The sequence below is a fragment of the Poecilia reticulata genome, chromosome 13 (assembly GCF_904066995.2).
Source record: "Poecilia reticulata chromosome 13, P_reticulata-male-v2, whole genome shotgun sequence".
Lineage (NCBI taxonomy): Eukaryota > Metazoa > Chordata > Actinopteri > Cyprinodontiformes > Poeciliidae > Poecilia > Poecilia reticulata.
In genome coordinates, this window is record NC_088842.1 from 24916965 (window position 1) to 25061143 (window position 144179).

The window sequence follows — 144179 nt, forward strand, 5'->3', positions numbered from 1 at the left end:
GATCCAGTGGCCTTACAAGAGAGAGCAGAGAGCTGAGAAAACAGAAAAGGGTTGACACGAATGAACTGCAGTCTTACAACGCTGTTATTTTTTAATCTTAGTGGGCTATGTTATCCTAAGGCATAACATAACCCATATATTATGCCTTGGTAATATAGGAGTTACATATGTCAGGTTAAAATATAAAAAGTAAAAATAAAAAAATTAAAACACATGTCAATCTACATATTGACTTAAGCTTAAATCGGGGCATTGCAAGAATATCAAAATTCATAGAATTTTGAACTTGAAATGACAAAAAAATACGTGAATTTTTAGTGGCAGCAATTTTATTTAATGACCTTTTTTCCTTCTGTTTTTTAACACAATTTAAAATGAGTTTTATTTAATGCTTTTAGTTGAAGTGGTAGTTCCTTAATGAAACAATAATGTCTTCAAATAGAAGACAAACCAAAAACATTTTCCTGACTGATTCAAATGACGATGTAAATGTGTCAGGTTTGATTTCGATGGCCTCCAACACTCTTGCAGAAGGAAAACATTAATGTTCCGAACTAATGCTCAGTTTTGAAAATATTCATAAGAACTATCTCAAAACCTAGATCTAACTCCAACTAAACCCAGCAACTCCTTATGGATTAAACCTACATAAATAAGTTATATGACTAACCTGCCTGGGGTGATATAATTGCAGAGTTTAGCATCTGATGAGGCATTTGGTGTCATTTAATTTGTATTGTTTTTTTATATGTGGATATGAATCCACTATTTTCACAAGTTAAATAAGTGGCTTTATTCATTTTTCAGGGACTAATAAAGAATCCTGATTTATATTTGAAATAAAGAAAAGACAAACAATATCAGCTGAAAAAGACATATTTGCAAAGAATTATAAGATAAAATCATGCTTGAAGTGCTTCTCTGTTGAATATATTGAATTATTTCTTATTTGTAATAAATTCTTCTCGTGAATGTTTTGTTACACTGAGCTCACAAATTCCCTACAGCCCCAGAGTAAAATCCAAACCTGGAGAGGCAGCATTCAGTTTTTATGCTCCTCTAATCTGGAACAAATTTTCAAAAAAACTGCAAAGCTGCTCAATCTTTTTTTTTTTTTTTTTAAATCAAGGCTAAAAACTCATTTGTTTAGCATTTCCTCTGATTAACAATAATTGGAACTTAGATTAATTCATCCCTGGATTACAACATTTTGTTGTTTCTCTTTATTGTGTCCCTATAATGTAATTGTTTTCTTTTTTTATTTGTTGATTTTGTTATGATTTTTCGTTCATGTAAAGCCCTTAGAACTGCCTTGTTGCTGAAATGGGCCGTGTACACGTTCTTGACTTGACTGCTCAACACTGCCCTCTGCTGGATAAACGGTGTAATTCTTTTTATGTACAACAGAAAAATATGGAGTCTAAGAGGAATTTTAGTTGACTTCTCCCCAGGAAGAAAGGTAATGTAAGTGCTTTAAAGATTAGTTCTAAGTGTTGAAAGAAAAGGTAAGAAAAAAAACTATAAAAATATAAATTTATTAAAAAATAACTAATAAATTCATGAAAGAATGAATGAAGCAAATAAACAGCCGCACTGAACGTTTTTCAGCAGAATTGCACCGTGGTGACAGCGCCCTCTAGTGTAGATAATAAAATAAAACACACAAATTAGCGCAGAAGGCGCTAATTTGTATAAATGTTTATATAAATGTTTAACATTTATATAAACAGACATCCTCTGCTCCGTCTGCTTTCTCCCATAAGAGGAAAAAAAATGATGCTCTGTCTCCAGGATATCATCAGTTGTTCCAGATACGTTTAAAATGCATTCAGTAACAACACAATCTTTTTCTAACATCATCATCTACAAGATTGAAGAGATCCCCTATGCTTGATTACATTTTTGACGTACCTCTATTTCTAAAGAGACTTTGATTCCCTGGATATTCCTCACGCTAAGCATCTACCTTGCTTCACCATCCATCACAGTTTTTCCCAATACGCCCACCAGATGGCAGTGCTAACATGCGGTTGATCTGGGCCGATGAACCCGTTAACCCGTTTGCTCCCCCACGCCGCAGCCCCCCAGTTACAAAAATCCTCAGCCTCTCAGCGCTGCAACGGAAATATGAGCCTAGCCTATGCTGTTTCAAGCCTGACATGCTGAGCTGCCTTACTGACATGCGCAATGGTCATGGACGTGTGTGGATGTCTGTATTTCAGTGAATATTGAATGCTCAGATTCCAAGATGGTTTGCTTTGCCCAATCTCCCTCCTCAAAGTATGCATAGACTCTCACCTGCTTTCTGCTTTGCGATGCATAGATGTGTGTGTTGCCTCTGTCTGGTGGGTGTCCAGACTGCTAATGCCTCACCTTCACCTGATTAATCTGAGTTCAGCCATCTGCCCCAGCTGGTCTGCAAACTCTCTGATGTCAGGGACTGCATCAGAGAACTGCAAAGCAGAAAGACCTATTTGCTTTGAGGTTTTCAAAAAAGAAATATGAGCAAAATTTTAGTTTTTATCTACTAGGCTGGTAGGGTTGGGATGGCATGTCGTGAGGGATGCCATCAGAGAAATCTGAGCAGCCTGAGACATGGCTGATTTGTCCTGGCAGATGCTTCAACAGAAAGTGGAAGACTTTTCTGAGCTGGTGACAAACACAGAGCCAAAACCCGATTGGTTGAATGTGCAGAATTTCTTCCTGCCAAGCAAAATCAGCATCTCAGAAACCTGCCTGGGTGTTGTCTAGAGAGCTAATATGGATAGCCAACACAAAAAGAGTGAATTATAATTCAATGAGACCTGGCCGGTTTATCAAAAGACACACAGTGGGATATAACCCTCCATGGTGAAGGAACATGTAGGAAGAGAATTATGACTTATTCCGGTTTTTCTTCATAATAGTTTTCTTCTTGCCATAATGTCCAGATTTGCGGACTGTATGATAAATCATTGTCCTGTTAGCAAATCCCCCCACCTGAGCTGTAGCTCCACAACTCCCCCAGAGTAACCATCGGCATCTTGGCTGCTTTTCTGTTTAATGCCTTGTAGTCATTAAACATAGTGAATGACCCATCACTATTCATTGTGTTGCGTGAACAATGTCACTCTACTTTGTATAAAATCTGTTATAATCAGTCGTAACCTGCGGGACAAGTTGAATGATGTTGCCTTTAGTTTTCAGTAAGTGGAATAAACGTGTTCAGAAAGACTGGATCAGCAGGAGCAGGCTGACTCACTGCTGAGCTAATCCCTCTTCTAAACTCTTCATCCATCTCTCGTTAAAAGCCTCCCCCTCCCTCAGATTCACGGCTTCATCATTTCCTAGTTTTAGCCAGACCTTCGTGAACTGTAAGCTTTAAACGAGAAGACAGGAGGACAATGAGGAGTGTTGGGATTCAGCTCTTTAAGCGCGGTAATGGCTGCTCCTCCATCAAGCGGAGCCTCTCAGGGCCCCGCATCGGAACAACGCGGTGTGCAAGTGGTCCACAGAAACACGAAGATAAATTAATCATCCGCTGTGCGCATCCATGCACCTCTTTATTCCTCCTTGCCTGCTTCTTCTCACAGTCTCCTGCAAAATCCCTGTTTCTTTGCAAGCATTCCTTTACTTTTGCGCCGTCTTGCAGCTCCGCTTGTCGCCCCCCCCCCTCCAATCTGTCTGTCTCAGCTGCAGCCCTCCCCTCCAGCGTGTTTTACTGATGTGTAACGCTGACCCACTTTAACTAAAGGCAAGCGAGGATGAAGGAAGCAGCGACTGGGGGAGGATGGAGAGACTTCACATCTCTCCTCCTCTCCCCCGCTGCTCACATCCCATAGTGCTATGTTTAAGGTAAATATTTTTACAGCATCGCTCATCGCAAGGACTTCTGAGACAGGCCCCCGCCCTCGCCGCGAGTTCAAATATTCATCATCTCTCTCCTCATCTCCATGCTACTCGGTGTGTTTAACCCCCACGGGTTGTCGTTTTCAGTTGTGTCTCTCCCACTCTTGCTGCCTTCGCCCCTGCTGCTCACGTTTCACGTCTGCCTGCCTCAGCTCCCGTATCCCCCTGCGTCCATATGCTCGTAGAGCGCCGTTCCGAGGGAAGCGGCGGCAGCATATGTGTGTCATGTTTGGGTCTCACTTCACATGCAGTTAACACATCAGGTGGGAGCCATATGCGCAGCAGTGGCTCACTTGTATTTCGGTGGGATTAGAGAATAAAGGAGCAATGCAACAATATATAGCCCCTCCATCATGACACATGTGTGACGGCACTGAGGCTTCTTGCTGGAAGCTTAAGGAGTAAATCTTATCTTCCACTCGATGTTTCATGGTGCTGTAGTAGCTTAAGTGGAACCTACTGCTGGTTTTATTGAGAACTGAGCTGTTACATTAGCAGAAAGTGTTAGGCCTCCTTTAATCTGATACCCTTCAATAAAATTCAGCGAGACAATGTGGCTCCAGAAATGACCTATAGTACACAGAGTTCACATGTAGACCTAACAGGACTCCCACCTAGACTGAAAGCCATCAAGAAGCCAGTGGAAACTCTGGAGGAGCTGCACTAATTCACAGCTCAGGAGGAAGAATCTGTCTTCAGCCCTCCACAAATCTAATCTTTATGAAAGAGAAGAAGAAAACTATTATTGAAAGAAAGCCAAAAAAAAGGGCAGTTTTCTACAAGCCATCCTGGTGATGCACCTCTTAGAACATGCTCTGGTTAGATGAATCCAACAGTGACCATCTTCCTTTTCTTCAGTAGGTACAAGAAGGTTGGTCAGAAATGATGGAGAGATGGATGGAGCTGAATGCATAATATATCTGAAAAAAGAAAAGCATTTCTGATAAATTTTTGGATCTCCATTTGGAGGTACCTAAGCATTTGCTCCAACAAATTTCTCCAAAGCTCCTCCTTGGAGCTGAAGTCAGATTACAAAGTCAAGTTTCTTTGAAGTTATTATCAAAATTTTTATAACTGAACATAAAATAGTTACTTGATTGTAGTGTAAAATGACTCTGTGTGTCTGGAACATACATAATACTCTCTGTTTAAGTGATTTTCTGTATTTGAGCAACAACTGAAGATCTCAGTAGTTCCCTAAAGAATCAGTGGGTCTGAAATGAGAAGTCAAAACATGCCTGAGTTTACATTAGTCAATTCTTTGAACAAAGGCCTGTTTGGTAGCAGGTTCACTTGACCCAATTTAGCAAGATAAGCTCTCTTTTACCTACGTTATCTTGTTTATGGTAAAACCAGAGCATCACAATCACTGTGCAACGGCATATCTGGCATATTTCAGGCATGCATTCCTTCCGTCTCGCCCCCATTAAGGAGCGTCCAACTCATGACAGATTCAAGTCCGCAGGTGGACAACAGCAGCTGATGACAACCAGATGAGAAGAAAAGATTAAAGGAAGCATCTGGAGAGATGGATGGAATGAAAGTCACATGGATGGAGGATAGAAGAGCACGTGGCAAACCTGCCTCTCCGGTCTCTCGCTCAATAAATATTTCATGCAGGGGACTAAAACCAGCGCTGTGAACTCTGAGGAAGTGTGACAGCTGGAAATGCTCTGAAGACGGTGGCTTACAGCAGCCATCTAGGAGCAAAATGATGGGAGAGCTGCAACATAGGAGAGCTGTTTTGGGTGATGGGAAGGAGAAGACAGCGAGAGTTTGTAGATGACTGACAGATAAACGTGATGTGTATGGACAATAAGTTGGTTGTAACAGAACAAGATGATAGTTTTCCATGAAAAATTCATCTAACAACTCCACTCTTTACATTTGCCATCAATCCTTACCTCAAAACCGAAATCTCAAGGATTTCTCAAGGATTTGTCTAAGATTTTTGTCACACACACATACACACACGCACACACACACACACACATCCTGTGGGCAGGAAGGAGTCCTGAAATATTGATGTCGGCCCTCCTGTTGCCGTAATGAAAAATCGTCATCCGATAAATGTTTCATCCCTCCAGATGCATCACCTACCCATTTTTAACAGATGAGGCAATTCGCCGCAGAAACACAAAGACTGGGGAAATGGGCCTTGTCGCATTTGTTGCCCTCAGCACTCGGCCTGGAGGAGAGGCCTGGGGGAGATTTTGCTGCTGGAAGAAGCAGATCAGCTTCTGACTCATATATGTGGAGTTTCAGCTGTTTGATACAGTAGCAACAGACCACAGAAACCAAACCCTCCTTCTGTGTTCACTCCGATTTGGTCAACTGTCCCGGCAAGTTAACAATAGAATGACGACATTGTGGGACAAGGACACGACTCCCCCACTTAGTACCACATTCACTACATTTACAGCAATGTCGCCTATGAAGCTTATTTATGTCTTACCAGATTAGACTGGTTTTACACTTCTGTGGATTTTCTGTCAAGCTTTACATTTCACACAGGATCTTGAATGTTTTACCTTAGCCTTAACGGAACAACAAAAAACATTTTCTTCTAGTAGCTTTTAGATATTAACATTAAAACATTTATTTGAACAGATAATTTTTGGTGCAATTGAGAATCTACATTGAGGTTTCACAAATTACAAAATATTTTAGAAAGCACCCATAATGGACTTTACCAAGCTCCGCCTAGAAACGCCCTTGAAAGTCCCACGTGGCTGCCTGTCTCACAAACAAAGCCTCGCAGAGCTTAGTTTCTATGTGTAAACATGGCGTCTTTCATTTCGACTGACTCTCTGCAGAGTATTTCTGAGTCGATTAGTTTAGCATTTCTGCCGGATTTTCACAAAAAATCAGCCATGATAATGGACAGGGGAACCAACAAGTTCATGTCATCTTTTTTGGACGACATCAAGGTGTTTGAGCCACGGAATGCCTCCAACATTGTGCAGCGAAATGCTACGGGTCGATGAGGAAAACAGCAGATGCTCAGACCCTCAGCATAAATATAGCTGTGGACAAGATCACTGATGCCTGTTGTTCTTGCAAGGCTGGGTAAGTCGGGCATTCATGGTTTTGAGGGTTACTTTTGAAATCACTGATTTCTGTTGTTGCCAAATGTTTGAGTATGCCTAGGCCTGATGCACTGTACTCAGTGCTAGCGTGGCTAACACGATTACAGTTTAGTAAAAAGCCTTTTAAGGTCAAATAAAATCTTTCAAATACGGTACACATTGCATATTGATCTGTTCACAGTCTTACGTTAGTTGTATCGGTACTGCCATTATGGTGTAGTTAGCTAAAAGGTTTTCATAATGGATGCGTTTATTATTGACTTTCTTTTTTTCATTCACTAAACACAAAGAAAGAAAAGCAATAATACTTACACCAGCAGACAATCCTTTGTTCTTATTGATCCTACGACGGTTGAGCTGCAAATGCGGTTGTGCACAAGCTTTGATCCAAGCAAGGCATTCCATTTCAGATTTTGGAAATCTGTGAATTTTAGTTCCACAAATACGATCAGGATACTTGGCATTGCCTGATACCCCACTGACAGTGGAGAACCATTCTTTTTCGAGTCCTGAAGCAAAAATTTTCTGCCGGTCTGCTAGTCCACAATGTACATTAGCATGTATTTACGACTGTAGCTTGTGTTTGTGAGATGGTCATGCATGTGGTAGCTGCGCTGTGACATGAAATGGGCATTAGCCATTGAAATGCGACCCCTGTGGTAAGGTCCATTAGCGTGGAATAATTCAGTTCAGGTTTGACCGAGCTATGCAGCTAAACCCAGAATGAATGCCCATTTCTTATGACTGGAGTGACCCAGTCTGAGTCGAGGGTTGAATTCATTAGAGAATGTGTGGAGGGAGTTAAAAATGAGGGTGATGATAAAGTGACCTTCCACCTTTAAAGATTTTAACTCGAGTCCAGACTCTTCAAAAAACACAGAAACTGCCCTTTAAATAGACACAGAATCATAAACTACGATTCAGTAGTTTATGATTCTCATGTACCTGTGGTGCACAGGACTGTCTCTGACAATCCTTTCACTCTGCAAAACCCAGACAGACACTCAGTGCCTATTGACTGGATATGCTGCAACAATGGAACAATGGGAAGCTTGTTTGCACAATCAAAATATCTCGTCTGTTGTCACCAATAACAAAATCTCACAAAGCAAATTATTCATACATAAACGTAGCAACACAGCTTCAACTTATCTATTTTACTTTTAAGGTTTTTTAAATTATTTATATAACATTTAGAGCTACTACACAGTTGTATGTTCCATGAATGGTTATAGAAACCATCTTTTTGGCAGACAAATGTTGTTTCATGACTCACCATTCAAGCAGCATTTGAAATGCTGCCATTGTTAGGAGTTGCAACAACAAAATGGCACAAAACATAAAGCAAATATCAGAAACCTGCAGCTAATTAATGATGGCATCGATAAGGGATGCTGATGATGCGTATAAAAACTTTATGTTTTGACTCGCAAACTCAAAGTTTACAGCTGTTAACCGCCGAGACTAAGAATCCGTCTATCGGAAAGCTTCATGATCTCTGCGCATCTTGGATGACACGTGTCATGACTGCTAAAGCGCTCATTTAAAGTTTGCGCACTCGAATGTTCCACCGTTCCACCATGGAGACATTAAAAATAAGAAGCATAACGGAGGAAATAAATGGAAAAACAGGAATGATTTTAGCGACGCGCTGTCTTGTTTCAAACAGGGACTTCTGCTGATATGGCAGTGATTTATCATCCCAGGCTTGTAATGCCATCCAAAGCATGAAAAACAACATGAGTGTTTTGATTGTTTGCTAGGCGGGGCCGCTCCGGGTCAGATTACTGCAGACATGTGTTTGGAGCTTATTTTCCTCCTCAGTGACCATAATTAGACAAGCCTCTCTGCTCCCTCGCTTGCACAAGTGAACGTGTCCTGTAACTGGAACTCCACTTGGCTGTTTCTCCCCTAAACTTTTTCCAGACTGTGAATGACCTAGAACCAGTTTGATTGGCAGTGCATGAAAGTTGAAATGCAAACGCAGTCTTACGTACACAGCATGGTCGTATTAAAATGCATCCAAACTTATTAAGATTCACAAAGGAAAGTCGGATTCTGTCTTTATGGTGTTCTCTGTCTCTCCATTGTTATTGAGCAGAAACCCATTAAAACCGGGCTAAGACTTGGCAAGCTTGCAGAATGATGCCAATACGACTGAGCTGACATTGTCGGTGCCCTTGGTGCCTCTGCTGTTTGTGAGTCTTGGAGGGCTGGAATATTGGAATTCAGCTGATTTCCTCTGGCAGAGACACCATGCTCCTCCAGCTGGAGTTGACACAACGCGGGGGAGAAACAGTAAAATTGAAATGATAAAATTAATTCAACTTGCATTCTTAGAAACAATAGTAGTAATCAGGATGGTCTGAAAATCATGAATAGCAAAAAAAAAAGATATACCAATGGATTCAATTGGTATATATTGAATCCATATATACCAATATACATGGTATATATGAATACCATATTTTGCTGCCTGAGAGCAGCGAAATCCCCTTACAGAAGTCTCTCTTTTTTTTTTTTACAACATGGTTAGCATAATAATCTGTCACTTCTGAAAGGTCAATATGACAAGCGCTCCAGGGAGCATCACATGGGCCTCTAGCCTCCAACGCGCTCTAAAGGCTAACTCTTTGCTATGGTGCATTAGCGATATTCTTGCACATCTGTTTCTTTTTTTCATAGTAAAGCGGAATGAGCTGCTCTTTGGCTGATCTCTGTAGTTCTGCAGTTCATTTAGATCCTGGTTACCATCAGACAGGCTGAACCAAACAACTTCTGGAACCTCATTGAAGGTGCGGACTGATGTCTCTATCTGAGAACCACATGACTGAAAAGATTTTTCACTGTTTCCTTCCAGTTGAAACACTTTTAGCCAAAGAATAGTCAGACTTGGATTAGCATGCAAGTCAAATACACATCTCTTCTAGTATACACATAATGAAAGAGAATGCTTTGCGCAAGACAAAGCACACCTTTGGCAAGGTGTGAATGCATTCATACCCTTTGAACATCCTCACATATTGTTACATTACAGCCTCAAATCTCTGATGTATTTTGGGGGGACTTTAATATGATCACCAATACCATCCAAGTTTTGATTTTTTTTTACAACTTTTCACTGTCTCTATGGCTGCATCTCTTTGGATTACATCCCTCAAAGCTTTGCACATGTGGAGATACAAAAGTTATGTCTGTATGTCTAGTGTCATGTCCAAACTGGTTTTCTTCTACGACTGCCCCGTTTTTTGGATCCAAGTGCTTCTCCGTCAGTGGATCTGCCTTCCTGTCCGTGCTGATGATTTCAATGTGGTCTGTCTTATTGATGCAGGTTTGTTATGGAGAATCATCCTTCCACTTTAATTATTTTTAATATTTGTTTATATATTTAAAGGTTTCAGAAATCTTGTGTTTGAACTTTTGTGCCTTTTTCTCCAACACAATTACCTCTGATTTGCTTTGAGAACTTGTTATGATTGTGCTAGTCACCACTAAGCCAGAGGTGCTGTACACTGAATGGCCTATCATACCAATGGTAAATATATTGAATACATGAGATGGCTAAAGTGCAGTGAATTCAACATGGTCATTAACATGACTCCTTGAGGATATGAGCTTTAAAGAAAAGATAATGCTCAAATTACCGTGTTTCTGAAGGCATTTTATTTAATTAAGAAAAAAAAAATACTTAGATCTTTTACAAAAGGTCATGGCAAATCCATGTTATGTTACAAGCTGTAAATGAAAAAAAAAATCTCTCTATAAACTTCAAAGTGTTCTTCAAAGCCCCATTAAGTCTGAAAGGACAAGATACCTGGGCTGTGGCATGAGTGATTAATGTAGAACAGTTTGAAGCTGCCCTCAGGAGGAGACCAGGAGAGAGCTACTGAGACTAAACAGATCTGCTCAGTCACATTTCTATTTCTACCTGTGCGTCTGCAAACCTCTTTCATTTTAAAACTAGTCCCTAACCCAGTCCAGCGCTGATGAGGGAAATTACTCGAGGCAAACAGTGAGTTAAAAATGTTTCTTTCGGTGTAAGAATAAATCCAGATTTCAAAACAGAAAAGGAAAGTAACCCTCGAGAACTGTTAAGGTTGTGTACTTTTTAAGATTTGCAATTGACATCCAACTATAAAACAATAGGCTAGAAAAACTCAAGACAGTGAGTTTTTCTTGCCTAGAAAAACTAGGCTAGAATCCTAATATTTCTAGGATGCAGAAATATTAAATATTTCTGCATCCTAGAAATATTTAATAGTTTGGAGAAGCACAAAAGCCAATCTTTTACAACACCTTTAGTATGTGCATCCTCATTAAACAATCCTCATGCTTATTGCTTACTCTGAGTGCAAAACTAAGAGATCTTTTCAGACTCATTCTGTTTTTTGTCCAAACTGAGAATTTCCAGAAAACCAATCAGTGTGTGAGCAGACCAAACAGGCCTCCAGAGGGTGACAGATGACCAGAACTGAGGGGGAAGTGAGAACCGGGCCTGGGCATACAAACCGAATACGAGAGAGCTGGATACAAACTAATTTCACAATGAAATGGCTAACATGGGTAAAACGATAGTGTTCTTTTGTTTTCATGGACTAAATGATGTAATTCTAGATGTGAATAAAAATGAAAATCTTTGGTTGTTCATATTGAGCTTAAACTCCCAAACAAACTACCGTAACAATGTCTTACACAATGACTTTTGAACAAGAAGAATGTAGTAGAATCTCCCTGCAAAGTCTAAGTGAAGCTTAGAACGACAATAAAACATGCTAAATGGCTAGAGGTCACTGAAATTATTTTCTATAAGCTGGTTCGTGGTAGTAAAATATGTCTTTTTGAAACTTAGAATATTGTGCTATAGCGTAAACATTTCCTCTTGATTGCACTGTAAAATAGGAGGCAACACTGACAGTGCTGTTCATGCCATGTGATTGGCTAATTTACATTTCCTGTCAAGAGGCAATTGAATGAGTGTACCTAATAAAATGGCAGGTGGTACATGTCATAAAGCTCAATGCTGGGACATTTTCCAACATATTCAGAAAATGTATGGCATGCCGGCTTGGCTTGTGAAGCAGCATCAGATGAATTCAGAGGTCATAATGGAGAGTTATTGACTTATAGCAGCGAATCTTCATACTCCGCTGAAACACAAGGCAGATGCATAATAGTCAGGGACGTATAAATGTCAGTGCTATGCTTTGCATACAATAATGACAGTGGCAGAAGGTAAAGGCAGCTCTAACTTTATTTTGCTCCTCTCCCTTTAGAAACCATGTTGTGCTTTATGTCATTCCCTAGCCACCTGATTTTTCAGCATTTCTGTTTTGTTTATGTGATCAGCTGGTGTGATGAAGTCCTATCAGCAGGGGAAATGAAGCTTCCTTGTAAAAAAATAAAAAATAAAAAAAATGCTTGTTTTTACCCAGCAGTATAAAATTGATCTGGTGTTGATTTTACCTATGCATAAAATAAACCCCTTTGGAGACAAAAATGCCAATAATGTAAATCTGATTATATCTTATCATTGTGTTTTGCATTTTTTCCCCCTCCCTTTATGCAAGCCACTTGCTGGCAAACGAGTCGGAATGAATAATCACAAGTGGCTGTAACAGCCACCAGCGTTCCCAGAGGGCTCCTGCAGCCTGACAGCACTGTTGTGTGACAGCATCAGACAGCAGCCAGGCATCACAACAATATGGCGCTGGCACTCTCTGGACACATTGACACAACAGATAGCCGGGTTGGCAAAGTGGTAATCATGCCCACCCTCTGGTATGCCTGGCTAAAACACGATCTGAAAGAGCAGCAGACCGGCGCTTCGGGCATGGCTGTTGGCTTGCTTTGGCATTTTTAGCAATGGTGTAATGAGTATGTGATTGATTGGGACCACAATAGGGATTCATGTACTCAGAGCGGTATACAGAACACACCAGGCACTCTCGGATTACAGGCCTCGTGGGTTCTCACCAGATTAAACGGTTACATTAAACAGTATGAATAAAAAATTGAAATTATTCTCTTTAGAGCACAGCCACAGGAGAAAACACTGGCGTGTTTCCAGTGGGGATTGTTAGGAGGAATGCTTCATGCGTTCCTGTTTCCTCTCTAAAACCCACGTGCTTGAAATAATTGTTTCTCCCTTGGACTATTTGTGCGTCCCTGCACCGGCAGAATCTAAATATATAATTAACAGTTGCAAATTGTACAAATGGGACATCCGGAACATGATTATGCCAATGTTAAAGGTTGTCTTAGTCATTTGGATAATTGCATTTACATGCCTGAGGCGAGATTCTGCTTGATGTGGAGAGGGCACTGCCACCTGAGCTGATTCAGAACATCCAGGAGTCCACTATTATCATGTTTTAATAAGGACGTTTGCAACCGTGGTCATCAAGCCTTCAAACAAAGGGTGACCTCAGACTGCTTTTATGGTTCTAATTTGTCTAATTGGGCCTAAAGTTCATGAGCTCATGGGTATGAGGCATCTTATTAAACTACACACAGGGATGGTGGGTAAAACTAGTGGGCAGCAGTGGTGCCAGGCAGGATCCCCCCTTCTTCTTCCCCCCCATTACATCTTCATCTGATCACTTAGCAAAATGAACTGGCTGCTCACATGGCACGGCGATATTTCACGCGTTTTTACCAGCGTCATAAATTGTACGACCATTTTACCAAACACTTCCTCTTGCTTTGCTTGTTTTTATTTATCAACATTACAGCTCAGGAAGGGTTTTACAATTTTCTGTTCTTTTTATGCCAGTTTGTAATCCAGCCTTGCCAAGATCCAAGACTCAAAGAAGAAGGGAAAAAAAAGCCTGCAGCCTACAAAAGGTTGTATTTATCGCTACATCAAGGAGAATTAGGAAATAAAATCAGCATCCGGTTGGTGGTATCCCTACTGGGGATTTATCAAACTGTCCCTACTGATCTTTAATTCATCACTTGATCTTGGCCAACAGGCTAACGCAAGCGAAACAAGAAGTTGGCTCGGGCCTCAGATGACGACTCGTACATAATCAGTTCCCGGCAATCAAGAGGCCTTCCTTAATATCGACAGTCACAGTAAAGCTTCCCTCTGCTCCCTTTTTATTTGCACAAGGGTCAGTTAAAGCCAGCCCCGCCTCCAACTCAGGCTGGTCAGTTGGTTAGAGCGAGCTGTGGTCTCAGGAGACCGTAGAGGTGAAAGGGTCACAAGGTCAGGGATTTGGGGACTCTCACGGCACAGCAACACACAATTGTTCTTTTCTAAGCTGCGAGGGATACGACTGGGGAAAGATTTACTTATCAGTCAGTTCATCAGCCGACAGCCACAGAATCACAGGTGCAGCTTGGTGGGGGATTGGCTTAGAGCGAAGCAACTTAATCAACTTACGAGACGAGGCAAGGACATTGTCTCCTGTCTACATTTATCCTCGGATTCATTCGATGTTTGGATACTCTCGGGTGTGATATGTACAGAATTGTAAACCTGGTGAAACTGAGGCGTCCGAGACAATTTGTGAGGGAAAGGGACATTTTATGACTTATCACATGTATTTGACATTTCTTTGTCTCCTTTCTGAAAAAACAACACAGAAAACAGAAACACACACTTAGTCAGTTCAGTTTGTTTTTCTCTTGCACTAAAGACATGTAGGTGATACTTGGTCCTAAGTCAGAAAATTAGGTTATCAGCAGACAATTTCAAGTTCTTCTGGTGGATTTTATTCTTTAACATCTTTGTTTTCTGACATCCATCACGAGAAGCCAAAATCTTACTGGTTTTATGCAGAACTACCGACACACCTGCTGCACTTCATTTGATTAAACCATGAGGAAACAGGTCAAACCAAACAACTAAATCTAAACAAAGATGCATGATTAAGATTACTAATCTAATTTACAAACTCATCTGCATAACTAAATGGTCTGCAAAATGAAACATTTAACAGTAATCCTCCTGGATCACCTGGTTTTTTAATTTCTGCTTGTGCCCTGTTCTGTTAAAGTGGTTTAAAAAGTTTGTACCAAATAAAACCCAGCAGATTGTATGGAGTCATTACTTACGGCATTCACTCCCCCGGACCAGCAGGGGGCGGCAACAAATCGCTTGTGTTGAGTTGTTGACTTTACAGCAGTCCCTCATACGGAGCATGCTGTGACAGTGGAGAGAAAGAACTGCCCTCTGACAGGAACAAACCAACAGCAGAACCAGAACCAGGCTCGGTACCAGCAGCCATTTGCCATGACCTACTGGAGGAGAGAGAAGAGCAGAGACACAACAGGTCAACTGATCCAGGAGAACTTTCTATGTTCATGGAAGTGAAAAGGAGAGGGAGCATCATGTCAGCCATTGCCCTTTTCCAGGAAGCAACCACAGCTAATCGGCTATAGCATAATGATGCAGAAGCTCATTCTCAAGGATCAATAACGGGTCGGCGGTGTGTCGCTAGGACTCACTCATCTGACTCAGTGTTTAACGTTGTTTGTATTGTTTTGGGTATTGTAGTACTGTACAAAGTAACTTGGCAAATGGCATACTGTACACCATGACATTGTAAGAATCACCTCCAGGTGATTTGAATGTGATTTTGTTTGCCATTCAGACTTAAGGACCTCTTCCTAAGAAAGATCTGTGCTAAAACTGGACTTTGACTTCAAACACATTCTAACCTGGACTGCCAGAACAGCAGGAAGCCATTTTGAAGGTTGCTCTTGATTTTAAGGCCCAATCCCCATGGATTTCTCAATCACTTTGGATTAAATAAAAATATTTGACTGCTGTGATATTTAGAGATGATGTTACTAGGAGTGTTGCATTGTAGTTTTTAAGATAAATAAAAATTTTTTATGCATGTAGCACAAAATAAGTAAACGGCTAACTGTTGCAGGAAATAATTGTATTCAGCCTTTCCCCCTCCCCCATCTACCGTATTTTCCGCACTATGAGGTGCACCGGATTATAAGGCGCACCTTCAATGAATGGCCTATTTTAAAACTTTTTTCATATATAAGGCGCACCGCATTATAAGGCGCATAGAATAGACGCTACAGTTAAGGTTGCCAAGTGATTTGTTCCGTACTCTACAAATGTGGATATGTAATAACAAAGAAGTGGTCCCCGAGTACTTTATATGCTGCCCCAGTCATTGTTTCACTCACCGTGTTGGTGTTGCGATATTGTGTGCAACTGCTTTCTGGGTAACACAGACCAACCGACACGCTGCCACCGGAGTCTCTGTCTCTCTACCCTCCACCCCCGGCTTTAAATGTATAGTGGCTGGTCCCTTGGTAATCCTAGTCTAAGCACCCCGGATGAATATCTTTGTTGACATGAAGAATGTCAACAAAACAGTCCAACTCCGGCCACGCCGGACCATCGTCCGGCGTGGCCGGACGATGGTCACCCTTCTCCGTTCGCGCACAGCATGTTCGTGGAGAACGTGGTCCTAAATGACCTGCAGACGACCTGATTCTAGATGGTCGGTAGGTAGATAGGTTAGTCAAACTTTATTAACAAACCAGCGTTCTGACAACTATCCCAGCATGCACTGCACACTTCTTCTTCTACGGGGAAAATTAAGTTTTACCGTAGTTGCTAGACCTGTTGTGGCTCAATACTGGTCCATATATAAGGCGCACCGGATTATAAGGCACACTGTCGGCTTTTGAGGAAAGTGAAGGTTTTTGGGTGCACCTTATAGTGCGGAAAATACGGTAATTAAAAGTTGATATCAATTACTGCAATTTCTGTTTCCTCTTGGTTTTTGTGTTGATGGTGTTAAATCGATTAACTGGGATGTAATCCGGTTTTCTGACGGGTTGCATTTTCGTCCCAATTTCAATGATTTATCCCAGCCTGAGCAATAATGTCACCTTTCACATTCGGCCTGTCAACCACTAATTACCTCTCTGTGATTCGAAGCGCAGGGCGCAGACAGAAAAGCGGCGATCAATCTCGCCTCTGCAGCCACACGTGTAAATGTTTAGATGTTCGGACGTGTTACTTCTCATGTTAACTCGCATCCATTAGCGAAAGCCAGCATGTCTATCTATACTCCTGCTGACCTGATGGGCCTTTATCAGTGGGAGGCTCTGCACCTGGTTGGTTGATTCTTGTGTGTGTGTGCGTGTGTGTGTGGGGGTGGCAACAGATCAATCTTATGTGTGAACATTCACATGCTTTTCAGACATGGATGTCAGAGTGCAAGTGTGACTTCCTGAAGGAGAGTTTGTGGTTGTTTACATGCAACAGGTCAGAAAGGGAGACACTGAAACGCTGATGAGATCGTGACATAATAACCAAAACATAATCCAACCCCCCCAAAACACACACTCCTGTCGCTGTGGAATGCCATTTTTCAGCCAGCATGACTCCTGTTTGAATTGGAGAAGGAAACATCAGTCTGCCTTGATAAATGATGTTGATCCAGGGCCAAAGGATCAAGGCGACTGTAATGTGATGTAAACTAATGAAGAAACAAAGACGGACACAAAAGAGAGTAGAAAAAAAAAAGAGATAAAGTTGGCAGTGAAGTCACAATGGAAAAAGGGGCAGGAGGGAAAGGACAAAGACTGGATGTGAAGCAGAAATAATGGGATTGATAGATTTTAAGATGGGCTAAAACAGAACAAGGCAGGAGGGGGAATCAAGAATGTCTGGAGGCCACACTTATCTCTTTGAATGAAAGGAATGCACACGCATACACACACACAGACACCAGCTAAATTAAGATGTGCACCGAGGGAGAGCAACAGAAAATCAATGAGCAGTTTAACACCCATCCTCCAGGAGGTGGAAGAACACCTTCAGGCCATGACGCAAGCATGTGTCCGTGTCGATCCGTGCTCGCATGTACATGTGTGGGGACTCCCATGTGATTTTTAGCTCCGGGGTGTAACTTGAGTGTGGGCATACACCAACACACATCCTCAATCAACCTCCTCTCCTTCCTCCTTCCAGTGCTGAAGCCCCAGCAGGCACGTCCACCCGGCTGCCTGGAACGTCAATTATTTAAAGAAAAAAAAAAAAAACAAAACAAAACAAATGTGTTCTGTGGAAGGGCGGTCAATGACTGAGCAGTGGGGTGTGTGTACCTGAAAGAAGAGGAAGAAATGTACATTTTTGGAAAAGGCATAAAAAGAGGCACAGCAGCAGATGCAGGTGTTTTGCATGGCTGGTAAATAAATTAGCTCATGTGGATGGACAGTTTTCATTTTCTTCTTCTCTTCGTGGTCGTATATGTGTCGTATATGTCTTTAAAAGTCTAAAATTCCTTAACAGAGAACACTGTACAGATCAATGGGTGTTCGTAGTGGCCTTTGCATCATCGAGTACCGGCTCACAGTGCACAGGCAATACACCCGATAATTACATCCATTGTGACTGTTTGCTTGTTTAGAGGTGCTAGTGCCACATAAGTAACGCAATGGATTTTAAATAGTGGAAATGCAGAGGTGGGGGTGTCTGTAGTGCCCCCCCCCACCCCCCCCCCACCCCTGGCAAGTCTTGAGTCAGTTGGGGCTGGAGCTAGCGTTCCTGTTCTTTCAGGGTGGTTCATTTTATTTCATTTCGGTTCCTGGTTTGGTGGTTTGGCTTCGGGTTTTCAGCGGGTTCCAGGTTTTCACCGGTGTTTGGTGGCAATCAGTTGAGTGGCTTTTCTTTGGTGGAGGAGGCTAACTGTCGGCTTGGTGTGACATTTATGATGTCGCAAGAGGGAGCCTTCAACTCCTGTCCTCAGGGGTCGCTGTCCTTCAACTTTTCGATGCATTCCTGAATCAAACGGCTGAACTTCTTCCTCAGTCTGCAGAAAAGTTGTCTAAAGTCCTGAAAATGAGCCCATAATTTGATTCATGTCTACTGAAGAAGAGACGCATCTAAAAGTTGCAGGGCAGCAACTTTTAGCCCTTGAGGTCTGGATTTGAAGACCTCTGGTTCAGAGAGCACTGGTTTTCTCTTGTCACAAAGCAAATGACTCAAATGGGAAACTACCCATTATACAGTCAACAGAGGAACTCGGTGCTGTAAAAGATGCTCCAGAGTGCCCTGCAATGCTTCACCCTGTTAAATCTTTATTTTTGAACTAAACACATTTTAGGTGCTGTGCTTCTAAACATTAAAAGCATGCTGACATTTTGTGGAAATTACTTGATAAATTGAAAAGTAAAGTGAGCATTTATTCCCTGCTTCTTTGTATCTTTTTCGCATCTCTTGTACCTTTTCTGCCCCCCAACTACACACATACACACGCACGCACACACACAGACACACACAGACGCCCTGGCTGACCTCAGTGTTTAATCATCATCCATTAGTAATTAGGAGCTGTTTCCTGAGTGTGTATCCAGAGGCTTGCTGAATAAAGACTTTAGAGGAAATAATAATAAATAATAATCAGACTGAACCAATTAAGACTGATTACCTTCTCTGTCACATTGGGTGCTACACACTGCTCTGGTCTCACACACACATGCTGCACTTGGAGCACTTTGTGCTGACTTGTGAATATTTATATACACCGTTCGTTGGCAGCACTCACACACGCACACACACACACGCAAACGCGTGTGCTGCTGGGTTTCGCCCTAAATATAGTCAATACTATGCTCCAGTAAATGGTGTAGCAGTAATTGGGATCCCGTGGAAAACTTCACTCCTCATGGGGGCTCATTCTGACTTCAACAAAACCAGGGCTCTGTCTCTTAGGATAAGCCCCTTTCAGTCTCAGTCTTAGCCGGAGACAATGGCAATGTGGCATGGGATGGATTAGTAAAATGGGTGGAGCGGGCCGGCGTCCCAAAACGTGATTAAGTATTTGGTAAGTGACTCTGAGCGGGACTCTGGAGATTTGAAAGTATGCGCTGAGGACGCCGGCTCCTTTCTGATGGTAAATAAGGCTGAGAGATGCATCTCGGGGCGGGGGAGGACAGGGGTCGACAGTGGAGAGGAAGATGCACAAGATGTCAATAAGAAATATGTGGCTGCTTTTATTTCAGCAGATCCCCTCAGGCCGACACTGGTGAAGGTATCAATCCGCAGATGCACTCATGAACTCACCGTTCAACACTTTCCCCCACGCAGAGCTCGAAATTCACGACAAACTCGGCCTTTTTCTGCATATGGACACTTTCTGTGCAATTAAAGCAGAACTATGAGCTCATTTTTCCCTACTTCCCAAATAAAATTTAAAAAAATCAGCGTGTTATCACCTCTGCCATTCTGCCTGACTATTTTAATGGCTTTTTAATGGTGTGGCGATTGTCATCCGTCAGTAGCCCGTGGGGCTGTCCCCAGTGGCAGATTTGGCTCCAGCAGCCACAGCTAGTCTTCTAGGAAGCACCATATGGCGACAGTTAGCGCCGACATATAGAAATGTAACACATCCTCCAGGGAGGAGGGTGGCAGTTCCTGTGGATACAGTGTGAAGTGTGTTTTTTGAGCGAGAGTGAACGAGAGCAATCTCAGAGTAACAGATTGGCTTGTGGAGATATCAGTCTCTGCATTAGATGAGATGATTAGATGAGTGCCTCTGATTTGTCAAGATGAAACCCTTGTAAATTAGAGCGAGGCTGTGTAGATTTAAAGTGCTATGGTAATATGTTTGAAATTAGAGTAGAGAGGGGCTGGATGCAGTTGATGAGAGCAGTAAAGAACTGGTACAATTAAAAATTCTTGATAGGGGGGAAAAGAAGAAACTAATCTCATAGTTGGTGCCTTAGATTTAAGTCAGAAGTTTTTGCTTTTACTCAGAAATAAAACTAGCTCCGATGTCAAACTCCTGCTTCTAGTGAGATTTGCTTTGCACTTTGAGAAAATGTATGAAGTGATGAAACTTCAGATTTATGAAAACCTAAATTCTGTCTCAAAAGACAGATAAAACAAGATAAAAAAACAAAAAACAAAAACATTAACACAGAAATATCAGGCTTCTGAAGAGTATGCTGCACATAACCCAGCAAGTGTTCCACTCAACACTTATTGAGTTGGGGCTCTTTTTGCATGAATTACTGCATCAATGTGGCATGGAAACAATCGCTGTGGTTCTGCTGAGGTGTGATGGAAACTCAGGTTTCTTTGATAACACCTCCGTTTTTTGATCTGGTCTCTCTCATCTTCCTCTCAATAACACTCCATACCGCGTTCAGGCCTATTTGGTAAGCAATTCAGCATCATCATTACTCCTGTTGATGATGCTGTTGAGTGGAAGAAAGTTGAGTTTCTTCCACTCAACTTTCTACAGCACTCAACTTCTTTAAAAATGATCTTTTTCGCCTACACTGCTTGTGGATGATGTCAATGACTCTCTTCTGGACATGAACGTCTTTTATAGACTGAGAGACAATACAAGCTTTTAAAGTTGAACATTTTTACAGTATTCTAATTTTCTGAGACACTCAACTCCATTACCTGCAAGCTAGAATGACAAAATGACAAGAGTAAAGGGTTCAAATAGTTGAGGTTTAAGTGAATCTATATAAGAAATGTGTTTCACTTTATGAAGTGAGTGTCAAAAGATATTGAACTTTTGTACTTAATGAACAATTTCAAACACTTTCTCTATAAACTTTTATGTACATTATTTTTTTCAGTTTACTAAGTTCAAGAACATAAATATATTATTAACTTTTTGCCAGAATTGTGTAAGTATCTGCTAGCATTGTGAAGTGAATATTTTTTGTCGCAGAATTTCGCAATCCAAATGTTTCTGCTCCAGCTTGAACATCTTCAAGGAGTCACTTTAAAGTCTTTATTTTGGGAGAAAAGTGTCTCTGAATTGCCATAGAAGTTTTCAATCTTAAAAGAAGTCTCAAAAGACACTTCTTCTTTTATATGGAGATAACCTACCTGTTATTCCACTCCAGCCTCTGTCATCAAAGCTGTCTTTCTTCTCCTCCCATCCCGGTCTCTCTATCCTCTTCTCCATCACTTTCTCTGGCCTGTCAATTTATTAAATAGGCTGAGGCACGGCAGCATTGATGTTGATTTCATACATGTCACGCGACACAATTACTTTAATAGTGCCATGAATAGATTTCATGGGGAGATGGTTGGATTTGTTTGAGAGGCAGTTTAGAGACAAAAGGAGGCTGTCATCTCTGTTTGGCCTTCAGTTCCAGAGCTCCTATTAGCAGATACGACATTTTGACAGTCCTGCCACGAATAAAGAGATGATGTCTTTACAACTTTTTTTCTTCCAAACTCTTTTCTTCCGTATTTTAGTCCATGTTTCATTGTATGCTTTTACTTTAACATTTTTTTTAGGCACTGTGTACGTGTGATTCTTCACTACGTAGCTAGTGAAGAATCACAAGAATGAGCATGAATGAACGAAGACGGGCAGGTGTGAAACAGTTTCTTCAAATCTGCAGAAAATCCAAGCACAGACGGATTTGTTGTTTGCTCAGACTGCTGTGATTTAAAGTGATCCTGGAGCTGCTGAGCTCGAGGTGTTCTTTTTCTAGCACGTTATTCTGGCGCGTAGCAATTATCTATCTTGCTATTTGCTCTGTTTTTGAATGCAGCAGCAGCGTAAACTTGCTGTGCCGCTGCCTGGCTCTCCGACAGGATGCTGTTAATGGGGAGGATGGAGGTTTTTTTCTTTTGCTTTTACTACCCGCCGTGGCAACCAGAACCGGGTCTCTGCGCTTCGGGGAGTTTCACAGTGGACTGTTTTTCTTGGACGCTACAGTGCCCACTCTGGTGCTGGAGAACCTCTGTGTGAGGATAAAGAAAGAAAAAGAAACAACCTCTGCTGTGCTGACAGGATTAGAACAGTTGACACATGTAACCCTACGCTACTACTGCAATCACTCACTCATTCACCCTCTATTTCCGAAATGATAAGCGAGGGAACAAGTTGTGGCGATTAGAAAGTTGGGAGTTTTTCTCCCTTTGTTCAACATATTACAACCATACGGTTTAAGAGAGTGTAGATTTTTGTAATATCTACTGCACTAAAGCTTCAAACAACTAAATACGTCTTTTGATGTCATTTGATGGCTTTTTCACATCTGATCTTGAAAACAGGTTTCAAACTAATTGAAGTCATGCTGGTTCTGTAACGGATGGCTCTCCATGTGTCTGCAGGTGACAAAGGTTGGTGTCTGTCCACATTTTAGATCCCCTTTAATTCTCTCTTGTCCTGAAAGCCAGAGTCCCGGAGAGCCGTTCGCCTCGAAGCGTTAACTCCAGCTGGGACGGTGAGCAGGAGCGGGCTGGACTGAATTATCTTAGCGTGATCCCATGTATGTTAATCTAGGATGTGGTCGAGATATTTTTTTTTTAAAGCAATCTGTCTATTTTTGAAAATATTTAGCATTGCGTACATTAAAGTGGTAGTTCAGCATTTCTTGGTGGAGAGGTTATAACTAATGCATTACCTGAATAAATAACTTTTCATTTCGTCACTTTGTGTGAAAAAAATAAATAAAATAGAACCTCTTCCAACTCCTATCCTCCCATAACCAACAACAACAAAAAAACTAGAAAACATTAAAAGAACCATCAAACATTCAGGATTGTAATCCTTTGGGACAGAGTTAAAATAATAAAAAAAACATTTTAGCTGAATGTTCATGCTTACTTATACAAATAGCAGTAACACCTGATGTTAGTACTAACCACGTGTGGATGGACACCATGTTTTAAATGCTTCACCCATTCATTTCTACTGGAAAAAATATTTTACAGGAGTTTTAATATTTAAAACAGTAGCTAAATGAATAAACACCAGGAGTGGTAACTTACATGTCCAGAATGAGCCGAATGTTGTTAAAATGTAGTTATATTATGAGAAAAAACAAAAACAAAAAAACCCCACAATAGTTTGAATCCATTTAAGCCTTCAATCATTTGTATAATTCTTTAAGTAAATAAAATATAGTTATTAGCAATGCAGTAAAATGTCATGCAAATTTAATCAGCTGACATGCTGAATGAAATCCAAGAAGGAAGAGGCAGTGCAGCCACGGAGTGGGGAGACTTTGGCGTTGGTTGGAATATTTGTCTCTCCGGTGACCCCACTCCCATCCGTCATGGTTGGTAAACAGACCTCTGACACGCTCCGACACTCCACCAGGACCCGGATCGTCCCCAACGTGCTGAGATACGGGTAGGCTTCTGTGGAAAGCCGACCGTCGCTTCAAACGCTGATATTGAATGTTTATGCTCAATATTGATATTGCTTTGGTGGATTTGACTTTATGTCATGTTGTGCAAAAGAAAGGGAGTTAAGGTGGAGGCGTGAAAAGAAGCCACAATTTGTCAGAATAACACGCACGCATGAATGAAAAAGATAAACGCACATTTCCTCCTCAGTGTGGGGTCAGTGTGGGGTGTGAGGTGACTGGCAGTTTGATGTCACATTCATGACAACAGCAAAGGGGGTTTTCCCACCACCTGGCTTAAATTAGCACAGATATATATGTCCTCAGAGGAGGAGGGGGGAAAAAAAAACACAGCCGGAGGAGAGCAAGTCTGCATGCCACAGAGCAGTGGCAGCACAGAGGTTGCGCTCAGCAGTCGTGGAGCAGTCCGGTGCGTGACATGCATGATTAAATGAGCAAAGCATCTGCTCTCCTCCTTGGCCTCTTGCAATAACAAAAGCTGATTTGAAAATCCGTTGCCTGAGGCCGTGGTTCACGGCTCATATGTAGCTCAATGTGCCGGAGCTCCGCGCCCTGGACACTCCTGAAGTGCTCCTCAGTGATGAATATAAGGGAAATCAAACCATCTATGTGTTCTACTGTAAAAATAATCCGTTGTTCAGCTCCTTTTGCTGATTTCTTTATTTAGAAGATTTGGGAAGCAGTTTTTTTTCCCCCCTGAGTCGTCTGACTTTGTCCATTTTGTGCAATGAGGTGAAGCCTTCAAATAGTGTATATTTTGTTGCTTTACTTTTTTTTTCACCTGGGTTTTGGTCTTCTTTTGTCATTTAATGTCCATATAGCAATCAGCTGAAAGCAGACCCGGAGGTGGGACTGTTTAGTCAGCTGCTGTTTTTACAGTAAAGTTAACTGGAGTCATTTTTCTGTACTTGCAGGGTGAAAACAATCCCAAAGACCCATTTCCTGGGATTTGGCTGTATAATAACAAAGCAAAATGTATTTTAAAAAATCTCTAAATTGAACACAAAAGCCAGTCAAGCATTGTGTGGCTGTCTTTTGTTGATGGGAAACAAAGACATAGGAAAACAATGTTCAGGCATCGCCGTACTATACGTTCAGCAGTGTAGCGTACAAAAATGTTATCGACACATTAGTCAGGCAGACATGAATTTGCTGGAAATCAAACAGATTTGATGAAACGGTGACTCAGATATTGTGTCCTAATAATAAAATAACTGAATCTCACTATGCCATATGGATGCATCATTATCTGCACACTTGGGGACACATGCAGAGAACTGAAATATCATTCCTACATGATCAGTTTTAGAAATGAACGAAAGAAATTGATAACATAAAATACTAACGTCATAGACAAAGTTACACAAACAGTGCTCACAAAGCAGAACAGTGTGAATTCCACACACCTGGTCCCATTAAACATACATTCGGAGTGGGAATGCATCAGAAGCAACACACATACTTTAAAAGAGATGACAGGACTTGACATTCCCTTAAAATCCCTTTTATTTTCTCTCTTACTTGGATTCATGTCGCACATTTTTAATACGCCGGCACATATAGCAACAATCTTACAGTAGCTTTAGGTTTTTTTTTTTTTAAAGATTTTATTGGCTCTAGTGGCCTTTATTTGATAGTGAACTGACAGTAAAGTAGGTAATGAGAGAAGGGGGAAGACATGCAGCGAAGGTCACCAGGCCGGGAATCGAACCTGTGACAGCCACATCGAGAACTAAGGCCTCCATATGTGGGTTGTGCTTAACCCCTGCACCACCACTGCAGGACTTTTAGACTGTGAAAACTCCACATCCCCCTTCTGTTTCAGTGCGGCAAGATTTGTGCATATTTAAAGCAGCGTGTCACACACAGGCACAGACCAAACAAAGACGGCTCATGTTTCATGCATATATCTGCTTCGTTTGCATGCTCTTTCTCATTGAGGTCAGACAGTCAAATGATGGTAGCGAAGGGACGGAGATTTATAGCCAACCACATGTTTGTATGTGCGTGTCTGTGTGTTTGTTTACATGGTCATGCCAGCTCCCAGCACGGCGGCCGTGCGTTGCACCGACACATTTAGTGGAATGCCCCAGTCTGGCCTGATAAATGCCTGAGTACATAGAAAGGTGGGGATAAAAGGAAGTGTTAGTGAAGATAAAATGTAAAGCAGGTCATTGGTTCATCTCCCTGCTTACCCAGTCATATTTTTAAATCTTGAGTAGATTGTTTTTTAGTCAATCCGTTGAGCTGCTTTTTTCGCCTAAAGAAAACGGTCCTTTTTTTAACTCTACTATTTTCATCGTGATGTGATGAATGCAGATCTTGTAAACCAGTCAGCTGACTTCACAAAAGTAAAAAGAAAATCATGTTTCTCACGTCTTCCTTTGAAAATTGATGAGCTGTACCACCAAACCAGCTATTCCAAATCAGTTTAATGTTCAGTGGTGAACGTTACAGCAGAAAAAGATTACGTTAAATTTTTTTGACACTTCGAATGTAAAATTTAAATTAGTACAAACATTGGATTAACATTGAGGCTGATTTCTTGTTTTTCTCTGAGCTGAGTTAAACGTCAGGAGCTTCACAGCAGGAACTTTACTCCAGAGATGGCTTCTTCCCAGCTGGTTCCAAACTAGCTTAATGCCCCCCCACCTGAGCTTTCTCACCCTTTCCAGTCTTTAAACCAAGGCTCGCTATCAAGCCATTAGTCCTCCTAATCCTTATCCACTCTAATAAACACACCTCTGAATGCTTAGTCTGTCTGTCGGTGAAGCTACAGTGGCGTTAAAAAGTATTCCTCTTTTACATATTTCTTCTATTTTTGCCTTTTTAATCACATAACTGTTTCAGCTGATTAAGCAGTTTTCACTGGCGGTTCATAGTTTCTAAAAGTAGAATGGGTGGCAGGTCTTTTTCTTATCAGGCTCGCCTCCTGTGGAACAAGCTCCCAGTTTTAGTCGGTGTGAGGGGAGACACCCTGTCAACTTTTGAGACGAGGCTTAAAAGTTCCCTTTTTGATAAAGCTTGTAGTTAGAGCGGCTTAGGCCATCCTGAGCTATCTCTGTAGACTGCTGGAGGACACCCTGACCACTTCTCTCCACTCTGCCTTATTTTCTTCATAACTTATACATTTGGCCCGTGGTCTTGTTTATCTTTGTCCCCCTCCCAGACAGCGCCATCAGCTGACCTACTTCTGCCAGTAACTGAATAATTTGACACACTTGACTGTGTTTGTATGTTTCACTCCAAAATACAGTTAATCAAGGAACTATTCCTGTAATTAATTCATTTTTCACTCCATAGATTTTTCTACTGGCTCAGAGCGCATCTGCTGAACTGGGTTTCTTTCTTAGATAGTTACTGAAAGAGCTGCTGATACGTAGAAGGTACTCCCAGTTCAGTGTTTCTGTGCTTTTTTGTGTTGTTTTATCTGTATGCTCTGTTTTCTCAGTCGCCCAGTTGGTGGCGGCAGATGGCTGCTCACACTGAGCCAGGTTCTGCTGGAGGTTTTGTGCTTTTAACATTTTTCTTTCTACTTTCGCCACATGTATGAGGGACTTTGAATTTGTTTATATGACTAGATTCAACTGTAGATAAATTAGGCATGCTTGTTTTGTGAAGAGTTGTTTTTATTTGTCCTCCTGGATGAGTGATTGATTCTCTTGGAGTAATTATGGTAAACCAGCCACTTCTGTGAAAGCTCACCCTCTCCTTTCCCAGTATGTTGGACACTATGTTGAACCGAATGTAAAATGAAAAAAAAAAAAAATATTAAAATAAGGACAAAATACAGATTTTATGAAACCTGAGAAATGTCCAACAACTTGTGATATTTCTCACATTTTGGTCATGCAGCAGAAAAGAAATACATGTAAAAATTTAGCAGCTGCAATATTTCTGATATTTACACCAAACCTATAAATTGAAGCTGCTCAACTGATCTTGAACGTTTTAAGTTGACGAGGATATGCTGCATAAACGTCACTGTAACACTTGAGCTCACTTAATAAACATCCATTTATTAAACAGAGAGGGACGCTAATGAGAGGCCGTTTGTAGCTCAGGAAGACAATGAAGGAGCAAACACTGAGTGTCTAAGATAAAAGGGTTCTCAGCGAGTGGGAACTAGCAGGACGGACCTGCAGTGTCACTCTCACCTCCAAAACCACGGTTCGAATACACTGTCTTGCCTGTCGTTATCTCCACATGAAGAGGAGATGGGTGGTCTGGGAAAAGGAGGGGAGGGCAATAAAGCACAGAGATCTTGTTGACAGGTAGTTGCGCGATGGGCCAGACTCTGTCTGACAGGGCTGCCACAGAAGTGCTGTTGACGTGTCTTGTTCTTTGAAGAGACAGCTGGACTCCCATGTTGTAGTCGTCAGCCCAGGAAGTAAGTGAGCGTCTCTCGTGGTGCCACGGCGCGCTACAGGAACTTCTTGACAAGTTGTGATGTAGAACATTGCCTTCCTTTGGATCGACTCAACAACGCCTGAATCACAGTTGGGGAAATAACACGCCAAGCAATTTTTTTCCCCCCAACTGTCAAAGGAGGATAAAGCTAGGATGCATGTTATGAGAAAACATTACCATATGGAGCCCGATCTTTGATCCTGCATTCATGTCCCAAACATCTGCTTTGAGACCACTGTTTGGTAGGGGACACATTTTTTTATTAGCATTAGCATACTCTATGTTCTTAAGACTATGAGTCCTTCAATGCTGAACATTTTTTAATCATGAAGCTGTTTCTGCACTGCTGCACACAGTCTCGGATCTTTCTGGATGTCTGCCTGCCTTGTTTCTGCGCAGGCCGACCTTGATGGCATGGCTGGCTGGCTCCTGCTGCAGTGACAAAGAGTTGGAGGTTTTCTTTGGGCCCGGGCACTGAAACCTAATCGGGGTTCCATATTAGCAGGCAATGAGTGAAACAGTCATCAGTAGCGTTTCAGAGAAGCAGTGGAGCTTTAACACCTACTGTAACGCCCAGCGCCGCTTCCTGCCCTGGATTACACTGAGGCCTTGGGCATACAGTGGATGACAACACAAGCGAAGGCTGAGACTTTGTTTTTCCCCACTGTGCTTTCAGTTTCCCACCCACTCAAATTCACACAGAGCTTATCCAAACTAAGGTGTACTTCCTGCTCACATGGACCTACACACACAATGTGTAGGTCCATGCAATTTCGTATCCCACTTAATAGGTACTTGCTATAATCTGCTTGTAAGTGTTGTTAATAGACAGGCAGCAGAAAACCTAAAGTATTAGCGCTCAGTTCAACACATGCACAAACACAAGCCTGCTGATGGAGAGCCCCTGCTATGTGCTGCCCTTGTTTCAGTCATTACTGTGAGGAAGGTGTAATGGTAGCCCACAGACACAAACACACACACACACACAAACGCACACACCCCCCACACACACACACACACAACCAAAGACCTCTGAGTGTATACAGACACATTTAGCCTGTCGCTGCACATGGTCATGGCGATGGTGCTATAAATTTTCCACATATGGTCATGTTGCAACCATACACTTTATTATACTTATAATTTTTTTTTATGTGATAGGCAAACTTCATATGGAACAATTTTGAAACTGAAGGAAAAAGATGTATAGTTTTTCATTTATTCTACCAATAAAAAAATGACAAAAGTGCAGCATGCATATGAGTTCAGCCTCCGCTGGTGGTGTTAGCAACATGCTATGGGGAAGCGATGGCCTAGTGAAAATCCAAGTAAAAAAAAAATCATTGAGATTTTGTGTAAATACTTAGAAATTTGTGTTCACAGACACTCTTTGTCCAATCTGGCTTAGCTTGAGCTAATTTTCAAATAATGAGCAAAGATTTTAGTCTCTAGAAGTGCAACTGGTAGAGATGTTCCCAAAAACTTGCAGCTGGAATTGCAGCCAAATGTGGTTCATATTCATACTCGCTTGGTTGCTACACAATCCTGAAAACTCTGGAATAAAAATAATGACATTGATGATTTAAATATTTTCCAGGACTGGATAAGCTCACAAAGAAAAAAAAAAGAGAATATGGAAAAATATTAGTACTTTCAGACTTTATTTCCATGTCATCATAAAGACTAATCCATCCATTAATCAGTTGGTTCCTCCACCAGTCAATATATCAATCCATCCGTCCGTCTATCCATTCATCCATCCAAGGCCAAATAAAAAACAACAACCTTCAATTCCTTTTGAATTTATGAAACATGGCTCCAATTCCAATTGAAAAAATCAAAAATGTGACTCTGGAAAATACTTTCTTAAATCTGGAAAATCCCTTAAAATCTTAATAAGTCGTATGGATGTCTTTTCCAGACCCTGTTGGATCGGTGCATTTGAAATTTTACTCTTTTTTTTTTTTTTTCTCTCTCGGTGTGTCAGAAGCAAACACACACACGCACACACACACACACACCACACATACACACACCACACATACACTCACACACGCACGTAAGACCACCTGTCAAACAGCTAGTCCTATCTGTTATCAGCATGTCTTGGCCTGTCATACCAGCCTGTCGTCTGCAGCCCGTGTCCCAGAATGCTGACAGATAAGCAGCGTGTGTATTTCTGCGTGCATGTGGCTGAGTGTGTGCCAGTCAAGCGTCGGTGTGCACTTTTTTAAAAACTCATCCACCTTTAAGGGGTTCCCACGTTCTGCTGGGTTAATCTCAGGCCCTCTCCTTCTGATCCGACCAACCGGACAGCTATCTCTGTGCAGACGACACACACACATAGGCAGACATCCCCACCGCTGCCAGGCGCCTGCAAACACAACCACATGCTTCCAAATCAGATCACGAATACACACGCTAAGATGACACATTGGTGTAGACATAGTTGTGGCAGAGAGACAAGATGCTAAACCATGACACCAGTTTGCTGCAGTACTTGATGGCAATAACTGAGCATGAAATAAGGCTCCGCAAGTGAAACGATTACTTATCAAAGGGCATACTGGTTTTATTTCATTATTCCTTTTTTCACTACATGCTTTTTGATGTTGCTTTAAGTTCGTGAAAATACAGAGAACACTCTGCTTTACATAATCCCCAAAAATATATTCAACTCCAACTACACAGAAGCATTCAGTTCTCAAGCCTTCCATGTTAAAAAAAAGAGTGGTGAAAAATGTTTTGTCGTTCATTCTTAGTCCTGAACATTAAAAGCAAATTATATCAAAAATTGAAGCTGCCACATGTTTTTCTTTCCTTTTAAATTGTTGATGTTAGATTTTTATTTTTATTTAAAAAGGTGTTTGTCAATGCCAGACAAAGGCAGGAATAAAAGCTGCCGCATTATCAATGTACATTCAGTCAGATTAAATGCTGTGACAATTCCCTAAGAGAGCTTTCTAGAATGAACTGAAGGAAAGAAGAAGTTTCTCCACAACAGTGTGAGAGACTTTGTGTTATTTGTGTCATTTCGTGCTACGCAATGAAACATACGGACATTCCTTGAATTAAAAGAGGCTTGTTTCTCTCTCACGCACAAAAATGACGAGGCGCTCTGGCTAATTGTCAGGAAATTCAATTAGCCACATTCAAAGTTGGTTAGCCACGACCTGAATACAATGTTGGATTAAAAAAAAAGAAACTTCCTCTGCTTTTAACTGAACTCAATTGTAATTTATAACAAGCTTAGTAAGAAATTAGAATAATTCTGCAGAATGAAACAATAAGCAGTTTAATGCTAGTTGCAAAAGCAAAGTAATTATTTGAAAATGCTTTAACTACAGGTAGTCAGATCCTGCTTCTCGCTTATTAGAAGTCAGGAAAACTGTTACTCAGATCCCTATTCCCTGATGTCACTGAGCAGAAGAAATCTCATTATCTACACAATCGTTTGCCCCTTTTTCACAGGCTCTTCTTTGGTTGGCTCTACTCTACCTTGCCCGCTTTAAAAGCATTTTCACTACCATTTTTCTCCAGTCGTGACTCTGTACTGGTTGCAGCGCCTGTGGAAACATGACAACTCTGGAGAAGAGTGGAGCAAGGCGGGGTGGGGCGGAGCAGCCAAAGTAGAGCCAGTGGAACCTAAGCACAACTATTACATAAGAATAAAACCTTGTTTTTCTTCAAAGCGCTATTCTCCAGACAACAAATATATATTACAGTGCAGGACCTCAGGGAGGAGGCAGAGCTGCACAATTTCTCACATTATTTGTGCTGTAACGACTAGTGACAGAAGTAACAAATAAGTAAAAGAAAAAACATACTTTACCTAATGCGGCTTTAATGTGGATTTGGTTTCAAAACCCTTTTGTATATTTTTATACAACACGCTTTTAGCATGGCCTGCACCTCACTTTTAATTGTTTCTGAGCAGTTCTAATTGCTTTCCAAGTGCACCTCATTACCTTACGAGCAGAGCTTGTAACGGACAGAGAGAATCGGCAACAAAAAGAATCCACCAGTAAAATAAAGGGGATGTGCTTCATGTCTGTGTGACAGAAAAGGTTGCGCATCCAGAAACAAGGAGGTACTCGTTACTTCTTGTTATAAGTGCTATAATGTTCTTGTTCATTATATAAAATGTTTTTAATAAAGACAGGCAGTGTGTGCTACTCTTAAAGGAGATACACAAGATGGCTTTGGAATTATTTCATTAAATTATCTCAAAGCACTTTTAATGAGTTAACTAGACCTGATTTAATTTAACATCTCTACCTACAAAGCCCGATGAAAGAGGGTTGTTTCAGACTGTCGGCATGTAAATATGCATTATACATTTTGAAAAGACGGTCATAATCACACACAACGCATGAGCACTTTTGCAAGGCACTGTCAAATATATCATGTTTATATGGATTTGAGTAGAATCAGAATATGAAGAATGCATCATACTGATGACGTAATATTGATGGGTGAGACAGATTGGGCGACCCGGGGGAATCACACGCTGGTGTTTCAGCACACACAGTCACACTCCAACAGGGAGCCAGCAGAAGTGGAGGAGAAGGCTTCATGGTACTCTGAGGTGGGTGGCACTCCTCAGTGACTCTCAGTAATAAAAGTCCAGCGTGATTTGTAAAGGCTCCATTGTGGCTTCATTCTGTTTCTCCATGAGGGGAGCATTCCTACCAAATTGGACAAAAGAATTTTAATGGGGCGGCTAATGGACTGTGATTAGATAGGAGAGAGAGGGAGAGAGAGAGAGAGAAATAGGTGGACTTCGCCGGGAGCGGCCAGGATGGGGGTGGAAATGCTACGACGATGGGGATGGTGAAGGGTTGGGGGGTCTAGGGTTTCATCTATTCAGGGAGGGAAGGGGCGATGGGCCAGAAGATTATCCCATTTACCTGCAACCTTTAAGGGGGAACTGGAGAGGGGGTACAGAGAGCTTCATTGCAGAGTTTAGGTTGTGAGGGGGACACAGGGGACGCCACTCCAAAGGTATATTGGAACATATAGTGGTGGGATGGATGGGAGCCCACCTGCTTTTAGCTGTGAGTGGATTCAGTGTTGTTGAAGTGGCTTAATGCAACACTTAGTCTTTTTGGTGCAGTTTCGTGCAGCAGGTATTACACAGGGAGATGGTAAAAACAAAATTCCTTTCGGAGTCTTATTTTCTCTGATCTGGTAAAAATTTAGTTTCTGGTTAATGTTTTTGTCTCTCTTTTTTTTTAAGCAGCAAAAAAAAAAAATAAATAAATAAATACGATTAAGCAGTTACTGTAATCGACCGTCCTGAAGACAATTTCTGTGCTTTAACCTTCTTCAGCTTCTCTTTTGGATTAGCATGGCCGTCAGAACTGCCAACTTCTGTCACTTTCCATTAAATCCTAGCTGGTGACATTTTCACATTGCGGTTAATATAAAAGAAGCATGATCCACGTACCTTTAGATTGTCACATAAACTAATTACACCATCATGGAAGGTGGAGTAAACAGACTTAGCCACAAAACACTGTTAGCCTATTTTAAATTTCTTTGCAGAGATGGCACTGAATCGCGGTATCATGCTGGAATTCACTGAGCTCCTGAGAGACCCATTATGTCAAAACATATTTGAAGAAATGACCTGCATGCCTGTCTGGTGGATTGTACACATCTAAGGCCACAAAAGTAGACGGAGAACAAATCTGTTTTTGAATTAATGTTAAAGACCTTAAGTGATAGAAAGCAGATATAATGGTGGCAGCAAAGAATGAAATATTTTGTCATAAGCAGGATTGATAACATTTTGTTATCTGTAAGTATTAACTGTTTTAGAGATGGCCAGAAACAAAAATGCACACAAGAAACTGAATCTCCACTATTTGCCCTATGCAACCAGCATTGCAAGTGTTTCACAGTTAGCTGCTAAAGGAAGTTAGAAGCACAGCAGTTTATGAGTTTTTGGTAATTTTTCCAAACAGGGAAGCCATATTTGAACCTTGGGATAATGCAGTAGTATTTTGCTGACATAAAACATCCTCTTAGTATTAACTCCCAAGCCAGAAACACACTTGGACTGCTGTCTAGGCAGTCTGAAGATCACTGATAACAAAGTCAAGTATTGTTATTACTGCCTGATTTTACCTTTGTGCTCCTACTGTTTTACTGGCTGACTTTAACCCTCTCATTAGCTTTTCTGTATTTACTAAGACAGATTTTGCTTCATGACATCTTCAGTTCAATTCTAAAATTCCTACAATTTGCTTCTAGTTTACTTTTTGAATAAATAAGAGTGAGGGATAAAATAATTTAGCCATTAAGTATGTGTAATTTCATTCTTTCACCTTATTTCCCTTTTTTCCTTTCCCACATGAAAAGACAATGCAAGCTGCATTATCTCTGAATAAATGGACTTTCTTGTTTCAAAGCAACAGTTGTGTGTGCATCTGCTTTTCCCCGGTTCCTCCTGTGTGAAATGACTTAAAATACCCTGCCGTCACAACAGCACACACAGCACCGCAGACAGAAAACACACACTCTGCCCTTACCGCCATGCAGGTAAAGCTCAGTGCTTTACCTAAACACACACATAGATGCACTGTCATTCCTTTTCAAATTGGATAGAGACACTGCCATGCGATATTTCCATAAGTAATAACAGTCGGCTGCTTCGGAGGCCAGCGGCTGCTATCTCACAGCACAGAGTCGCACCGAGTCGGTAATTGCTATTTTGGCAAAGAAGCTACTTGTGTGTGTGGCAAAGCATGACAGTGTATGCGCATGCAGGCATCAGCAGAATGAGAAGCACAGTCAGAGTGTCGAATTTGTCAGGAATTTTTACTTATGTGTGTGCACATGTTTGCCGTCTCACCAAATAGCTTCTTTTTCTTCTTCTTCTTGATTTGCAGCACATGCCTGAATGACTGTTTGTGTTATTTTGTGTCCAGAGACAGCGGGATGCCTGTGTAGGCCGCGGCTCCACAGTCAGATGTTTGGCGCTGGCTTGGCGCAGCTTGTTATCAGCACATGCTATCCCGTGCTGGAAGTGAGCTGCTGTGTGTTTTAGATGGTTGCTGTGCCAGCTCCCTTGTTTACGTGCGTGTTTGAATATTCTTATTCCATGCAAATATGTGTGCAGCTGTTTGTAGCATGGGATGACTTTGTCTCTTAGTAAATACATTATCCAGAACATCCATTTACTAATGTCACCAACTATACATGTACGTGTATCATGCACAACTTAAGTCTCGGTACAAACTTCTATATGTGAAACAGATTCAGAATTTTACAAGTTGCTTTGGAATTAAAGTATTTTGTGGCATATAATATTGTCATGTTTCAACAAACGCACTATCACATGGTAATGGGGTGTTCAGGGTAGTACATGTTCATGGTATCATCTAAATAGAGCTCCTTCTTCTATGTTTTCTTTGCCTCCTACAGGCTCACTGCCAACCACAAGCTGCTACTTTGTTAGTGGAAATGGTAAAAAGAAAAACGAACTTTTTTTTTCTATATGAAGAAATGTCAAGCAACTTTATGGGAGTAAATAATATACAGTCATACTTATATGAACCTGAACCGACAGATATTCAGAATTGAGTGAAAACTACTTTCTAAACGTACAGCTGGAGCTATGCTCAGATCAAAGCACATCTATATGGTATGATGATGATGATGGTATGATGGTCAAAAGGTAAAAGCTAGAGATTTTCCTTTTTAACAAAGTGAAATGGATCAAAATGTCCCTTAGATGGAATACAAACCCCAGAAGACTTGATGATGTATTTGTGGAAAGTTGGTTTTCGTTGAATGCAAACATACACCACACTTTTCAGATTAAATAAAAACTATGTTCCTTTCCCCCTTTGCAATAATTAATCATAAAATCACAATAAAATACATAACAATTTCTGGTTGAAACATTTCGGTAATTTGACAGGACGCTGAATATGTGAGTAATCCTCCATGCGCTGACAGCATCCCCTCCTTTGCACAATTCAATAAGCTCTTGTAAGTGTCACTGTGCAACAGCGGAACGCCATAGCAACCAGTCCACCTTTCTGTGATTACCACGCTCAGCTCTGCCTCACACTCCCCTGCTATCATTGCACATCATCTAAAAACAGCCAGCGCCTTTGTGGACCAACAGCATGAGACTGACAGAGACATATTCAATATTAAGATCTGTGTGTATATCTGTGCAGGGTTAGATACACTCCTGCAGGGTGATTTTAGAGTGAATGATGCGCAGTTGCAATGTTGTGCATTTTCTCTAAACATTCAAAGAGGATACAAGGAGAACATGAACAGTAAAAGCAGATAAGCCACTGAGAAATCCTAGCAGGCTATAAATTCATAAACTGGTTATGATTAAACAAACTTTGTTTTTCTAACCATTCTTTGGTAGTTATCTTACAACACTCATATTGCGTTTGGAGAAAACTTTCAGTTCAGTAAAATTATGTACCATGCAGCTAAAAGCTAAAACCTAGATTTTGTTTTTGAAGAAATTGACTTTATTTCAAAACTCTTAACTCACACCTCTTGAGGTAGTTCATATTGGCATTTGTTGTGTTTTGGATGATTCTGCTGTTCCAGAAGCCTCACAATCACAGCTTGTATATACTCCGTCCGTGTATTGTTTCCTGTATTTTTATTCTTTTTTTACTGTTTATTTGTTTTTATTGTCAGAGAACTTCAGCTGGAAGTCACATTTATGGCGATGTAGCTGCGCCAACCCCCACTCCAGAACTTGTCTTTCAAACATTTTTAAGAGCAATTCTCTTAACTACCTCGTCATAATTACATGACAAATGGAGACAAATGATTGTCTGAAAGTGTTTTGCTGCGTTCTTGCAGTCTAATTGTCTCACTGATGGTTGACATCAGTTCATCTTCAGAAAACGAGGCAGCTGTTCGAAAGGAGCTCATAGCTGCACGTTTTTTCCTAAAGTTTTGAAATGTACAACACTGAGTCTTATGTAACCTACAACAATAAAAAGCCAATTATGGGAAAGAGGAATATTTAAGACCCATTAATGAGCTTAAACATCTGCATGAAGCTTCTTTTGTTACTGCTTAATTAAATAACATCAGTGTGATTTAAGTGTTAGAATAGATATTGTTGAGTTGTGTTTGTACCCTCGTTTTTGCCTTCTTTATTAAATCTTTTTTAATTCTCTTTGATCTCATTTATTGTCTTTTTAATTTGCTGAAATTCCAATAAAGCTGTTCCGATTAATATGTGTTTTCTTCTTTCATTGTCAGAAAGCAAAATTAGTCTGGAATCTTGACTGAAATCTAACTCTGACACTGTTTTTTTTTTCTTTTTTAGAACACTTAGAGATGATTGTGCCAAGAAGAATTCTCCATAAAATCAAGAAAAACCCTGAACATCTTCTTCATGAGATTGTCATCCAACAACATAGAGTCTTCAGTTAGAGGCTTCGTCAGATGCGCTCTATTACAAACTGCTACAGGAAATGGATTCAGCCCAGCCATAAGCATCTTCAACAACTTTTTAAAAAATAGAAAGTATTATGAGTTACAACATCAATGTCCCCCTGAAATAACTTTTCTAAAGTTATTGTTCCTCTTTCACAAAAATCCAAACCTCTCATCTGACAAAATTGTTTCTGAGGAATACAGCATCTCTTTCGTTATTTTGGTCATAGATACCTACAGGGTGAATGGAGATGATTGTTATATGTGACAGAATGAATGTAGCCATTCCTCTGTCCCTCTCTTCTGCACCTGCAAGACCATCTGGTCTTCATTCCTGCCTGCAGCAGGCTCAGCATAGTAACAACAAAACCACGGCGTAGAAACGACGTTCCACAATCTGTCGGTTTCTAATTGCCACCGGTTTTACCTGAAAGGTTTGGTTTATTACAGTTTTTGTTAAATTCCAACCAAGGCGCCGTCCAATAGCTCCGGGCAGAGCTGCAATCAGTTCAAGTTTGTTATGTTAAATATAACCCGCACTTCTCTGAAGAGGAACACTCACTTGAACGCATTAATGCGCAACACTGGTTGAGCATTAATTTTCACCAAGATCTTTGAAGACTGAGTTACAATTTCAAATCCATCCCACCACAAATGCACACCCACAGAGTAATTTTTGGATTTTAATTAAATCCAAAAATTTAATTTTGGATTTAATTGTTTGTTTTTGGTTTCCCAAAAACAAACAAACATCTGTTTGTTTGTTTCCCAAAAACAAACAAACAGATGTCATGCTGAAGTATTTACTTTAGCCAAACAAGTCATTTAAAAAAAAAATTCTCACATGGAGTTCAGTTTCATCTACTTGGGTGCATTTCCGCTTTGTGTAACAATATGCAGATTCATAAATCCAACCAATTACAGGCTGTGTTGTAAGTGTCATCATGTAGCATGAGTCAATCACCAGATTGATCTACTGGCCTGCTGCCAGTTTTACGTTACTGTACGGAGCTAAATGATGGAGCTCAATTTGCCTGTTTTACTGCTGAAAACAGGAAAAAAGAGGCAATTCATTTTCATGTGATTTTAAATCAGTATAAAAATGTAATCTATCCACAATAACTGTAATATGATCAAGGTTGTGATTAATTTAAGAATGCAAGATATGAAATACTGAATTGGTTGAAATTTCCCACAGCCAATTTCAGAAAAGACAGAAGTCGTTGTTTTTAACTTAACTAGAACCAATGAGGCTAAAAGCCACAGCGCAGCACAGAAACCAAGGTGACTCAGAAACTTGAAGTCTTTTACCAAATCAGATAAAAACATTGTCAGAATGAAAGGTTTCCTGACAAATCATGATAAAATAAAACTAGTGTTTTTATAAGTAGGTTATATTATTGAAACTTTGCCTTTTTTGGTGTCTAATGTCAACCTTGCAAATTCCCAAAAAGGGGATTATACACTGCACTAGATGCCTGTTTTTGTAATATATTTCAAAGTTGACTGTGAGGTATGATGTATCTCAACCACTCTTTAAGTCACTCCACCAGAAAATGTTGATAATTCTATTTTAATGTGCTTTTTGCCTTGCATATAATCTATTTTTTGTATTTTTCTGGAAATCACCTTAAACTTCCGAGATATGTAAATGTTGCAATCCAAATAAACTTGCTTTGCCTTGTTTCCTTGTTAATAGCCACTGTCTACTGTTTCTGCCCTCAGTCTGTTAGCAGTTGTCTTTTTTTTTTTTTTTTAAACACAGGAATAGGAAGCTTGAACTTTCAGCATTTTAAATATCACGGACACATTTAGCAGGTGCACATTTAACAGGATGTTCTGTAACCCCTATGTAGGCTTCAGCTTTCTTGTCTTTCTCCAAATGTGATGCATAAGAGCTCCTGACCCGAAACCGTTAAATGACTCAGACACCTAATTATCCCCCCTGCAGCGCCCATTCTCTTTTCAAGCTCCCAAATGTAATTTCGGTGCCGTTCTTCACATATAAAGTTGAAGGTGATTTGTTGCTGATGTTGGGACTTTAAGCTCTGACTGCACTGCCATGCACATCTAAACGTAAAAGCAGAGTAATGTGACGGGAACTATAGTTTCTTGGATTATGATCCAGGCCCGTAAAGCCCGAAAATGTTTTAACAACAGAACAGAAAGAGGGTTTTCATGGTATTACAAACAAGACACAGCAAGTTGTAAAGCGCATACCTCAGTCACACCTTGGAAGAAGGGATTTCTATGAAATGTGCTTTTCAGTTCCACCCAGCATTTATTTAAGCCTTTCTCGTGAAAGGAGCGGGACCCAGACATGCTCTGATGAGAGAGGTTATATTGGAGCAGAAATGCTCTGTAGGAACACATATATCCTGCTGTCACTTCACAAACCACTGGCATTTCTCACAACAACGATTCAGGACTGGAACATGAAGGGTAGCAAATAACACAGCGGCCTCAACAGCGCTCCACTTTAAAAACCCTCAGGTAAATTTGAAATGACACAAAGGATATCCTGCTGTTCGCTTGCTTTTCCACATCCACATAGAGAGCCTCCACCTGCTGAGCTAGTCTGCCGGACCCGCCGTGTGCTATTGATTGAAACACCGCTGCCAGGGAGTAAGGACCTGGGTTGCAGGGCAACGAATAGGTCACCAAACAGTGAGCAACCTGGCATGGGGCTTGGAGTGGATGTTGCATGCTGGAGAGAAAGATGAATTTCAGAAGAGTTCTTTGTCAGATGTTGTTTGTTCATTTATTTCAGTCTTAAATTCGTCGGTAATGTTCACTGCTCATTTTTACCAAATATTTTCAGCCAGTGACAGTCCACAGTCAAGCTAATGATATGTCCAAGTGGTAATTTAATATGCATTGAGCTCTGCACAGGATGTCTAACTATATTTAAGATGCCAACTTAAATCTCTGAAAGTGATAACTCTCCACCATGCAAATGATCTATTTCAGACACTCACAGGTGAACGAAATCTAGTCGCTCAGACAAATATTTGTGAAAGACTGGGGTCACTATTACCTGCTTAATGAATCCCAAAAAGTCACCACATACATTATGCTACCACCTGTGCTAGAAATCCAGCCAGGAATGTCCTCACAACCAAATATTCCACAGTCAGCTGTTATTGGTTTCGTAACAAAGCTGAAGTAATTGGGAACGTCTCAGCCACAAAGTGGAGTCAGCAGATGCTGAGGGGCAAAATCCACAAAGGTCACTAACTTTTTGCAAACTCGTTAACTGCAATCCACCAAACGTCCCATGACCTTCAGATTGTCTCAAGGACAGTGTTGAGAGTTTTGTGGCATTTATTTTAATTATTGAGCTGCTTCATCCAAACCCTGCCAGGAGAATGACACTTGCGTACATGTATTAGGTCAATTGTTCAGCTTAGTGCAGAGGAGATTATAAAGTGGGCCTGATTTGGGTTAGTTAATGTGATTAGTTCTTTATTTGGACGATATAACGCAACTATTTACAACAGATCCACAAGGAAATAAACAAAATGTGCAGGTGAGATGAGAAAACCCAAAGGGTTCATTATAAATCTCACCACAGGTAACTAAAAATTTCAGCTGCATAAACTCAAGCTGACACATTAAAAGTGAAAATACAAAGTATATAACAATCGGAAGATGATCGTCACACAAGCTAACTGTAGTAAGCCAGTGTTAGATACGTACCTGTATTTTCTCAAACTTCGTAAAGAGTAAAAAAGGAAAAGTATAGAAAAGAATATTTTAATGTCACATCTTCCAGTAATCATTATGTATAAAGAGACAATTTTCATATTGATAGGCTGAATTGCTTTGGCTTGAAAACCGTTGATGAAAAATGTCTGCTAATTTAAGAGGAAACATGAATCATGTCATTTAAAACTCACCTGAATGGAAATGTTGAAGCTTAGAAAACTGTCCAGTTGCTTGCTTTTACAAATGTTCAGACTAAAAATGGTTGTGTTTGCCCTTAAAAACAAAACAAACAAACAAAAAAGCTAAACTAAAGCTGGAGACAAAGAAACTTAAGGAGGCGATGAATAATGGCTGCTGTTGTTCACTTTTCTTTGTTTAACTTTGAATAGGATTGCTACCAAGGTCTTACTCAAATCTACCAGGATTAAAGCACAAAGAATATAGATACAAACACGGCATTGTCTCCGCTGGCTGTTTGGAAAACATGGCGGAGTTGTGGTCCTTGTGAGTGTTGAAATTGTGAAACAGTTGGTGCCGGAGACCTAGAACAGCTGTGCTTACATAGTGTACATGATGATGTCATGTATCCGTGTATCTGTGTAAGCAATAATTCCAGCTCACTGGATTTTTTATTTTTTTTATCTCACTCCTGACATTTCGGCACAGAGCGACGCTCCTGCTACTTCTTTGATCTTTTCATCCCATTTTCACTTCTGAACTCTTGACTCCCACTCACTTGGACCTCTGGGGATTCTCAGTCCCTGATTGCAGGGCCCCAAGGAACACTGCATGAGGCTGAGGATTTGAAGGTGTTGGGAAGGGCTAGTTGCCTAGGGGGTTAGTGAACAGCAGGAAGAATCAAAGAGACCGCAGCTGGAACAAATGTCCAAACAGTTGTTAGGTGTAGAAAATAACAGGGGGCGGGGAACCCAACAACCAATGGTGCACTCCTGGATGATGAATGATAGTCAGGTTGAAGCTGATAATTCAATTTAATTTCCACTTAATGTTGGTTCAATTCCAAGGCGTAGTCAGAGGCCGCAGAGGGTTCTTGTTTTGTTGCAACAAAAGCAGAACCACTAAGGGATGAGTTACGAAAAGATTTATTGAAAAAAAAAAACATGATTTTTTTTTAACCATAATTTTTTTTAATCTTATCTAGTTCTTTTTCTTTCTTCAGCTTTATGCCATCCTTTATGTTTTAGTTTTAGACATAATTTATGTTTTGCAGCTTTAAATTTACTCTCCAGAATTTCCAAGGTCTGAATTCAGACAAACACGTGCAGCCCAGATTTTTTTTAACTAGAGCGACAGTAAGATCCCCCACCATGCTTATTTCCTTTATCTTTGCCAAAGAAAAAGGAAATAAAAGTGTATCAAACATTGAGGAAAGGAAGTGAAACAACAATGATGCTTGTTTTGAAATAACACAGTGTCTAAGCAGACTTCTACTGTCCAATCCTAAAAAAAAAAAACATTGGGATTTTTATGAAGGCCATTTTGTGGTTATTCACAAAGAACCCGATGACTTATAACATAAAGAAAGTTTTGCGTACTTGGAACTGAATAAAGCATTCGAGTAACGACATGACATAAAGGTAGAGTGATGTAAAAATCCAAGCTAATATAGTATGTTGTTCTTACATTGTTTTACTTTTCTATCTGGTTATCACTCTGAGCAAGCAATTTATGTGTTCCATTCTCATGACTGGTTTCAAACAGGAAGATCATTAGTTACCACTGTTTCTGTTTTACGCAATTTCCAGTATCAGTATAACTGAGAATAATAGTGATATCTAATATTACACGAAGTCAGGTTGAAGGGTCCCTGGCGTTGTTTTAAGATAGTGGGTGACCCCTTAGAAGAGCTTGATTGCTCTCCGACTTGCTGCTAACTACAGACCATCTGGATATATATTGAATAAATGAAGATGACAAAGAGCAGCTAAAATAACAGCTCCTACAACCTTTTACCTGAACCTTGCATCAAAACCCAGAAAGTGTCCCTTTAGATCCAAGATCTAGATCTTTACAAACAAAGCTGATAAATTTCAAGCACATGATTTGCAGATCAGACTGGCAAATGACTGCCCCTTTGCGTGTGTGTGTGTGTGTGGGGGGGGTGGGGGGGGTGCATGCGTGCGTGTATGCGTGCTTGTGTGTGTGTGTGAGAGATTCAAGCTAAAGCTTTGGAGTCGGTGCAGATGATTGGCACACAATGCAGATGTGTGGGCAGCAGATGCCATCTGGAGAAAGAGGAGTGGGTTTGCAATAGGAGGGAGACGGGGGGAGGGAGATGCCCCTCCAGAAAGAAAGAAAAAGCCGATGGTTTGACAGAGGAATAAAGGAAACGATGGGAGTATAATCAATCAAAAAGACTCCGACTCAAATAACGGGAGACAAGAGACACCAACCCTCCCACTGCCGCCCTGTTCCGACCACCATCGCCGGCTGTCATCACCAGTTGAGGCTTTGCTACCATTGATTGAACCAGATCAAAAGCCTCCCCTTGGTTGCCCCCTCTGGTTGTTTAGGTTGCCAGGCTCGCCTTCAAGGGGAAAAGTGAGTGGAAATCCTTATTATCTGCACGTGGTTGTTAACAGCTGAGGTTTTGGGTCAGTGTTGACTGATTCCATTGAAGCACCAGACCCTTTGCTTGCTTCATTAAAAAGTGGACAGTCTTCGAAGAACCTTTCACCCAACAAAGACATGACATCACCACCCCTGAAGACACACACCTCTGTTGATTAATCCTCATACTTAGATTAAACGCTGTATGTAAGGTGTGTCTGTGAAAAGCAAACAGAGCCACATTTTAATACATTTCAGTTAAGGTTGCTTTATTTGGATGGCTTCAATTCCCTCTGTATGGACTTGAGCTTGGTATAAAAGTAACAAAAGAGATGAGAAACAAACAGCTTGTGGTCTGACAAGCATGCAACTGTCTTGCAGAGTAGGTGTATTTCTAAGACATTTTACCACATAGGTGTACAGTGGAAGGAAAATGCATAGTTTTTCAAATGTTTTCACATAAAAACAGTTTTTTATTATGTATAATTTACTTCATTTCATCTGACACCCTGAAAAAACAATCCATTGGTCATAATTCCTATATGAAAAAGTCACCTAACTATTTCAATTTAATCTTGATATGAATCCATCTGTTTGGTGAAGGCATCTGTGTTTCTCAGAGAATGCTAGTGAACAAAGCATCAGGAAGACCAAGGAAAACAGCAGATAAGTCAGGGTGAACTTGTAGAAAAGTTTAAATCGGGGTGAGGTTGTAAAACAATATCCAAACTTTGAACACCTCACACACAACTACAAACCCACAAAGACATGGATATCAACCAAAGTTGACATTTGGGCAAGTATAAATTGAATGACAGAAGCAATCAAGATGATCACTGTTGCTCTGGAGGAGCTGCAGACACACTGTTGAAGGGGAAGAATCTGTTTACAGGACAACTATAAATTGATCAGTTGACAAATCTGCCCCTTAAGAACAAGTGGAAAGAAAACGTCAAGAAGACTCCCTTTCACAGTTTGCCACAAGCTTAATGTTCTGTGCTGGAAATCTAACACTACACATGTCCATGCGCTCGCCATTCCCAAGGAGAAACAAGGTGGTGGCAGCATCATGATGTGGGGATGCTTTTCCTCTGCAGAGACTGGGAAGGTAGTCAGAGTTTTGGGGAAGATGGATGCAGCTATGTGCAGCATAATCCTGGAAGAAATGTTGTGTGCAGAATACTTTAAGATTTTAAAAAATTATTTCTTCTTTCACAATGGATTTGTCAAAAGGAGAAAAACATCCAGCTGACTGAATATTTGTGCATGATGCAGTAAATGCTTCCGTCTACCGATACAATTTTCCAACACAGACACGTTCAAACCTTTATATGACTATAATCACAGGTAGAGAGATTAAATTTTGTTTTGACTGTCCATCTTCACAGGAAGTAAGCAGCCAAACAACTGATACGGATACAATAATTTTCCCAAGGATAGTCAGGTGTGGCACATGTTTCCCTGCTGAATCACCATGTCTGTAATCTATAAAAGGCCACATTCCAATTTAGCCGAGACACAATATTCAGGAGGTGCCAGTTGTGGTTTGCAGATCCTTCCTGTGCTCACCGGCAGCTGTGTGTGCTGATGCGGAACGCCCTGACCTGCCCACACAGAGGCAATCTCCTCTGCAGATCATTGAGAGGTTGCCTGCCAACGACAGCAACGTGCCCTTCTCATGGGAGCCACGGCCGACCTGTGTAGGAGGACATAAAAGTGAGAGAGCACCCTGAACTAAACCTCAGCCCTGGACACAGCTGGCTTCTCCGCAAACATGAACAAAGTGGCCTTTGTTGGAAGGAAAAGGCAGCGGTGCCATCACTGCCTGCACACTATAACGCCAGGTTGGCTTTAAAACTTTAATGGCGAGAGGAATTAAGGAATTAGATCATTGATAGACACAGATCAACAATTCAAAGGTTCAAAGAAAATGCACTTGCTGCCAAACTAATTTAATAAAATAAAAAAAGTGCTAAGACAAACTGCTTTGTGATTTATGTACATTTAACCAATAAATATTAGCAGTTAAATATTACAAGGGATTTGGCACAAAAAAAACTGCCAAATCCAAACAAAATTTTTTAATTTTAAATTCTTGAACTGAAACAAATAAAATAAATTTGTTAAAATAAATCTTAGTGAATTGTTAAGAATATTTTTGCTGCTATTATGAAAAGAAAGATAAAATATAAGAGTTAGTTTCTGAACTATATTACTTATATTACTATTAGAGATTGTGTTGTTATATCAATACATTCACTCACTGTTCTACTACTATACAGTTTTCTGTTGACATACTGAAACATCTAATCCAAATGTTTAGGTAGAATTTGTTACCAAAACTGATTTTCTATTAAGGTTTTTATTTAGCCACTTTACAACCTGACATTAAGAAACTGATATTATTTTATTATTGTCAATAAAATAAATTACTTAGATATGTTGCAGAATATTTGACGTCTTCTGCAGCGCACTTTTCCTTATAGTCCACCAAAAGACAAAAAGGAACAATAATCCATACAAGTTTACCACCGATCTCAGAGCAGCTCGTGTCAATTTTTACAAAGTGCATTACCGTGTAATGCAAGGGAAGGTCACGATCCTGCTTGTTCTTCAATCCAATTCTGGAGCCAGAACAGGTGTCGATCTGTCCGCTAGGTGGCGACCTCGGGCTGATGAGGCTCACCTCGGACTGCAGACATGCAGGATCAGCACAGTGTGACTGTTGATGAGCGCAGAGGACAAGAAGCGACTCACTCCTCCTCACCCATGAGCCGACTGCTTTATTTGTAGCTTTGGTTGCTCATGTAAAGTAAGAGATGAGCTGGTGTTCCCAAGCAGAACCAAACTAATTAAACTGCTTACAGTTTATTATTTGATTCCAACTGGCAACTCACAAAATCATGTTTAAAAAAAACAAAACAAAAAAACACCCTGCTGCAAGCCCGCGGTGAATTCAGTGAGGGGGGATGATGACACTTGAATAGGGGGGCAGTTAACGATTATTTGCACCCCGCTTCCGTGTCCCCGAAGTTTCCTCCTTGAATTGTCGGAGTGCGCGTCAGAGCGCACAGACACGCCTCCAGCCTGTGGATCGCTCGGTGCGTCTCTCTCCTGCTGTCCGCTTCAAACCCATATTCCGCTGGGGAAAGTCAGAGGACGAGAGAGAGGGAGAGTGGGAGTGTGTGTGTGTGTGTGTGTATGAGAGAGAAAGAGAGGGAGAGAGACAGAGAGAGAGAGAGAACGAGAGAGAGAGAGAGAGAGAGGGAGCGAGAGAGCGGGACCAGAGAGAAGAGAAACGCAAGAAAAAGAAGAGAGGAAAAAAGAGGACCCGCGTTGCAAATGGCACTCATGGCAGGGATTTTGTTCACGGTCACCGTTCTTATTTCTGGGATTTCTACGCTCGGTTCGTCGGCACGGATATACCCACCAAATGAAGGTAAGAAGACTACAGCAGACTTTAGACTTCATCCACCCTCCCAGCTCCGCACCGTCCCTGTGCTTGTGTTTGTGCCGCGGAGACCTCTCACTCCTTGGCCCCTCGTTGCGTTTGCACGGGGGCCCCTCAAAGAGTTTAACAAAGGAAAATACAGCGACGGTCACTTTTTTTTTTTCCCTTCAAGATTCAGCGCATAAGGGATGTCCAAATGCGCACGGTTTCGTCTCGGCTGCATGGAGACCCTGGCTGCATGAACAGATCTCGCTTGTGGTCCCGACGCAGGCTGTTTTGTCAAGAAGGAAAAAAAAAAAACCTGAGCTGATCTGTAGACAAAATGCGCATAAATATTGTCAGGTTTGCATCTACAGCAAAAATAAAAATTCAGGACAAAAACTCCAGAATGAGACTAGCAAATCAGCAAAGCAGCTCTGGACCCAACAGTGTGAGAGCTCATCGCTCCCTCTGTCACTTTGTGTTTGGATGGAAGACGGAGACAAATTCAAAAAGTTGAATTGCGCGACTCTGCGAGTGTAAGATATGGACCGAAATAGGGGGAATTATATATATATATATATATATATATATATATATATATATATATATATATATATATATATATATATATATATATATTTTAACCTCTTGTGAAATCAAGAGGTTAAATAAAATCGACGGAATAATGCAAAATGTCTACACCAAGAGAGCAGAAGGTTTGGGCTTTAACTTTCTACTGACCGGCCTGGACAGCGTTCTCTTCGCTGAGCGTCTTTTTTCCAGAATATTTTTTTCTCGTTCTGTAAACAGAGCGGGATTTTAAATAAACTAATCTGGTAGCAACACCCTGTGTGTCCCCATCGGAGGAGCAAATCTGCATTGGACTCACACAGACGCAACTCGTTTACACTTACTTTAATTTTATACATGAGAAATATTTTACGTTTTGACATAAACTTTTGTTTCCACAGATTTAATTTCTGCTAATATATGAAATTTGCATATCATGTTACATGAAATTAGCTTTTCAGTGCAGGAGATAAGACATTTTACGCACACCACTTGCTGCCGTTTTGTCTAGAAAACTCATTGCGATTAACGCTCTATCGAGCTATTTATCTCTGTTTTAATCTGTTTTAATTTTAGACTCTTCATATTTGCATTCAGAACATCTCCAAGCTTAAATGAAACACGTTTAAAAAAAAAAAAAAACAATCGCTATAAATCATTTTCCTCAACGAAAATCAATCAGCGGCCATCACAGCAGGGGGATTACGCAGAACACAGCACACGCAGGGACAACAGCAAATTTCATTTTAATTCCCCGCAAAGATATTTCTCATGTGTGGATATTTTTCCAGTTTGACTGTTATTTGGTTAAAAATTAGGAAGCCATTTTTCTTGCTATGCTGGTGTTGTGTGGACAGTCTGAGGCTTGCATGCTTGAACGTCTCCCATTCTTGTTTTCCAGTCACGTTATTGGACTCCAGGGCCGTACAGGGGGAGCTGGGATGGGTCGCCAACCCGACAGAAGGAGGGGTATGTATCGCAAAAAACTGTTCCACCGGGAGAAGATATCCATTATTTGCAGGAGGCTTGGGAGAGGCGGGGGTGATAAATAAACAGTCCTCCCTGATAAGAGTTTTTCTTTCCCCTGGTGAAACCATTTCAGGAATATCTGGGTTGGATATTTATTTAGTCATTTGTCGAACCTGTCGGGGTATTTAGTCTTGGGGTGAGGAGGCACAGGGCTTTTGAGATTCTCATATATGATAACCTTGAGTAAAAATGCCACAAATATTAAAACAAAAACAAAAAAAAGATGATAACAAATAAGACTCAAGTATATAGCAGGATCTATTAGCAGAAAAGTGACAGTTATCCGAGCTATTGCATAAATAATCAAATATTAATGTCAGTTATAGCATATATTTATTTGGTATTCCTTTTTTACATACGTTTTGTCTAGAAAACTCATTGCGATTAACGCTCTATCGAGCTATTTATCTCTGTTTTAATCTGTTTTAATTTTAGACTCTTCATATTTGCATTCAGAACATCTCCATTACATTACATTACATTAAAAGAAACATTACATTTATTTTTTACATACGGATTTCTTTTTTACATACGCCTCCTCACCCCAAGACTAAATACCTTGACAGGTTCGACAAATGACAAAATAAATATCCAACCCAAATATTCCTGAAATGGTTTGAAACTTGTAAACTCGTAAACTTGAGGAAAACATGTCCAATAACCAGGGGCTACATTTAGAAGTAATTAAGTTACATCTAGTCATTCTATCCTTCATAGAGTAACACAAGTCTATCAGTCTGATATTTAGTGATAATTTAGTCAGGCTATCTGCACTGGTAGCCAGCCTACAGTTTGAATTTAGTTATTTACTTATAGTAACTTTACCTTAGTTCTAGCTGGGGTTCCTTTATCGTCCATGACTGTCCAGGTTGTTCATGTTTCTTGTAGGTGAGGGAAAATGTAGGTGCCATATTTCAGCCAGCTGACTGGCTGTGCACAGCAACAGGTGTGCAGAGGTGGAAGAGGGGCAATTCTGTGTTACCCAATGCTCCAGACAGCCATAATAAAACTCCCTCTGGCACTTTTTCTGGCATCCCATTAAACAGACTTCAGTGGCGGTGAATTTGAGTGGATTTGAAAATGCAACTTTTAAACCCTGGCATACTTTGAGGCGGTAACTAGGCCATGCCTTGGAGTGAGATCATTTCATTCAAGGTACACCAAAATTTTGATCAAATAAAATGTGATACTTTATTTTACATGTGGAGACACTTCAGAACACCTGGAGGGTCCCATGAGTTTCCAGAGTCTGCTTCAGGAACCCACACAAAACCCCCCGCCTCCAATGCCAGGAACCCCTGCTCCCCTTTCTGCTTGCTCCCCTTGCCTCTAACCACTCCGTAATGGTCAGATGCAGGGGCTGATACTGCAGCGGGCGTCAGGTTTCCTGAATAGACGTTGGATTGAATCGGTCTTTGTGGAGAAACTTTATATCCCTGTCCACCATTCAGTCGGGGAGGGAGGGAAAGAGGAAGAGAGAAAGAGAGGGGGGAACTTGGCAGCTTAGAGAGGGTCCTCTGGAACTGATGAATAAGGCGGAAAGTGCCGGGGGCTTCAGCCCTAGCTCCGGCTACAAACCAGAGAGGAAAAGGGTCGACTAACTGTGCGATACCACACTCTACCTGCCTCTGATATTAGATATCAGATCACAAATAAAATTTGGACACCTCCTCCAGCTCTACAAAGGGTACATTTTGACAATGTGTTTAATTTCCTCAAGAACCTGAATGAGTAGTGGCTTTCATTAGACAAAGACTTTTCACTAATGAATTTTAGTTGAATTGCACAAATAAAAAGAGAAACACAAGTGAACCTTTTAAAGTATATAAAAAAAAACTATATCATTTACAACAATTTGGCCTGTTACTGAATCTAAAATCATCGACACAGATGTTAGATGCTATGCCTTTGACCCTGCACAAACAATCCTGCGCTGCGCTCGGGTCCTGCTACCGGCCATCTTATCACAAACCATTGATTGACAGGGTCCAGGCAGCTCCTGCGAGCCTGCGTTCACCCTCTCATTATGACCAATTGATCTCATTCTGCCTCTTTCCTGCTATCAGGGAAAGGGGCAGCCTTATCTCAGCGGCGCTAGATTTTCACAACAAAAGGGGAAGGGTGGGAGGGTGTGGGATGCAAAGGGAAGGGAGCAGGGTGGAATAGAACAGCAGGGAATGATAGACGTTTTCTCAAATCATACAGCTGCAGCTATATTTAGTATTATCCCTTCCACCTCCTGGGAAATAAGGTTTTAATCCGGAGTGTTTACGATTAGCCATTGAGTCATATCTGCCAGCATCGCCCGTATCTCCAATAGTCCCGGTTCTATTCGTTTCTGTATGGTTTACCAAATGGCTAAAGCTACGCCAGCCAAAGGCTCGTCTGCTTCTGTTTACAGTCCGGCTCAGTCAAAAGACTCTTTTTTTTTTTTAAAACACACAGTTAAAAAACTTGAGGGAAGCATAGTGCTTTGAGCCTCTCAAGATGAGGTCCATATTTGCTCAACGGTGCTCTGTTGAGAGGGGGAACTATATCGTAAGTAAAACAAACACTCCCTTTTGGCAAAAATAAGCCAAATCGCACAGGGTAAAATAATCCATGCACCTCACATCAGTACCTCCCTTCTCTTTATGAGTTCATGCTAACCTCAGTGAACATGTGCGTCTCGGTCTGCAGGTCTCTCTTGATTATACAGACACAAAGCAGGCCAGGGCCCATTAGATCGTTAGCACTTGTTCAAAGACTTTCTGTATCTGTGCAATGCGGTGATGGCATTCTTTGCTTTAAAACTACTCTAATGTTCTTAAACATCCACCTGAATGTTTGTGTGTGAGCTGGAAATGGATTTTTTTTTCTATATCACTCCCAAAGTAATTGTACTGAAGATCATTGAGGCATAAACCTCATTACACACTCGTTCTTTCTGATACTTCAGCAAAGGCAGTGAATAAAAGTGGCTTTGTGATTCCATATTAAGGGCTAACAAGTCTATTAGGTGTAATTCATAAAACATGCATTAAGTTAAGCAGTCAGCTCAAATATTGACTAAAACAGTCAAATGCTCCTTTGAGGTTACATTACCTCATAGTCATGTTAAGTATTGCACAGCCCGTTATGATTATGAGATGTTTTTCAGATGTCCTTAATCCTTAACAGGTTTTTTTCTACTTTTTTCCTTATTGTTTGTGGCATACAACTTAAGCTGTAAGATCCATCAAGTCTAACTTCATTCTTGTTGCATTTTTTTTCTCTCGCCCTTTCCCCAGTGGGAGGAAGTGAGCATTATGGACGAAAAGAACATCCCCATCCGTACATACCAGGTGTGCAATGTCATGGAGCCAAATCAGAACAACTGGCTCCGTACTGACTGGATCCCCCGTGGAGGTGCCCAGCGTGTCTACATCGAGATCAAGTTCACCCTGCGGGACTGCAACAGCTTGCCGGGGGTCATGGGAACCTGCAAGGAAACCTTCAATCTTTACTACTACGAGTCCAACAATGACAAGGAGCGCTACATCCGGGAGAACCAGTTCACCAAGATAGACACCATTGCCGCAGACGAGAGCTTCACTCAGGTGGATATCGGGGATCGCATCATGAAGCTGAACACGGAGGTCCGGGATGTGGGTGCCCTGACACGGAAGGGTTTCTATTTGGCATTCCAGGATGTTGGAGCGTGCATTGCCCTTGTTTCTGTTAGGGTCTTCTACAAGAAATGCCCTTTATCTGTGCGAAACCTAGCCCAGTTTCCTGATACTATTACTGGTGCGGACACGTCATCGCTGGTGGAAGTTCGTGGCTCGTGTGTGGATAATTCGGAAGAAAAGGAGGTTCCCAAGATGTACTGCGGAGCCGATGGAGAGTGGTTGGTGCCCATAGGGAACTGCCTGTGCAACCCTGGATATGAGGAACGCAGTTCAGAATGCCAAGGTAAACAACTGCCATTTATTATTTTTTTCTTTCTTACTGTTTTCTTTTACCTAATTCTAAATGTTTACATCAAACTAACCCCTCAAATCCTGACCACACTCATCCTTTAGTAATGTTCCCTTCCCCCCACCTGTAATTCTTTGTTTCTATCCCCTTTGTTTTGTGTCTTTGTCCGTTGCTTTCCTTTCCCAATTTACCCACCTAGCACTCTGCTGGAAATTTTTATCTCCTCGCTCACTTGCTTTCTCCAGTCTTTTCATGGTGTGCTTGCGTGATAGAAGTAATGACGACTGTAAGTGGAGTAATTAGCAGGCCCACTGGGAGGTGTTGTGCAAAGGGATGTATCCCAGGAGAATTGGTGAAACTGGGAGTGGAGCGCAGAGCTCCAACTGGTTCCCACTACTGCTGTGTCTTTCACCCCACCTGTTCTTTCTCTTGCTCCCAATGGAGCCCAAAGCTTGAAAAGGAGATAGACAGCTTTGGGAAGAGTGGGAAAGAGTGAAATAGGCTTTACGATTCCAAGCATGTTTGGGAGGAGTGAAAATGCTGCGGTGAGACTGGGCTGAGGTGGCGATGTTTGTTTTGAAGGACTAGTCTTTTTGGATAATTATTCTAAAATCAGATTGTTGTTATTCCAAACCTGGCCCTTCAGCAGAGATTAAAACGTAATTTTAGAGTTCCCTCTTCTAGTTTCTTTTTCATTTCTGTAATGTCTGAATATTTGCTCAGTCTTCTGTCTGTTTTATTATGCCCAGCCTAAAGTGAAGCACATGTGGCACAGCACAGTTTTTGTGGACCATGTTGAGTGTTTTACCAGTCTGACCCAGGGTTGTAAGCCGTCCTGTAGGGCGGATGCCAGTTTTGCTTCACTGCTTTATTGGTAGACACCTCCAACAAGCCCATCACCATCACATACAAAAAGCAGTGAGCTGCAGCAGCGAGGGGTCAGAGGCTGGGCACGGGTGATTAACAGGAGGGACGGACCACTACACCTCTCCTAATTTACGAGGGAGCCTTTATCTTGGAGAACTAATTGCATGACAAACAGGTCTGGTGATTTAGGGGTGCCAGTGGCTGCTTGGGGGTAGGGTCGGGTAAAAGGGTTCAAGTAGTCACAGATGGGGCATGGGGGTTCTTTTTATGGCCAAAAAAGGCTTCCCTGTTACTGGTTTCAGACGATTCCCTCCAGGTTTTCCTTCCTGAAGTATGGAGATCAAAACATGCTTAGTTGCATAGCTGACGTAATGCTTTTTTTTTTTGGCACACTGTAATGCAGTTTATGATCATACCACCTACAATTTTGGAAAAAGAAATGTCTTTGATCCTATTCACTTAACTGTATCTTATACAGGTTTTAGAAATTGAAGTAGTGTCCTTATCAGAGTAATTCCTGTTGAGAAAAGTAGCTGCTACAGAGAGCTGTATGGATACGCAACCATAGGTTTTATGGGACTAATGCAGTCTTGTTATATTTTGCCAGCCCTATTTTGACACTACTTGCTTTTAAGCCAATGTATCCATTTAGCTCACGTATCACTGCAGCTCCTTGATTGTGTTTAAGTTAACAATGCCAGCCAATCCATTACCTTTTAGCTTCGGTTACAATGTTTATGTTTTAACATTTCACTTGCAGTCGTACTCTGGGTGACATGCCTCGAGTGCAGACTGAGCAAATGAACTCTACTGACTCCAGGGTTAAAAGGTGCTGCCCACTATTGGTTCTCAAGTGCACTGATGAGCTGGTTAATATTCCCACAAGTGACAGGCTCTATGGGAGAAGGGCTCCACATCTCGAAGGACATGTTGACCAAGAAACTCAGACAGAAGCTCGTTTTGGGGGCAGGGTGGTTTTCCAGGCCAACCTTAGGGTTTTGCTTTTCTTAATGTGTGTTTTGTGATTTGAAACAATTTTAACTAAACAGTGTGTCAGTCTGCACTTAGACTAGGTAGCTGTACACCGTCGTACTCAAAGGTGTTTTGTGCTTTACGTGGTATCGTTGTTAGAAGGTGCGCGTTTGTAGGCTTGTGTGTCTTTTCTCTTCCTGTGTATGCGTGAGGTTACAAGGGCACCTTGGCCCCTGGTTCCCAGCCTAAGATGAATGGAATCTCCTCCATCATTGTTTGGGTGACAGGAGAGCCGACTGAGGAGGGTGATGTTTGGGGAGAAAAGGGAGCCGAGGGGGAGCTTATGGGGCACAGAAGACTTGCATTCTCCTCCCCTGGTTGAGGTCAGAGGTTGCCCCCTTCTGCATCCATCTTACTGCTCTGTCTGACAGGGTTGTGGATCCAGGATTGATTAAGACGTCAGGATTTTGACAGCTGTGCCGGTAGAGTTTGTATGTGCGTCTGTACTCAACATAGACCTGGGGTGAGTATGGTGTACCCCCAGGGCCAAGGCAAGAGGGACAACCAAGAGAAACTGAGGGCCAAGGGCCCCCCTGATCTAAGGAGAGGGCTCTGTCTGTTTGTGTTTGAGATCCCTTTCCCTGTTAACTATGCCGCTCACCCCCACTACCCTTATCCCACCCCATATGTTCTGTAGGGATGATGAAGGTCATGGAGGACTCTCGCTCCTCATCTGGTGAGGAGCGTCTTTACCATTGAAGGTGCTGCGGTGCAGTTGAGGAAGATATTAGTAAGGATTCTGTTGGCCATTATGCAAACATGATTATTGCCTCTACAGCATTTTTGACATTGAAAGAAAAACTTTCTTCCAATAGCCACACATAGCAGGCATGTGGGCTTTCATTAAAATCAGTGGATTTGAAGTTGTGATTTATTTGCCTTCATGTTGTATAGGTTTGTGTATGTTGAGGATGCAGCCTTGTTGAGGCGTCAGCAGTTTCATGTGACACTGCAGATTGCTTGCTCGCTGAGCTGTGAACAGGTTTCCTGCATCTCAGTCAACACACAGCACGTCTTTTGTTTCCTTTGTGAGATTCTTGTTGACAATTGCATTCCCTTCCCATTCAGTATGTGTTGATTTTTATTTTTTGGTGGGATTTTGCAACTTGTTTGGTCAGAAAAACGAGTCCCATGGAGAACACTGTCATGTTTGTATGACTTAATTGCGCTCACAAGACATCACCATGCATAATTCTCCTTTTCATGAGAACAAGACCGACATTTTTACTAATGTTTTTGTGAAAACAAAATATTAAAGTGTGCCCCACACTTTGGGAACCACTGATATGGTTATACTTAGAAGAAAAAAAAAACCTAAATCCAATTTTTAAAACAAGTGAAATCAATGTTTCACAATGGTAAAATTCTATTTTATATTCTGTTTCATTCAGGTATTTTAGATTGGAACTGTAGATGAACAAATGTCTTCCCAACTGATTAAAAACCTCAAAATTAAAACTGGTGTTTGGGATCAGTTGGGAACTGATCAATGCTAACTGTACCATAGTTAGAGACTATTGATTACCCAGTCATGGTATTCTTACACTGTTCACTATGGTGACCATATTTTGCTTTTCAAAAAAAAACTTGGTCTACTTTCTTATTGACATGCTACACATCTTCTCTAATTTGGGCATATTTCTGTTGAGGACTTAGACCTTTGAAATCATGAGAAAATATAACAAACTATTTGAAAACCCAACAAGTAGAAGCTCAAGAAGTATTTGGAGAGCAAAGTTGATTAGTTTTACAGAACTGCTTAAAAGCCTGCATGCCTGACTCAGACCTTTTAATGCACGTTTTCGATTGATTTAATGCAGTTAAAAAAATTATATGGTCGGGAAGATAGCTTCTATTGATCCTGGAGGCTGGACATGACTTTGACCTATAGTCAATTTACTCAAGAATAATCCAAACCTAAACTTTAGCCAAGCATTCCTCTAGATGTCATATTCAAGTTTAAAATATTGTTTGTGCTTTTTCTTTTACAATTAGAGTGTTGATTACTCAAACGTAATTAATGAAATTCTTTTAAAGATTACTGTAACTTTTTTTTTCCGACTAGATGCTCCTTGATATTAATTAACTGCAAATTTTACATGAATACCACACTTCACTTTCTAGATCCATTCAATTTTTTTTTTGCTTGTATCACCTACATGAGCAGATCAAAACCTAAACTCAAACTGGGAAGTCAGTTTGAGTTGGGATTTCTTTCTCCACCTGATGTTCCCCAGCTCCCTTCCCTTCATTCCTGCACTATTCCCAGCTGTCTCTGTTGAGCTGGAAGCCCTCAGTGGTCCTGGATTAAGAGGTTTTAGGGATGAAGTTTCTCTGCTCATTGTGAGTGCGGATCTGGGTCTCCCATTCTCTCTCTCCCTCTGTTGACAGTTTTAAATATGCGCTTGGGAGCATCATTCTAAATTCACCACGTAATTCTATTTAGCCAGCCGGTCCCCGATGGCTTTAAATACACAGACTCACTCTCCCTCTCCCATTTCATCCCATGTTCACCCCCCCCCCCCTTCTCTTCCTCTGCATATGCACAAATTAGGTATTTGCATTTTCTTTTACGCCGGCTTAGTCGCTTGCTTGTTCTCTTTCTCTTCCATGTCATCCGTCTCCTTAAATTTCCCTTTGCTTCAGTGATCCGTTATCTGCATTTATCTTTCTTTTACATCTCTTCCTCTTTTTATACTCCTTTATTTTTTTTCACCCGAGCTCCTGTTAGTAATTTTCACCCATTGACACTGTCTTTATTCTCGCGCCTTCCCTTTCCCCCCCCTCCCTCTGCGCCGGCCGTCGAGGTGGTTAGTGTTTGTCAGCCTGTCTGTGGTGGCGGCAGCAGGAAGTGGGCTGAATAATGAGATTATACCTTCAGCGGTGGGAGACTGGGAGGGGGGCAGCACACTGAACATCATCACCCGTCATTCTTCTCTCAGACGTGCATTCACAAGTGACACTTGTGAGTGCTCACTCTAACTCCAATTATAAATGCTCAGTCTCATGCAGAGAAAGAGGGAAATCAATGTGCCCGCTCACACACATGCACGGCCTTATGCTCGAATATCCTGCCATGCACATGTGCAAAATGACATGGTAAGCAGTAAACTCAGAGTACACTAACACATATGTACAGCAGATGCATGCACAGTCAGAGGCAGGCTGAGTGCGGGAGGATAGAGGTGGATGTACTCATCACTCTCTCTGTCACCAGAGACGCTCATTTTGTGCTGCTTAATAAAGGCGAGGAATCTATTACCGACTGAAAGCAGGATAGAACAACAGGTACAGACAGAGAGGACAGAATATCCCATGAGGTCCCCCCCGCACCCCCGTCCTGAAATAATTATTTAAGCCATTTTTAATACTTTGTTCTCCTAAATGTTGAAGCTAAAATCCCCTGAATGCACAAATCTTCTCTTTAGTAGCCGGAGGAGGGGCTGCTGGTGGTAATTCAGACATCATTAGCTGAGGTGCTGAAAAGTTTTTCCTGCTCGGCCGGCCGTCCCGCCTCAGTGTTTGTTCCCTTTGCAGTTCTCGGCACTCAACACCCTTCTCCAGCCCCAAATCACCTCCCCACCGTCTCCCGTCGTGCCCCTGTTCAGGGCAGGAAGCCATCAGTGATAGAACGTGTTCCGCGCCGATAGTGCTGAGCATGCCGCAGCACGCGTGTGTGTTACCGCAGTGCTGCAAAAGAAAAAAACAAACAAACAAAAAAACTGCTTTTACTTATTTATCCCCTAACGACTTTTTAACCTCTCATTTATTAGAACCAAAGAAACTCAAAACCTTGTCTCGGATTTTTTATTTTTTATTTTTTTATTTAACCACTCTGCTCTGCTGCGGGAAAGTGCAAATATAATATGTCAAACTTAGGTTTTAAATAAAGAACACTGGCCTGAGCTGCAGTTTAGAAATTATTCTTGGATATTAATATAGATGGCATCATTTTCAGCAAAGTGCTTTACTGGCAGATTCTAAATAAATCTTACACAATGAATTGAAAGGAAGCAGTTCAACAATAAATATAACTGACTAATAAAAGAGAGCGCATCGTTCAGAACCACTCAGTCAGATCAGAAAGTCTGTTTAAAGAGGTGTTTTCTGAAGTTTTTAAAATAAATTGAAATCATAAATGGAGTGAGTTTGCATAGTGTTTTTCTTGTCGTGCTTATTTCTCCAAACACCTTTTGTGCTGGAGCCACATCCACCCAGAGAACCTCACAGACACACACACACGCACCCCCCACCACCCCCCTACACACGCGCACGCACGCACGCACGCACGCACGCACGCACGCACGCACGCACACATTTTTAGAGTGATGCACAGTTAGACAGGCAGCATGGGCTTTAGTGCCTTGCCTGAGGGCATGTTGTCATGTGGCAGGGGAGAAAGCGGTACTCAAACTCACAACTTTATTTTTGCAAAACAGCTACTCAACTCTAAAACAATAAGGTGCATACGGATGCCTCCGCACTTTGCATTGAGTTTTATGGTTCAGTTTGCATGGATTTAAACAACCACATGGTGTAAATTTCTAAATTAGACCATTTTACGCTGCAAAATTGGAAAAATAAACTCAAAATAATTACTTGTATATTAAATCTACATCATCCAAACTTGCACAACCACCCAAACAAGCTCACCAAAATAAAATATATTTTTTTGTTTAGTATTTTGCTATTGTTTAGTCAAAGCACCTTATGCACAACAGGGATAAATAATAAAAAGCAAAAATATTTATTTATTCATTATTTTTAAAAGAAGCATATCATAATTTCATATTGCCTATCATCTGATAGTGTGTATTTTACAAAAAATGAAATAAATAAATAATGGTACAGTGAAACATTAATCTGGATAAATAAGTATTCAGCAGGTGCTTGTCACTTAACCCTTCAATCCTTCACTGTTCCTCTTTTAATTTGAGTCTTTTTGCTCTTCAGTGAAACTACTTTTATTTTCTTATACACACACACACATATATATATATACATATATATATAATTTGAAAGGCATGGCTCAGCAGAAAGCATCCAGACCTTCTGTTCATTTTGTATGTTGGGTGCTTAAAAGTGCATAGATTCATATATTATTAAAGTCACTGCTTAAAAATACTGATTATAGTGTCACAAACCTGCTGATAAAATGTCTTTGTGGTGTCTGTACTCAATTTAGATCACCTCTGAAGTTGTGCAAACTTAAACGTACTTATTGGACAATAAGTAAACGATTCCCCTGACAGCGTCCTCTCTGTTTGTACGGAGGAGCCAGCACGGCTGTCAGATGGCATCAGCGCCATATGTGGCATAGAAGTGAAAAAAAATTGACAAACATTTCTGCTCTCCTCTCCTCCTCTCTCCTCTGCACTCATCCTTCTGAAAAGCATCCTCTCTTTGAAGCCTGCGTTGGGAAGAGGGAGCGATTAAAGCAGTCAGCAAGCAAATTAGCATGTCAAAAGGCCCTGAATCAATACCCCAGCTCTCTACCAACACAACCCCCTCCGTCTCCCTCTAACCATCCCTGCCATTCTCCCCATTCCTCCGACTGCTTCCCCTGCTTCCCCCTCCATTTTCTCCCGCACTCCTGCGTGCTCTCGCTCTTGTTCCTTTGCCCCTTCCCTTTTCTGCTGATCTCAATTGAAAATCTTCCTCCCCACTCTCTCAGCTGGCAGACGACTGAGAGAGAGGAGGCCGGGTTTGTAAAGGGAGATGGACGGATGTATAGGCAGAGAAAGACGGGTAGGGAGGGAGAAGTGGACAGGCATCGAGTGGGCATGGGTTGGACAGTTCTGGAGAGAGGGAGCCTGTGAAAGCGGGGAAAAAAAAAAAGAGGGCCCCTGCCACCCTCTTTGTGCCGACAGACAGGCAGAACGGACCTCTCTCGCCAAGAGGAGCAGAGGAGATGGAGATGAGGAGGCAGGGAGAGAGAGGAGAAAAATGGAGACAAAAAACATGGGGGGAAGTGAAGTGGAAAGAGATTTAGTTCCAGTCTGGCAACTGTGCTTTTTCTGCACTTCATCCATCGGTTCACCATTGCACAGAAATCCTTTTGATCCGGGGCGATGTGCTGCTGTAGGTGTGTGAGCCATTATCTGGCCCGCATTTGTTCTTTGCATCTGTCTCAACAGGCATATCACATGCTGTATCATAAACCTCTATTAATGTCCCGATCTGGTTGCACGATCTGAACCTGGAGACAAAGCGGCCCGCCGGCTCCTCAGGTGGACGAACCGCTCTCTGCTCGCTTTCTGACAATGGGAAGCTGATTGCAAACACCTTGAAAATGTTTTATCTCTCCCTGCCTCTTTCTCCCACTGATTTCTATCTTAAGCTCCCTCAGTCCCGCCGGGCCAATAGTAGGTGGTCTTTTCTTCTATTTCCCCCGCCATCCTTTTCTCTCGGGGCACAGGGTTCAGTGGCCAAATCAAAGAGCTTCTCTGCAGCAATCAGTTAAGGGTTATGACTAAAAAGGCTTGGCAATAAAGAGCCGCTGTGCAATCTGATGGGCCCTGAGACTGGACACAGAGCCCATGTTAATGAGCTGAGATCCCCCCTTTCTAATCATGGTGGTGGAGGAAACCGAACACCGCTTTATGCTCTCCTCTAGACCGCTTTATGCTCTCCAGAATCACACGCACTCAATCAAAATATGTCGAATAAATCTCAGTACACATGCAGAGGTAGATGCAAGCAAAGCAGTTGCTGATGCAATTATGAGTTTTTAATCAGTTACACTAGGAGAGATGATTTGATCTGTCAATACAGATATTAAATGATTCTGACCATAAAGAACTGTATCCAGCATATTCCTAAGTACTTGTTTCTAGTTGTGACTGGTCCTCAGAAGAGCAGAGGTGAAGTCACATCATGTGTAAAGCAGGGTTTACAAATATTTGAAAACAAATACATTACTTCAGAGCTATCATGTCTTTAGCACCATAGCATGGCTAGCATTACTAAACCTGATGTTTTAGTTATATAACCTTGCTCTGAGATTACCAAGAAATTCCCAATCTTTCCAAATGCAGCATACTCCAAGACAGGCAGAAGTTTAATTCTCCTTTCTAGTAACTGCTAAAAGACTTGCTCTCTCTCGCACTCTCACAGCCCGAATGAGCTGTTAAGATGTTTAAAAAGAAATCAAATTTAGCTCTGTGACCCATAACTCCTTAATGCACTGTCACCTCCAGGATAGCAAGATGCATTGAGCATGGTGTGTGTGAAGGTCAGAGGCGATGCTCTGATGGGAATTCATTTATATATATATATATATATATATATATATATATATATATATATATATATATATATATATATATATATATATATATATATATATAAATTGCCTCTGTGATGTACTCTCAGAATTTTTGACCCACCTCTTTTGTTTTTAAAAATACCCACCTTCTCTCTGAACAACATAAATCAAACGTTTCTTCGAGAAATGTAGAAATCTTTGGTCTCAGCCCAGAACTCTGAGATCAGCTGGCTGCCCTCCTGTGAATCGTCTGTGCCTCAAAATACAATCTTGTTTGTGTATCAAGCACACTGCGGGGTTTCTGGTGAGGTGCAACCTCCCTGTGGGAGAGCCAAAATGTAATTTGAGGATGTGGAGGTCTTGCAGCGCTGGAAGACCTGAAGCTGCAGCGCTCCAGCCAGAGGCAGAGGTGCATCCATGCCAGGGCATGTCTCTGGGATTAGGAATCTTGATCCTTTTTGATCCCAAGCCTGTTGCAGAATACTGCTGGAAGGGTGGGGAGGAAGAAAATGAGACGTGTTTCTCTTGAAGCTTCACGCCAAGGTGGTATATTAGAGGAAGAAGGAAACACGAGTGGATAGAAAACCGAAGGGAGAACATGATAGAGATTGAGAGAAGTTTATTTGGTGATAGAGTGTAAACGTGACAGAAACGGTGTGTGTACAATAGAGAAGAAAGGATCATGAATCAATTGCTGCCTTCTGGCTCTGATAAACGACTGGAGATATAAAAGGTGAAGTGGGGGGTTATGGGTACAGAGTGATGCGGCTCTTTGAACAAACCCAGTGTGGTCAAAGCTTGACCTCCAGCAGCTGCTGTTGATATCAGAGCCAATATTGTTGGTGTTTGTAGTTGAGCTATTTCACCTGACACTGAAATGATTTCAGTAGGAACGGAGGCACCTTTGAAAAAACCTTTTTTTTATTGAAACACAGCCTGATACCCAACAACTCTTCTGTTTAACAGAAGAAAATACCTCCAGCAAACAACTTTGATTTTGTGTGGTGCAAGACCTGTTTTTGTTGTCATACATTATTGAAATGTGTTAGGCAATACTATACAGATATGAGTACATTTCTGAAGAGCCTGGAGGCTTAAGCTGACTTCAGTTGCTGATGAAGATTCCAAAATATTGAGCATCACCCTACAGTGACTTGCAAAACTATTCATACCTACTAAACCTTGTCCAGGTAAAAACCTAAAACTTCATTGGAGTTTCAATCTACTTTAACCAACGCCAAGTAGTGCATAACTACATGGTTATGCACTACTTAACATATTTCAACACGCATATCTGAAAATTTCAAGACATCTATAATATGAGGTATGTATTTGTACTCAGGCCCATTTACTATAACATCCATGAAAAAAACAACAAATCCATTTCAACCTTTAGAAGGAGAAGTTTACTGTAAGTCGGGAGGAGCTGCGGAGCTCAGGTGAGAAATCAGTTGATTGCTATATTCTGCTTTTCAAAAAGCCGTGCCTTTTGGAAGAGTGGCAAAAAAAGAACAAAAGTTATGAAAACAAAACTACACAAAAACTCGTTTGAAGTTTATCACAAACCAAATAGAAATCATTTATAGTGACCTGTTTACATAACAAAAGATAAGGAGTTTTTTGTGAGCTTTTTAGGGAAGAAACATTCCAACATAACACAGAATATCCGAGCACCTGATGTTCATTTTACACTCACACTGATTGGTCTCTCCTCATAATCACTCTGCCTGTGCATCTTTCATTACATCAAAGCTACGTCCTAAAACACATTAGCATAGCAATCCTGTCAATGCAGCCATTAACCTGAGACATGCTGTACCCCCCCTCTGCAAGGCCAGGTTCAAACTGCCTGTGGTTAGAGAAGGCTACACATTCAAACTATGAAACATTTATACATGCTGATTTGTCCGATTGGCTTAGGAATGCACACAGTTATCGTGCCAAAGCATACCATGCTAACATGAGGCCAAAGCACTTTTAGTCACAGGTCCCGTTTAAGGCCATTGCACTTCCATAAAGCAATGACCTCAGTCTTGTTTGGAACAAGAAAAAAAAAAGTAGGGAAAGTAACTTGAAGGGGGCAACACCAGGATAAAGTAAAGGTCAATGCTTTGACACCTACAATGGAGACCATCGCTGACCTGACATGAGCTGCTGAAGAGCTACTGACCCGCAAAAATTTTATGTAGCCTCAGTTGTACATGCACACACACAGCAGTCACAGCACTAGCTCTAGTCTCAGAGACTCACACACACACGCACACACACGCACACACACACCTGCACGCACAATAGAAGGTGTTTTGAGGCCCCAGACAGGCTGTCGTCTGGGAGCTGCCTGTAGATTACCTAAACAAACAAACTAAAAATAATCTTTTCAGCCGTGAATCGACCCTTTCCGAGTCCTCCTCACGTACATCCAGAAAACCGCAAGAGGCTAATGGCAAACCTGCCCTTGAGACTACCGACAACTAGGCAATTAAAGTTTTGCATGTGCTTCTATATGCTTAAGCGCTGACAGATGTGTGTATCACATAGTGTAGGTCACATGTGAATGTGAGGCGTGTTTATAATCTGACTCACTACAGAGGATTGGATAGGATTATGTCTGAGCTTAATGTAAATTTACTGTTGTGGGGAAGTTTTCATAATGGAAAAATCTGATCATTTAAAAAACAGACCGATTTGCACAGGTTTACATATAGATTTAGAATGTGGTAATGACATCAGACAGAAGTAATTTTCCATGGTATAAAAGCCACCTGAAGGAAAACACGTAGGACATCTAGATGAAATACTGGTAGCACATATTTTCGCTAAATGACCAGATTATGATGATCAGAGAGTCCCGTCTTAGAACCCTCATCCCCCCAGAAATGAACAAAAATGCCATTTTTCATCCAGTTCTGGATGTGGATATATATATATATATATATATATATATATATATATATATATATATATATATATATATATATATATATATATAAAAATCTTTGGTGATAAAAACGTGCACAGTTCTTTGAAAAGTTGTTCTCTGAACATTTTTACATGTTGTCATGTTTCAACTTCAAGGTTTTTCATAGGAAATATCTATACTAATAATAAAAATGTGACATTTTAACTTGGTAACAGCTTCTGTTACCAAGAATCAAACTGCCAAAGTTCCTCCCTTGAACCACCGCCTCCTTTACATAGCACCCAATCTCTTTGGGTATTTGGTAAGAGGGATGCACCAGGAGTTCACCAGTGTGCGCCACCTCCCTGAACACACCATACCTGTGGAAAATGTTGTGGTGGCAACATTATGCTGTCAGAATGGTTTTCTTGAATGAGACTAAATCCTGGAAGAAAATCTGTTAGAAGCTGCAAAATCTTCTAGGATCTCTAAAGATACAGCCAGATCTTCAACAAAATGATTGAGAGCAAAATATATGTGTGTTAGTATGGCCCAGTAAAAGATCAGACTTTAACACAACTAATAATCTATGCCAAGACTTAAAATTTGATGTCCACAATTTTTTTCCATCTAATCTGACTCAATTTAGTCAATGGAGAACAGGGGGGGGGAAATCACCTTCTAAATGTACAAAAGACTTAAACATCCAATTGCAGTGAGTGGTGGTTCTGCAAAGTAAGGACTCAGATGAAAATCATGTATTCTCTTCAGTGGTGCAACTACACATTATTCAGGTGGATGCGAAAACATAGATCGCCACCCCTCACCCCCACCAAGGGAAGGAGCGTCAGGGTTAAGGAGCGACGCTCACTCGCTCCCCCCCGAGACGACAATGCGTGAAGGGTAAAACTAGTTACATTTACATCGTTATGTGCGCGAGGTGAAGGAGCATAAGGCACGCTGAAGTGTATGGGAGAGCATGATCGGCGCGCCGCCCCCTCCAGACGGGGTTTTGGCGCCCCCTCTGGTGCTGCGCCCCTATGCGTTGCATACCCTGCATACCCACTTTTTGCGCCACTGATTCTCTTCATGCTAAAGTTTTGTGTTACATCACAGAACATTCCAAATAGAGCACTCAGTTTGTGGCTGTATTATGCACAGAGAAAAGATTCAAAGGGTATGAATACTTTTATAAGACATTTAATATGCTATTAATATCTGATTCTGCTTTCTAAATTATTACTTCTGGTAGTGATCACACAGAATAATTTAACCAATGTAGATTAATTGTAAAACTGCTAAAAAAATAAGAAGATGCTTACAGATGCAATTGCGGTTAAATAAATGTATAACACTGTTTAGCCAGCATGTTCCGCACTGATTTGTTATCGATTTGCATTAAAGAAAGACACGTGTTTCATACTTGTTTACAGAATTGGATGTGAGGCCCCTTTCAATCTGTTTCCTTATAGCTTCCTCTTCCTTTTCACCTATTCTTAATGTGTGCTTGTTGTGTTCTCCTCACACATCCTCCATTTTCCTTTCCCATTCTCAACGGCTCACCATGAGCAGAATGGTTTAACTCTCCCGATTGTTTGCCGGTGTGTTCCGGCACAGGAACATTAGCATTCTCCCTTCCCCTCTCATGCTCCTGCCTATTTTTCTGTTATTATTTTGATAATAGAATCTAAATGAAGCTCTTTTCATTCTAAATAATGTCAGGAAAGGATGCTAAAAAAACACACATATGCAAATGTGCACTGTCCAACATGACACTCCATCCTTTGGAGACCTTGAGAAAATTGGTTTGACACAAAAACATGACTGTTGTTTATTGAGCATTATCCCCACTGTGCTGCTGTTCCCTTCGTCAACCTGCTCTCAGAAAAACACGCCTGTTTAGTGGATGTGCGTGTGTCTGTTTATTTGCAGGCATGGGTGGTGCTGCGGAGTGCCTTCGAAGCGCAGAGGGCTTTTGAAGGGCTTTTTTGTTCATACCTGACTGTGTGCAGGTGTGCAGAGGTTTGTACGCCTCTGTTTGTGGATGAGGTATAATTTCTGGTCTTGTTTGCCTTGAATCATAGTCAATTATCCACCTTCTGTGTGGATCTTAGGTCACAAAAGGCCCTCAATCTTTTGGCGTAATGCCCAGCTTTTGGTGGTGCCACCTCTGGCACAAAGGCTGTGTCTAAGCTGCACAAACTCAACATGTCCAAAGTCCAGCAGGATTTCATCAAGGAAAGATATTATTTTCTCCCTCTCTCATTTTAAGCTGTTTGCTCACTTTACCCTCTGTGTTCATGCTTTCCTTCTTGGACATTCCTTTAGTGTTTGATCCATTTCCTCACATTCACCTTCAGAAGCTTGTTCCTTATTTTTAAGGAGTGGCGGAGTACGTTCTGAAGAGGCTGGGTGGAATACGTTAGATTTTCATGATATAACCATTGTGCTGATATTCCATTTTAAAGCCAGGCTGGACAAATTAAAGAGGAAGTTAAGGCCTACGTGTCAATATGAACAAGGAGACCTTGCTGAACAGGAAGTCTAGAGAACAATATTTAATTTTTTTCCACTTATGCAACACAAGAATTAACAATAAAGGTGGTTCTACGTTGTAATTTTAGCAAACAGGACAATATTGAAGAAGAAATGGCTTAAGAAAGCTTAAAATATTAATTTAGTGTACCTTTGCTCATATTCTTAATAAAAAAAGTCTCATAATCCCATTGCTTTCAACCTTTAGAACCTCTGGTGGAAAATATGTCTTCCATTCAAATACCATAGCAACATGTTTAGTAGCAAAAGTTGTTGGGGACTGTGAATGGTACATACCAACTGAAGCATAAAGAGCTGAGTTCTCTGTCTTATGGTGACCATTTTGGATTATTCATTTCAAATTAGTGAAAAGCATGCAAATTAGATTTTTTTTTTTTTTTTTGCTACTTGAAACTTAAAATTTGGACATTTGGTTACCATTGTCAAGCACAACTAAACCAAAATGTTTCAATCACCCACCACCACAGAATAGTTTTCAGTTTGTTGTCATGGCATACCAATCGCTTAGAGACGATTAGATAATTTTGGTTGTTGGAAAACTTATGTACAATCTAAGTTTTATTATGTTATAAACATTATTACATTTTTTTGAACCCCTGCCTGTGTGGAGTTTGGCTCTTGTACCTAATTTTTATATCTGGGTAAAAAGCCAAGCGATCAGCACAAGATTGTTATTAAGTATACCCTGTTTTGTTCTCAGGGCTCAGCGTGGTGATAATTTTGATTGTCACAATGTGTTTTCCTCAGCTGGGGCCTTGGTTGATGCTCCTGTCTGCTGGATACATATATTTTAATGAGGGCTACATTTCTGGTAGCACTCAGTTGATGGATTGGTCCTGCTAATATACAGTTATAAATCATCCGACATTTGACAGACAAACTGCTGCCAAGTCTCGTTCCCCCCGGTATTAGCCACCACTACCGAAGCCGCAGTGATTGTCAGCAATGTTGGCTCTTGTCTTCTTAATGCTGTTAGCCCTGTTGGCTTTTGTTTAAATCCTTCATTACCACTAGTAAGAATGTCAACCCAGATGTGACCATCCGACTTTACTATTTGCATGTTAAAGGATGATACAGCTAGTGTAGGACCTTATCCCCCAATCCAGGTCAAGGTCAAGATGTGTGTCGAGTGTACGTCATCAATCATGGTGATCAGTTTCGCTGGCCGTGTGTCCCTCATCCATCATGCTGATGTGTTTTGCTTGCCGCGTGGCTCCGCGTTGCTGTCGGGGCCGGAGGTAATTAATAACGCGGAGTGACAGAATTAATGAGTTAACCTGCTCCACTCTCCTGCTGTTCCAGTGACAGATGCTAACGGTCAGTTGCTAGTGATCCTGTGCTTATATACCAGCCGCTCAGGTGACTTGATGTCTTAGCTTTTTCATTGTCTGCATTCAGCACAGTTAGAACATGCAGCTTGTGACCGAAATGGGCAAGAAGATAAAGCACTGAAAAAAATACAAATGGTTTCTAACGGGAGTCTCACAGTTATCATCAATCTGCAGAAAAACAAAGACGCCATACTGCATAGAGATGGTTGGCTCTTCAAGGTGCAGAGACGCATTTAGACTGAAGCGCAGACTCTCCTTTGCCTCGAGGCCTGAAAGTTGATCGCTTGGTTTTTCAAAGAGCTGCTTTGTGGGGATGCCTCTTCTAAAGAGTGCTTACTGTCTGTTTTGACAAAAAAAAGGGTCTGACTTTTCATCACTTGAGGAAGATAAAGTGAAACCATGAAAGCAGTGAAAATGCCATCGATTGAACTTAATTCTCTTCTGATTAAAAGAGCAGCTGTCTGTCTGGAAAGGCCTAGCTATTGTGTTCTATGTGCTGGGTGTTACATTCCCATAGCTTTGAACCGCTGTTGTGGTCTGCTCTCATAGTTTCACTCCCCGGTGCATGGGATACTTTGTTGTGTAGGCTGCAGTATAGCTTGCCTATCGGCTTTATATGTGGGTCGCACAAGGTGGGCTGCAGCGTGTGGGTAGATGTGGTCTTATTTGGCTGCAATATCAGGAACATGTATGCCTTTTCAAAGCCTGTTGTGTGGGTTGTTGCCACTCTGAAGAAAACTTCACTTGGCATACATGTGGGCTGCGATCGTAGCATCAGTATCTTTTTTAAACACTCCTATTTTTGTCGATGGTTGTGTTGATTGCTTTGTTGTGAACAGATTTTCCTGCCCCCATACACACACTGCAACCAATTCAGCCAGAGGAATCCCCACCACACTTACAAAACTACTCATTAGCTCCCTCCCCTCCCCACCTTTGTCATCCCTCTCCTCTAAACGGGCTTTAGCTTGGAGACAACAGGAATGAGGATTGGGCAGGAGAAAGACCGACAAAAGGGGGGGAAAGACTAAAGCCGGAGAAGAGGACAGAATGAGAGAAGGATCTGCAGGGAGGGAATAGGGGAAGAATAGGATGCCCCTGTCTATGAGGGATTCCATTTTTTTCCCGCTTTTCCAGAATAGAACAGTAAGTCACCAGTGTCTTTGTCTGCCTTTGATCTCTGAGCTCGAGGATTTGGCACCTGACAAACCCCTTTCTGTCTGAAAGGAGGCCTGCCGAGAGAATGCCAAGGAGAGCGGGAGAAAGAGATAGAAGGCGGAGGGAGAGTAAGAAAAAAAATAATAAAGAAGAACAAGAGAGTGACAGGGGCAAAAAGGGAAACAGTATCGAAGACGGCGTGGAAAAATTGGTTTCGACTTTTGCAAGCTTTACAAAAGGGATACGATGAGGGATATTATCCCAAATCCCGTATAAACTAAACACACGTGTTCAAGTGTGTCTGTATTTGCGGCTGAGTGAGGGTTTGCCATGGCTGGCCCGGACAGTGATAAATCCAGAGAGTCTTAAGGGGGAATCTCGGACCACCCACTGCTGTGGTTTCTCCCCTTAGACACACTCTCATGGTCCTAATAGGAAGCAAATTCCCCAGCTTTACTTGGATATCGACCTCTTTTTTTTCCTCTGTCATTCCTTTCTTTAGGGCAGTCGGTGCTATAAACAAGTCCTCATGTTTTTCAGACATGTGCTCTAAAACTCAGATGTTTGAGAGTGCAGATGAAGATGCCAGCACATCTCTGTGGGTCTGGGTTTTCACAGAAAATTTTGGGACGGCCTGTGGGCACTCTGAAGACAACCTGGGATGGCTTAATAATTGACATGCAAATGTCTTATGCATAATGCACAGTTGGAGGTACCCCAATCTTAGGCTGTTTCTTAGGCTTTAAAGACACTCTGCAATGAAGACCATGAAGTTTGAGACTCAATTAAATCTCCCTCCAGCTTTTAGCATCAAACACAACAAGTTGACCCCACTCTAAACTCCGGACACTTTCCTGGTCAGTGAACAAGTACCTATCCCTAATGCAACTTTGCATTTTGCCACTTGAGGTGGCTTAAAACAACACCCAAAATCCTGCTGTTCTTCTATCTCCAGAGGTTTTGAGAGATTCCCTCAAAGATACAGAGATAACTGAAAGCACCTCCTGACTAATCTGTACTCTCTTTGTTGGTGAAACTGTGAAGAAAAGAAGAGGCTTCACTCACCCCTGCAGGCTGCAGTCAATGAGGCCGTAGCTTAGCGTTAGTGAGTGAAGCGGCAGGGATTTAGCCCCGATTGAGTGAATGGAAACCGACAAAGAATGACTCAGCAGGTATCAGCTAGCCCCACTCGGTTGACGTTCTGGTACGCTAATCCAGCTGCTCCAGAGCAGAGTCTGCGAGGCAAAGAGTTTATTACGTTTACAATAGAGGGATTTTCCGGTATTTTAGTGGGGCTTGTGGAGGGTTTCCTCAGCTGTTTGTATATGTGAATGTGTTGGCTGCTTGGTGGAATGAGAGTTTTTCTTGGACTTTCTCATTGCTGTGGTGCACGTTTGCTGATTTGATTTCTAGTGTGGTTAACACATGGGGGAGTTACTTGAATTTATGTAGAAACCTCTGATGTATTTATGGCTGCGGTGTGGAAACCATCAGAAACATACTTTGAGATCTGGATTGGTTGTGAGCCATTTCAACTAAAGGGGTACACACAAACGCCATTATGGCATAACATTATGACCAGTAAAAGGTGAATTGAATACCTCAGAGTATGTAACCTTTTGGTAGGTTTACTTAAATTAGGCAACGAGAAAACATTTTGTCCTCAATTTGCTCTTAAAGAAGGAAGAATAAGTGTAAGGATTTATATGAGCATTTGTGATGCAAGATTTCTGAGTCCAAGCAGCTCCAAAACTACCATTAGTATCTAACAAATGGCCAGGTTAGGTCAGGGCTAAACAGTGACCAACTCAATATCAGTCAGGTGATTATAAAGTTATTTTGGGTCATTGTACGTGTGTAAGTTAATAACTGAAATTTAGCACGAATTCATTGGCTCTTTATGCACCACGATAAGACGGGTACTAACACACACATCGCACCAGCTTTAACATGATGCTACCAACACCCCAGCTACCGTACCATTACTCTCCAACTGACAAGAACATGCCAACCTCCCTGAATGACAGCTTATTTGGTCCAATTGGTGTTGCCACTGTCTGCGCCGCGCCTCTTCCAGAATTGCTCCTTTGTCCACCTCTTCTGGTTCAGCGCTCAGGGGGTGAAATATAACCCTGCCAGGTTTACCCCCAGCCATTACAGAAACAGATAGACAAAGGAGAAACTCCTTGAAAGACGAGACCTCCAATCAAACTGTCGCTCAAAAGAAAGCCAAGCACTGTCGCCAAAAGTAGGAAAAGTGTCACTTTGGTTACCGTTTTAGATGGAGGTGTACGTAGGTGTGTATTTGGACTCCAACTGAATAAAAGCAGCCCTGTGAGAGTGACAGACCCCCTGCTGTGCCAAGTGTGGTGGCATTTGCTTGTTAAGTTGTCTGAAATGCCACAGTCTCGTGTTCCATTGCAGTGCCAAGTCTTGCCGTAGCTTCGTTTGGGGTTGTGCGAGAGTGACAAAAGATGGTTATTTGAGCTTCTATTTTCTGTCAGAGAATATTGCAACCAATACCGCAGTTCTCCTGTTTTCTGATACCAGAATAGAGATTAATGAGAAAGGTGAAAAGAGACAAGGCATGAGAGAGAAAAAAATTGTGAAATTGACAGAAAATGGCAAAGATCAGCATGTTCTCTACTTGTCCTTCATGGGAAAACAACTTCTGTCAGCCTCTCAGATTACATAGAGCAAAAAGAATCATGTCTTTGGTGCCTCTTTTACAGTGAAATGCCAAATGCAGCAACTGACAGATAGCTTCGGTAAAGGATTTATTGGATTCTAGGTGATTTTTCTTACCCATTTGTGCATCTTGTTTTGGGTATTCGTATCCCCAATATTCTTTTTGTATTTATCTTTTATATAAAGAAAACTCAAATGTTTGCTGAACAAACCATCAGAATGTTCTGATGCAGATCACATTTAACCCAAGCTTCTTTTCCTCGTTTTCTTGCAGCCTGTAAAATCGGTTACTACCGTGCTCTGGCCACTGACGGCTCCTGCTCCAAGTGTCCGCTACACAGTTACTCTGTGAGGGAGGGCTCCACATCCTGTGCCTGTGACAAGGGATTCTTCCGCTCGGAAACAGACCCGGCATCAATGCCCTGCACCCGTAAGTACACCCGTATTCCATAATTTTACATTTCTTTATTACAGCTTACAGCATCTTCCTAGCATGCACCGCTAGGCTGTACTATGAACCTTACCCTTTCATAGAAAAGCAGCCCGTTGCATCCACACACTAATCATCCTGCACAAACATTAAACTGGCTGCTAATGGTTTAATAGGTGTCTACTGACTACAGGTGGCACATAATGATCAGTCATGGTGACATGAAGAACTAATTATGGCATAAACTGTTACACCTCACTGTAAAAGAGCAGTGGACAGTGAAAACACTAGAGGTTGAATGTTTCCAGGAGGTGGCAAAAATAAAGTTGGTGAATCAGTCAGATGGGGCAGTAAATGTGCTAAAAATTAAATACATGAGAAAAGAAATATGCTTAGTGTGAAATTTCTTACTATGTGTTCATTTTTTTCTTGTTTTTTTTTTTTTTTAAGTTTGTAATTGTAAAAACATAAAAAACAGAACAAAATGTGAAAATCATCATAATAAACAAGTCCCTAGTTTTTTGGGGGGTGAAAAAGGAAGCTATATGCGTTTAACATCCCGGCATTTTATTATTTATTAGATATGAGCAAAATGTGAATAAAATACCACAATTTAATGGTAGCCAGGCATTTACACAAAACTGGAAAAATTGTATAGCGTTACTTTTACATTGAGATTTTCATGTTCATTTTGATACTTAAGAAACGTCATCAAAAATGTAGTTTAGGCACTGTTAAGTTAGCAGTACTAACATATCTGCTTTTGCTGTTCTTTTCTTTATTGATTAACACATTTATAACAAGACTCTATTAGCTCGTTAATTAGTGAGGCTATCAATTTGGAAAGAGCCTTAGAAGCAATGTTTCCTGAATTAAGCCGTAATGTGGTGTTACTCTAATAATGTCTTTTGAAGTGAAAGTATATCTAAGCAGCAGGATTAATGTTTTTTGTAAAGTAAGGGAAAGTGCAGTAGTCATCTTTTGGCCACTTGACTGGAAATGTGCAGCAGCAGGAGGGGGAGGGGCAGCACTATGCCACTCTGTGTTCCCAGTTGTGAGAGAAAACTCTTTTGCACTCTTTCTGGTTTCTCATTAAAAGGCCTTCCAACCACAGAAATTCTATGTTGAAAAACGTATTTTGACCCTATAAACTGAAGAAGAAAAGCATAAAAAACAGTCTTAGGCATAGCGGAGTAATACTGATGGTTGTTTTTTATTGTTTAATCGCACAAATGACGGTCCAGCTACACTAATAAACATAGGTGCTTCTCAGAATGGTGGCCTCTAAATAACTTCAGACTGTAATGAGAAGGAAAAGTTCTATGCTGTGATTTAGGTTGGTTCTCGCCTATTAAACAGCATTGTTATTCACGCAATATACCCAATTTGGTTAGCAGACGGCCTGTTTCTTTTACCAGACCAGTTAGAATGATTTATGGTTGGTATTTGTCTCTAAACCTATTAAAGCTGTTTCTTGTTTCCTGTTGAAAGAGGCCACTTTACAGCAGGCAATATTGTTTTCAACAGCTAAAGCTCCTTCTGGACTTTCAGCTTCCTGTAATAGAAATAAGGACGTGCCGCTTATAAATTCCCTGAAGAAAACCTGAATTGTTCTCATTTTAAGTATCTGCTCTGAAAACGATGTCTTTACTTACAGATGCTAACCTGAGATTCTGTTTAGTTCTTTGATGCATTGCATAGACTATTTTATTCTCCACCCTGGTAAAGATGTGTTGTTGCAGCAGCATAAAATCACAAACTAAAATGTTTAGGAAAATCCTAACTTTGATTCGAGTAGGTTTATTCAGTGGTTAATATTGTATGTTGTGAAATAATTCATAGTGGCATTCCTTTTAATCCCATTTTGCAACATGCTCATTAGTTAGAACATAGAGAGAGATCATCTGTCGTGGTTGGGCCATATGTTTTGGATACTTACCCTTATGAAAGATCAAATGATGGCCCACTTTTCAGAATGCTGGCAAAATCCCCCCAGTTTATAATGTTTTAAATGTTCTGTGTTTTACTTAAAAAAAAAAAAAAACTATTTTTAATTGACTTTAAGAGCCATTGGAAGAAAAATCGCCTCACAGCAACACAGATCCCCCACTATGCTTAGCAGTGGACATAAAGGTGCTTTTTCTCACATTTATACATTCCACTTGGAGTGTTGGTTGCTTATTCTTTCTCTAATCCGACTAAAGCACACCGTTCCAGTTAAAGTCCGATTAGAGTACAGAAAACTCCAAATGAGTATGACAGTTTTTAATCAGGTTGTCACGTACAGCAGATAGGGTCCGATGTTTGTTGGGTGAGTTCTTACCTCCCTGTACTTGGCCATCACCGCTTTGGGTGGTGGCGAGATAAATACCGGTCCTGGTCCAGCCGAGTGACCAGCAGCTGTGTTTTGTAATCCAATAATGACACCTCAGTGTAACAGAAAATCATGTATTACTGTTTTAAGGTTCCTAAAAGCTCTGACCAGCCGAAAGAAAATCAAACACTAATTTAAAGGGATTGTTAAAAGGGATTAAATGTTGAATTTCTTTATAACTCGGTTTGAGATTATTCTATCAGAAGCATTTAATGCATTTTATAATTTTTTTTATCATGGGCTGTCTGTGTGCACTGTATAGATAAGGCTTTAATAACAGTGTGATAAATAAATCCTAAATTCTCTCACTATTTTTACTTCATTTAAATGGACGAGCTGGGAGGTCATCGTCATTGTCTTGTTAGTCAGGGTGGAATCTCGCGGTGACTGCTGCAAGCAACAGCTGTCGAACCTCATTACGTGGCTGATTTCATAAGACCCGGCTTCATCACCTCCGCGACATTCCTAACTCGGCGGATAGGAGCTGAACATTAGCCCGGCTCCCAGAGCGACCTTTGCCGCTCCCCGTCGGCCGGTCAACATTTGATCTCTGAACTTTCACCCTGTCTGTCGACTGCTGTTTTTTTTTTCCCCCTTGCATTTTTTTTTCCTCTAACTTTTAACCCACATGTTGGAGCTCTGTAATTACGACTGTCACTCACGCAGCATCCATCGGGATCTTGTTTTCATTCGGTTTCTCTTTCGCTCAAAATCTACTCAGAGTCACGAACAGAGCAGAAAAAAAATCTATTGAAATGATCTCCCAGTTTGGTTTGCTGAAGGTCAGCCTGGAACATGAGCCAGCATCTCTGGTAAATGGGGAACACATATTTGTGTGTGTGTGTGTGTGTGTGTGTGTGTGCGCGTGTGCGTGTGTGTGTGTGTGTGTGTGAGGGGGGGTAGACTGAAAATGCTTTTCACAGGTCTTGGCTCTCAGTTTATCACTGGAAGACGACTGTTAGGGTTGGATGTTGTGTAATTCTCTTATAGTGAGATTGTTTGTGTTACCTCAGCTGTCCTCTAGCTGTTAACACCCGTGTTGCTCCTTTTCGTGTCGGCTGTGACTGTTTGTTTGATAAGGCCATTAATGGCCGCTGCATGTGATCGCAACAATTGTCTTCCAGATCAGATGTAAATCTTCCTCCAGTTCTTTACCTCCCACTCTTCAGCCTGACCTGCGAAATGGCTGGTGTGATGAAAAAAATGACACGACTTAATAGAACAGTGGAGCCTTTCTTTGACAGCCACATTGACTTGCTCTGGTATTCTTGTTTTATTTTTGTTCTTTTGGTCCATCGTGATTCAGCATTTTAGATCATTATTTCGCTTCTTGATTTAGTTTAGCTAAAACACATCAGGGTTTAAATAATCTGGTGAAAGTTCAGTTGCTCTTTGAAACCTTAAACCTGTCACATTTATCCTGTTGCAGCCACCTTCTACATATTTTATTGGTAATTTATGTGACAGACATAAACAGGAATGCTACACGTCTGGTGTACATTTGCATTAAGCTTTACTGAGCCAACACTTTGTAGAATAACCTTTTGCTGTGGTCTCTGCATTCTCTGGCTGTTGGTTTATGGTTCTGTCCTCAAGCCACCTTCAGCCGTTTACTGCTTTTCTTCCAGGATCAACCCATATTTAGTCCCATCTATCTTTCCATCAACGTTGACCATCATCCCCACATCATAATGCTGCTACCACCACCGTTTGCTGTTTATCAAACTCCCAAATTGAGACCGTTGGGTTTTTTTCTATGCCACTTTCCCAAAAAGCCAAAGTCTGTGGAGTGCATGTCCAATAGTTTCTATGTTGACAAATTCTCCACACCTAAACAAGATTTGATTGTTTTACTGATACACTTCTTGCACTGCCTGTTCATTTTGGTGGATGGCATTGAACATTTTAAATGCTTGTCAATCTATCCATTTCAGATAACAACTTTAAAGTCATTAAAATAGTGGGGAAAATGGTCATTCCTGGTGATTAACTGCAGCTGAGTGAGCAAACATAGTAATAACGACCAGAGAAGGACGTCCCCAAGAGCTAGCTGCTCGACCGTGTTCACGTTAAAAATGGAGCGATTTTTTTTTCTCTGTTTCGGGATTCTTTGAAACCCTGATGTGTTTCTCAGATTTTTCCTCAGCTTTCTTAGTCGCTGCTTTGTAGAGTAAGAGGGAGGAGTGGAGAGAGGAATGAACATAAGCTGGAAGGACTCAAGGGGGGCGGGAGGAGTGGGCGTTGAATGAACCCCAGCCGGATTGTAATAGCGGGGTCGATGCTCTGGCCAATTTAGCCGGCTCTGTAACTCAGCCCTGCTCAACACTCAACACACGCAACGCTAACTGATGCGGCTGAGAGGATAGGGGTTTGAAGAGAAGATTTTAGATTGGGAAGGCAATTGAAAAAAAAAAAAACAACAAAAAACAACGTGACAGAGAAAAATCAAACACGTTAACCAGCCCATAGACGAGAAGGAAAATGCGTTTTCAGGATAAAACTTTCCGAACATTTAGAGGCGCTTTGTGAAGGTTTTGGAAGCACAGTCGCCCCGTTCTCTCTCCCAGGATTAATTACCGGGTGTCAGTCACAGCCGACGGCTCTCCCACGCTCCCACTGGTGCATTCAGAGAGAGCGACAGGTACTGAAAAAAGGTGCTGTGTCTGTGGGCATGCGTGTGCGTGCGAATATGTGTGTGTATAAAATAAAACGAGAAATTCTGACATGGTGTTTAAGACTTTATAGAGTCATGAAAGTTACACAACAGTGTTGTCATGTTTGCCATAGCAACAAACAATCTCTGTGATATGAATAAACACATCCCTACCAGTTTGCTCCCTGATTATAAGTTCCAAGCTTCTTCGCTGTTAACATTTCTGCAGTGAGTGTTAACACATCCCTTCATTTTTTCTGTCATTGACTTATTCAGTAGAGTATGAAGGAGTAAATGTTTGTTAATCACACAAAAACACATTGGGACAGTTTCTGTTGGAAACATGGTATGGAAGCCCCATGTGCAACTTGTTCTCATTGTCTGAGGCGCTTATGGGGGAAATGAGGTGAAAGAGTAACAGAGGGAAGGAGAGTCGGGAGCAGCAGACAAAAAAAGGGGTCACTCTGTCACAGTTTTTAATGGGAATTTATTAATAGATTTTCATTGTAGGCTGCAGTTGTGAGAGGGGAAATTGAATGTTGCTAATATTAACGGTCTACATCCTTCCATCTTACAGCTTGTGCAGCCGCTCTTCTCGGTCTATTTCCTGTTCCTCCTTGCTGTAATCCTTCCATCCATTCAGAGCTGCTCCTTTCAAGTTGTTAAGGCTCATTTCTTCTATTTAGAGGAACAGACAGTGTTTGTCTTCTCCTTCTGTGCGTTTTCATCTCAATCTTCTCAGCTTTTCTCTCCATATTGTGCGCTCACCAGAAACACAGTCGCAAAAATGTTGACATGATAGACGATTAGCGTCCGTGCATCTAGAGAATATTCTCTAAAAGTACATTTCTCAGATGTTGCTTCATGGATGACGGCTTTCTCCTTTCATGCGGCAAAACGTCATCATTAACGGCCATCGATTATTATTCTTCTTTGGCCAAGTTCACTTCTTTTTCCAGTCATGCTTTTGTGAAGAGTTAAAACGTCTTTTGTAATTTCACGAGACGGCTCAAATGTACGGTTTGGACTTTTAGACAGTGTCTGCACGTGCTCACCTGAACTTTATGTCATTTGTTCTTTGTGAAATAGCTCAAGTTCAGACAGATTGCATTTACAATTCAAGGATGTGAAAACCTTTACGAGATCTGTGCTTATAGGCCTATAAAGGCTTATTGAACATCTGCAACACTTAAATCAATAACTGTAGAAACCACCTAAGGGTTCTGTAATTTAAAAGTAATAGATAAATGTTATGTGCAAGAAAAAGATTCAACTTGGGAAACTAATGCAGCCTACAGAGGGAATACAGGAACTGAACTGTAAACCTATGACAGATGGGGTTCCTCCTAAATTTCAGTGTTCCTTCCTGGAGGTATGGAACTAAGAAGATGGTGCCAAATTATATCAAAATCTAGAAGGAACTCACCTCCTTTTGCACCTTAACCTGCCTAATCTCTACACACTTTGCCTCATTTCCAGTTTTCTTTATATACAGCAGGGTTAAATAGATTTACTACTTAATGCTTATCCCAGGTTTCTACCTCTGCTGAACGAGAATGTTGTTTGTCTAAAAATAAAACAAGTCACTGTTTTCAGCGACTGAACGCGAGTGTGAACTCTTGTCCCTACAAAGGAGCTCCTCTTCCCGCACTTCCTGTCCTCTCCTCCGCTCCCGGTGTCTCTGTGAAATCACTCATCGCCACGCCACTCCTCCAAAAATAACACTGATAATTAATTTCCGTTGTGAAACGATTCATCAGCGAACTGACTAGCTTTCATATTTCACCCCGCATCGATCCCGAGCTCACTCGCGTGCGCTTCATTGGTTAAAGGGAGCGCGAGTCAGCCAGGGAAAACAGAGGCAGAGGCAGAGGCAGACGGAGAAAGGCAGAGCTAAGTCAATTACGGCTGTTTGATAGTGCTATGGAAAAAAGAAAAAAAGAAGAGAAACAGAAAACAAACGCATTACTCACAACAGAGCTGACATGTAAAGTGGAAGTGATGAGCTGGAGAGTTTGCATCACTTAGAAACACTGTAGCTGTTTTTTACGAGGCTCAAACAGCACGTAGGCTTTTCATTATAGTAGCAACTTTGACTTTGTCTAAAGTCACGGAGCAGGAGCAAAACCAAATAAATCCCAGGCACTCGCCACCTTTCAGCTTTTGGATCTGAACGGGGCTCTGCTGCCCTATTGGATTTCAGTTAACATTCTAAACTAACTGAGGGGAAACTGGATCTTCTCCAGCTGTAATGGACAGGACATTAAAAGGGAATTCAAGAAGCCTGAGCTCCCATTAAAGGGACAACCCTGTCAATTATGCATTTACATCTCGGCCATATGTATATGTGTGGAGAGAATTGACTGACAAACCCAGAGGGGAAGGAGATCTCTGAAGTCTTTACTGAAAGATAGAACTCTTTTAATCTCCTAATCTCGTCCACTGTTGTTATTCCACAAGTTATTCTTCTCTCCCGCTGTTGCCAACATGATTTCTATCCCTCCCCAGGCCCTCCGACCGCACCCCTCCACCTCATCTCGAATGTGAACGAGACATCGGTAAACCTGGAGTGGAGCCCCCCTCGGAGCTCTGGGGGCCGCCAGGACCTGACGTACAACGTTGTGTGCAAGCGCTGCGGACCCGACGGCCGCCGCTGCCAGCCCTGTGGCAACGGCGTTCACTTCAGCCCTCAGCAGCTGAGCCTGAAGGGGACCAGGGTGTCCATCAACGAGCTGCAGGCGCACACCAACTACACCTTCGAGGTGTGGGCGGTGAACGGTGTCTCGCCTCAGAGCCCGGGGCCGGAGCAGGCGGTGTCTGTGACCGTCACCACCAACCAGGCTGGTAAGAGGAGCAGTGATTGGCTGATTGTGGGCGACACAACACACAAAGTGTGCTTGGTTTCTGCTAAAGGAATTTACAAAAAAGGTGATTGTGACTGGTAGGGTTTATTAAAAGTATGGTTTCCCTATGGAAAAAAAATGCTGTCTTATTTAGCAATGTTAAAAAAAATATTTATTTGTAAAGATAGAAATGAGTAATTAGGGATTTAACTCTTCTTATATAACACCTTTCACATTATCAGTACCTCTGGTAAAGATGTGCAAAACCCCGTTATTGCAAACTTATATTGTTTTTATTCGAACACAAAGAATATTTGTAATAATAAATAAATAAATAATAATTCATTATTACTTAATTTAAAAAAATATATTTTTAACAAAGTGACCATATTCTATAAGTTAAGAGTAACTAAAACATTGTATTTTTAATTTTAAGTTGATCAGTGTTGAGGAGCTTTTATTTATAATCCAAGACTTCCTGCTTCCCTGAAGAATAAATAGCATGTTATTTAGTGGGAAATGGTTCAGCTGCTTTCTGCAAAATGGGAAAGACAAGAGAACATACCAATTTAAGTAAGGCAGCTGACTGTTGGTCTTCTTATGCAATGAAATGACTACAAGATGACAGTGCACCTTTCCATAAGTATTCATACTTCTTGATTTTTATTCACATTTTGTGATGTCACAACTGTAAACTTCACAGAATTACATGTGAAAGTCTGAGATGAAGCACCATCCAATTGTTAGGTGGAAATATAATGATTCATTTGGTTTTCATTAATTTTACAAAAACATTTAAATAAAAAAAGTGGGGGATACATTTGTTCTCAGCCCGACCTGAAGCATTGCTATGTAGAATCTCCTCTGACTTTTCCTGCCATCACTCGAGCAAATGTTTTGGGGTACAGTGGACCCTCGCCTGTTCATGGATTTTAGTAAGGAAGGTAGCTCCTAATAATTTGTGGGAAACTCTTTTTTTGCTTGTTTGTTTATATTCATGGGAAAGCTCTGTTAATATTCAAAAGTAAAATGCAAGCTTAGGAAGCTGAAATAACAAGTCTCCACGCTGCATGGCACGCAATTGGGTGGCATTTGCAAAACAGCCAATCCAGGACCACCATTTATTTTTCTTGCACACAGCCTAACTTTTGGTTGTCTGTTGAAAAGGAAGGATTGGATGATACATGGTCTTTCCCGGTTATCATAAAAAAAAACATATGTTGCTTATTGATGGTTCCTATATTTTAAACAAGGCCATTAGTTCAGCTTTGTTCCAAGCATTGGCTCGCTCTGCAGCCATCCCTGCCAAGTCATTGGTTGTTTCCATGGGCCACCGCGGCCACCGCTGAGCGAGCAACGTTCCCTGCCTGGCCACACCTATGAACATTTTCTGGCTCTGCCACTGGTTCATAGACAAAAAAAAAAGAAAACCTGCAGTTTTATTACCAACATGATTTTCTCTAACTTGACAATGTTTTGTAATTAATGTAGGTCTGCTTCATGCAAACCCCAAAATCCACAGAGCTTTTTTTGGGGAGGGCTTTTCTGTGTGCGTGTGTTATAGAATTGAGAAGCTGTCAGAGTCTTGCTTGTTTTTATTTTTGTTTCATGGTGACAATCTGCATGTAAAAATGTGTTTGCTAAAGTGGTGAGTAGCTTCGGCGGCACCCGGGTGATTACTGTGGGCTGATAGACTAAGCAGTTGGAAATGATTTTCTGCAGTATTTGACTGGAGTTTTGCATAATTAGGCTTCAGAAGCCTAGGCTGAAGATAGAGACACTGGGCTATATTTAGCTGTGGTGCTAATGAATTAGATGACTTCTATTGATCTGTAGGATTCATTACAAATGTTTGTGTATTTGCGTGTTTCTAGTTATTCCTGTAGAATAAAGCTATGAATACAGAGCTAAAGAGGAGTCCTTCAGCCTGAGGATGCATTCAGAGCCTTCTGTTGTTTTGTCATTTAGTCATTCTGTTACCTGTTGTTGTGCAAATGGTTTTTACAGCCTTTGATCTTTCCTCTTTGTCTCCGTTGCCAACCATTACCTTGGCTTGCTTTACTACTCTGCTCTTGGGTGGCAAACTCAGGGCCTTTTTTGTGTCTTTTTTTATTTCTAATTTCCCTCCATGGGAAAAGTGAATGCCTCCAATAGAGCCTGGTTCAGCAATTTAAGGACACAGTGGCTTGATTTATCAGATGGGATCCAGAAGACAGCGTTGAATGGATGTGCAGCTTGTGGGAAGAGCAGCGAGTCCTGCCAGACAAGCATATGTGGGAGCCGTAATGGAGCGTACCCTAGAGTCCGGGGTCGAATGCACGTACTAGCATGTCAGTTTGGTCACACGGATTCTCCGTTGCGCCAAAAAAGCTCCTAAATGAGCTCTTTCAGACACGAATTCATACAAAGACACAGCAACACACAAAAACACACACCAAGCAGTGTCCCCCTGAGGTTGCTGGAGGCTAATCTCCTGACTCGACGCTGTAAGATATGGATGATGTTGCCTTTGGCTCCTCGCTTGTGCATATTTCACAAGAGTTCGAAGCTGCAGCTGGAAGCTCTGTCTGTGTGTTTGGTGTGTATTTGTTGAAAGGTGGACGTGCAACATCGAAATTTAGAGCCTACCCAAGTTACAGAAGAAACCTGCCGGGCCCCATAAGCTCTTAAATTTATGTAGAACAAGTCTGCAAACGCAGCAGTTGTATAAAACCTTGAAGGAGGCTATAACAATTAAACACTTTCATAGTTGTTGATACCTGTTGGCAAAGTGAGATCTGTTTTCAAAATGCGTTTAGCATGTGTGCTGCTAGGCTAAATCGCTATAGCTATGTTTGAGACTCTTATTTTGAAGTAAAAAGGGAAGTCATTCTTGAGTTGTCCTGTTGAGGTGACAAAGTTGGCTAGTAGAGATACTCCCTAATGACATTCAGTGATAAAAGAGTGAAAGACAGAATATAAAAATATTTTGTCAGAACAGTATCGCCAAAGGATCGTTTCACAGTTTGAAAATATTTCATCATTTCGAGTTCAAAATCTAAAGAAATTCTTTACAACACAGTTTAAGATTCACCAAATCTTTTTTTTTTTCTTTAGAAAACATTCAAATTTAGTTTTTACAAAGCAGAAAATCCATAGAATTAAAGGTGCATGTACCTGTATCTATAGAGTAATCAAACCTGCCCAAACTACAATCCTTTAAAAATACATTGTGATTTAAATTCAAATTCAAAAATACTTTATTGATCTCAAAGCAAAATTAAATCATTTCTGTTACTGTTATTTTGCTTTTACATATTCATGTAGACAGTGAAAACACCTTTAACATATTAAACATATCAACCCAACCTCTAACATGACCTATAACTCCAAACGCATCATGCACATTATACATAACAACAACAATGGCAGATGACGTTCATCTTGTAATGTATTAATGTACCAGTTGTGCTTTTTTTTATTTTTTTTTGCTTTTTTTTGGGGGGGGGGGGGGTTGTATTGAAGCTTTATGTGCATGTTCCATACTCCATGTTTAGCTGCATTTACAAAATAGCATTTTGGCCCATTTTGTGTTTCTGTGTTGAATAAAAACATTCCTGGAAATGGTCCCGTTTGGAAGCAGGTAATTTTGAAACCAAAAACCCATTTTAGAAAACACTCATCTGTGTGGACTGGTCCTAATTCTGATATGGTCTGTATAACGTCACCCCAACAAGGTTATTAATGATACTTCAGTTCTTATATTTGATTAATTGATTGGTTTATTTTTATACGTACTGTAATCACATGCAGATCAACAAAACCAAATATTAAACTCTGTCTGCACCAGTTCCGATGAGCTTAGCTGGAAATGTGCCCCTGAAAGAATTTCAGCCTAGGGCCTCATGCTGCCTTGGCTCAGTCGTGTCTCTATTGCTAAAGATGAACAATGTCTCCATCCATGTGCATCTTGTAATTTATGTGCTCATAAAAGTGAAGGGCTCAAGACTGATTGGATTTCTTCCTCCTACTGCTCAGGAGGGGCTTTGGTAGTTTTGGTTTCAGCCTCTGTAATCCACCCAGTGATCTGCTGCCCCTCTCACCCAATTGGCTTTGCCTCATCCAGACATTGTGGATCACAGTTATTATGATGGATTTATTGGGATTTATATGTGCTGTGGAAAAGACACCCACGCCACCGCCTTCCTATAAAGGTTTAGGTTTCAGCTGGAAAAGAAAAAGCTTGGAAAGAGTGGGATCTCCTGTGGATTTGCAGAACGGTGGACTGGAAGAAGGTGCAGCCAATCTAATCGAATGGAGTCGTAGATCTGTGATCAAGCTTGGATTTGTGTTGGAGGAGGTCAGATTTCGTGTGTCGCCATGAACAATTCCACTGTCGTAAATCAAGCAGGATGTAACCCTTTGACTCAAACTGCATGGAGAACAGGAGGGGCCGGGGGGGTGTCTGCGCTTTGAACTGACCCCTGGCTGTAAATGAACGTTTTCTCCTGCTTTATGGGATCAAGCACTCTATGTGTGAGGAAAAAAAAGAAACAGAAAGAGTCAGAGAGAGACATGTTTATGTCTTAATACAAAATACTTGGCAGGCTGAGGTGCCTAAAAGGGAATTAGTACATGTGTGTGTGGGCAAGTCTTTCGGCCCACATGGACGAGAGTTTCCATCTCCACCAGTGCACCGGACAGACGTACATGTGGAAATGTGTTTTGGGAGGTGAAAGCAGACTCTATTCGTGCAGGATCGGAGCAGAGGGGAGGGGGAATGCTGTATGCAGGAGCGGGCTTCTTTGCTCGCTAAAAAACGGCTCCCTGCTTGACTATTTCTCTTCGTTGGCAGTGAAATTGAGCGACTCGAATCTGGCGACCGGGCTCCAATCTGGCGGCCACATGTACAGCTTTGGCTGCGTGTGTCTTTTCATGTTGAACTGCTGTTATTGCAAATGCTCGGGTTCACCGCAGTTGCTCCGAGCAGGGCAAATACTTTGCATCAAACACAACTGCAAAGACAAACTCGTTCACGTAACAAGCCAAGACAAAACCTCAAAACCATAAAAAAAAAGGACAGCTTCCTTCAGATTCCTTTGGGAAGGTGTTCACACAAATCACACCCTGACTCAATGCACCTCTGTCAGGATTTTAGTCATTATTTTACGTACATGGGTGGTCTGTATGAGTAATGATGGCCTTTTTTTGTTGCAGGTGTGCGTGTGCGCGTGTGTTTGTGGGTGTTTGTCTGTAGTGCTAGTGTTCCAAACCTGAAATGAGATGTGAATATTCATTACGTCTAACACTTATTATTAAACTGCCTCAGTTTGCCCACGCTTCCAGGAGGCTGTAACAAATTGCAGCCTTGGCCCACATATGTAAATTCACCTACTGGGTGCTTTAAAGTCTTATGTGGTCCTTCTGAAACACAGTCACAGGTAAAATGTTCATTCAAATTCACAGTCCTAGTCAGATGTTTACAAACATTGGTTTTTTTTAAAGTTTGAAAGACCCAATAATGTGTTGGTAAGGACGCAAGTTCAATGAATAAAATACAAGAATTTGGTTTTATTGTGGGCTTTCTTAAATCTACACACGATAGAAATTGAACATAGATATATGAATTCTCACTAATATTTAGTTCAACATCTCTTAAAAAGATGCAGAGAAACCATACAGACACATTTTGTAGCTATTTAATAAGGTTCTGGCATTGATGTGGCTCGCAATTTCAGCTATTGCTTTATCAGAAAGAGTGCAGCACAACCCAAGTTGCTAGTTTACTGAGAGGGAGTCTACTTTTGGTCACAGTCCATAAATGCTCAATAAAATAAATGTCACGGACATTAATGAAGCTGTTTCCCTGCTGTATTTATTCCACAGCCAGTTTGCGTTTAAACTGTGGGGTAAATTTCATGTTTGAATACTCAACTGTGTCCAGGTCTAAGCATTCTAGCTGATGAATTGATCTGAAGTTGAAAACTGAAGATGTCTTCATTATTCCATCCATTTTGTGGAAATCGCCAGTATCACTGGCAGAAAAAACCCCTACAACCTGACATTGCCACTACCATTCCTGACAGGTGGTAGAGTGTCCCCAGATTTGGACGCCTCACCTCGACTAATCCAAAGATACTTCTTGTCGCTGGGGTCAGAAAGTTCAGTCTTTGTCTCCTGTGATCATGAAACCTTATTGTGGAAAGGATTTACCTCGTCAATATGAGCAGCTGCAAACTTACGGAGAGCATAAAGGTGCTGATTTTGGATCTGGATGCAGCTATTCAGTCCATGCTGATGCTAAAACAGCTTCGCTGTTGACGATGATGATTGCCTTCTTACAATTTCCAGTTTATGACTTTCTTGCCTTAGTAGTTCTTTAGCTGATCCAGAACTTCCTGCTATCTAAGATTAACATTTTGGGTCAGATGAGACTTAGACACAAATGAGTGTTTCAGGAGAACCATGATTTCAGGCAGATGTTGGAAGACTTGCATTAAGCTTCCCCAAGTCTTCTCAAAGCCCCAACCTTAACCCTGTTAAATATTTGTAGAGTGTTTGAAAAGTTGGGGTTGTGCCAGAAGAACAGTCTGTTTCAATGAACCCCACCAATTGTGCTAAGCAGCCTGGACAAATATCCAGTTAGATTTAGGCCAGAAGCATTTCTACAAAAATTTTGTGGAAGTATGTTTGTAGGAATCACTATTTAAGTAGGCGCATCATTTTGACCCTGTCTGAATTTTAGAAAATTTTAAATATGTTAAAACTTGTGCAACCAATTCTAATTTAGAACATTGCTAAGGTTGTATAATCTATTTCAAGGCCAAAACTAATGTGACATTTATATCCGTTTTGACCATAATTGTGTCTGTGTAGATGTTTGTACAAGACTTCACAATAATTCCAATCTGACTTTATATCTCTTTCCTCTTCTGACATCTATCTGTCTAATTCATCTCAACATGCTATAAAACTGAACCTTGATAGATTATTTTGTTTGCATCTGATCTGCAAAGTCAGATGAGGAGCCTGGAAGGGAAACCACTCAGGAAATCACTCATCTTTATCTTCACATTGGTCAGGGGAAAAATAAAAAGTGCAACAAGAGCAGCGGAACATGATTACGTCGCCATATCTGTCATCTTTGGAGGAAAGATTGATGCTGGGATGATCTTTGGGGAATTAAGCCCCCCGACCTCTCAGGTGTTTCCTTTCTGATTCAGTGGATTCTCGGTCAGCCCCATGAGGGCCTTTAAATTGCCTCTCGCTGCTGGGTAAGATTGATTGGGAGGGATACAAATGGCCGCCATCTAATTGTTTAACAGAGACGCCACACATTAGGCCAACAGGATGACACAACCTCGGGTTAATCCTTTTACCAAGTGATGTCTGCAATTCCATCCCTCTCCATCTCCATCAAGACGCCCACCCACCCCAAACCGTCTGCCCGACCCCTTCCCTCCTCCTGCTGCTGCTTCTTCAGCTCAATGAAACCCAATCCATGGCTGGTGCTTGAATTCCAGGCCCGTTTGAACTCAATCCCTGACTAAAAGCAGGGGGTTTGTTAGGCTTAGCTTGAAGGTTCTCCTCCCTGGAGTCCCCAGTCAAAGTGATGAGAATGTATATAGTGTCATAGATAATCCAATCATAATCGGTGGATCGGGGTCCCCTCATTAATCATCCCACTGTAATTTCTTAAAAGGCAGATGGTCTGGAATGAGTAAGGTTACAGTAATCGCAGAGGGGCAGAGGTCGAAGATTCCCTCCGTTTGGACCCTGAAGAACAGATGTCCGACATGAGGTTACCTGAGGGTTTGTGGACATGTTTTTGTTTTAGCTGCTGTGGAAAAATAAATTAGCTTTCCTCGAAAGTGCTGGAGACGTTTTCTTCTTTTTCTCACTGCAGATCATCTGTCATTCCTTCTTGTCTGATTCCAACTGAGTCCTTAAGAGTTCCTCTCGCTTTCAACACTATCTCTCCCACAGCCCTAAATTCCCCTTTGTAACAATGAGAGTGTGCATAACCCAATTTTGGCCCTGTCACACTTCCTGAAGATAAAGGTGTGATTTGTGTGCCGGTGATGCGCTGAGGGGAGGGAACAAGTGTAGGCCATAATCTGTGCTTTAACCTTCACGTGTTAAAGGCATCTATGCGCAGACAGCGCTGCTGTTTGAAATATGGCCTCATTATCAGCTGCAGCAGAAAGAGCTTAAGATAAGATCACACACTGGAGCTTTAATGAAAACCAATTGATTTTCTCTGTTTAAAGTCAAGAAAAAAACATGAAGGTGTTGAGCTCATTTAACTTCATTCAATCTCTTCGTAGCTATGCCGGTTTTCTCAGGGTGACCTGGCAATCTGCAATGAATGAAGTTAGGAAAAGTGTCTGAGGCGGTTTCATTGAATCACACCATTAGATCAGAAATACACTCCACCTTTGGCAATTCATGTGTTGCACATACAATTTTGAGTGAAAGTCAAGTTCAGGGAGGCATTAAAACAATTGCATCATTGTCTGGCCCTGAACTTTGACTTTCTCAGCAGGAGAAATATAATAAGATCGAAAAGTGTTGTGCAAAGTAGACTTAAAGGGATAGAAATACTTTTTTGAGTGTGTTTCTGTCAATTTATTGTGAGTAATAAATTCCTTGTCTGTATTAAGTAGATGTCCCTGTGAGATTGTTGAAAAGTTAGGAAATCCTCTGCTGATTTTAGAGATTTAAAACTCAAGTGAAAATGTTTATATCCATAGAAAACTGTTGTCAAGGCTGTTGCAGTTTTATCAGTCAAAAACCAACCATGCTAACGTGGTAAAGTTAATTTGACGGACGCTAACGGCTGTATCAATCAGCCTGTTCATCTGTGACTGATCAATCTACTCTAAATCTGCCATCTACTCTAAACAGTGGAGCAAATTGATTTCTCGTGAGGCTGTCATTTGTGCGCCGGTGTCAATGATAGAACATTCCTGTGTTTCTGTTCTCATTCTGTAGCCAGGGGAGATTTTCTCATGAGCTCTCAAACAGGGGATACAATTTACGTCCTACGCTGATGTGTGCAAATGCAAACACCGCTAAGCAGAAATAGCAATAAACTTAACTACAATTTCTTGCAAAAGCTGTAATGGCCACTATAGAATATTTTCACGTTGACTTGTTTTAAATTGCTGATTGTACAAATCTCTCTGATTATTGTTGTGCTGGGATAATTCCAAAGCAACATAAAGAGACTTAGAGTCTTTTCAGACTTAGAGTGGCCTGACAAGTAGCAGCTTATGAGGTAGCTCGACACAGCTGGCTGCCTCAGCCAACATTACCTTTTTTGTAGGAACATTGACTCTCGTTTGTCAAGAAAACACTAACATACTAAGCGCATTTTCACATATGAGGTGTTTAGTTTATTTAAAATAAACTTTGGTTCACATATCCTCTTATTTCAGTTTGTTTATGTACTAGGGGGCAGACCAAAATAGCCGTACTGAGACCGTTTGCAGCAGGTGTTCTTGGTGCGGTTCCAAGCAGACTCTAGAGCCCTTTGCTTATGTTTGATTCGGCACAGCTACCAGGTGTACACGGCCAGGAAAACCCAAATGCTTTTCCAAAACCAACTATGTGTTGTATTGTGCGGTAAAGTAAACAAACTAATAAACAAAGCATTTTTTTGTAAGGAATACAAATCCATTAGGTTTACTTGTCAAACCATTTTTTGATTAAATATTGAGAAAACCTGTCAGGTTAATTGGCCTCTCCAAATTGCCCCTAGGTGTGAGTGTGTGTGTGCATGGTTGTGTGTCCTGTGTGTCTCTGTGTTGCCCTGCGACAGACTGGCGACCTGTCCAGGGTGTACCCCGCCTCTCGCCCGAAACGTTGGCTGGAGATGGGCACCAGCACCCCTCCCGACCCCACTGAGGGAAAAAGGGTGCAAGAAAATGGATGGATGGATGGATTGAGAAAACCAAATTAATGACATGATGAGGTTCCTTGTGTTTTCTATGAATTCAGAGCACAACATGTTTCCTGCCATCCCAGACACATCTCATCTGTAAACAGGTTGCATATTCTATGTTTATATATATATATATATATATATATATATATATATATATATATATATATATATATATATATTTTTTTTTTTTTTTTACATATTGGCTTTCTTTTCTCTGTGAAAAGAAACCCAACTATTTAAAAGTTAACAACCTCATCAACTGACTAGAACAAAATTAAAACTACACGTGGCAAACGCACAAAACGTTTGTGTTTTAGTGTAAAAGTTTAATAATAGAGATGTATCTCTCAAAAATGTACATTTTCATATGAGATGTTTTAAATTGCTAAAATCATCCAGCTAAAATCTGGCTAACTGTTAGCATGCTAAACACCGATTTAAAGTTGCTTTTGAGCCGTAATAAATGGAGCATTGACCAACATACTTGATGTGGCACTTGATGTGGCACTTGACAAAATGCAATACCTGTTACGGGTTTTCACAATATTTGACTGTGTGATGTTTTTATATTTTCATGACGTAAAGCACTTTGAATTGCATTGTTGCTGAAGTGTGCTATACAAATAAACTTGATTGACTGATACATTTTCTACTACTTTTTCTCCAAAAATGCTCTCATAATAACTTTGCCAAACTAGTCAAAAGTAGTAAACTATACTTCTTTTTACTCTTTCTTTAATCAGCCCCTTCTCCAGTAACGTCCATCCAGGCAAAGGACATCACCAGACACACCATCTCACTGGCCTGGCAGCCACCAGAGAGGTCCAACGGTGTCATCCTGGAGTATGAGGTCAAGTATTACGAGAAGGTAAGTGGTGCTTATGAGATCAAAGGTCACAGATCGAAGTTTCAAAAAAGCAACTTTTGAGTAACTGATTGTCTTTTTGTCATCCTCAGGACCAGAACGAAAGAAGCTATCGCATCATAAAAACATCGTCCAGAAACACGGACATCAAGGGCCTCACCCCCCTCACCTCTTATGTGTTCCATGTGCGTGCTCGGACTGCCGCCGGATACGGTGAATTTAGCGGACCCTTTGAGTTCATGACTAACTCCGGTGAGTCTCATAACAGCGCAGCCTCTCCTCAACTTGTCTTGATGACATCACTGTCACAGAGCAGAACAGGACGCCATGCCAGAGTTGCCACATCATTTTATGAACAATCTCACATTGATAGCATCTTTTATGAGGTTTTCTCCTCATCATATCAGAGTGATTAATCACAACCTGTTGTCTATAAAACATAAATTATGCTGCTCCCCAGAACCTGACTGGCAACTTATGTCTCAGCATCTGAGCCAGCCACGGAACAGGCTGAAGGTTTTAAGATAGCAGGACCTAGTAACCTTATCGCCAGCTACAGTTCAGAACTTGGCATCAGCTTCTCAGATTGCACTGACCTGGCTGCTGTATCACCCGTTACAGAGTCCCTCAGTACAGCCACATAACTGGTTAGTCACAGAAAGTTATTTTGAATTTTTGAGATTCCGGTTTCTGTAGATGTTTTAACGGAAAGCATCAGATGTTGATGCTCTGAATATAACTTCAGCTCTTTATCATTTTGTGTCTATTTACACAATGTTCTCTCGGTCTAGGTGCCATGAAGCCATTACAGAAAATTCATTGTTATTGAAAACACAGTCTACATTCTGCTGTAGATTTTCTACTGGGCTAACTTGCACCGAGGTTAAACTCTGCAATACTTTTGTAAACAGAGGAGTTTGTGGGGCTCCTGGAGGATTTCCCTCTTTGTCAGTTCTTACCCAAATTTAATTCCCACATGTTGCCATATTGTCTCTTACACGTCACTTAAACAGCCAACTTCATACTGATGTTTAGGCAGGGCAAATCTATGTCTTGTACCAAGTCATTTTTTTATTGATGTAGATAAAAGATCATGAAAAAATACTCACATATGTCACTTAATATAATTTTTTGTTTGCAGATTGTATATTACATTATATAGTGTTTTATTGTTGCTTTGAAACGGCATAGTCAAGTTAACTCTCATGAACTAAGACAGATTATGCTCCTTAAACAAAGCCAAAGACAGATTTCTGCTGGTGAATGCTGCACTTTCTGGAGTCACAGAAATACATTTCCTGACAGAGAGCTACGAGCAGATTATAGATCATAATTTTAAAGCATCAGTTGTCAAAGTACTTTGGGAGGTGAAAAAACTGCAAATGTATGGAAAGGTGGAGGGATGAATAACCCGCATCTTTTTGTTGTTCCCATACATCGAGGCGAGTGTTTATTGACATTTATTAAATACATAATAAATATGTAATAGGGCTTTTTTTTTTAAGTTGATTGATTTTTAAGACTAAAAAACTGATGATTTCATTATGCTATAAATCGGCACTTAAAGTGTTTACATTTGCTTGCACTTCTCTGTACGACTATAAAATCAGTTTGACTTTGCTGCTGTTTTACCAAAGTGAGCCTTTTATATCAGTAACTCTGCGTACTCAATCCAACCAAATAACTGTCTATTATTTCCTAACATTCACCGTCACCTTGTAAAATTCATTGCATGTACATTAAATTAAAGTGACAGAGGTGCACTAAAAGACCCAGGTGTCCTCTTTGTGATGCAGAGGCACAGCGGCGCATGATAATGACACGGTCAAGCACACATCCTAATGGGTCATCATTGTCTCCCAATGAAGCATGCGGAGCGGCCAATTTTGCGGGGAGGACTGTAAAATGGAGGCAGGGGGAACAAACACTGTGCTGCATAGGGGAGGATGTAGGAGATCAGTTACTTTGACAAACACACAATGCACAGCAGCCCTTTGATGCATGGCAGCTCGGTCAAGCATAATGATGTTGACTTTTCTCTTTGTCTCCCTCTAACATTCCTCACTTTCTACTTCTCTTTTCTTTCCCTTCTTTTCCACTCCCTTCAAATCCTTTTCGCCGCAGTCCCAGCTCCCATTATAGGCGACGGGGCAAACTCCACCGTGCTGCTGGTGTCTGTGGTGGGCAGCGTGGTCCTTCTGATTATCCTCATCAGCGCTTTCGTCATCAGCCGAAGGTGAGCGTCATCCCCTTCTTCCCCTCCGCTATCCCTCCTGCTTTCTGTCTCCTCCTCATTCCCTGCAGCTGAGGGATGTCTTCCTCGGGGGTCAGAAAAAGCAGCTGTCAGGAAAGTCATTCACAAATATGCGCACATCCGCACCGCCAGGCAGCTTGTACAACTGGCTCACGGCACATGAGTGATGACTTGCCACACCGGAGACGTGATTGACAGCTCCGACAGCTGAAGAGATGCAATCAGCGACCCCTCACTCCCTGTCTCCTGCATCCACCCCCCCACTCCTCTCCTTCCTTGTTGTTCCCCCCCCCACCCCTTCCTCTATCTCCCTTCTAGCTGTGGTAATCACGGCTGCTGGTTATTTTCCCCTGCTGCGGTTTTCTGTCCGCCAGGGAAGAAAAAAAATAAGAACGAGACAGAGACATATAGAAGTGAGAAAGAAAAAGGAAGAGCAACAGGAGGGACAATGAGATAAGCAGGCAATGAAAAGTAGGAGCTAGAATACAGAGAGAGTTAGATGGAGAGGCATCAGGTGGATTTGCAGTGACCCAATCTCAGAGTGTTAACCAGGCAGCAGGACAAAGCGCCGTCACACAGATGGGATTACATGCAGATGGGCTGTCTCACCTCAGGGTGTTAACCACACTCCCAACGAGCGTGTGTTTGTGTATTGAAGGTGTAAATGTGTGTATTCGTATGCAGGAAGAAAAAAAAAGTTTTGCATGCCTGACTACAGAGAGGAAATATAAGTGTCACGTGTGTTGATTCCTGCCTTTGTGTGCCTTAATATGGACACTAGATCATTGCTTGCATGAGTGTGTTAGTGTTGAGAATGATGATGAGTGAAAGGGGCAGTTGGTTGTGTGTGTGTGTGTCCTCTTTTTTTCCATGCAATTGCCTCTCTCTCTCTCTCTCTCTCTCTCTCTCCAGCCAAGCAGGTGGTTCTCTCGGCCCTTTTTTATATGCATGCGATGGCCGCTGTCATTGTGCTGCTGCGGCCAGCCTGTGATTGTAGGGAGGGACTGCAATCACGTTGCCGTTTACCATCATTGCACAACCATTGCTCGGGGACAATGTCTCACACATGTGGTCATTTCCACCACTGACCTGTGCATCAATATGAACACAGATGTCAGGCGTCCGGAGGGATTTTTAGAGCATTTTCTTTTTTGTCGTCCCTTTTTCAAGTCCATCAAGCTGTTCCATTTTTAATGTTCTTCCAGATCAGTTCCAGCTGAATATCACTATTAATCCTGTAAAAAACAAAAAGTACACATTGTAATAATGATGCTCTGCCTGGTAACCCGATCAGGACAACTGACTGGTTGCTAAAAATCCAACTTTCACTTATTGGTAAATGCAAGAAGGTAACCTCAGTGCTGTTTAGTGAGGTACTGAATACAGAAGACTGAAAGATTGGTGTTTTCTTTATCAGTGGTGTTCAAACGTACCGTCATAGGAAGCCAAAAGATTTAAGCTAGGTTTATAGTTGACACATTGAACAGGGCACAAGGGGAGCCTGCCAAATGGGCCGTCCCCTCCGCTGGCCTCGCTTGCTGTTGTGGCACCGGGTCGGGCACCTCTGAACTTAAAAGCACGACTATAACTCAGCCTTTAAAAGCCATATCTGGACTACATTCAGACTGCAAGAGAGTCAGACTTTGACAGATAACAGGACAGCTAAGCAGAGCATAGCAAATAGCTCTGTTTTTTCTTTTCAAACTTTGAACCTCTGTTATTTATGGAACATACAGGACTGGAAAAGTCTGTAGCCTTTTGGAATCTGAATGTTTTGGCAAAGATCTAAGTTATTCAGGGAGCATCACAAAATGCTCCCTTCTTTGCTCTTAACATAAACACACTGGAAAAGCTAAAAACAAAAATCTATTTAAATGCTAGTTTTATACCGACATACATTATTACTTAGGTCAAAGATTTACAAAAACGCTGATCGAAAATCTGTTACATATTCTAATTGTTATATCTCTAACAATAAAATGTTTATGTTACCAATGTGCATTTACTTTGTCACTTCTGTGATTTTCAAGTTGTCAATACATATTTTAACCACTGCATAAATCAATTTGATCTAAGAAAAAAAACAAAACAAAAGATAATATTGACTTTCTTTGCAAATAAAAAAAAAACCTACATGGTTTATATTAAATCATAAAGAGATTCAGGTAAGACTTAAACCTGCAGTCATATTCAGCTTTTTGAAAATAACCTTTAAACAGATGTTAAATATAGTCTTATTATTTTATATATAGTTATATAGTCTATATAGTTTTAGTAATATTATAATTTATTGTTTTGATTTGCCAGAAAATCATCAGAAATAGCAGAAACAAAGGCTTCAAAACATCAGTCTTTATATAATTTACTTATACACAGTAAAAATGCTGTGGTTTACAGTATTTAGGCAAAGGTTTAAAACAAATAATCTTTCGTTTCCAATAATCAAACTAAGGCCAAAATTAGGCCTTAATTTCTTTTTATTGGAAAATAAAATAAATAAAATTAGATTTACCTCATGCTCACTTGAGTGTTTATGTGCTGTAGCAAACTTCAGGAATACTGTCAGGCGTTCTACCTTGTTTGTAGTTTCTTCCAGGCTAACTGAGACACGTTGACTGCTAGTCTGACTGTAACTCTGAATATGAGATATATTGCGACATATTTTGAAAATGACTGATTGTCCTGTTTTCTTTTTTGTCCCCAGAAGGAGTAAATACAGCAAGGCCAAGCAGGACTCTGACGAAGAGAAGCACTTACACCAAGGTAACTCATAGTTCGCTGTCCACCTACGCGCTCTGTAATTGAAAACCATTAGTGCTGTCAGGTGTGCTCATGTGCATGCACTCTAAACCGCAAACGAGTCCCATAAAATGGGGAGAAAAACAAACTATTTGGAAGTTAATGTACTTGCTTGCTAACATGTTTCAAACACCTCATTATCAAGTCATCAGCGTTGTTATTTGCGTGCCAGAAGAATTCCAAGTTAATGAGCTCCATCTTCATCAGAGTCCACCACTATGACATGAAAAGCAATAGAGTCACAGTGTGAAGTGAGGTATGGAGGGAAGTGAGGAGGAGGAGGAGGAGGAGAAGGAGGAGGAGAGGATCCAGAGAGGAAGGCAGTGTAGCCTGCAGCGTGATGGAAATAAAGAACAGATGGAGGGCGGAGAGCAGAGTTGCCTAAATGAATGAACCTCACCCTTTCTATGTTTTTGCTCCTTTCCCTTCCATCCTTTCTTTTCTCAGGAGTCAGGATATACGTTGACCCCTTTACCTATGAGGACCCGAATCAAGCCGTCCGCGAGTTTGCCAAAGAGATTGACGCTTCCTGTATCAAGATCGAGAAAGTTATCGGTATCGGTAAGGGAGAAAAAGCTTTGTTTGGACTCTTTAAATGCTTTCAGACTTCACTTTATTTTTAGAGCAACATTAAAACAATGCCAGAAGACATTTGTTATACCTTAAGAGAAGTCACGAGGCAGAAAAAAAAAATCAACACAAGCTTAATATTCTGTCTGCGCTATTCCTGTGGCCAGAGAAAAGTCATCCAATGACAAAATAATAAAGCGAAAGAATCAATATCCATTTCCTCTTCTGTTTCTGCTCCAATGGATAAGAGAAGGAGGAGGCCAAAAGGGGATTAAAAAGACCCTGATCAATGTTAAAAGTGGAACCCTTCAAACCTGCAGACACGCACACACATACACATAGACACAAACATGTTTTGATTTGATTTATGGTATCTGAATCAGAACGTTCATTTATCATTGCGCCACATCTTGAATGCAGCCTGTGTGTTCTCAGGAGAATTTGGTGAAGTCTGCAGCGGTCGCTTGAAAATGCCTGGCAAGAGGGAGATTTGCGTGGCCATAAAGACGCTGAAAGCCGGCTACACCGACAAGCAGAGGAGAGACTTCCTGTCGGAGGCTAGCATCATGGGCCAGTTTGACCACCCCAACATCATTCACCTGGAGGGTGTGGTCACCAAATGTACGTTCAGTATGTGGCTGTTTCCTTCTTCTAGCATTAAAATAGGACTCAGATGGGTGGGAGGGATTGTAATGAAACTCAGCTCCCACACTCGCAACATTTACACACACACACAGTTACTGTTATATCATTATTGGAGGCACAGAAAGGTCATTCATTTCTGCTGTCTCCAGTAAAATAATCTAACAATAACTCATAATAAATTACATATTTCAGGGAAGGTGATCATGGGGACTAACCAGTCTCTGGCACCAGCTATGGTGTACATTTCTGTGCTGATATTTGACAGCATGTACAATAATTGAGTTTATGCAGTGCCTTTCAAAAGTCGTAGTAGCCTTTTAAATTCATGGAAATACATGGAAAATGCTAAGTATGGCAGGAAACCAACACTACACCTCATTTTGAAAACTGGGTCCTCAACATGACACTTGATGCTGGCAGCATCATGGATTTCTTTAGTAGGGACACAGAAGCTAGTCAGAAGTGATGCTAAGATGGATGGAGCAAAGTACAGGACAATCCTGGCAGAAAACCAGTTAGTACAACAAGCACCTAGAGATATACTGGGATTGTTTAGATCTGATTTGGTTTAGATCATGTCTAAATTCAACTAAGAATCTGTGACAACTCTTGAAAATGTCCCCAAATGTTTTCTGTCCAATCTTTCTAAGATTGAGCTACTTAGTACAAAAGACAAAAAGCCTGCAAACTGTTGGCATAGGGGGTTAAACACAATTCATTTCTTCAAACCATGCATCATTTTTCTTGCTGTTTTGTACTGATTAATGTTGGTTTATCAAATGAAGGCCCACTAAAATGCATTGTTTGTGGTTTAACATGATAAATGTCAGGGGAAAAAATACCGAGGTGTGAACACTTTCGGAAGACACAATATATGTGTGCTGTATGGTAGAGGTAGGTTTTGTCCAGATGGATTGGGTCCTGCTTTGGAGCGGGGGAGGCAGTGTTAGAGCTAGCTGGGCATTAGGATGGGGGTGTGTTGGGGGGCTAATGGGTCCAGGAACAGGCCCTTCAGCTCAGCTCCAGACTCATTAATCATGGTGTCAGCTGTAAATGTGTTTGGGGTTAGGGAGTGATACCCTATCCCTTCTCTATCTGCTTCTGCATGGTCACAGAACACCGGCCAAATTTCTCTCCCTCTGCCCTTGGCACTCTCCTCCTCTCTCTACTTCCCCATCAACCCCCCGTTTCACACCTTTCACACCTTCGCTTCATGGTATTTGTGAAGCTATAGGTGAGTGCGTGTGCAAGCATGTAGGGAAGTCTTTTTGGCGGTTACCATAGCTGATGGCCGACCTGGCGTAGATGGATGGAGTGTCTGAATGCATTGCGACACAACAGCCCAGCCATATCTTAGCTAGATAACGCTGTCTCTACCCCTGTCATACTCGTTCGCCTTCACACACGCACGGCAATGGTGACATGCACGAACACAAGCACACTCTTTGTCCTGCTGGAGCTGAAAGTGCACAGTGGCACAGGCAGAATTGCTTATCACCTATCACACCGCTCACCACGCAGAATGACCTCTCAGACTCAGACAAAGGGAGAAAGACAAAGTAAAGGGGGATAAGAGGGAGGAAGGAGAAGAAGCTGCAGAGAAAGAAAGGTGCCAAGAAAGGCGCAAACAGTTGCAGAGAGGGATAGGCAGAGAAGTAGTTAGGAGCTGAGAAAAGAGAGAATGCAGGAGTGGACAGTGGTGGGACTACTGAACCGGCTGAGAGATGAAGAAGAAGCAGATGGTTTGCATGGCAGTGACAAAGGCCGACACGAACGCCAAGGCAAAGAGAACATCTGATAACTCCCACTCTCTCCACCCATACTTTTGAGAGCTTGATACAAGGTTTGGGCAAATGAGTCCTTCACACTTGAGAGTGTCAGTGGAATCTATTAAAAATCCATTATTTGAATTGCATTCCACTCTCCATTACAATCAAGTTAAAAGGAATTCTCAATTTGGCCTCAGTTTGCTGGCATGTCCAACTGAGCCAATTAAGGCTTATTAATAATGGAGGAACTCCAAATAGGCACTAAACTCCATAAATGTGCAAAGATCTGTCACTGAAGACTGCTGGCTGCAGTCCACCATCCTGAAGCATGTGTATACTTAGTGTTTCTATCATGTCAGTGTGTAATTAAAATCTAGCCTCCATTAGAGCTTGAAATCAGATGTGATACGTTTCAAGGCTGATTTACATAAAGTTGGAGAATGCTAATTTCCAACCGATCTGCTCTTAAAAGCAGATTGTGGCGAGGTGCAGTCGTTAGAGAGCCAGCAACTCCCCCAGCGTTGCACCCCCTGTTGCGTTTTCCCCAAACTCCACGGTTTTGTTGGCAGGTGATAATCGGCCCTCTGATGCAGCCCCTCGCCCAGAGTTCATTGCCAAAGGCGGCAGGGCGTATTCAGTAAACACGGAATTAACATGCAAATGGGCTGGAGGGAAGAGGGCGGGGCTGGGAAGGCGAGAGTTTAAGGTCGCAGGTCAGACGCTCCTCAGAGTTTATTGCGCAGCTGTCAATCACCGGCAGCCCCAGGCCAGGGGCTTGCAACAAAGAGAACAAAGATGGCCGACAAAGAGGGCCCCCACTTCTCCTCCAACTTTAGTTCCACTTCCTCTTTTTGGGCATCACTGGAGTCCCCCATAATTAAGAGAGTGCCAATCATGCAGCGTGTAAGGGGCTGACTGACGGCCTCTTGGTGTAGCTGGAAGCCTGCTTTGGGGCCGAAGAACTTCACCTTGAAGACCCTCGCTTCCAGTTGCTCAGTTGGCTTTCTGCTCCTTTTCTCGTTCTGTTGGGTCACAGAACTTGTCCAAGCAGCAAGATTTAGTCAGGGTTTTTCTTCAAATGAATAAGCTTTTCTTTTAGTGCATTGATATCTCCGAAACTTTTTTACATTTTGTCACTTTACAGCAACAAACCTCAATTATCTTAATGGGATTTTGTGCCCTAGATCAACACAAAAGGAGACTCTTAAGTTCTGTTTTTTTTTTTCTTAGAAACTGGCTTCCCTTTTGTCATTTTTCCATATTGGGAACATTTGTGAGTAGTTGTCATTTTAAATGAGTCTACTGCCGTAGTTATTGATCTCTGAAGGTCTTCCAAAGGTACAATTGGCCTTTGGCACACGTCTTTCTTATTAATAATACCATTGGAGCTCTGGATGCATGTTTAGTGCTTTTGCCCTGCTGTATGTTGAATCTTCACAGTCTTTCACATCTGAACAACATGATGCTGCCACCACAGTGTTCCAGCTGGGAGGTGGTGGACAGCGTTCAGGGGTAGGCATAAAGCATCATAGCAGTGTGCACCAGAGTTCATTAATTATCCTCAGCTCCTCACAGAACACTTGTATTTTTTTTTTTTACAGAGATTAAATCAATGTTTCCCAGTTATTGGTTTTATGAAGACAACTGCTTGCATTTGTTTTTATTTAGGGATTTTAGAGTAAAGGAGGCTGGAGGAAAATGGTAAATACGCTGGTGCGGGTCGAGTTGAAAATGGATGACTAAAAACAGAATACAAAGGGTGTGGAGTAGAAATTTGCAGCTTGCTGCCACTTTGCTGATGGACACAATCCCCTCCAAACACACACATACAATCATGTTTAGCTCCCGTCCCTCCCTCTCCGCCTCCCATCCTCCCTCATTTGTAGAGACCAACGTTAAGCAGGGACCCACCGGGAAACGTCCTCCTGTTCTGCCGTCTGCCTCAGCTCAGATAAAGAAGCAGCTCCCCGCCCCCTGCAGAAAAGAAAAGGTGAAAAGAGGAGTGGCAGAGTTCAAAGGGGAAAAGCGTCTGAGCGAAAAACGGGGAAGAAATAGGGGCGCTATCCAAGAGTGACAGATGCGTTGAAATTTGACAGAGAAGAGAGAGGGCAAGGGGGCAGCGAGTGACATAAGTATGGAGTCTGGGGGGATTCTGGGTGTTTGACTGCAGTCAGACTGCACAGTGTGTCCAATGTCACTTCATATTTGCATAAACACAAGATGGTGTGAGTTTTAATGTGTGTGTGTGTGGTGGGGTTTTGTTTTATTGGGGAGATTTTTGAATGTGCAGGGGAGACATGATGGTCGGGGAAAGCTAATTAAGTCACCATGGGACCTGACAGTCAAACATCCTCACACACTCACATGCATACACTCCCTCAACATCCCGCCTGCTGTGTGGAGCTGCGATGTGCATCGCTTGCCACCATAATCATCTGCCGTTGCTTCTCCCTTCTCTCTCTCTTTCTCTTTCTTTCTCCAGGTAAGCCGGTGATGATTATCACGGAGTACATGGAGAACGGATCGCTGGATGCATTCCTGAGGGTCAGTCATGCGTTTCTGTCCGCGCACACTTGTGCACGGGTGTCGGTGTGTGACACGACTGTAGCGATGCCATCTTATCTCTGTAATGTCATCCGCTGAAATAACAAGTGTTGGTTCACAAACACCGACCCTAATCCTTATCCGCTTTGATCAACTCATGCTTTTCCTGACAAGGAGGTTTCACCTCTGTTTTTCAGGTTCACTACACGCGAGGTGCTCACTGATCCTAGGCAATACACGGAACATGCTGGGAAAGTAGGCTGACATTTAAAAGAGGAAAATTCAAAGACTAGTGACTGCTGCAAATACCTTAACGCATTAGACATTTTAAACAAAAACACATAACATAATGTAAAAGTAGCTCCTTTTTCTGCAACATGTCGAGTATTGAAGTTGTAACATTGCCGTTTATGATTGTCATTTTTTGGTATTTTTTATTCCTTCATGGAATAATTCATTCAGAAACACAAGTGTACTAATATGGCAAAGTCAGGGAATAGCAAGACTTTGCAAAATTAGCACCCTTCAACTTCTCATCAAAACTTGAGATGCAAGAGTTGTATGGAGAAAACGGTGATGCTGTTGCTGTTTACTAAATGCTGTTTACTAAATGTACTTGTTGGGAATGTTTCCAGTTCCTAAAACATGTCAGTTAAGAATAGTTTGGAGAATCCATCCATCTTCTTACACCCTTGTCCCTCAGTGGGGTCGGGAGGGTTGCTGGTGCCTATTTCCAGCAGGCGTACCGGGCGAGAGGCGGGGTACACCCTGGACAGGTCGCCAGTCTGTCGCAGGGCAACACCTAGGGGCAATTTGGAGAGGCTAATTAACCTGACAGTCATGTTTTCGGACTGTCGGAGGAAACCGGAGTACCTGGAGAAAACCCACGCATGCACAGGGAGAACATGCAAACTCCATGCAGAAAGACCGGGGCCGGGAATCGCACCCAGAACCTTCTTGCTGCAAGGCAACAGCTCTACCAACTGCGCCATTGTGCAACCCTAGTTTGGAGAATGTGGCTTAAAATTTGATTTGAAACCAAATGCTGGAAATTTTCACACCACTTGTGCTGCACACTTTGGACAATGGACCAAACTCCTGAACGTCGTCATTATGTCGTCATGTCATGACAGTATATGGTCTCGTATCGTGCCATCACAAGAACCTACCCAGCAGGGTGTTCTGTATATGTATGAGATAAAGCAGAAAAAGATGATATATGTGAGTACAAAATGTTGCTGTTGTTACAAAGATGCAAATCAGGTTTACACAATTCTCAGATTTTCACATTTCAAAAACACAAGCCATCTCCAAATGGGGTTTTTATTTACTTTTCCTAGTGATTCAAAGTCCTGATATCTACAACAGTGGCAATTTCCTCTTTTTTTTGCAGAAGAATGATGGTCGCTTCACAGTCATCCAGCTGGTTGGCATCCTGCGCGGCATTGCGTCAGGCATGAAGTACCTGTCAGACATGAGCTACGTTCACCGCGACTTAGCCGCTCGCAACATCCTGGTGAACAGCAACCTGGTGTGCAAGGTGTCTGACTTTGGCATGTCACGAGTGCTGGAAGACGACCCGGAGGCTGCGTACACCACCAGGGTGAGCGTGCAAGCGTGTGTCTTTTGCATCTGTGTGCCCAACTGTGTATGCGCCGGTCACCTTATTTGTCAGCTTTAATTAATCAGCCCGGCATCCAATTACAGGGAGGCAAGATCCCTATTCGCTGGACGGCCCCAGAGGCCATCGCTTACAGGAAGTTCACCTCAGCCAGTGATGTGTGGAGTTACGGCATCGTCATGTGGGAGGTGATGTCATATGGCGAGCGACCGTACTGGGACATGAGTAATCAAGACGTAAGTCTGAGGATACATGATTGTGTCTAACAGCTCGTAAATAACAGACAGTCTGTATTAGTTTTATCATTCCACCTTACACATTAATTAAGATAAGAATGTGCAACACGCAGCATGACCTGGTTTCTGTGACATTTATATTCCACATATGATAACACAGAGTTGAATTTCACTTACACCAAGTGAAATTCAAGGAAACATAAGTACATTACAAGTAATTACATTTCCTTAAAAAAAAAAAAACTACCAGAATCCTGGGAATTAACGTCAGCATCCATCTACTGTTTTGCTAGGTGATCAAGGCTATTGATGAGGGCTACCGGCTGCCTCCACCCATGGACTGCCCTGTGGCTCTCCACCAGCTCATGCTGGACTGCTGGCAGCGAGAGAGAGCCGACCGGCCAAAGTTCGGACAGATCGTCAACATGCTGGATAAGCTGATCCGCAACCCCAACACCCTGAAGAGGACCGGGGGAGAGACCGCAGTCAGGTGATGGAGCGAGACTGCAGAAAATGTAATGCTGGGATGACGGTTTTTATAAGACTAGCTCTTTGGTCATGTTGATGCTAAAACAGATGCTAAGGTTGTGCATGCTTAAGTTCTAGCATTACAGACAAATTATCAAAAGAAAACCTGATTTAAAGCTACAGGTTGTTGATAAGATGGGAGTCGCATTTTTAATTTGCACTGACCCATGCGAGGGGCACAATAGGAACAAAGTGCTGTGGTTGAACTGGGACAAATTTGAGATTTGAGCTTGAGCTTTGTCACAAAGAAGACTGATGAAAAGCCTTTATATTCTGGACAGCACGTCAACCACACAATGGGGAAGCACGGTTGTTTGAGATTAAAATAAGTAATTAATTATTTACTTACCACTAAACTCACACAATGCACTCACAATATATTATGTAGTTAGTATCTGGCCACACATGCTCACATCTACGCTTTTTATTCACATCACCATTAAACATTATCCAGCAGCATTTTGCGGCTGTTTTCCGCACAGATACCCTCCCTAATGGATTTCTCTGCATACTGGCGTTAATGGCGCTGTACATTCAGGAATGCAGCCGCTCTAACAGAGGGGGGAGAATTACGATGTAACAGCGACTTAGAAACAACCAATACCCTGCAGCTCCGCCGCCATTACTCTCCGGCGGCTAAAAGCGTTAAGAATGACCTGTGTGTGTTTACAGACTCGGCGCGGAGCAGCAGGAGTCTGTTTGACTTTAACGAGTGTGTGAGCGCACGCGAGCGGGTTGCGCAGACTCACAGTCACCTAATGGGACGAGGGGAGAGCTAGGAGGGAGTCCTTGTGGAATAATTAGCGGGGCTGGATCCTATAAATGAGGCCTTTTGCAGTTACGGACCAAGAAGCGTGTGTGGGTTTAAAGGGATCTCCGCACTCATTCTGTTCCCACCTAATGAGTGGAGGTGACTTAAGGGGTCCAACGTTACCTTAGTTCACCTCAGCATAGTTTTTTTTTTTTTTTTATGGAAGAGAAGATCATAAAAAGGGTTACAGAATATGGAACTGTGAGAAAGTTACCAGAGCGGGATGACAGTGAATAAGTCATTGCCTCCGTTGGATTTTTTATGGTTGAGAGGACTGTTTCAACAGAAAGGAGAAAAGCAGCAAAAAAAACAGAAGGGGTGGGCGATTCGATGATGAATATGGGAAGGTGGCCGGGGACCCAGCTGTGCTGTAAAATGCACCTTCGTGAAGGGGTTATGTGTTTTGTGTAAAATAAGGATTAACTAACAGTGTCGGTCACTTCAGGGAAGAACTGTGTTGAACTTGGCCTGCGTTCCGGTAGCACCCACAAGGCAGGGACGCAAACCAGAGGCGACCCTGACAGATGTGCGCTTTCCCTCAAAGCAGAACAGCTAAAGAGAAATGTAGCGTGGTGATTTTCACAGCCTGTGGGTAGTTCTCCATCATCATACAGGATGTAATATTCATCACACAGCAGAATGAGAGATATTTTTTCATGTAGCGCTGATGTTTTACAGAGCTGTGGAGTATTTCCCCCTTACACACTTCTTCTCTCTTTAGTTTCTTGCACACTAAAATGTTTCAGATCAGCAACGCAATCTTAGTGTCAGACAAAAATAACCTGAGTAAATAAAAATTTTAGTTTTCAAATCGTCATTTTCTTTATTGTGGGAATAATAATTCATCTCTGAAATACGTGCATCTTTATATTTCAAGTCGAAGTTTCAAGTCAGCTTGCGGACTCCTTTGTAAGTTATAGTTTGGATTTATGACTTGGGCAGAAGATTCAACACAGATAATAAGAACAGAACTCGAGTGGAAGATGGTGGTATTTACTAAAATAAAAAAGGACAAAAATAAAAAATCTTTTTTTTTTCTGTCTTCCACCCACTTCAGGCCCAGCACCACCCTGCTGGAGCCAGGGAGCCCTGAGGCATCCTCCGCAGTGGGCACAGTGGAGGACTGGCTGCAGGCCATTGGCATGGAGAGATACAGTGACAACTTCACTGCAGCCGGCTACACCACTCCGGAAGCTGTGGTCCACATGACACAGGAGTGAGTACGAACGGGTGGTAACAGAGACAAAAAGGAAGGAAAAACTGGAAACAAAGATGTAAAATGTATTAATAATAATAACTTTTAAATTTCTATGACTTTAAATAGCTAGCAAAATCCTTAAACATATACTTTAGCAATGATCACACTTGTTGGTGAAAAAATAATCCACACCTCTAAGAAATGAAAGAACTTGATGTTCCTCATAATCCGCCTCATGTTTATACCTCTGTTTTTAATACATGAAGACATGACAAAAATGTCACGAGCTGAAGATGTTAAATTCTGCATCTTTATTTGCTTCCTACAGAGTGCTGATTGGTGACCATATAAAAAATGTCTTTTTGCTTTGTATTTAAAATATATTAGTGCTTTTTTTTATTAAATGAAGCATTGATAATTCCAACACAATTCTATATGGACACATTCTTGTCTTTTTCTTTTTTTCTACTGTTAGAAAACAGTAGAAAAAATCAAGCAAAACAGAACTAAGTTTTGCTTGCTCATAAGAAAAAAATACTTATACAACAGAAAAACTGTTCAGCCAATTCCCAGTGATGTAAAATTCATCATTTAGATTTTTTTATTTTCCTGAGTCCTAAAAAACGGTTTTTTTTTCCTTGTCTTTTTTTCAGGGACATGGCACGCATAGGCATCTCCTCTGCTGCGCATCAGAACAAAATCCTGACCAGCGTCCAGAGTATGCTGTCCCAAATGCAACAGATCCAAGGCAGAATGGTTCCTGTCTGAGAGGAGGAAGCAAAGGAATCAAAAAGACATTTTTTTTCTTAAAAAAGAAAGAAAACATAATAAAAAAATGTTAAATATAAAAAAAGAGACAAATAAACTATGAAGAAATAGTTTACCTCATCAACGCACTTTAAATTGGATCTAAAAGAAAACAAGACCTTGATGATGAAGAAAAAAAAAAAAGGTGTCTAAACTGGCACTTTTTCAAAAATCTGACCTTTTCCTTCCCCCTTTTTGTTGTTTTGGAGAATGGAACACTTCTGCATTTTTTGGATTCACCGGACGGGCGGCTGAAAAAGTGCTTCCAAGAGGCCAATCTGGAGTGCCTTTAAAGGTCTGGAAGGAAGGAAGGAAGGAAGGAAGGAGGTATTGGGATCTGACATTTCTTCCTCCTCTTGGGCAAACGGCTATCTCTTGGAACTTTCCCTCTGGAATCCTCCAAGGAACAGACTTTTTGAATTTCCTGTGACTGTGTTTATAGTATGTGACTTGTTTCTGCGGGACTCAAAGGCTGCCCCGGCCACCGTTGTTCTCTTTCTCTCCGTCAGCTGGATCTGTTTGATATCTCTTGGAAAGTGGAGGATGCTACCTGCGAATATCTCAGAGGTTGACGGCTGCAGTCTTTGGGGAGATGCTGGTGTAGTGAAAGCTTATTTCAAGGAGTTTTTTTTTTTTTTTCTTGTTGCCTCTCTTCTGACCTTGTTTTTCTCCCAGAATGCCAGATTTTGCTGCCCGCTGGGCGTTACTGAGAATGTCTTTGATCTTCCGAAGGAGACTTCCCACACCCCTGTCTTCCCAAAAACAATCCCTCCTACACCTTCGATAAAAACACACACTTTGGATTCTTCCATTTGTCTCCCATCGGAATCAGAGCCCTCACCTCGCCGCTACTGCAGGGGCTACAGACTATTCGTAACCACTCTGAACGGACGCTTGTTCGAAGCGCCTGAGTTGGTTGCATAAACCGGAGGCAAGATGATGGATTTTACTTTCTCTCAAAAGGACAATGTGGATATAAATGGAAACGCAATCATCAACTACTAGAAAAGAAAAGGAAAAAAAAACAACAAGAAGATACTGGAGGATTACTGAAGCTGTCATCAAGGTGAGTACTTTTCCATTCTGCTGCCCAAACCAACAAACACATAAAGAAACTGAATTAGGCTTTCCTTTGTTGTGGTGTTGAGTTTCTAATGTCATGCATGTGTAGCTACAAAGTGAGAATCACCAGATCTCCCCCGGACCTCCCCAACACTGGCCCCTGTGCTGCAGAAGCCGTGTTAATTAACACGCAGGTTGCACCACCTCAGGCAACCGGAGCAGATCAATAGGCACTGTTCTGTGATCAGTCTGCAGGCCTGTTGCCTCTGGCATCTTAATGAGAAGAATTAATCAGCAGCTGACACCCAGTCAGCCAAACGTAGCTTTTGGAAAAGGGTTTGGAAAATGTAAAGATCCCACTACGAGGTGCAGCTTCGGTCTCGGTGTATTTTGGTGAACAATGGTGATGTCACCGTTTCTCCTCTTGCCTGTGCTCCCTTGAGAAATGTGCATTTTTTAAATGAGTTCAGTTAATTAGGATGGTAAAATACAAATTTAGCTTACACAGCCAGTTGATTCTCTACTGAGCTCCATAAGCACTTTCTCATGCCGGAGCTCCAATATTATTGGATGTGTGTAATAGATTTTTTGCTCTTTTTTTTTTTTTAATGAAAACACCACTGTTACCCCAAAATGAGACTCTTAGCTTCAACTCTGTAGTGGTGAGCATTTGAGATTTACTCGATGCAGATGTGCATTTTTGCCCTATTAGAGTGAGATTTTTATACTTTTTTAAAATGGGAATCGTAAAGACTTTGTTTATTTATTAGCTATTTAAAATGTCATTTTATTATTAGTGGGATCATGAACATCTGGTGACTTTTACCAGATAACAAACTTGGCCGATTTGCAAGCTTTTTGACAAAATGAGGGACTCCTATTTAGTTTTTGTTTAAAGAACTGATAAAACACATTAAGAATAGGAAAAAATAAATAAACCCATTAAAATGACACCTTAAGGAACAGCATAGTTTTGCTTTAAAGATGCACATGTTTGACATTTGTTCTATTTTTTCTGTTTTGATCTACAAAAATTTACAGATCCCTCTTCTATAAACATTTGAATCTATTGATTTTTCAATAATTTACTGTATATTTATGCTGGGTAAAATAAAACCAGATTATTTCTAATTAAGGGAAAAACATTACTCACAAGGGCTTTAAAATCGAAATGTTTGACTCCAAATAGGCTGGCCATCACTAACACGTTACATTCCTGTTCCTATTGTTTTATTTATTCCTATAACAGTAGATATTAACATGCTTGTTTTACTGACATAGAGCACAGTGATCAGTACAGATCTGCCAAAAGTATCCAATCTTTGCAATTTTAATGAGTAACTAGTATTTAAAGATGCTTTGACCTGGGCCAAATTCAAGAAAAGTGAAGTAGAAATCAAAAAACATTGCAAAATAGAAATTGTTAGAGAAACATTTGTTATAGGTGCTACTAATTTCACCACAGGCACTTTTGTAAGAAAAAAAAATCCCAGCCTGCCGTTCAGCAAGGAGTGCTAAAAGGTTTAATAAAAAAAATAATAAAAACCTGGGATGCGGATTTTTTTTAAAATGTTAGATTCTGTGAATTGTAGCAGCCAACTGGAGATGGGCATTTATCATATCGTTTATAAATGTAGTGAAAACCTTGGAGGGGTTTATTTGAACGTAATCCGACAGGAAGGGAGCAGAGAGAGCAAAGGCACAGAAGACGGAGCACTCGCTCTAACCTCTGCGCCACACAACAACATGGAGGACAGCTCTATGCTGTTGACGGGTAAAATCTAAAAGCTTACCAGTAACTTTTGGTGAACTTGGACCAATCTGCAGAGTACCAGCTTAGCGAACCAACAGCACCTCAGTGCAGCAACATGCTCCTCATTTGGCTGAGAAAACAGTTGCAAATTTAACAACGATTTGAATCTTGTTAATCTGCTAGCATGGCGTCACACAGATATAAAGTTTTTCAATTTGACTCTTGTTCCAAGAATCGTCTCAAAAGCTTGTGTCTTAAATAGCTATTAGCTAACTAATTTATTTCTTCACTTTTCTCTGTGCATATTCAAATATTTCTTCATGATAAACTGTTAACGACTGAACAAAAGAGTTATTTCAGCTTGCCAACATATCCTACTCCAACAGCACCGGCTCAAAGTTATCAAACACAGATGCTGTATAGCTGCCTATTTGTGTGCTTTTGATTTGTGCCAATAAATCAAGGACGCATATCGAATATCACACGCATATACTTTGCATTATCTCTGCCTGGCACTCTCTGACGCTGGACTTTTTTGGCCGGGGAGTCCAATGTGCCGTCGAGCTGCAGAACAGCATAGTTGGTTGGAATTAGATGCAGAGTAGAAACAGTTTACACTGAAAACCGCCGTGACTGATGCAGCTTCTCAGAACCTTCTTTTCTTTCTTTCTCCCCAGATGCTGCCGTCCATCAATAACACGGGAATCTTGGCCTCGTTTGCCACGAGGGGATTTTCTTTTTGCCGCTCTTCCTCCTTCTTCCTCGTCGTCCTGCTTCCTTCTCAGCCTCTCCTTTCGGGGCGTCTCCTCCACCAACGAGAGGACAAATCAATTCACGCACGCCTGGGATGTTCACCGTAGCAGCATCTCGGCTTGACAGTGTAGCCACCCCTGTGGCTGTGGCCATCCGGCGATGAGTTGGAGTTGCTATGAATGAAATTAACAGCTTAAAAGAAAAATAAATAAAAAAACAAGAAGAAGAAGAATGTAATATAACAGAGAAAACCTGCTTCGGTGGATAAAATACTTTTTTAATTCACTTCAATTGTGATTTTTTTTTATTTGATCTCTTTGCATGTAGAGTAAATAGGGTATAATTTGAGTGTGAGAATGAGATGTGTGTGTGGGGGTGTGTGTGTGTGTTCTCTGATTGACATTTGTAATTGTGTTTGTTTTCATGCCACTGTTGAGAAGGGAGGAGATAACAGAGCTGTATAGTTTTTGATATAAAAAAAAAGAAAAAGCCTGGACTATATTTTTTTCTTTTTGTGTCATCTGTAAAAAAAAAAAAAAAAAAGAGAGAGAGAGAGAACATAAGGTGTGTTGCTCACGTCATATATGCTTTCCTCAGCAACAGCATTTAATGAACAGCTTTTCTGGAGCGAGACCCATTTGGAGCGGCGTTGCAGTTGGACACAACCGAGACACTAAACGTCTCCAGCGCGTACAAAAAGCAGATTGGAGTTTGGACTCTCCGTGCTCGTTATGAATCATGGAGGAAACACTTTCTGGATGTGAGAATGGGCGCGGTCAAAAGTGACGCACCTGGACAGAACAAAGGATCAGAGGGCGAGGGGGGTGGGGGATATGTCTAAAGAGGATTTGTGTTTAATTTTCCGGAGCACATCATGACGCTACAGGTTGACCACAATGGACTTTATTCATTTTCTTCCTTTTCTCTACAAACTATATACTCGTGAATGTTTCTGAACTCTTGAGAGACGATTCATATACAGTAATAGAACACCTCCATCCTTAAAAGAGCTCTGCAGTCCTTTCTAATTGTTTTCCTTTTTTGGGAGTGTTGGGGGGTTATTTCTTGAAAATGGACCTGCTTGGATATATGCAAGATATGCTTGGAAGGAGAAGGAAACCAGAATGTACTGTAAAATACTTTTTTCCTTTACTTAAATGTCAGATAAGTTTAAAAACAAAAAAAAAGAAAAAAAATGAACATAACGCAAGGGTTAATGTTTGTCATTGTATGCCTTCCGATGCCATAATGATCTAGACATGTAGATCTAACATCCTCTTGATCCTTTTTGTATTTTTTTTTCTTTTTTCGGACATTATAATTTTTTTTGTTTTGTTTTTTGGTTAAGGAGCTATAGGTACATGTAACTTATGTCATTTATTTATGTCCTTTTATATCTAGTTTGTAAAATAATAGCCTAAAGTGAAGTAAATAAAAGGGGTGCCAAGGTGCATTCTTATTAAAGTAGAAACTATGTGACTGACTCTGTGCCTTTTCTCTGCACACAGCCTGTAGTTCCTCATACATTTTCATCCAAGCTAAAGATTTCCAACTTCTAGTTTTTAGAAAGTTATGTTGCACAATAGCATTATTAAAACAGCTGCCTCCATTTAGTAAAGAAAGAAGTGTTACCTTAAAGTGTTAGTTGGGATGTTTTGAGCTTCATTTTTAAGTGAAGTGGTTTTAAGCTGCACAGTGGCACAGTTGGAAGCACTGTTGCCTTGCAGCAAGAAGGTCCTGGGTTCGATTCCCGACTCTACGTCTTTCTGCATGGAGTTTGAATGTTCATGCGTGGGTTCTTTCTGGGTACTCCGGCTCCCCCCCACAGTCCAAAAACATGACTGTCAGGTTAATTGGTCTGTATAAATTATCCTTACGTGTGAGTGTGTGTGTATGGTTGCTTGTGTTGCCCTGTGACAGGCTGGTGACATCTCCAGGGTGACCAAGCAGGCCAGTGTCTCCAGTAAGTCTATCAGTGGAGACAGGCACCAGCAGCCCTCCTGACCCCACTAGGGACGACAAGGGTGTAAGAAAATGGATGGATGGGTTTTGAGGTATTATCACTAATTGTTTCATAGACAGGTATATCTGGAATTTATACACTGCAATACCAACTATTCAAAGTACTTTAGAGCTACTTTTTCCCAGTGAATGTGGTATAAAATACACCTTTCATTCTCATACATACACCAGTACGTATATATTGGTTGGCAGCCGGGGATTAGAATAAGTCAAGTTGGATTTGTGGATTGCTGACAAGCAAGTCAGATGTATGCGATCGATATTCACATCAGTAGGACAATACACTTTCTTAGTTTATTAACGGTCTACAATTTTTGCCTCAAACGTAATGACATTGTTACACTTCCAGCCATCCGACATCAGGAAATGTTTTAATTTTTGGGACACTGGCGTTTGGTTGGCTGATCATTTGTCTAGATCAGGCGGGACTCACTAGACGACCTGAATTTGAGTCGTCTTTTCTCTGTAAAATTGTCCACGTTGAAGATTGTCCAAATGATCAGTTCTGCTCAAGTAGGCTGAACATTCAGCCAGCCATCAGTTTGTTTCCATTTTCCACTGAATCACATTAATCCTTTTGGTAAGAGGGAGAAGGGTTAAAGTAATCTACTTTGTTTTATATTTCTCACACTTACCTGACTTAACTGAAAAGAGAAATGCAGCTTTTCAGAATGATGGAAATGGCCGCTCTGCTGGTAATTTGACGCTCCGTTCAGCACATGCTCAGCAGATAACATAACTCTGGAAGTCTCAAAGATTGGCCCTTGACTCCTGTTGCTTGTGCCATTTTCCGCTTGACAAAGAACTTGTATGTTTGTGTGTAATCAGGACAGCATCTTCTTCTTGCTCTCACTTTCAGCAGCGATAAAACTCTCATCGATTGACTCTTTGATTAAGTTTGGCGGAACGATAGTTTGAGGTGAGAAGGAAAGGACGGTTTTAGAAACAGCTCATGTAAACCTTGAGCCAAATTGTGTTTTTTTTTTTTTTCACATTCTACGACATCAGCAGTGAAAACGCTTTAACAAGGATTAAACCCCTGAAGGTTGCAGAGGAAGACGGCTATCTGCCTCAGAGGAAAAGTATGCCTCCACTGCAGACTGCTGGCAAGCTTATCGTGGAAGTAAAACAGAAGATTGGCCAGGCTGAGATTGATTAATTTCCTGTGTCTGAGAACACCCTTTTTGTTATTTTGATAAATTGCGAATGATTAAATTTATAGCTGAAAAGTTACTTAATGTTATTCTAAAGAGTGCTCCATGTGTCCATATCAAGTTTCTACACAATTACAAAAACCTTTCTTTTTTATTCAAAAGTATGTATGCATAATATTTTCACATAGAATGACAGAAATAATGGGGTTTTTTATTCAAAAGGTTGCAAACTGTGATTTATTTCTCTTAATTTTCCACAGAAATTGAATGTTCCACACAGGAAAATGCATTAAACCTAAAAACTAAAATAAAATAGCTCACTATGATTTAAAAGACTTAAAATATTTCTTATAGTGTGTATTACAGCTATAAATTATTTTATTTTAAAGACTCAGGTTGGTTTTGTGGCTGCAGGCAGATTTTTATCTGAACCAAATGTTAAAATGACTCCAAGGATTGTAAAGGTTTCTGTGTTAGACCAACACAAAAAGTACACAACTCTTAAGTGAAAGGGAAATGTCAGATGGTTGTCAAAGGTGACTCAAAATAAAAATCTGGAAAAGGCTTTCAGCCCCCTTTACTCTAAAAACCCCAAAGAAAATCCCATATTGTCCAATTGTCCAAAAGAAACTGATTCTATGTGTAATTTAATCACTGTATGAATCCAGCCTCTGAGGTCTGTTAGAAAACATTAGTGACTAACATCGTCATAAAATCTTAATAATGCAACACACAGGTCAGGAAAAGCTATGGAACAGTTTAAATTAGATTATATTACAACAAAAAAATATCTCAACCTTTGAGAGCTCTGTTTAATACATCATCTAAAAATACTAACACAAATTTACAAACATGACAGGATGAGGAAAGAGAGAATAAATCCGAGAAGCAAGTTTCCCACAGGTGGTGAATGGGACACATCAACCATATGGTAGAATGTGTTCCTGTAAGCTGAAAACAAAACTGTACAAAATGTAAAACCAAGACTCCAATAAGGCCCTGAACGCAACATCCCAGGAGTGTAACATGTTAATGGCAGCTATGGGCAGGTTTTTTTTCAGCAGAGACGTAAAATCTGTGAGGATATTATAGAAATATGCATGGAGCTAAATAAGGATAATCCTGGAAGAAAACCCATTAGAGACTAAAAAAATACTTAAGACTGAGATAGGTTTTTGCCTTTAAACAGGACAACAACCCAAATACAGCTAAAGTGGCAATAAACTGGCTTAAATCCAATCATTCTCATATTTTGGATAAGCCCAAAGTCCAGACCTGATGAGATTTACACCTTTTCTGATTGAGCTACTTTGAAAAGAAGAATGTCTTTAAAGACAAATCAGTCTGAATGAAAAAGCCTGTAGAAACATACAGTGAAAGACATATATGTATAAAGCTAAAGGGATAAACAAACACAGTTCAGAACTTGAAAATGTGCTAAATGTGCTAAGAGAACCAAATAAGGACAAGTTACACAAAGAAAAGCGATAAGTCCATTTTTAAATGCCAGAATGGAGAGAGCAAGATAAAACAATCCAGACACCACAATTTTAGAAGTGCAGGACAACCTGGCTTGATGCAGTACTAGAAAAAAATCTAACGCGAAGTAAGTCAAAGAAAAGTTCAGGTGGCTGAGAATCAGCTGGCATGTTGCTTTTTTCCTCACACAAAGAGTATCAACCAAAACCTCATTCAGACAATGTGGCTTGGTTAAGAATAAAACACAGATGGTGAGGAAAACAAACCCATCGTTGTGTTTTACAGTATACTTATTGTAGAGGCTTTGAATTTATGATAAAAACTCTGACATACCATTTCATTTTTAACCAGATCTCTTTTTATTAGGTTTGTTTGTCACTACTAAAACTCATACTCTCTCCCAAACACCGCGAGGCTCTGAATGAAATTCTGACTGATTAGAAATGCAGTCCAGAGGCAAGCAGGATAAGAAGTTTTTGCCAGCAGTTCCACTGATTACAGCATCTGATCATCTTAAACCCAGAGCGTCTGTCATTTCTCAGCCTTGCCAGAATTCTGTTACAAATTCTGTTCGAAGGAGGTCTGCAGCCTGAGGTTACAGTTTCATTTCCTCATCCTCATAGGGACACTCCAGGGACATAATTCACTGACCGGTGTCTTGCCTTTACACTTACGTTGAACCACATTCTACTATTTTTTGCCTTACCTCTGAGGTCAGTTGTTATACTTTGCATGTTTTATCATTTATGCAGCTTTCTTGGTCAATCTAGTTCTTCAAATTCTTATTTTTCTGAAGAATTGTGGTAAATAATAAAGCAGCTATAGAAAATAACTCACAAAGGACTTTGCAATTGTAATTTACGCCTACCCATAGCCATGCACTGCGGATCACCAGGACTCTCACAGTCTGTCTCTGTGCAGCTCAGAGCTCGTTGTCCACACTAATGCTGATAAAAAACGCTCTCATTCATTGAGGTGCTGCAGAACACACAGCAGGTTATAAAAACTGCAGACCAGATCATGAGCAGTAGTAGAAAACAACAAAAAACTTGATCGGAGATAACCAGTATTAATAAATGATCTGTTTTCTCCATTTGATAACGTCTCTCAAGGAATCACAATAATGCAAATCTGAACTTTATTCTTTTTTTTTCCTATCTCCTCAGTATACAGTGCACATAACTACATCAAAATGCTGTAGTTTGGGTGTACACACCTCTGTAAAGTAACATTTGTTACTTATAAAAAAAAGAAAAAAATATTTTTTTTTCTAAACTTTTCGATTTGTAATGCAGCCCATAAGCTGTAAAGTCTAACTGGGAACAATATTGACATATTTTTGGAGCAAAAATAAAAACTAACAAACTAAAATACTGTGGCTGCATAGGTGTGAAATCTGGCTACATACCTGTGTTTAATACCAGGCAGTGCGCACCTTTCATCACTCTGAATAGTTAGAGAAAGTTTTGCTTCACCATTTGCTTTTCCTCACATTCTCTTACTTGTATCTCAAATTACCGACCACAGAGAGTTTCCAAATCGTCAGAGAGCTCTCACTGTTAAAAGGTTGGTGGAAGTGAACAAAAAAATATCCACGACTTCCCATGACATTATCAAGAACTTAACCTACCTGCAAAAGGCAAAAGAAAACTCACTTTTGCCAGACTTCCAAAAATCTGCACGCCCTGATTAAACCAAAGTGAAACCTTTTAGCTGGACTCTAAAAAATGTGCTTAGCATTAAAATGACACTGCAGTTCATAAAATGACCACACCGCAGTCAGGTGGAAGGAACTATAAAATCACGTTTAGCCCTAAAGACACCTTTGTCTTGAGTACTAATGCAAAGAGTTATGGCAGGTCCCCCTAAATTAGTTTCTTTTTAGGGGTCAGACGTCGTCGTCAAGTGAAAGCAAACAGTCAAACCCGATTACACCCACACTGCTCAGAAGCTCAATGGTTTTGTCAGACAATTTAATTAAGAAACCGTAAGGTGAAGTGCTTGCCCTGAAAACAGGCTTAACTCCTGCCGCTCAGGACTGTCACTTCAATCTTTTTGACGAGGTCACTTTGTTTCGTAATTAAATTTCCTGATTTCAGATAAAACCCTCTCTGTTGGACCTCTGAGCCACTCACAATGGGGCGCAACCCTTCACACTTATTTTGTCTTTTGTGTTGTCATTATTGAGTGCATCCTTAAATCCATCCAATATTAAAATCTCTAATCCAGCCCACCAGTGTTAGTCACAAAAACTGTCTTTTCTTAAAGAAAGAGACAATATGGAGGGGGTGGGGGTTGAGGAGAAAAAGAAAAGTTGATGTTGACATGCTTATTGAAAAATAAAAGGGTGGAAGAAAATTGCAAACAACCAGAAATAACCTGACTTGTAAAATGCCTCAGAATATTGATTTGGGGGCTTCCATTAGAGCTGGTCTAGTATGTGACCTCGGAGGACCTTTGATTGACAAGGTGTAGCACCTGAGAGGATAGGCCCAAAGCAAAAGGGAAGTGAAGCATGCTTGAAATAAAAAACAAGAGTAAAACCTGACAGGACAACAGCTGGTCTAACTTGAAACCTCTCTTAGATACTCACCATGTCCCCACCAAACACTCAGACATATAATTAAAATTAAATTAATGGAAAGTAAGCAAAGTGAAATAGAGAACTTAGAGAAAGAGGTAAACAAATACTATTGGTTAATTCAATACAAATTCAGAACATTGTGTTTGGATCTCCACAGATATTATCCACTATAAAGTAGGTTTGTCTTAGTGGTTGCTAGTTTAGCTCTATCACTACCTGAACAGTCTGGATTCAGTGTATATCAGATTTGATTTCTTGAACTACTGTACAGTAAAAACGTTGCAAAATAGTGATGCAAAGGTAGTTAATTTTAGCACTTTGCTATTTTAATGGAAGAATTAAATCTATTAACTGTGACAAATTATTCAAGTAGTTATTCCAATTTCTGAAATCTCTTTCTCATAAACACAACACTGTTTTGTGTCATCTCGTAAACTGGATGTAATGATCCATATCTTAAAAATGTTTAGATTATTTTTTCTGATTAAAAAAAATATGTTGCAGTTTTTTTATGTAAATACTTGAAATTTGTATGCAAGGTTTTCATAGAATGATAATCTCATACCAGCCAGCACCTAAAACACAGTAAAAACAGTGAAGCTAAACCCTTTTAAGATCGATAATATGCATCAGTGTCATCGGTGTTTACAGACAATATTTTATTATTTTCAAATTAACAGCTGCAGCAAACCTGGACAACCAAGGAGTTAGAGTTGATTTAAAGTCCACACACACCAAATCAACAGCAAGAAGAGCCTTGGGGTGAAACAGATTTTGTAACTTTCACCACTTGCTTTGTGCAGGAGACCTTCTGTCTCTCCAGAAGCAGGACCCCGTCTGATTGTGGGTCTCCTGGGAGAACGTGGAGCTTTATCAACCTAACCACACTAATCTCTCCTCCAGGCCAACGGGAGTCGCTGGGTGGTCTGTTCCCAAATGAACCCAACCGAAGGACGCCTACTTGACCACTCGATCTTCTTATCCTGAACAACTGGCCACACTGCTGGTCCCACCTGATAGACTAACCTTTGACTTTTCTCAAAGCGCATACGCACGCTGAACAGAACCAAATCAGCACATGCAAACATGCTAATCTCAAAAGCAAAACACGTTTTCCTTCCACCAGATCTCGGAGTGCTAGGGGTTACAAGGATTTTGCCTCTATTCTTGCAAGAAAGGAGAAGGTTAATCAAGCCAGCCCTTACTCCCCTCTTTCTCCTAAACCCCCCTCACCCCCCCACAGGGCCTGGATGAGAGCCTGATGAAGGTTCAGCAGGCTATCAGCTCCAGCAGAAACCTTGTTATCACAGCGAGAACTATCTGAAAGACTAAAATGGACAGACAGCTATGTATATATAGAAAGACAAAGGCAGAAAATTGAAAAATAGAAGTTGAAAAAAAAAACTATTGGAGAACTTTTGAGATATTCAGGTTATTCAGTTAAAATCTTTTTCCTCCAAAGACTTTTTTTTTCTTTATTTAATTTAGAAAGTTGACACTGAAAAGTAATATGAGAAAATGATTGGGTGAACGACACTGAGGGTGGGGGGAAAAAAGATACATTGTGACATAACAGCTATCCATCATCTGCTGGTTTGATCTCTGGTGAGAAAAAGGAGTGTAGATAAAAGGAGACAAAAAGCTGGGTAATACCATCGAGAGTCAGGCTCAGGGATTTTCTCTGTCCGCCACGGCTTTGGCCTTTGGACTGATGACAGCAATCAGATTTGCATCAGAGCTCACAGGTGTGCTCCAATGCATGCACAAACATATGTCTCTCTATCTTCACAAGGACTTCCATTAATTTTTGCCTAATCCATACGCAGCACGTCTTCTTACAGGGTCCGAGGTTTGGCCCTACAAGATGCAGTGGGTCCTCATAATGTAGTATTTGTTAGGAAAATGGCCCTTACTGTGTATCAAATACATGGCCACACACACACACAGCCACGCATTCACTGCTAAGAGCTCATTCCTTACAGTTTTAATCCCTGTTTTTCAGCAGGTTGGACACAGGAATTAAAATAGCGGCCATACGGGGGGGTGGATTGTAGTACAACATTGTGAGATAAGATCAAAACTGTAAAAGTGCAGTATGTCAAAGCTTAGCGCCTTTCAACAAAAGTATTCCTCCATGTCTCAGAGTTGTTTGCTAAAATGAGATATGAGGGTTTATAAAGAAAGATAATGTGGTTTTACATTTCACATTGTGAATGGATTACAACTTCAACTCGTTGGCCAAAACAAATACCATCCAGACTCAAGATTTGCTTTGGTTTTATTGGGTCATAAAACACTGAACATATTACAGACTTTTTATGACCACAGTATATTGCAGGATCACAGTGATTCCACGAAGCGATCCAAAAACATTCTTCCGTTAAAACTTGCAAGTCATAACAATTTGACGGACTAAAGAAATATTGTTTGAGTACTGGTCATTTTGGACCTTCAACAAATGTAGCTTAACCTGTTAGCCGACGACCTCCGAGGTTCCAGCTGCCACGTGACCTCAGCTCGCTTGTAACAAGGCTCCGCGTGCCTTTAAATTTTTTTTTTTATTATCCGCTAAAGAGGCTTTAATCTTCAAAACTATTCCGCATAAGTTTGCCAAATGTTAAGATTTTAGAGCTATTTAAAAACAGCTGATGAGATTTAAAGGTCCTCGGGCGATTACGCAACTGCCTGGAAAACCCCCGATCAGCTGATCATCACGGCCATTTTATGGCTTCACGTGAGAGTGGAAAGACTCTCAGAGTATGGCACAAGATGTCGGCTACGCAAAATCATGAGGTATTTTCCGGAACCCGATCTAAATGTGTGCGTAATTTATGCGTTCTCGGCGCGTTCTCGGTGCGCTCTCCGTGCATAAGCACGTGTGGTACACGGGAGTCTGAGCACGTGGAGTTATCTCGGTTCCGTGAGTTCAGTTTTGATTTATTTATGATAAATCGATCATAGCAGCAGAAACTGGACGATTTAGAGGCTTTTGAAGGCTTTTGAACAACAACGGTTTTTCGATTTGCTACGAGTGGAGCTAAATCTTCTGATAGCTGGTGGGATTCGGATGAAGAGGAAGAGGAAGAGCAGGACACAGCAGACAGACTTGATCTCGGTGTTGTGTAAGTTTTCCGCCGCAATTTCACACAATATATTTGATGTTTTGGTTCTATTTATTTATTTATTTCAGTGATTATATGCTTGTAATAACGGCAGGAAGTAAAACCACGTGGTTATTTGTTTATTTATGTTTTACTAAAATATGTTTTATTTTACTAGTAAGGATTTCATGTTTACTTTGGTTCATTACTTTGTAATAAACCTCTAATTCTTCAAATACTTTATTTTTATTTATAGTCGAGTGGAAGCCGAACCATCAAGCTCAGGTGACGCTGAACCTCCCCCCACCTCCCCCCACCTCTCATGATTCTTCACCTTCTTTGAGGTAAGATGTCCATTTTTTTGGTGGTGATGGTGGTGGTGGATTTTCAAAATTGTTTATTTGCTCTTTTAAATTATTCAAAAAGTATTTTTGACTGTTTTATCTTGTTTCAATAAAAGTTTTCTATTTGGAGTCAAAGAAAGAGCTTTCACATCATCATTATTATACATATTACACTGTGCATAATGGTACATTTTGCATATAAATGGGGTAAATGTCATGACCAATGGTTATATTATATGTAGAAAGTGTCATTAGATGGTAATAAGCTATTTAATTTTAACAAACCCCCAGTATTGATGTAAAAAACACATTTGGCACAGTTTGGTGACATTTTGGATAAATGTGCCAAAATGGCCTCTCCGCCTAAGAAATTTCTCACTAATACCATTCTAAAATAAATATGATTCATCTGATTGAGTCCAAATTTGGTATACTTTTACACAACATTTAGATTTAAAAGTCTGTACTACTTTTTTGTGTTACAAATACTATTTTGGTAGTGTTTTCAATGTTTATTTCAAAGAAAATTTTGTATTTTGTATTTTGTCCCTAATATTTCAGGCAGGGTCAAAGCTACAATGGTGCTGACACCAGAAAACCATTCTATGACATCTTACCTTTACAGAGGTACCAAAAGTTTCTTATTAAATCTAATAGCTGTGAGGCTATAAGTGATTTACTTTGTGTGTTTTGTCAGGCGAAATTTATTTATACCTTAGGTGTAAGAGGTTAATTGTTTAATGAGTTTTTGAGTATGAAATGGAAACGTTTACACAGAGAGATTTTAATCACATACTAATCTTGGGGAATTTCATACCTGCTCTGGCAACTAACAACTTAAAGTCATTTTCTTATAATCTACTTTAAGTAAACTGTTACAGTAAATATGTGCCAGCAGCAAGTTGCTTTGACTTATTTTGTTTTGATTAGTGGTCATATTTGAGGTAATATTAGTTATATTTCTTGAGAGTTGGCTGAGAAATATAGGATCAGAATCAAAATGATGGAATATGGTTTAATAAATCAATTGTAATAAAAATCCTCAATATGCCATAAAATTTGAATTATTTATTAGTTAAGAACCTTGGTTCTGGATGGTTTGTTTACAGGAGGGATGAAGAAAATGCCAATGCGTTGATACAAAGTAGGGGTACAAATTATAGCAGAAAAAAAATGCAAAAGTTTGGGAGACTGGAATACTGGTGTTCAAGCAACAGAAAAGATTGAGCCGTTTAAGATACAGGATTAAACAAAGGAAATCAACAAAGACCAATGAAAAGGAACAAAGGTTTCCAGGTCAATTTGCCCGATCCACGTTGCGTATTTCCATTTTCTACCTACCCATTAAACCATTGAATATCAGTTGATTTTTCTTTGCAATAAATAAATCAAAAATACCTCATTTTCACAGAATCGTTTCTGAAAACTTTGTATGACACCTCTGCTGTTACAAAAATATGACCAAATATGATCAAACCAAAAGAACTTTAACCATCCCACAGCTGGTAGACATTATTCAATGGAGTCATATAACCACAGGTTCTTACGTCATTTTTTTTAGTTCATGCATACATCAAGGTTTTAGCCAGAAAAAAGAAACACTTTGGGAATTATCTTCCTAAACAAAAAGTGGCATAATGGCCTCTTTAAAGCAGAGAGAAATAAAAGGCGATTCAGTATTTTTATACAGTCTGGGTCTCTCTACACTCAAACTACTTTCCCAGTCCAGAACAAGTTGTAATGCATTAATTCCCATATCGCCTGCAAGTACAGTATGGAGAACCAAAGAGTTACTTGCATGCTGGGAACGGCTGAAGTCCCTCAGTGATCCCAAAAAAGGTCAAAGGCAGGTAGAACATTAAAGCCTTGCTAAATTAAGATGGATCAGCCGAACCAGAGATCGCATATGGGGATGTGAGGAAGACGTATGCTTTTCAGACACTATAAATAAGAGCTTGTGTTCTTCACACAGTTAAAATGAGTTGTGAATAATGAGCATGCAGTGAGAACTTCGAGTAAGCGAGGCTGTCATTTGCTTGCATATTTCTGAAACATTTTCTCTCCTCTGGTCTCATTGAACTAGCGTCATATTTAAGACATCATCCGCTCTCTGAACTCGGGGGGCCCCCACAGTCCTGGCTCCCGAAGCCCCCCTTGGTGTGAGGAATGGTGGAGCTGGGCTGAGTTCCTCACCCACAGACGACCCCATCGACTGAGCAGCTCTCCACCAGCTAAATGATTGATGCTAGCTTTAGCTAACTAGACTCCTGAGTCCTAAAACAACTAAGGCTGGCTGGCCAGTGGGCTGCGGCCCGTCTGTGTTGGTATGTGTGCGTGTGTTTGGGTGTGTGTGTTATCAGCCCAGGAGACTTCGTACAAATAAATGTGCTGGAAAGAGGTGCAGTGTTTGTGTACGTTTGTGAGAAAATGTGCTTGTGGCTATAAAAGTTTAAAATAGCAAAACCTTCTAAGTAGTTTGGAAAATCATGTAGAGAAGGTGAGAGTTGTTGCATTTCTGTGAGCGCAGCGGAAATCAGAAGTTTGCATACTTTTTAATAAATTGTTTTAGGTGTTATTGGTGCTGGGTGGAATGTTGATACAGGAAATGTATTCGGTGAGTCTTAAAAACAATTACAACATTGCAGTTTGGATTATGGACTTTCTATAAACCCCACAGGATAGAAATAATATGTACATACAGGCAGAAATTCCAATGCACACCAACTATTATTTGGTTAATTGGACCTTAGTGTTCAAGTTAATTATTACCCTGGTTTATGCGTACTGGAAAGCATAAAGCAGGGTAATAATTAGCGATTTTAAATTAACATCACTAGCTTTGTCAGAAAGAGTTGACAAAAACCCAGCAAGAGTCTGAAGACCGATGAAGAGTTTGGTTGAGCTGCAATCAAAATCATTTCTAGGATCTTGTTTACGTTTTATTATGTCTGGATTAATTAAAACCTCGTGCATCAAATAAAAAAATTATTGAAATTATTTGTTGTACAGTCCACCTTGGAATTTGCTTTAATTAATAAAGCCCAAAATCAAAATGAGATTCATGCTCATGTCCAGTGATTGTAAATGTCTGGCCTGCAATATATAAGCTCGATTTTTGAGATTCTTCTTCAGTTAAGAAGAATCCCATATCCCATATCGCCTGCAAGTACAGAATGGAGACTGTCCTTGCAGTCTCCATACTACAAGTATGGAGACTACATGTACGGTATATGTTGGAGAAATTGTTACATTTAGGACTATTTTATTTCAATGTACGACAACCGAGCTGGTCCTGATGGAGACAGGCTTGTATCATAATAAGATTACAGGAAGGCTAACTGGATGAAATAGGTCATGCTTTGGTTCACTGGTTAGACTGCTAGCTCTTTTTGAACCCCTGACTCTAATCGGATTGTCCATTTAGTAGCTATAAAAGCCAAAATGTAAACAAGGATTAGCTAAAACAAGAAGAAGAGTCAAAAGGAAACAAGCTTTAATGTACCTGCACATTTAAAGTCACTTATCATTCCAAGTGACAGTAATGCAGCATGAAATCCACTGAAATGCACCATTCTCCAGAGATCTAAATTTTGGATCAGGTCGCTAACCTTTATTTTCCACTCAGCTCTGTATCCTGTACCCATTTATAACTATAATTGGTATATTTTTACTATCATTAGTGCAGGTCAATGGATCCATCTAGGGAACTTAAGGTTAGACATTCACCATGGAAACCAGTCTTTCCTCTCATTAAACGGCAATTAAATTGGGTCAAGAAACCTTTCCTAACAAACCACATAGGTCCACTAACTTAAATTTCCTTGTCGTCCAACAGCCACGCTCTGTCTCGTGAGGATTTGTGATATTACCATAATGAAGGAAGCAGCTCAGCAGTGAAATATGAAGGCTAAGTTTGCCCTTAAAGCCCCTACAGAAACTAGATATTGGGTTAAAGAAGTGTGTACTGTGTGCAGGAGAGACAACGTGATGGAAAAACCTAATGTCCTCAGACTTGAAAACAATGTCTCAGTTGCTGTTTTACTTTTGCCAGATGTGGACAAAGACATGTCCAAACCCAATTGGATAAAGACTCTTAGTCAACTTTTTTGGATCGTTCCTTGCACAGTGTGTTCCTGTAGCACACGTTAGTGACAACACAAAGATAAGACACGCTTACAAAGAATGGAACCTCTCAGTATTGTGAAATATTTTTAATTTTCCCACTCTGCTCAGTTTAAAGTCAGGACTCCCGTGGAGCTGAGAGACAGATCCAACCCGGTGACAGATGTTCTGTTGGTTTTCAGGTTTGTACTTCATTCGAAAGATGACGTGCTTCTTCACCAAGCGCTTCGACTTTCCAGCCTCAAAGATTTGTTTGAAAACGTTTGACTGGAATTAAGCAAGAATTTTCTCAAGGAAGATACATGCTGTAAACCCATACGGATGTGAGAGATCGGAAGTCTTTTTTTTTTTTTTTAAACGGCATCAGTTTTTCTCACAAACATCCCTGGATTCTCTCACCGCCGCCCCTACTTCTCCTTACTCTATCTCTAGCCTAAATGAAGTGTCTGCGGGGGTAGTTTGAGAGGAGATTAACGTATCCACGGGGGGGAAAAAAGAGACTATAGAGAGGAAGACTGAAGGAAACTTGAAGAATCCAGTTCATTTTAAAATAGACGTATTACTTTTTTTTCCAGGTCTTGCTGAAGGGCACAAAAGCCTTCTGGTTCAACGGATAATACGAGATTTTACCCCTGAAAAAGGTCTGTGTGGGTTTGGAAATAGCACTGAAAGACAATCATAGGTTATCAAACTGTTAAAATGAAACTAATTATGAAGAACTTATACACAATTAGCTTGTGCATTTTGTGCATTTCAGTGTATGTTATTTGCATTTACATGACAGATCAGTAGTGCTTCATTGTAATGTGTCAGGAAAACGGTACACACCAAATTTGGTGTAAATAAAATTTGTAGTCAGCTCTGCTTTAAAATGACTTTAATGAAATCACAGTAAGCAAATAAAATTACAATAAATAAATAGATTACACCTCTGTTTAATTCAATCTCAGTATAAAAACAACTTTTTGTAAAAAACTGACCAGAGAAAATCCTGGATAGGTCCAACACTAAGGTAGATGGAGAGCAGAGCAAGCCTAAAAGAAAAACCTTGTTGTAGAAGCTTTCAGACACACAACCAGAGCTACAATGAAACGTGAAAAATAACGTGGACAGCTGAAGAATGTTTACAACAGTTCATAGTTTTTAGAGATATACCCCACAATCCTTATAAGTGCAACAGAAGCAGTGGACCTACGAAGTATCGACTCAAAATGAATTAATTTAAACTTACAGTAACTTTTATCCCACTCCGCAATTAAAACTTTGTGTTGGTGTCTTTCATAACATCACAGTGAAATAGGTTGAAGGTTTTTGTTTTGTTGTAATGTGACAAAAGAGGTACTAATACTTTTGCGAAGGACTGAGTACAGTCAGTGCATAACTTTCAAAGTTGAAAAAAAAAACATTTCAAGTAAAAGTAGGAGTTCCTTCAGCATTGCACACTTGCTGAAGCCATCAGAGTAAATCAAGCAGGAGGTGTGACAGACAATCCTTCAATTCACTCAGGTCGCAGTGGGCTACCAGCACCGGGCAAAGCTAAAATGGAAAGTCAGCAACTGACCTTTAATGTGATACAGCACCAGCGACTCACCAAAGAAAGGTTGGAGAAGAACGGGTGCTGTGTGACTGTGTGAGTGTGCGTGTGTGTGTGGTGTGTGTGTGATGAATTATGGCCAGCTCTTGTGGCGACATTTGGGAAGTTGAGAGGCAAGGCCTGGTGGATTAAAACAACTTGCCTCTGTGAGCACTCTCGAGGAAGGCTTTAAAAAGTTTCAATGTCTGCAAAAGAGCAAAAAATACCCGACAGCTTTAAAAGCAACGACGTTAAAATCATCCAAAGAAAGACAAATAAAGAACACGAACCACAAGAACAATAAAATGTGGAAAATAAAACATGACTTTGGAAGCCTAACCCTGAGAAAGCAAACTGTGGCTTTGTGGGCTGACGGCTGGTTTAAGCTCTGAACCTTCAGATGCACTCTTCCTCTGGCGTTTTCCAGCAGGTCGCGACCTCTCTGACCTCTGACCAAGGTGCCTGCTACATTTGAATACCTGCTTCTGACAACCAGGGAAACTGGCCCAGTCATGGTGAATGGAGAGGATGTTTCTATTTGCCTCTGCGGTACGAAAAGAAATCTGACGGCATTCCAGCTGGGAGTCGAGAAATCCCAGGGATGACTTTCAGAGTAAAAACACATTTATGTTTGTTTAAATGTACTTTATGAAGCCCATGCAACTTAAATGAAATCAAATGAAGATACAGTGGAAGAAAGTGTGAAGTATGAACATTTATACGTTTATGATAAACGTCTGTCACTATGAGGAACAAACCTTGAGTAATATTCTTGAAATCTACGTCCTAAAGCAAGTGGTTCTCAAGGCCTAATATAATTATGCACAATCAAACTCCAGCAAGAAAATAATGAAGAATGTTATATTCGTCTAACAGTAAAAATTTACAGTCTGCTCAGATAATACAGACCTAACAAGCAAAATAAATTTAGTTTTTAGTTCTTACACAGACATCCAGTATTTTCAAAAGGCATGGGGAAGCGAGACTTGATGTTTTCAACTTTACAAAAAAAAACAAAACATCTCGGTATGGCTTGAAATGTACACAATACACTACACCACTGCACTGCAAAATCTTTGAAATTAACAAAAAAATCCCTTATTATAAAAGGATGTAGCAGAAAAAAGGATAAGATTTACATGTTTCCCTTTTCATAGTTTCAACAAGAAAACATTGTCTCCTGTTAATGCTTGGTGTTTTACTTATGCATTTTTCCGAGTGTGAGAAAAGCTGTGTGAGTAAACAGGATCATTCTGGGTCTAGGTGTAAAACGCAGAGCTGCGTACGGAGACAGTGAATGGAGGAGCTGCTTATCGGAGATATCATTTGTGTCGGTTGAAGTGAACGTATATCGATTTACATTCAGCACTGTTGTGGGCCGCAGTGAGACCTCATGCATAATTCATAAAGAACCTCTGGAAAGAGCCATAAATACAGTCGCTGGGCTCGTCAGCAGAGCACATTCTCAGCACTTCTGGTCGCTCAGCGCCGCTAGTTAGCCGAGGAAGTGCTTAGACGAAGGGATGAAGAAAAAGAGGAGATGGTATTAAGATGATAAAACGGTGTTCTCATTTTTCCACTGACTGGCAATTTATTTTTTTCCTCCCCGCATTTAATTTGGATTTGTAAGCTGCCTTTGAGGAGTAATGCTCCTGTGGGCCTCCTTGATAACTTTTTCAAGAGGGCTGAAATCTAATCTTATTTGAAGTTGGACAAAATAGTTGTTGAGGCCATCGGTTCAGCCGGTGCTGCTTTGATGACCCGGTGGATTTACGTGAGCCGTAAAGCGGCCACTCGCCTTTTATTCTTTTCACCTCGCCTTTACGATGTTGACGGGCTCAGGAGACTGAGTTATGGGCTTTGTTTGGGACAGAAGGAGAATAAAAATGCAATACACCTGAACAGTTTCAGAGTCGTCGAGAAGGACTGTATGCTTTCCGTGTCTTGTGAATTTATGGGGGGAACAGAGGCGGCCCAGGGTTGTGTGAGGCCTTAAGCAGAATTTGATTGGAAGCCCCGTTTCTAGTTAGACTCATCACCCTCCAGCTGCAGCAGCAGCAATAATTACATCTCTGGAGATGCGCTGATCAGAATTCTGTGGAGGATTTCCATTTCTGGGCAAAGCGTGGGCCTGCTTCTCGTTTCTCTTCAAGGCTTTACCAGACAAAGGTAAAGGTAGTTAAAAAGTTTTCCACAGCCTTCCAGCTTTGAAAAAAAACGTGAAACATGTCACAGAATTTAGCTTCCTCTTTTAACAATTAGAACGGGAAGTGTCACTAAAACAGAAATTTTAATGTGAATTCTCAGGAGAATGTTGATCTTTATTTTAACTCTGCATTCAAAATGATAAATGGATTAGAAATTTTAGTGTGAAACAGCGGATTATGAGTTACTGCCAATCAAGATGAAAATTGGTGAATTCTGGTCATTAACAACATTTGAAGTGTGAGTTTTCTGCAACATTTCTCTTCTTACTTTTAACTATTTCTTTCCTATGCATTACTTCCATTCTAAGAAATAAGCCATGTTATGCTTATGTACATTATGTATATCAGTTGTAGTAAAGTATTTTCTGGCATTATGTTGATAATTGGTCAAAAAATGCTCAACTCTCACACATAATTGGATATTATTACCTGAAATGTTTGGCACATATTTCTGTTTGGTTGTTATCCACATTTGGAACAGCTTGCTCATGAAATATAACTTAACGTAAGCCAAGATCAACCTTCTGATGGTAGATATTTATGAGACTCAAAAACCAACATTTCTTTGCAGAAGACTGCACAGCTTAGAGACAGTTACTCTAAATTATCAGTCATATGAAATATCCCCCTGCAACAATTATGTTACTGAACCAATTTGTATTTCTGTGTATTAAAACTTTGTCCAGTAGTGAATAAAATAGCTCTCCCGTAAAATAGAAAAAAATAACAATTGCATTTTATATATTCCATGTGTGTTGCACATGGCCCTCATCAGGAAAGTGATGCATTTATCAGAGTTATCACATGGCTGTAAAAACAGTCTGAATCTGTCCGTAGTGTGGCCTCTGCTTTCTGTGTCTGTGACCCAAAGGTAGCACCTTAAAACAGCCGCTGTCCTGGGGGAAATCTTCATGCCTTCCTAGAACAGTGAGTTCTGCAGAGGAAAAGGAGAAATCAGGTTTATTCTGACTGCAAGCAATATTAACAGTTTGAAACGGCACAGCCAAAGTCCCAAATTGAATTTGATGAAGTAACAGCTGAGGGAACTAAAGACGGACCTCATTATTATAGATAAAGCATCAAAGCACAAATCGGAACCGTGCAAAAAGCTGGTCAGCAGTTTTAAGAAAAGGTTTGTTTGTTTGTTTGTTTGTTTGGAATGGAATAAAGATTCAATCTGTCATACTCCAGGGAAGATCTGAAGAAATTCTTGGATGCATGATGGCAACATGACTAATTCTGAGAAACTGGAAAAGTCCCCCACAAGCCTCAGACAGTAGAATGGGATAAGCTCATGATGCTTCGTTTGAACTATTCACTGCTAAGATAAACAACATGTAGGTAAAAAATAAATCAAATATGATGGACATTTTTTTTCCATCACAAGACAGAGAGCTCACTATACATCTGTATGTTTGGGATCTGCTTTCGTATGTCTGATATGATTAAAAAAATAATAATTCAATAACATTTCAAACGAATCTCCCAAAACAATAGAATTTACTCTCAATATGTAGAAGGCCCCTTATAATTACTTATTAGCTGGCTAATTGATGATTAAACAGTGCTGTGTAATCTCAAGGCCCTCTCATTCGCTCCATTTCTCTGCGTGCCTCATAAACATCCTGCTGCTGTATAATGACGATTATATATAAAAGTCTCCTAACAGCTTTCTCTGTGTTTATTTGTGAACAGCAGAGTTTGTGAGATCTGGATTCATGTTTCCACTCTGGATACTCGAAATCCAACCACTCAATACTGATGCTAATGCCAGGGCTGAATAGGACCGCAGTAGAACCGGGCCTTGTTGTATTTATTTTTTGTATTGTATTGGTGGCTCGTTATTTTTATTAAATCGGTAAAGCCCTTCTGAAGGCCCAGGTACCGAACGCTTGACCCACCACTGGTATTCTGTGTGAGAAGTCAAACTCTCATGAAATATAAATTGAAGTGAGGAAAAAGGTTTAGGCTGAAGTATTTTTTACTTTACCAGTTTTAGGTCTAGTTATCTTTCTAAACAGCTTTTATACAGAACATTTTGACAGAAAAACAAAGTTAATAATGCTTTTGTAGGTTTCATTTTCACATCCTTAATAATATATTTGATCTTATGATAAAATAAGATAATAAGCACAACGTACCTTTATAGAGCGAAATTAATCAAATGAAATGCTTCTGAACATTACAAGACAGAAACAGAGGAATGGATTTGCTGGTTCCCGAGAAAGATTTGTCAAACTAGAACAGGTATGGACAGAGGACTCTCCTCTTCTGCACAATACACACTCTGTTTGCCTCGGTAGTGGAACAAGCACTGCCTAATCACTTGAAATACACACCGCTCCATTTCTCCAAGCAGCGTGCTTCCTTTAGACACTAAATCTCTCCACCACTCAGGTTATCACCTCACAATGACTCCTTCTCATCATCTTTCTCTACAAGCTCGCCGCCCCACCTCCACAGCCCAAGAGCGCATATATTCCTGCACAAAAAAAGAAGAAAAAAAAGAACAAACCTTCATTTCAGCCCCGCTCCTCTCCACCATTAAGCAGTAAACGGCTGTTCTGTCCTTGAACATGAAAGTATGAGCGAGCCGGAGAGGTGGAGGAGGAGAGAGACAGCCGGAGAAGGAAAGCAAGGTATAAGAAAGAGCTTTTTCATAATGACAGTCAGCTTAATGAAAAAGCAGTTTGGGCTCGTATATCTGCCGTTCCCCGAGGTGCAGCCTCCCCATTGTCTCTGAGCCAAGGAGAGTCAGTGCCTGGTCAGGCCGCACCGAGGAACGTCAGGTTAGGATGGGAAAGGCCAAAGCAGGTTGGGGGAGAGGTGGGAGGAGAAGTAGGGGAAAGGTGGGGGGCACAGTTTGAGCTATAGTGAGGGAGGGTCAGGAAGGGTTTGGCCTTGAGTGCGGTATACTCTGAGATATCAATCCTCCAAGGCAGTGCAGGAAGGACATCAGTCAGTGGAGCTGCAAACCGCAGAATGCAACGCATCGAATGCACAGTTACACACAAACTGGGCTCCGTGTGCCAACACAAATCTTCCCTCTTTTTTTTCTCCCTCTTTCCCCGTAGCGGCGTCAGATCCGTGCCCAACTCTCGGCTTTTTCCATCAACCGGTTCCGAGAACAAACACATAATGCCTAATTAACTGCAAACAAATACATCAAAGCCGTCGGTACCAGCGGAGTGCGTGCACAAGTCCTAAGCTCATTTCCTTCGACATCACCGCAGTGTGACTGCACAACTCCGATGCACGAGGCTTTTTGTCCTGCTGCAGAGTGAATGATGCGGTCAATAAAGTTCAACAGCATGTGAAACAGCCTGCGTGGCTGCCACTCTGATGTGCTCATGTGATGAGCTGCTCGGATGAACTGGGCCAAGGGTATCTGCTTCAGTCGCATTTACACAAGGGAGCTTCTATCCACAGAAGAGCAAAAGTAGTTCTAGGCCAAGAAAGTTGGCTGTGAGCGTAAGAAACAAGAGACAAAGAAAGCATTAGTGCACGTAAATGAAATCTGGGAAGTTACAGAAGCATTTCCATCAATAAAATGTGCATTTGTGAGACAGTGGGAATGTCGATGTGGGGATGTCTCACATTTCGTGTAAATAAAGCAAAAAACAATGACGAACATGAGGTGGTGGAATCAGAGCAGTAACCAGGAATCTAGTGGCCGTGTTTAAACCATCTTGGGGAAGTCACCGTCACCTGACCAGCATCTCCAGTGCGTATTTTTCCTCTCATTAGTGGGAGTTAATAAGTAATGTTAACCTGTATATTGAGAAAATGGGCAGACTTCCCGGAACTTCATTTCTGATTGTGGAAGAACATCAATAGTTATTATTGGAAATGAGTCACAAACTTCATATTAATACTGAAAACAGCAGGAAAACTCTGTTTTTGTCTTCATTGATTATGGCCTTCCTTCACTTTCATATTCAATATTTAATATGTAATATTACATCGATGGTGGATCACTTGCTTTTAACGTGCCTGTTTTTGAGGTCTGATTTCCAAACAGTACGACGATTCACAGGCCGGAGGTTATATGGAATCGATTGATACTAAATGATGCTCAGTGGAAAAGTGTTCAGAGATCAACTCTAAATCAAAATGTTTTTTCCTCCTGCTTTGGGATATGTCGTAATCAAATGAATGGCAGTAAAATTGTTGAAGTCGATGAGTGTACTGCTTAATTATTCAGAAGAAAGTTCTAATATTCTGAGACAACAGTTGCCATCATTAGCTGAAACTGTGTGTGTTGGTTCAGTTTTCAGCTCTGAGAAAAGGTTGCCTCACCTTCTTTTATTTCCTTGTTTATCTTCCTGATGTCCCTTTTTGTAGAAAAGGTGTTGCTTTCTTCTGCCCACTGACCGTTTGATTGCTGGATCACTCTGTATGTAACTTAGTCAAACTGAACTGTAACTGTGTACCCTTCATCTTCCAGGTGTGATGCCACAGGACAGGACACTTCCCTTCAACTTTCGAGCTCCAAGGACTTTCATCGAGTCATTCCATGGCAAAAAATACAGTTGTGCTAAAACAAGATTTCAGGCAGTTCGATCATTTAATTATTTAACGTTAACATCTAAATGAGGAGGAGAGGATTGATTGTTTATCTGTTACTGCATAGCCTTGAATATGTTATCTGCAACAGAGTGTTCGTGGGCCAGCAGTGCAGAGAGGTAAAGTGAGACGCAGCAGACAGGTACGTCTGGAATGCTGGAATGGAAATCGAATCTGCCCTCCTTTGTTCTCAATATCTCACTCCTCCACGCTTTTTTTGCTTCTCAAAAGTGTGATTGTGCACGAATTACCAAACCACCTTACACCCACTTAAATGGCAATCCACTCATGAATACATTTTGATGGATTTTTTTTTTTTGTCGTTTTATGTTTTTTGCCCGTCACTGAAAAGGCTGCTTGTCATGTAAAGAGGCGTGCTAAGTAAACAATTATCAAATCGTCTAATGCTTTCTTGTATAAATCTTATTTGATTTGTATCATTTTTAAGCAGTGGAGAAACCGAAACATGAAAGAGCATAAGTACGAAGTAAAAAGACGCATTTATTTTCAAACTCAAGGGTGTCACATGCACTATTATACTTTGACAAACAACAACAAAAAAATTCATAAATTAGAATTTGTAAAACATGACAACACAAACCAAAAGTAAAAGAAGTTTCATTTCTTCTACTTTTCCCCTTTTATCCTTTGTAGATACAATCTGCCGTTGACGCTGCAAGGAAACCAGACTCACTGCTGCCGATGTCCTAAGCTGCCAGAGCAGGACACACACAAATATAATCCCGCCTTCCTACTCTGAGGTCCAAAGTATTTTTGCATGATTTGGACTGGAAGTTAGATGGATAGATATTGGCTGCCTGGAAAATTGGACTCCAACTCAGGAGCTTTGAGCTGTATGAAATAAATCTAGATCTAGGCGCTCCAAAAAGGTGCTTTTTAAAACATTTTTCACAAAAGCAGTGATTTTACAAAGTCAATATGCTCTAAAGCACAGGGGAGTTTTTTTTTTTTTTTTTTTTTTTTTGTCGTAATATTTCCGCCTTAAAGTGGAACTGAAAAAAGTTCCACTGCTCTGCAAGTAATGTAGAGCAGGTGTTGTCTACTTCTTTTAACCATAACAATCATTTTTCCACAGTAAAAAGAAAGCCGCTTTGTAACCTTAAACCCCAGCAGGTTATGGAGACCTGCTTAGTTTGAATTCAGGTGCAGAATTCCAAATCCCTGTTCCACCTCAGAGAATTCCCTGTAAACACAGGTGGAATGGAACGGGAACAGACCTCTCGGAAACATCTGACGTGAATGTGGCCAAACTGTGGCCCCTACTGAAACATGTTTGTCAATGCTGGATCAATATTCAGTAATTAATATGACCCACAGCTTAATTCTGAGTTCTAATATTTACTTTACGTTGAAAACGTTGAAGATACGATTCAGAACCAGCCTTGTCCTATCAGATTCTGGCAGTAGAACCACAATAGAATCAAAAAAGGTTCAGACGGTTTCCCATCTCCGTTTCAGCTCCAGCAGCCATTAAGCCTGCCAAAAATTGCAATAATAAGCTGAAAGATTCGGTAAAGGTGTTGGATGTTTGCAATTTCCCTATTTTTAATTATTTAAGGAGCCAGGTTAGACACAAAATGAGATTTATAGAAAATCTCAAAAAAAGTTGATCAATCCTTTCTGACTTACAAAACCTGCTTGATTGATCCAAAGCTTCTTTTAGTTTTTCCATCACTGACTGCTCATATTTTATGATTTTCTCACTGAGATAAAGCTCCTTTCCCAACTTTGCTCAAACTACATTTAAACATGCTAAATAGACATATTTTAAAAACCATTCTAAAACTACTTTTGTGTGAGGAGTCATCATAAGGGTCTGGTCAGCCAATGAGAAGTGGACTAGGAGTGATGTAAGAGTTACGCAATCAGGATATTTTCTTTAAACATCAAACAGGCTTTTTAGTTTCATAAAGGTCAACAATCTTTTACTGCTACCAAAATATGAACTCACTGGTTCTACGGTGATTTTTAGTCAAAGTTTCAAACATGTAATTACTTTATTGAACAAAACAGAGTCCCATTTCTAAATGAGCAAGGCAACATTTTTAATGAGAGAAGGACTTCCAGCCACCTGTGAGAACAAGCAGCTGGTTGTTTTAACCAAAACCTCTGGATCCGCGAGGACGCTTTGAACAAACTTGAAGGATCGCTGCTCTTGAAGGTTCCCATCTGAAGAAGGGTGGCCTCGGAACACAAGATTCTCCTTTCATTTCATCTCTTTCGCTCTCTTTTATCTCCTCATGAATGTCAGCAGTAACTTTTTCATGCACATAGAAGCCCATTTAATAATAACCCTGAATTTCTGCCTGGGCCTTTGCCCCTGAAGTGAGTTCTGAAAACGTAGGAGTGCAGTAATATGCAAGTGCGCAATAATAAACAGGGAATGTGTCTGCGGGTTGACGTGGCACTGCTGACCCCGAAACCTAAATGTGTGATAAGATGTAATGAATTTCTGTGGCCTGACATAAAACATACAACATTGACTTAGTGTTTACACTGCAGTGGAATGCCAGATACCCGGAGCCACACCCCTTCCACCAGCCCCACCTCCACCCCCGCCGCCTGCATTTCATGTGGGATGACCGCCGTCTCACACCGACACCCCTCGCCCCAATAGAAGTTTTAAATTCACCGCATTTTATTTAGAATTTTTTTACAGGGCTGTTAAACCGAGGACAAGGTGTGTGGGTATGTGCGCTCATATTGGAGACCGGTTTGTGCTGCGCATACAACAAATAGCTGTGATTCTTTCCTCCGTCCTTTCATCTGGTCGTTATCTTTATTGTCTCTGAATTTATTCATTTGCGAGTCGACCTTCAGGACTAACTTTATGTAATTGTTCCCTTGTGCCAGGATTGATAACTGGATTATGGGCTCAGCACTGAGTACACAAAGGCTTCTTTGATAAACGCAACACGGACAGAAAAAAAGGAGGCCCGGACTGGAAACTGGGCCTCGCTGAAACCGCTGTGGATTACTAAATAAAAGAGCTATAAAACTCAGCCCTTTGGCTCTCACAGGGGAAAGCTTACACTAACACACAGCGGTAATGATTTTAATACCTATGTTCAGAGCAAAGGACCACACGCTGTAAATTACCAACCCTCCTCATGCTGAGATACTCCCCCAACTAGCATTTTGTCCATTTTTCTACGCACTCAAGAAAAATATCCACAATTATCTCCTCTTTTTATGGAGAAAAAAAAAAACAACAATCCCTTTTGCATTTTTCTTTCTTTCAAATTGTTGGAACAGCACAAGAATTCCTTACTTTAACCATCTAACATCTTCAATGGCGTCATCTGTGGAATGAGCTACACTTGGACTTTGTTTTACTTGCTGAATTATTGTCGACAGGGATCCTTTTGTCTCTGCTGATCAGTCGCAGGCCCGCGAAAATTAAACGTCCGAGCAACGCTGGCATGCCGCGAGTCATTCCGAGCACATTTCAGACGCATCCAAGTTGTGTTCTGCTGGTTGGCAATTTAGACAAAATATGATAAGAAACAAAAAGCATAAGAGCAGAAAGTATGTCTCGGCATCTGTTCACTGTTAGCAGGAGAATAATATCAGGACCCTTCCTCTGCGTTGGACATGATTTCTCAGCCAGGTTTGCTCCACTGGAAATGTTAAGGAGGGATTTTTCAGTGTTTTCATTGGCTAACTTTCCTAAGAGCCATGCAGTGCCTGCCACATTTCCTGGCACCACTGGTAAAGAAGTGTTAAAAGCCTTAAAATAAGTTTAGATCAATCGATAATTTACAAAAATCAAAAATTTTTTGGTACGTCTGCTACCAACTCTGTGACCAACCTCATTTTCTTGATATGGGAGCAAAGTTTCGCAAGGCTGAAGACTACAGAGGGATCTTTGACGGATGCCACCAGATCTTCCAGTCTCTCTAATGAACTCTTCTCTTTCAGGTTTTCTGCATGATTCCAGTCTGGGAGTGAAAGGCAGGCAGAGAAAGGTTGGCTCTGTTTGGTGAACTATTTCTTGTTTGACTTAATGTCAAGTTAGGAATTATTATCCTATCTTCAGTTTAATATATTTAATGAAGAGTTTTCATTACAAATATACAAACATACCAAAATTACCAATGAGAAAAAGAAGACAAAACAGTATATATTGCTTTAAAATACCAGCTCAAACGGCATGGTGCTGTGGAATCTAAATGGAACTTTGGGAAATCCCTTCACTGGATCTGACAACAAGTCAAACCGGATATTCTAAAGCGGAAAGAAAATAAGGACAAATAGACATTAACAGACACAAACCAGATGGTTTCTGCATTTCCAATTTTTCTGCTGTGGATTGTGGGTGCCATATGTGTCTGTTGTGTGCGAAGCAGACTCTGCTTTTATTGGAGGACAATGTAATCTTTTCTACATCTGTCAGGGTTCTTTGCTGCAGATATGAAGTGCTGACAGCCTCAGTTATTTTTTAACGTTCTCCAACTTGTGATTCTAAGACTGAGAAAACCAAAAATGAACAGGAATCAAAAATGGCAACTGCTTAAAGATTCAACAGTGAAGGAACAGCTGTGGATCACTTTGATGAAAGATGATGGTAAAAACCTCCAAAACTAACATGAAGCACTTCTTCTCATTCAGCCTCAAAAGGCAACGAGGTGGAAAGAAACCAGAATGTTGTTTAGGTCAGTTAATAAACATTTTGCAATTGAAGAGTTTAGGATATTTTTTAAAACACATTGTTCATACACATTTTATTTTCTGTGTACAGTTTTGAGGACAAAGGTTTTACCACGTTGGTTCATTTAATTGAAGTTTGCAGAGATTCATTCTGCATAGCATCACATTTTGATCTGTTGTAGATCTCCTGTTATGCGTGAATATTTGGTGACCCATCTGCCTTATATAATATGTTCTGAAATTATTTCTTTTAGAGAAGTTTATATTCAATTCATTGACTAAAAAGGAACCTGAGCAATCCGCTACTCCCCCATCTCCATGCTTTAGAGAAGAAATTATGTTTGCGAAGTTGGTGTGCTTGGTTTTCAACAGTTTGCATTATTACTGTCATCTGCCCAAAGGACATTGTTCCATTAGTCTTTATGCAGAGATGGATCCAACTTTGTAAACCTAGACTCTGCTGCTATTTTCCTTTAAAAGGAAAGATGCTGTTTCTTGATAATTGCGCCAAGCAAGCCGTCTTTTAATTGTGTTCAAAGGTGCAACAGGTCAGTCAGAATTTTTCTCCAGCTCATTCTGAAGGGTCCCAAAGTGTGATTACACTTAAGGACTATATTATGCTACACACCGAATTCTAGGTTTGTCCCAGGATCACCTTGTTTCAGACAAGTTGCTATTAATTACTGATAAATTACTTATGACCCTGCTGGCTGCTCTCTTACCTTAGGTCCTGTGGAAGGAGAAAGTGTATTCTTCAATTTTCCCATGGCTATTAATAGGAGCATCATCAAAAAGGGAAAACTAAACCCTTTGCAAATGTGAAAATGATGTAAAGGTTCTTAAAACCATTTTAAGATTCCATGGATTCTTTTGATTTGGTTTCTGCTCTCATCTGCAGTTAAGATATCGACTGTTCGTCTCCATGAGGCCTTACTTTCACAAATTCCAGCTATCCCTTTAACGATGCACAACTTAGCCGTTGCCCTTAATGGAGAGCCTGATTTGTCTAACACACACATTCACCCAGCAACTCATGCAATCCAACAACGCTCACTGTGCAGCTGTCCTCTGGCTATATCTGTCCACAGTGGTTTATAGCAGGAGCATGGCACCTCATTAGTGGACAGCGGTTGCTGCACCTCCTTCCATACTTCACATCTTCCATCGCTCCCCACTTTGCCTTGCCCTCACCCTGAACCTGTCCTGAGGGGGGATGAGCGAGGAGGAGGAGGAAAATGGTCAGATAATGTTTTCTGCCTCAAAAAATGAGCAATGTGTAGCTTTCCAGTCTGGGTGGGTGATGTTCTTTTGGGGTTGTGATGATGAAGTGTTTGCTGAGAGTGCCTCGTAGCAGAAGATCCCACAGCGAGTCCTGTCAGAAACTTGTTAATCCCCTGTGATGGTCGCTGTGACGGCTGCGTTTGTGCTGGTCTCGGTCGGGGGTTTGCTTTAGACATGCACAAGTATGCACGTCTCTGAAATGATTCACAGGCTGCTGAAGAATATATACGTCCCACAGAGAACGGAGAGGAAAAAATGGTGAACTCTAGGCCGTGAAATACTAGATCAGCTGAGTTTTCTGTTTTCAGCCACATCCATCTGACAGAACACTTATCTGTCCCAACTCACGTACCTTTTTTTTTTTTTTTTTTGCCAGCGGAATAAATCCAAGCTGTTCTGCTCGGGTAGCAGTTCAACAGAAATCCTCCCCTGAAGGGCTCAGGTTCTTTTAATGTCTGGTGTCCTTTAACACGGTCGGCCCTAATAGGCTGGGTTCTGCAAGCATCAATTTCTGATAGGCTGGAGGGCAGAGTATGTGCAAGTGGCACAGGTGCAAAACATTACTCCTCCTAATCAGAGTCAATTAGAAACAGGTGTGAGCACAGTCCAAGCAGCAAAGGTGACTTTTGGGGCAGGAGATGAGCAGATCCTGAGATTTGGGACCATGTTAATCCACTAGAGACTAGGTGTTTTTATGTAGTGAAGCAGCACATTTTAATAAGAGGTGGAGCCGACTTCAGGTACAAACTGTAGGTCTTTAGTCTGCATTCAGTCAAGGGCAGATTTCTGGCTGATGAGGTTTTTTTTGCTCTGCCTTATATATGAGCAGCTAGAGGCTAGTAATTATGGCGATTAGCTGCTAAATCATAAAAAGAAATTATATGTCTTTTTCATCATTTATCTTCTCACCTTTTTACTCTAGGGTACTGCATGCTTTCTTTTCCTCTTGTGGCTTTTTTTAGCTTCTACTTGTGTTTTGTGGTTGGAGCATTTTAGATTTTGTTTCAGCTGCCGAAACGTCAGAACTCAGGCTGCCTTCCGGAGACCCTGCTCAATAGCTGCTGGCCTTCGTATGTTCATATGTTTTCACCATTATGCTAGCTGCACCAATACAGCATATTTATATGTAAAACAATCTACATCTTCCTCATGTGTAGGATTTGGTTGTAAGACTCTTTGAGCTCATCGCCTCTTAAAACCCTAATTTAAGACATTAAAATATCTCTATTAAGTGCTTAAGAAATTATTACAAAAGACTGAACAAGGGTGGAGTCATTGTTTATACACAGTGGTGTTTACCAATGTAATAGCGCAGCTAAAAACAATAGGGGTTTTCTTCATTTGCATACATATAAACCCACACTTTTATATGTGAATTATGTTTTGAGCTGTTTCGACAGATTTTGTGCACTTCACCTAATTTTTAATTGCTTTCAAATAAATGTACTATGAAGTGACACAGAAGCCAATTGCTTTTAGCCACTTGCCAGTCAGGATAATGACCCATATTTATCTTGCCACCTTGGCAAGCAAACTTATCATTTGCTAAAGTTTGCTAAACTGTTCTGGAACTTTAACTGGAATTATGTACTTTGGTCAGATTTGACAAAGATTTATCCTTTTCTCCTGTAAACTGGATGACTAGCTATATAAAAGGAAGCTCAGGACACTGGACACAAAATCAGGTATCTTCTTTGATAATATGGAAACATCTCCATAATAGAGCATATAAAAACAACATGGATGTTATAGTTTCAACAAATGAACATTTGTGGCAGATCACAAACTTTTTTTTTATGGAGGTCAGATTAGAATTATGTTGAAAGGCGCTCATAAAAAAAAGACCCTTCACAGTGATATAAAGCTGCAATAACTGAATCTGGAGCTGGAATAACATCACAGCATTTCTTCTCGCAACTAAATAAGCTTTGAAGACTGCGTCCTGCTCAATTCTTACTCTGGCTGCATACGATTCGGATTTGTGCCAAACTTACAAGGAAGTCAGGCTGGCGCCGTGACTTCACGTCTCAGATGAGATTACTTCAACCAGCCTTTGTCACTGCAGATATTTTGACTGGTTACAGCGGAAAGAATCAGGTTGAACTAATGACGTTAACAATGGCTCCGGTAAAGCAGCGAATGTACGGCAACTGCAGGAGGTAATGCTGTTAGTTCCGCCTGTGTTTGACATAACAGGACGACCGCAGAACCAAGTTCTGCCTCTGTTATGATTTTTCATGTTGAAGATGTAGATAAACTGCAGTATGTTTCCTCTTAGCAATGACAGAGTAAAAGCACTGAGGACTCACATGTTCAGAGAACACACATGATAACTGAGCTATGATGCACAGGAATGTGTTACTGTGTTTCTATGGGTTGTGGGTCGGGTCACTTATAGATGATGTTTTACAATCTGTCATGAAAGCTCCATTAACCCGAATATTCATTCAGTTCTTTGTGCGTGTTTAACTTGTAGGTGGACTCCTAATGTTGGGGAAGACTTACGAAGTACAATTTAGGCCAAAGAGTTGACATGGACTGTTAAAGTCGAAAGATTTTATGCCACTCGCTCGTAATAGATATATTGTCATGGTTGTGCTTAGCTGAGTGCATTTGTGTGATCATTACACTTAGGCAATATTTATACCCTAATCAGTCCTGTGCCAGGATGTCCATTTGCTTTGCTGCTGAGTTACAGCATGGCTAATGGTTTTCCTCAATTAAAAAACATAAGAAAAAAAAAACTTAAATACGTATCTTTGCACCAGAAAAAAAAAATCAGGTTATAGATAAAGCCAATTGTTGGGCCTCATGCTTCCTTCTCACAATCTGCTGTTAGAACCCTGGTACAAGCTTCACTAATCCTTTCCTTACATTATTGCATATCTGCAATACATCACAGTGGCATACAAAGACAGATAGCTTAACAGAAACTATGTTTCAGAGAGTTTGATGTACAGGTAAGCCTGGATGTTTTGGAAATGTAACATAAGTTAGTATAAACCAGACTTTGCTCAGTCTGTTGCTAGGCTATTCAGATACTAAGTCTACAGTGATGAATATTCACTCACCTCTGCATGCTGAGTGCTTGGAGCAGAAGCAGGACAGCATTCTGACCCACTTTGTTATTAACTCAGCTAATATTTTTCCAACCTATTGGAGGCACTCACATGCTGTTTGAGAACTGAACTTACATCCAGAGATAGTCACCCCAGTCATTAAGGATGATAAAAAATAAAAAAAAACCACACAAATCAACATACGCTCCAGCACAAACATGCCATGTTTTTGCAATAGAGAAAATATTTTGACTTCTTAGTTCTTTTTTAGGCACAGTTCTGGCCTGTTTATCTCCAAGAGTGCCCTTGAAAATATGAGGCCTATTGAGCCATAACCCTTCAACTTCTTGCACCATAAAAACCACTGAAATCCCCTTCAGTGAAAATCCATCTGAAACCGCTGGTTTTATAGAGCCCATATATTCCCACTTAGTTTTGTAATTCAAATAAATGTGTGGCTCTACTGATGGAAATGCAAAGCTCCTCTTGCGACTTGTCTTGGAATATATTTGTGAGGCTGTATTTTCACTTTATTTGTTTTGTATTTATTAGAGCTTGACAGATTGTCCTATATGAAATGTCTAC

At 40.9% G+C, this 144179-nt stretch overlaps 1 protein-coding gene across 4 annotated transcripts; it reads left to right on the forward strand.

Annotated features, from left to right (window-relative positions):
• Positions 1 to 47323: 47323 nt before the first annotated feature.
• On the forward strand, positions 47324 to 112907 carry epha4l (eph receptor A4, like). Of its 4 annotated transcripts, none has more exons than XM_081614239.1 (18): positions 47324 to 47658; positions 49124 to 49191; positions 52521 to 53184; positions 73263 to 73418; positions 80954 to 81289; positions 91960 to 92084; positions 92174 to 92333; positions 94206 to 94317; positions 97040 to 97098; positions 97582 to 97695; positions 98125 to 98334; positions 102601 to 102662; positions 104056 to 104265; positions 104370 to 104519; positions 104813 to 105009; positions 106916 to 107074; positions 107710 to 108929; positions 111356 to 112907. In XM_081614239.1, the coding sequence occupies exons 1-17, from the start codon at positions 47421 to 47423 to the stop codon at positions 107822 to 107824; spliced, it is 3135 nt and encodes a 1044-aa protein (XP_081470365.1). In that variant the 5' UTR covers positions 47324 to 47420; the 3' UTR covers positions 107825 to 108929; positions 111356 to 112907. The 4 variants fall into 4 exon arrangements, with proteins under 4 accessions (XP_081470365.1, XP_081470366.1, XP_081470367.1 ...); XM_081614240.1 differs by having other exon boundaries at positions 98125 to 98325; XM_081614241.1 differs by having other exon boundaries at positions 98140 to 98334.
• Positions 112908 to 144179: the final 31272 nt, after the last annotated feature.

Excerpts from the sequence above, each read along its gene's own strand:
- epha4l (XM_081614239.1), top strand. The coding sequence starts at position 47,421 with ATGAGAGAGAAAGAGAGGGAGAGAGACAGAGAGAGAGAGAGAACGAGA. Across the intron at positions 92,334-94,205 it reads TGAGTTCATGACTAACTCCG|TCCCAGCTCCCATTATAGGC; the intron begins GTGAGTCTCATA and ends TTTTCGCCGCAG. Across the intron at positions 105,010-106,915 it reads GGGGGAGAGACCGCAGTCAG|GCCCAGCACCACCCTGCTGG; the intron begins GTGATGGAGCGA and ends CACCCACTTCAG.